The 144,179-nt window shown below is 40.4% G+C and overlaps 2 protein-coding genes across 4 annotated transcripts in view; one reads left to right on the top strand and one right to left on the bottom strand.

The window, feature by feature from the left end:
* Rpp30 (ribonuclease P/MRP subunit p30) overlaps positions 1 to 202 on the bottom strand; it is a 22,069-nt gene extending 21,867 nt beyond the window's left edge. For all 3 annotated transcript variants that reach the window (XM_038310228.2, XM_038310235.2, XM_038310219.2), the window contains exon 1: positions 87 to 202. In XM_038310228.2, the coding sequence (XP_038166156.1) occupies positions 87 to 168 (82 nt within the window). In that variant the 5' untranslated portion in view covers positions 169 to 202. The remainder of the gene's footprint in view (positions 1 to 86) is intronic.
* A 26,099-nt stretch (positions 203 to 26,301) lies between these two features.
* Positions 26,302 to 117,032, top strand: Htr7 (5-hydroxytryptamine receptor 7). The gene is made up of 3 exons (XM_038349728.1): positions 26,302 to 26,849; positions 107,379 to 108,134; positions 116,990 to 117,032. The coding sequence occupies exons 1-3, from the start codon at positions 26,302 to 26,304 to the stop codon at positions 117,030 to 117,032; spliced, it is 1,347 nt and encodes a 448-aa protein (XP_038205656.1).
* Positions 117,033 to 144,179: the final 27,147 nt, after the last annotated feature.

Raw genomic sequence — 144,179 nt, 5'->3', positions numbered from 1 at the left:
AATGGTGCCTGAAGAAACTACCGAGAAAACTGGATGGTATGGGGGATTGTGAGGGTAAGGCTCGGGCGCGAAGATAACAGACTCACGGTGAGCAGCGGTCTCCACCAGTCCGCGAAGAGCCTTCAGGTCCGAGCCCGCTCTTATGTCCAAATCTGCGAAGGCAGCCATGCTGACGTCCCAGGAGCAGCCGCGCGCCAATCTACGCAGCCGCTGTGTTTCTCCTCGAGCATGCTGGGAGTTGTAGGCTGTCACTTGGGCATCCTGGGATTTGTTGTTTTTCCTTCTAAGTAGTCTCGTCTCAGAGACTACCTTACCCTCTAGGAATATTCAGTCTAAGTTACTGTGCTCTAACCTACAGCTTCACTTATTCCCTTTTGGTCGTGATTTGAACGAGGATATTTGGTAGACTCTGTAGGGGCTCCCCCATGATCCTGCCATACAACAACGTAGAAAATGATTCATTCTGAATACACCCATTCTGAGATCAAGCAGATTATCTCTAAGATCTTGAAGTCCCGTTTAAAGCTCTGGGAGAGCCTGGTGTGGTGGTGCACGCCTTCAATCGCAGTGAGACCACTCTGTGAGATCAAGGCCGTCCTGATCTACACGGTGAGTTCCAGGCTAGTGTGGGCTACATAATCTCCCAAATAGATAAATTGGTAATAAATAATGAGACAGGGGAAATTGTTTTTCTTTTTGTTCTCTAATGTACTTTCCATTTTTTGAAAATGGACTTAAAAGCCCCTTTGAAGCGCTTGCTCTGGGGCTAAGATTGTTTTGACTCTTTGGGCTAAGTTTAAGATGAGGGGCATCTGTTACAGCTGACATCTACAACACAAGACGGCAGGGTGCTCTGAATGATGAAGGCTTTGCACCAACGTTTTTTTTTTTTTTTTTTTTTTTTTTTGCCAGAAATCTGATAGGAAGGAGAAAAACTGAAAACATTTTTTTACAAATTTTTATGAGAAATATACAAATATAATTTGATGTTTCTTCTTTAAAAATTAACTCTTGAATATTGACAGATCAGTTACCCAACAACATAAAATGCTGGCATAATTATCAGTCTGCCTGATGCCGAAGGCCGGTCTTTTACTCCTTTCCATTCAGTCTCTAGTTGGCCAGCCTGCGAAACCTTTATATATTACCAATAAGCCACGCCAGCCTTGTGCAGCTCAATAATATGATATCTGAACTGTTGGGTTCTCAGATAACAAAAGTTCACCGATCAGGAACTTGTCCATCAGGACAATAACAAAGTGCTGAAAATGTTTAGAAACATTTTTAGTTTCTGTACTGATCACAAACAATATGTAGACTTCCCCATCTTACTACATTTTAGGTAATTCTCCTCAACCTAACGGTCTCTAATTTCATAAAGATCATTATTATTATTTTGAAACAGGGTCTTGTTAGTAGCCTAGGGTGAGCTCGACTTCACAATCTTGCCTCAGCATTCTAGGAGTTGGGGTTGCAGCTGTGCATTGTCGCAACTAGTTTTGGTTAATTTTCATAAAGAAGAAAATATTTGGTTGTTTCCAACACTTTATATTCCCCCAAACAAAACAACTTCTGTCACAAGAGCAAGGCCATACAAAACAAACCCCTTGCTTTTCCTCAGAATGTCTAGTGCTAACTTTTGTAGGGACAGAGAGACATCTTCTTACATGATCGCAAAATCTAGATTGGTCAGTAGTAATAAAGTGGACCTAGATAATATTAAGAGTTTGAATTTTTCGATGCTAAGATTAGGTCGAAGAGGACATATTTGTTTTAAAGTCATGGTGATGTTGCTGTGGACTTCACTGCTTAGAATCCCTTTGCTCTAGACTCTAAGCTTAGCTCAAGAGAAGGGGAAAGGGCGAGGAATAAAATGAACAGATAGAAATCATTGAGCGCTATGGGGCAGACCATCAACAAATACTTATGTGTGTGTTATTAATTTTCAAAGCAATTAAGTATTGTGTGGAGGCCCAAAATTATGAGCCTATTTCCACATTGACCAAAGGTCAGAGAGTTAGGACTTTCCTCTAGTTCTTTCAAGGTTTGGTGCTTCTACCTCAGAACAAAGGTCCCACCTAGACTTTGGTCAGAGAGTTCTGCTCTCTCAAGGTTACTGTCATCATGTGTGGCTAATTGCCAGACTTTGTGCTCCAGGAATAAAAAGGTATATTTGTTCACACCTCAGACAAAAGTCTAAGGATCCAACTAGGTTCCAGTTCCCTTTATGGAGACAACCTGGGTTTGTCTCCCACCCAGAGAGTGGTTTGCCTACAGAATGTTTTGGTCTAGGGTGTAAGTGTGACTTGGCTTATTCTAGCATCAGAATGTTTAACTATGATGTAGCCCGCGACTTTCAATTGGTATGTTCATTTCCTTGTGTTGTGTTAAAGCAGTTTTTTTCTCTTACTCTTACCTTTAGGGGTCAGGGTATTTTAAGCAGTTGGAAATTAAACAGGGGCGAATTTTCAGACTCACTGGAATTCCCTCCTGATACTATTCTATATATTTCTTTGTTTTATTATTTTCACTCACATCTTCATATTCTTTACTATATTTCTAATCCCCATGCCTTTACCGTGGCGAGAGGTATTTTTGTCGTGGCTGGTCCCCTACAATATTGTTTTTTAAAATCAACACCTACTTTTTTGACATTTGAGCTCCTGAAGGCTTAGGCAATATAATGGTGGATTGAAGCATTTTGCTCAGTTGCTGCTTAGTGTACTGTCTCCTGAGAAAAGCAAGCAGAGAGGACAGTTGTGGATGACAGGCGAAGGAGAGAAGAGGAAAAGAAAGAAAAGAGAGGAAGTGGGAGTGGGAAGGAAGTAAAAGGAGGTAGAGGAGGAGGCAGGATTGGGAAGATGGAAAATGATGGGATAGGGAAATGACAGGGAATAAAAGGTCAAATGTTGGCTTGCATGGGTGGCAGAGGCAGCAAGGATGCAATTGGAAGAAAACTTTAGAAATTCCTGAATAGATCCAGGTGGTGGTGACACACGCCTTTAATCCCAACACTCTGGAGGCAGAGGCAGGTGGATTTTTGTGAGTTCAAGGCCAGCTTAGTCTACAAGAGCTAGCTCCAGGACAGGCTCTAAAGCTACAGAGAAACCTTGTCTCGAAAAACCAAGGAAAAAAAGCAAGCAAGCAAGCAAGCAAGCAAGCAAGAAATTAAAGAAATTCCTGAATGGAACACAACTGTACTGTGCACTTGCTGGTTTCAATCTCAAAAAATGTCCAAAGGGGTGGTGTGGTGGTGGTGGTGGTGGTTGTTGTTGGTGGTGTGGTGATGGTGTTTGTGGTGGTGGTGGTTCCTGTTATCCTGGCTTTAAGATAATGGCTACTAGATAATTTTCTCTTTCGTAGTGGAACTTAGTGTCATGTCCAAAGGAAACTGGGAGCAAATGGCTAATTGTGGTGCCTGCTAGCATACCGAAGTGCATGCTGGCCTCCAGGCTGTCTCAGCATCTCAAGTAACCAGTTACAGAGTCCACCCTGCCCTCTTCCCTAAACTTGTCCAGCTCCTGGGCTTCCCTGTGATAGTGAATAATGTGTTCTCAGTGTAAACACTATTGTACTTAAAGAATCCATGAGAAGACCACTTCAGCTTGTAAGCTGCTGGTTTGTGAAATACACCAGAGATAGGTAGCTATCAAGATAGGTAGCTCCTGGAGTGGAATAGCTGAGCTGATCTTAAGAAACTGTCTATCCTTGTAAATTTTACTGCCTCTGTTGTTCTTGCAAGACAATGGGTCCTGGGACTAATCGATAATTTTGCTTCTGTAAAGACTGTTTTGAGGGCTCGAGAGATGGCTCAGTGGTTAAGAGCATTGCCTGCTCTTCCAAAGGTCCTGAGTTCAATTCCCAGCAATCACATGGTGGCTCACAACCATCTGTAATGAGGTCTGGTGCCCTCTTCTGGCCTGCAGACATACACACAGACAGAATATTGTATACATAATAAATAAATAAATACATAAATAAATAAATTTTTTAAAAAGACTGTTTCCTTGATGGAGATTGTTAAGTATTTTCTCTTAGACGAGTCTCTCCACCAGCACAAATAATCCCAATAAGACCTTATCAGACCAAATTAAAAGATGCCCATGTTTAATAGAGAAAACATGGAGAGGGAGAGAGAGAGAGAGAGAGAGAGAGAGAGAGAGAGAGAGAGAGAGAGAGAGAGAGAAAAGAGGGAGACCACACAAAACCCAGAGATCATGTGTTCATTCTCTGGGGGGCAGTTTAAATAGCTTGTGGGGGGCTGGAGAGATGGCTCAGAGGTTAAGAGCATTGCCTGCTCTTCCAAAGGTCCTGAGTTCAATTCCCAGCAACCATATGGTGGCTCACAACCATCTGTAATGAGGTGCCCTCTTCTGGCCTGCAGGCATACACATAGACAGAATATTGTATACATAATAAATAAATAAATATTTAAAAAAAATAGCTTGTGGGAGTAGTCTTGACCTTTCCTGGAGAGGAGTCACCGTTTGGCGGGCTTTCTCAGAGGTGGAGTTTGGATAGAGGCAACTCCCAGGGGAGGGAGCTTGTTCACAAGCTGGGGTGAAACCCCGAGCCAAATAGAGATAATGGAGACATCTATAGGATGTTTGTTGTGGGACAATGGTCTTTTATCCTGTCACTTGTATTATTTTTTATAACATGCTGATTGGTCAGTAGCCAGGCAGGAAGCATAGGCGGGACAACCAGACAGGAAGTAGAGGCAGGGCAACGAGAACAGGAAAATTCTGGGAAGAGCAAAGCTCAGTCTACAGTCACAGACACAGAGGAAGCAAGATGTGATTGCCTCACAGAAAAAGGTACCAAGCCACATGGCTAACACAGACAAGAATTATGGGCTAATATAAGTTATAAGAGTTACTAAGAAGTCTGAGCTAATAGACCAATCAGTTTATAATTAATGTAGACCTCTGTGTGTTTATTTGGGACTGAACAGATGTGGGACCTGGTGGGACAGAAATCTCTGTCAACTGGGTATCTGTTGTAAAAGTTAGGCATCACAGGATGTGTAAGGTTGTGGTTTCTGCCTTTATAAGCACAGGGCAAATATGATTAGGTGCTGCATTTTGAGAATCCTGAATCTCAGCTGCAGACTTGGTACCAGTATTTAATAAAGCCTCTTATTTGTTAAAATTTTTCCATGGTCATGGTGAATCTCTGAGTGAGCCCAGACCCACAACACCCTTCCCCCAGCTTCTCATTCCTATATAACCCTGCCATCTTGAGCATACGTTCTCTTTGCTCTCTTCATCCTCTTCAGCCCCTCTCTTGGCTCCCTCTCCTCCCTTTCAGTCTCTTGGCACTCTCTCCCCCCTTTCTCTCCACACCCCACTCCCTTCTTTCACAGCCTGGTTCAGTCTGCTGGCCATGTTTCTCTCTTACTTTCTCTCCCAGCTCTAGACTCTTGCACATGCCTCTGACTGTTCTCCCCCTCATCTCTACAACACAAACCTTCCCAACCACAACTCGAAGCAGTCATTTCCTCTCTTGATACACTGAGAATATGTTTTTTTTACAGCCAAAGCAGCCTTTGGGCTCTTCTTAGTGGCTCCAAAGATTTCTAAATTTCAGGGTGGGGGGTAGAAAAATATTGGGGAGTCCCAGCAGAGCCCATCATATGATGCCTGGAAAATCAGGGTCCCTTTTTCTTAGTTTTGGGGTTCTTAGTTTCATCAATAAAAGAATTTAAGAACAGACACGAATAGGCTGGAGGACAAGGAATGAACTCAAGCAGAAACTCAGGCCAATTTATTAGAATTTAAAAGGAGAGCTCCAGGGCAGTCTGACTGTAAACACATCACAGCTGCCTGCAAGGAAGAAGAGAATGGAAAAGAACAAAAGCGGCCCTGCTTGGAATAAAGCAGCATGAAGGTCAGCCACCTGGTGGCAGGCTGGGACACCAAGCCTTAGAACAAAAGCTAGGAGGCACAGAGCACTGGTTGGAGAGTTGAAAGTCCCCAGTCAGCTTCCAAATGGTTCCTGAGACCTCAGAAAGGTGGGTAGATCCAGCTGAAGCTCATGGAGGACGGAAAAAGCTAACATTCCAGCTCATGATAGTCAGGCTGGAGGAATTCTCCACAAGGAGATGGGGCTCAGTGTGCGTAGCATTTTCACCCTCAACTGACTGGCTAAAGCCAGACCTCAGGGAGAGCAATCGCTTGACTCAATTTACTTACTAAAATGCAAGCTCCATGGAGAAGCACATGCACAGCCTAAACTAGAATGATATCCTCCCCGACCACAGGTCAGTCGACCTGACCAAACCAAAGCAAAAGCAGAAAGAAACCAGCAAGAGAATGCTGTACCACATCAAGGGAACAACATCAGTTGTTCAGACAACCCTTTTTATTTTGGGCAAGTTTACATGGGGCGTTAAGGCTAGAGAAGAGAGCAGATCCTCAGGAAAAAAAATACCAGCATTTGCCAGTGTAATCCTTAGAAATCCTATTGCTTGGTACACTGTGGTAAGGCTTTGAACTCAAAGGACAAGTCCCTTTAAAAAAACAAAACAACAACATCAAAAACTCAAAAGAAACCTAATTTACTTCTGGCATTTTTTTCATTGCAACTGATAAGTGAATGGATGCCCCAAATCTGCTTGTCTTTCTGAGAATATTACTTTATGTTTAACTTGTGTATCAGTGTGTGCATTTGCAAGTACGTGCCATTGCCTGAGGAAGCCAGAGGTATCAAATCTCCTGGACCTGCAGTTATAGCTATTTTGAGACACCCAACATGGGTTCTTTGGATCAAACTTCGGTCCTCAGTAAGAGCAGTAAGTGCTCTTCACTGCTGAGCCATCTCTCTCCAGCCCATGTTGTGAGAATTTCAACAAGACTAAAAACCCTTTAGAAATGGTGCTCTTCAGAGGTGCAATCTTAGAAGTAGCTTATTCTTGTGGAGGGAGATGAATTTTGAGAATTTGGAAGGAGACTCCTCAGGACTGGTAACCATGACAACAGATGGGCTTCCTGTAGGGGTCAGTATTCACTTCAGACTTATGGAACACAAGCACAATGTGACATAGAGTCATAAAATGTAAGCCAGTTTATTGTACTATTGACCAAAACCACTTTGAACTCTAAATTTAAAAACCATACAAATGATAGCTAAAGCCTTAAAGCATAACCCTCACATAGATCATGCTCCAAATAACTATAGTGACTATGGAGAGATGTTTGAACTGTCAGAAGACATTTACTTGTACATGTCTCCAAGAATACAATATCCATTTTAGCATGTTCGTGAAGAGTAGATCAAAAACTGGATTCTTCCGGTTGATGGGACTTTAAGAACTCCGTAGTATTCTACCTTTCAAGGACACGTAAACTGATTTGCTCACATATAGGAAAATGATATCTCTGGAAAACTCATTAGACTAGCAGTAATTAGACCATTTTTAAAAACTGCAACTCATTTCTACATATGGAAATTGAGGACTTCCTTCTTAGCACAGCACGAAACTATGGAGGGAATACTGCAAGATATGAGATTTGCAGGGTCCTTGTCAGGAGTGCTAGATGGGAGACCAGGAATGGAGCAGATGCAGAGTTTCATCAGGAACAGAGACGGGATAGTAAGGAAAGAGTCATATACATGGGAAGAAGAAACTAGAGCAAGGATGAAGTTCAGGAGCTCCAACAGCGACTGCACACAGAATCAGGGCTTTTATGGCCCATAGCCTTTAAGGGCTTTAAGGGATATTTACATAGTAGGAGCTCTCTGGTGTATGCTCTGTCTGTCTGTCACATATAGTTCTAAATATGACTTCATGCTTCCCCTATTTCATTAGCCTCTTAAGTCTCCACCAAGTGGTGTACAATTTTGGTATTATACTGAGTCATATGTCACCTTCAGACACTCTGGGATGCCAATGTTCACAAAGTCTATCCAAAAGTATCAGAACTATGAATATTTTCACTATGCTAATATAGGTTAACACTACTGTGGCACTAATGCCAGAAAAATCTCCCACAATAAAGACTGCTAAAGGGCAATATCTCCTTTGAATGTGGATGCGAAAATACTCAAGGAACACCATAAACTTAAATGCTGCAGCATTTTAAAAGCATCATATAACCACGGTCAATGAGGATTTACCTCAGGAATGAAAAACTGGTTCAGCAGTGAAAATCAACAAATATAGTATTCCACACCGGCAGAAATAACCAACAAGATCATATGATCATCTCAATGCCAAAAAGCAAGATCTTAATTTTTTTCAGGGTATCCCTTCTAATTTTTTTAAAAATAATATTTTTATTGTTTGGAGAATTTTTATCAAAACAAGAATTTTCTAACCTAATTACGTTTCCTTGACCAGTATCGATCCTGTTACTCATAACAGAACTGACATCGATCGCAAGCTGTTCTACAGTAAAGAAAGTTAAAGATAAACCCTCTTCCATTTGTCGTCTGCTGAAAGCTCTTATCCAAACTCTGTAAAACATTACTTTGTTTTTGTATTTTATTTGTATGTATGTGTGTGTGTTTGCTGTTTTAAAATTAAGTAGTCTAGGACTGGAAAGATGACTCAGTGGTTAAGAGCACTGGCTGCTCTTTCTGAGTTCAATTCCCAGCAACCACATGGTGGCTCACAACCATCCATAATGAGATCTGGTGCCCTCTTCTGGCCTGCAGGCATACATGCAGTCAGAACACTACATACATAATACATTTTTTTTTAAAGAAAAATTAAGTAGTCTAGGACTAACATTCTTTGCTAGACCTGGCATTTGCTCCATAAGGTTTAGTTTTCTTCCTTAAATTGGGTTACAAAACATTGGGTTTTGTATGTGGTTTTTTTTCATATACCCTTTGCTATGCTTAGCCCCAACCTCACCCTGCATAAACCTTCCCATTCCATAAATCAATATTTTTTAGTGATAAAATCATTTCACAAAAATAAGGATAAAAAGAACTTTATTGATCTGTGTCTTAGTTAGGATTACTATTGCTGTGATGAAACACCATGACCTTGGAGCGGAAAGTGTTTATTTCACTCACAGTTCCATGTAATACTTCATCATCAAAACCAGTGAGGACAGGAACTCAAGCAGGGAAGGAACTCAGAGGTAGGAGCTGATTCAGAGATCATGGTGGGTGCTGCTTACTGGCTTGCTCCTCATGGCTTGCTCATCTTGTTTTCTTATAGAACCCAGGACCACCATCCCAGGTGTGGCAGCACCCACAATGAGTTGGGTCCTCCCCCATTGATCACTAATTAAGAAGATTCCTTAAAGCTGGATTTTATGGAGGTTCCCCGGCCCAAGGCTTACTCCTCTCTGATGGCTCTAGCTTGTGTCTATTTTCACAGAATTAACCAGTGCAACCTGATAAAGGTCATCTATGAGAAACCCACAGCTGGCATCATGCTCAAATACAAACCACTGAAATATTACTCCTTGTTCTCCTCTCAGAATAAGTAACAAAACGAGGATGCAAATTTTGCCACTGCTATTTGATATTTCTCTGTAATGTAAGACAAGAAAAGGAAATCAAAGCCATCTAGATTCTCAGATGATTTTTTAAATCCTATTTGTATGTAAAATGCTTATGAAGTCACTCATAAAAGTTTTTTGCATTAGTAAGTGTTCATAGCTCTGGTATATGAGATCAATATAAAAATTAGTTTTATTTCTTTATACCTGCAACAGGTAATCCAGAAATGAAAATAAGTAAAACAACAAACATTAGTATCAAAAAAGTAAAATAATTAGGAATAAATTTAACCAAGATATGCCAGACTTTAATATATAAAATTAGGGCAGTATAAGAAAACAGTAAGATCTAAATAAATGGAAATACATCTATGAAGTAGAGGGCTTAGTATCATTAAGATATCTATATTATCCAAATTTGTCTATATTTTTGTTATGATTTGAATAGGAAATGCTACCCAAAGACTCATGTTTTAACACATATTCCATGTCTGGTAGTTCTGTTTCTAGAAGTTGTGGAATCTTTAAGAGATGAGACCTGGCTAGAAGAATTCAGTTTTGCGGAGTGGGTCATAGAAAGTAATAGCCTAGCCCTTAATTCTGACGCAGCTTTCTATTTCTTAGTACAAAGTCATGCTAACAAGACTCTCCCATGCCCTCCTGCAACCATGCCTCTCATGCTATGATGATCAAAGAAATCGCTCTAAAACCATAAAGTGACTAGTTAGGTGACAGATTCTTTGACTGCTCACCTTTCTCTCCTCAAAATCGGACCCCTCCCCATACTCTCAACATGTCCCTTTTAAATAACAACTCACAGATCTCAATGAGACTATCCCAGTATCTCCCACTTGCAAGAGCAAGATACCTTTGGGTCCCCACCCTCTCCCTTATCTTGGCACATAGACTAGATTAGACTAGACAAAGTCACACAGTGTGGAACTTCTATTGTTGCTGGATTTTTCGGTCCTGCCTGTCAGCTCCCATATAACCACACAGAGACTTTTTATTAATTATGAAAACTTGGCCAATAGCTTGGGCTTGTTTTTTAGCCAGCTCTTATGACTTAAATTAACCCATTTCTGTTCATCTACGTGCTCATCTACGTATTGTACATCCTGCTTTCCTGCTCCCTCTGTATCTCCTCACATTTCTGCCCTTCTTCCCCACAGTGTCCTCTGTGCCTAGAAATCCTCCTAGCTGTTGGCCATTCAGCTTTTTATTAAACCAACCAGAGTAACACTTCTTCACAGTGTACCAAAAGATTATTCCACAACATCCTACCATTCTTGAAAATTTATAAAAATAAGAGAATTCCTTTGTTCTTTTTTTTCTTTTAACCTTTAGGTCCTCTGTCATGTAATAAATACATGGCAACCTTCTCTCCTAATGCAGCTCCCCTCTAGACCTGAATGCAGGCTTCCCAACGCCTGGGCCTTATTTCGCGTAACTTAGCTTCTTTCTGAGTTTGGGAGGGAAGACTTTCTCTTTCTCTCAAAGACCCTGCCATTCTGTATCTAGTCTGATGCCATACCTCTTCTAATGCTCCTGTACTTCAAGGGCCACTCATGCCCTTCCTCCATGTTCACAAAGAGCTCTCTCTCTCTCTCTCTCTCTCTCTCTCTCTCTCCCCCCATCCGTCCCTCCTCCCCCCTCTTGATAATGATCATTCTGAAAGGCAATTTCACATAAGCTCCTTTTCAAAACCACCTAACTTTCTGTTCTTTTGTTACTAAAAAATTTGGGAGTCCCACGTGGGATGTCATATGTTACCTAGGAAATTGGGTCCTCTCTTGAAGTTTTTGTCTCATTAATAAAATAATTTAATTACAAACTCATAAGTAAGCTTGAAGACAGTTTTATTAGACATTAAAAGGAAAACCACAGGGCAGGCAAGCTGTCAATGTTGGTAATTGCCCAGAAGGAGACTGAGAAAAAGAAGAGAGCCATGCAATTTGTAAATAGTCACATGGCAGGGAGGAGAGCTTCAGAGAAACAGTGAAAGCATACTTAGGCTCTGATCAGCACCCAGAAGCAAGACATTAAAAACAGAAAGGAAAAGCAGTTCAGAAAAGTGGTCAGGGTTAAGTCAGCTGCGTGGCTGTGGCTGCATAGTGACTGTGCTAGGGGCGGGCTTTCCAGTGCCTAAGTATAACCTCTCAAGTATGGCTATCCATGATCAATACTACCCAAGATTATCATAACAAGTTTTATATACTTCATGCTTTTGATTTTAAAAAACCAGGAGATTAATGCTACTAGTTCCATAAATCTACCATTCTATGAGATGAGGATTATGAATAAGGACTCTGGCTGGGTACACTGGCAGCAATGTAAGAGTGAGAAGCCTTGAGTGCTAATTAATATCTCCCATGCGATGTCATTGACTGGAGTCTTCTTGGCTCCCCTCAAGGAAAATATTCTCACTCAGAGTTAAGATGGACACAGTAGAGTTTGAATGGAACTGTAGAAATCAGTACTTCTGCTAATGAACTTATCAAATGGCATGGAGTTGGAATTCCAAGTCCCATCGTACAATTTGGCAATTTAATTCAAACTAACTTGTGCCTTCTACCATCCTAAGGCTTGGGAAGAAAAGCTAAACATTAAGGATGGTAAGTTCACTCTGTCTTTTAGATTCAATCAAAGCTATCCTTTCCTGGTGTGTGTACCACTGCGTTACTTACTACTGAAAGGGTCTATACAATGACACTCTAATAACTATAGCATCGCTAGTGAACATTGTACCCTCCATACTGTGTTAATTCTAGTATGTTTCTAAACGTGGCCTTTGAAAGTTTATATATTCTTAGAGCAAGGGCAGCAATCTGGATACCAGTGAAGTTGTCAAGGCCATGGCAAGACTCCTGTGATGATTCTGGTGAGCAGCTTGCTGGAAGAACAGTAAAAGGAACATGTCAGATGGTTGAATTGGTTATTGCAGTTATTATGGGAATCATTGCATTGAGGGCTATGGCAGCAACAGCTGGAGTGGGGCTTCATAAAGGAGTTCAAATGGCTGAGATCATAGGAGACTGGCATAAACTTTCAACAGAACTTCGGACTGGTCAAAATTGCATTGATAATGAGATAGTGAATGCATTAGCTGAGTTGAGGCAAGCTGTTATATTGTTAGGGGATCATTTAGAAATATTGAAGAGCAGATAAAATTAAAATGTGATTGGAATGCTTTTTCTTATTGTATTCTGTGTTACACCTTTAATGTTTGATGGAAGCAAGTATGATTGGGATAAGGCTAAGATGCATTTGATGGTGAAAGACCCCCGGAGTTGGGAGACTCTCACTCAAGTCTCGGGATAACACGACCCCCCAGGAACTCACGAGAGACCATCCTTGCTGCAATCACACGAGGTTTATTGACAGGAACCAGCCCTCTGGGGCCGAGACTTATATCCCATGCAGGGGAGGAGTTCAACCCCGAGTAGCTGGGAGAGGGGGTATTTAGGAGAAGAAACCACAACCCAAAAGGGGGTAGGGAGGGCGTCATTGGAAAATACCAGTGATCATTGAAAAATTCTGAAAGTACCAGTGATAATCACAAGGGGGTAACTCCCCATTTCTCACAATTATTCTCAAGATTATAATCTAACTTTATGGTCAGCTAGTTCCTGGAACAGTCACTGAACCGGCTAACCTAGATTTTTGATTCTTCTCCCCCTGCTTAGATTTTTGGCTCTATTTTTTTCTGCTAGATTTTTGGCTCTATTTTTTCTGCTAGAAGGGTCTGGATTTATCCGGGTCTTTCAATGGGTCACCCTAATTCCTCTCAAATGGCTTATGATTTACAGAAAGAAATTAAAAATCTTTTGCAAAGAAGTTGCCTGATATGATAAAAATGGATATTATGGAAGGTCTTACAGATGGCACAGCATCATTCAAACCAATGAATCACTTTAATAGGTTTCTTATTCTAGCAGGTGTTGCTCTTGTTCTAGCCATAGTAACTTTATTGGCTTTAAAATGTGCTTTGATCTACTTACATAAGATTGTAAAACAGCAGGCTAGGGAAAAGGCTGTATGTTCTGTGAGGATACATTATTAATTTCTGTGTAAAGGAAAGGGGGATCTGTGGGAGCATTCCCACTGGGCTATATTTGGTCTGGCTCCAGAGTGCTGGCACCTAGCCTTAATCCACCTTTTGTTTAACAGATCCCTTTTGTTTCTCTTGGTGCCCTATGTAAATCTTGTCTGAGAGTTTTCCAAAGGTGCAAAGCCTATGCAAAACTTGGTTAGAAAACAACCCAGAAAACTGGTATTTTCTTATCCAGAATTTGCACTTGGTGTTGTTCCTTGGGAAGCTTGGTCAGGATGTTTTGAGGACATGGAAATCAACTTGCTCAAGTGTAAATTGGAGAACAATAAAAGAAGCCCAGACCACTTAGGGTGGATCCTTTGTGACAGATCCACCCTACAGACAAGCAAGGCTAAATTCATTCTTAAGGTTCTCCTAAGTTTTCTTCCAAGGACCCGCATGAACACTGTCAAGCTTGGAGGTCAGTACTTTTACATCCCCATAATCCCTTGAAGCAGATTTTTAAAAAATGATTTTAATTTAACTTTATTTTTTGAAACAGGGTAGCTCTGGCTGTCCTGGAACTCACTCTACAGACCAGACTGGCCTTGAACTCACAGAGGTCCACCTGTCTCTGCCTCCCAAGTGCTGGGATTAAAGGCGTGTACTGCTTTGCCCCGTGCTCTTGAAAGGTTTAAATGCAATTTCTATCCACACTGCCTTCTTGTTTTTGAAGAACTAGGTAAGTCAAGCTTAAAATTCATATTGCATTGCAAATAGAAAACCTTGATGAAGCAGGATGTTTTGGAGGACACGTGCTTACTAAAAACAAAGCAGCGTGAGAACTGTGGAATGAAGAGCAGAGAGTACAGGAGTCAAGCCACATATTCCTGGCCAATGAGTTTTCACCCAGGTGCCAAAGCTATTTCCTAGGGAAAGAACCATCTTTCCAACCAGTGATGCTGATGCTCTGAGTGCTCAGACAAACTAGAATGAGTTTCATTTATTATATATAAAAAGTAACTTGAAACGGATCAAACACCCAAACATAAAGTTATTAGAAAGAAACGCTGGTGCAAATATTCATGGAGTTGGGTTAGAAACTATTTAATTAAAAAAAGATTTATGTTTATTTTATGGGTATGAGTGCTTTATCTGCATGTATGTATGCATACCACATGTGTTTCTGGTGTCTGAGGACAGAAGAAGGCATTAGACCCTCTGGAACTATGATAGATGGTTGTGGGACACCACATAGAAGCTTAGAACTGAGTATGTTCCTCATCAAGAGCTACACATACGCTCTCTTTTTAAATTATTTTTATTTCTTTTTAAAGGACTTCTATTCATTATCTTTTGTGGGAGCCAGTTATGATAAGCTAAGTATGGGCAGGTCACCCAAAGGAAGTTCTTTATATACAACCATTATCACCTGTCAGAGTAGGACTTGGCCATTGATAAATTTAAATGGAGGCCTGAGTCTCAGTAGTTTACCCTGAAGCAATACCTGGCTACAGGAAGAACCTCAAGCTGAGATTGCCAGACCACCACCCCAAAACAGACCATCCAAAGGAAATGTCTAACATTCTTTTTTTTTTTTTTTGGTTTTTCGAGACAGGGTTTCTCTGCAGCTTTTTTTTTTTTTTTTTTTTTTTTTAGAGCCTGTCCTGGAACTCTTCTAATCACTGTAGATAGGACCACCTGCCAGAACACACTCACCAGGATGCCCCTAGACAAATGTCAGCCACAGGGGTCCTAAACCTCAGAAACCCCTCATCCCCACCTTTATTACTATAAAAAGCCAATTCTAACTAAGTTCAGGGCTCTCCGTTTATTCCAATATGTTGGACATGTGGAGAGACTGAGTTTGCAAACTTGCTTAAAATAAAGGCTTTTTGCTTTTGCTTTTACATATGGAACTCAGTCTCCTTGTTGGCTTTTGCGGAGACTTCACAGATTTGGGCATAACATTTATTATTATTTTATTTTTGATAATATAATTTAATTACATTTCTCCCTTCTCTTCCCTCCCCAAAAATTCTTTCACATACCCCTCCTTGCTCTTCAAATTCATGGCCACGTTTTTCACTAATTGTTATTGCACATATATATGTATATGCATATATATTACTAAATATAGCCAGTTAAGTCTGTATAATGTTACTTGTATGTATGTTTTCAGGGTTGACCATTTTGCAATGGACAACAAATTGCTGTGCTCTTCCCGGGGAGGGACACTTCTCTTGCATCCAGCTTTCCTCAGTAAGAAGAACAAGTACTCTTAACGAATGAGCTGTCTTTCCCGGTACTGTACTTAAATTGGACACTGTAATCCTAAGGGGAAAAGGAAAAAAAGGACAGATCCATCCTGGTCAAAACTGCAGGTTTTCTGGGATTAACAGGGTCTGTGTATCTTGGGATAGCCTGGAATTCCTGACTTCTTCCCAAGCCTGCCAAATGCTAGAATTAAAGTTGTGTATCATGATGCCAGTCTAGAAGCAAAAACTTTGTATTTTAAAGCACGCTATTGGAAAAGTAAAAGTATTGCTCAAAGAATTGGAAAAGCCATTTGGAAATCGTATATCTGATATGGGTCTTACATCCAGAATGTGTAAAGAACTCTTACAGGTCAGCATCAAGACATTAACAACCCAGTTTTAAAAGGGTCAACGGACTTAAGCTTAGAACTTTCTCCAAGTAGATGAACAGTGGACCATAGGTGCTGGTGAGGACACTTAACTACCACTGACCATTAAAGAACTTTCCGTGAAGACAACGGTGAGACGCTAATTCATACTTACTGGGACGTCTGTAATTAAACAAATCAAAGTCGAGAAATTAGCAAGAACTGGTGACGATACAACGAGCTGGACGCTTCATAGTTCCTTGTGAGAATGTAGTAAGGTGTAACTATGTCGGAAACATTTTGAAACATCTTAAACCTTTACACAAAGAGGTATCACATGATCCAACAGTTCTGCTCACAAGTTTGTGTGTTAACTAAAAAGACAAGTTCATTAAAAATATTACATAAAAGTTTTCACAATAGCATTTTCCTTAACGGTCAAGATGTGGAAACAGTCTACATGTTCAATAACTGATGCATAGCTAAGCTGAGTTTAGGTTACTTTTCATTGGGAAATGACTTAGGCATAGAACTATCACAATGGGAATACATTGGAAACATTTTTTTCAGTGAGAAAGAAACTGGATACCAACGGGCACACACTGCATCGTTCCGTTTATATGAAATGCCTTCAACAGAAAAATTCATAGAGACAGAAAGCTGATCATTAACGAACTGGTAGGCACTTCAGCAAAGGAACCAGAGAGGGACCGCTTAACAAGCCTGGGGATAAGGGTTAAGTTAGCATGTTGAAGACTACACCTGATGACAGCATTACTGAGCGGTGACAGTTGCACAGCTTGATGAATGTACCGAAAATCACTGAATTGCACATTGACAAGTAGATGATATTAGGTAATGGGAATTTCTTGTTAATGAAAAAATCATATGCTTGTAGACTGTTAGGAGCATTCGGCAGGACCTCTGTGAAAGGGCCTTTCCAAAGATGAAATATTTAAAATCTCATCACAGGGCATCATTAAGAAATGAACATGTCTAATTGCTTTGATGGCGGGAGATCACTAATTTTGAAGACCAATTAAGCAAAATGTTACCCCTTAGAATGAATGACACTCTTCTCGGTAGTAAATTTATATTAAAAACAATTACCCTGTACTATTATACTTTGAATTTCAGTTAAAATTTGTGGAAACGTTTTCTCTCTAGCCGTTGAAATGCCAAACAGGTGTGATTTCTCATTTTGATCTGGAGAGTCTAAAATATTAGCTGTTTGGCTAGTAGTATGTATGAATATATCTGTAAAGGTGTGTTCGCATCTATGTGTGTATATGTATATATGGTATATATATATGTATATATATGATTATAAAACTTGCTATATAAAAGACCTACTCACTTCAGAAGTATGTATATTTCCCCACAATTCTTTTTGGTTAAGAATATGAATCAAACTGAATATTATTTTCAGTTAGAGGATTCAAGGCAGAATTCTATACTATACATAATAATACATAATACTAATTAATGATAGCAAATGAGAACACCTGTATGCTTCATTTCGTACTATGATTAAATAGTATATTTTCCACTCTAAATCAAAGAAATACTGAACTACCTTTATAACTTAGCTAATATTTTATTTCTCACACTGTGCATTTTCAGTTTTAATGTAATCCATAGCACGATTCTTTAACTTTTACATAAAAGACATCTGGGAGCAGTTAATCCTATTACAGCATTTGTCTTGAGTTTTTATGCTGTTCTGCAGCTCCTCTCTCAGACGGATAGCATCAGATGCTCATAGCATCCCTCCAGTCCTGGCAATGGAAGATGTTTCTAGACACTGCTGAAAGTGTGCCAGAGGACAAAATCCTTGACAAGTAACTGAACACTTCTGTGAAGCAACGATAGACCAGTGTACTGGTGATTCTAAAGATAAAGAGTTATCTCAGAAAGCCAGATGGGAGGGAAAAAGAATTATATCTGACCACAGGAAATACAAGGTTAAAAAAGGCCTTCAAGGAAAGATGTTCTATGGACCTAAGAAGACATGGCCTTCACCTCCGGTATCCAGTCTAGACAAGACTTACACATTTCTGAAGTATAGAGGAATTGGATTGTTGTTTTGTGGGGCTACACGGTATTAGACAATAATGTAGAACCAAGTAACTCTCTGGAATATTCCTTGAGCATAAGACTCTAGATCCATTATGCAGCCTTGTGTCAGGGTAGACACAGGAAAGTACACTAGAGTCTAGAGTAATTACAATAATGTCAGCTAAGTAGGATGCAGACACAGGGTTTACAATAGGACTCTCCTTACATAGAGTAAAACTCAAATTTACTTTGTATCTAAAACAAGTTTCTCAGGGCTGGAGAGATGGCTCAGAGGTTAAGAGCACTGGCTGCTCTTCCAAAGGTCCTGAGTTCAACTTCCAGCATCCACATGGTAGATCACAATCATCCAAGATGAGATCTGGTGCCCTCTTCCGGCCTGCAGGCATATAGAACACTGTATACATAATAAATAAATCTTTAAAACAACAACAACAACAAAAACTAAGTTTCTCCATGGTCTATCCCTTGTAATTCTCTATGGTCTACTCTTATAATTCCCAGTGCATTTCAACATACACAGATATGATGGATATTTCATGTGTTCGCGGATGTTGTTGGCACTGCTTTTTCCTCTTCTCCAGTTTTGTACATGGACAGTCTCAGAACCTTCTTTCTTGAGACAGAATGTTAGCTCTATGGATTCTTTAGTCTCTCCAAGGCAGTATTAATACTACTTTCCTCTGAGTGCATCTTTCTTTGGTTTGCACCCATATTAGTATACTTTTCTCGTTGGACTGTAATTATTTAGCTTGTCTTTCTATCAGGCTGTGAATGTCTGCAAGCCAAGAACTTGCCCTACTTGTGTAGCCCCAGCGCTGACCATAAACTTTTCTGGATACAGGCAAGGCTTCCTCCTTCTCTTCTTCCTCCTCCCCCCACATCTTTTTCCTCCATCTCCCCCTTTTTCCTATTATTATGTGTTGAGGATAAAATCTAGTACCTTGTATGTACTGGGCATATGCTATTCCATGGAACTATATCCCATTGTGAATTAAAATCCCCCAAAAGAAGCTGTGCGATTGTGAATGAAAAATTCATTGAAGGAGTCTGTGTCTGCAGAGACTGTGGGAGGAATCTCAGTACTGTGAAGAGACTGGAATTTTGCAGGTTCCGAGGCAAATTACCTTGTCTTGGGATAGCTTTAGCCTTCTATAATAGCAATTTCTTGTCCTATGCTGTATTGGAACTAAAATCTTTTGACAATAGATAAAAATCATTTATTACCTATTGACTTAGCAGCACACTAGCATCTGTCAATCAAAAAACAAAAATGTCATCAAACAGCATTTTAGGACTATGTAATAACTCCTCCCCCCTCTCACTGTACCTGCCTCTCTGGTATACCCATCAACGTATTTTAAATTTGTCTTGATTTATGACTTTTCTGTTTTGTGAAACTATAAAAATCTCAAAACTGCTTCCATGTTGGAACATAGAACTTGTGGTAACCTAAATCTATGTTCCCAGGCCACGGGTCACTCAAAATGTCTCCAGAATAAACTCTTTTTTTTTTTTTCTCCAGACATGGGTTCTCTGTGCAGCTTTGAAGCCTGTCCTGGAACTCACTCTGAAGACCAAGCTGGCCTCAAACTCACAGAGATTCACCTTCTTCTGTCTCCCAAGCACTGGAATTAAAGGCGTGTGCCACCACCGCCTGGCCCAGGATAAACTCTTATTCCCTTTAAGATGAGAGCTGTGGCTTTAGTATCAGCACCAGCTTGGCAATTTTTATTTCAGATATAATTTTTGAAAAATACAAGAGTACCAACATGTTAAAAAAGCTTTGGAAGATATAGTTAGATGTATGCCATACCCCAATTCTTCAGTGAAGGTCCCTCTTTTTTATTTTCTCTTTACCACACATTCCTGTAGCTTCTGCATGAAGTGCAGGCTCCTTTTGGAGCAAAATCCTGTAAATTCCCCCTGCCACTGTTGCTTTTCCTATTCTTCCAGCTCCACTGAGATTTCTTCTTTGTGGTGGTTTGAATGAGAATGACTCCCACAGGCTCACACATTTGAATACTTGGTGGAGTTGTTTGAGACAGGTTAGGAGGTGCCACCTCTTGAAGGGACCAGTTGTGTCACTAGGGACGGACTTGAAGTTCCAAAGCACTGGTATCATTCCCAGTCTCTCTCTCTCTCTCTCTCTCTCTCTCTCTCTCTCTCTCTCTCTCTCTCTCTCTCTCTCTCTCTCTCTGTCTCTCGCTGTCTTCCCCTTCTCTTTTTTATTCTCCACCCACCTCTCTCTGACTAATGGTTGTAGATCAAGATATGAGTTCTCAGCTGTTTCTTGCTCTGCCACCATGGACTCTAATCTCTTGAAACTGTAAGCAAAGTTAAATGTTTTCTTTTATAAATTGCATTGGTCAGAGTGTTTTATCATAGCAATAGAAAAGTAACTAAGACGTTCTTCTTCAAAGCATAGTCTTTCTCGGACTATCTCTGGACTATCTCTGTGTCCAGTCTTTGCTGGTTCTCCCTATATACTCCCCTGCTTCTCTCTACTCCTCTTATGGTATTTTCCCTTGAACTTTTGCTTGCTTACTTGACATCTGCCCTTGGATATCCAAGATAATATCAAATTAAATTTGCCCTTTGGCTACTCTCATTTATTATTTTTAATTTCTCTTTTTGTTAGATGTGTCCTATGGAACCTGGTAACACTCTCTTTGTCCGTGTTTTTCTTCCTTGACTTTCCTTGGATAGTGTCTTTGTAGAATTTCCATTGTTGAATAGAATTCCCACTAGAGGGCGCACAAGTATCACTTTTATTTAAAACAGGCTTCTTAAGGGAAAATACTGAACAATTAAAATAAGTACTTTTGAATATATCTGTTCTCCGACTTTCCCTCCCTTCCTCCTTCCACCCCTCCCTCCTTCCCTCCCTTCTTTATTTAATTCTTTCTTTCTGATAAGGTCTCCCTCTGTAGTCCACCTGGTCTGAAACTGACTGTGTAGGCCAGACTGCCCTGAACACGTGATGATCCACTCATCTCTGCATCCGAAGTGTTAATGTTCCAGGCGTGTGTCGCCATACTCACCTGTTTCTTGATTTTCTAGTCATCTTGATCGGAAGAGTTTATTTTTTACTTTAGACAGGGACTAATGCAGCGCTGACTGGCCTGCAACTCAATATGTAGAGCAAGCTGGATTGGAACTCAAAGGGATATTAGAGCTATGTCTGTCTCTGCCTCCTCAGGGCTGGGATTAAAGGCATGTGCCACCATGTCCATTAGAAGAAAAAGTTAAAGATTACAAATGTAAATTTTATTTGCATAGAGCATGATCAGTTAGTTCCTCAATGGAAGTAAGTATATTGTTTAGTATATTAAGATTTAATGCAAATAAAAGTAACATGATTACATGCCTATGTCTTGTCTGGACTAAAATTCCTCCAAACTCTGTGGGTGCCAGGCATGCATGTGGTACATAAACATGCGTTGGAGTAAAGCACTCATACACATAAAAATAGAAGTAAATGGAAATGCAAGATACAATGCAACAGGAAGTCCTATAACAAAGACACAGGAAAAGTTCCCTAAGAGCCCAGGGAGGAAAGTGGGAGGAACTCTGGTGACAGAATTGTCACAGAAGACATTTGTGTATTCCGGACTAGCTGGCTTTCATCACAGAGAAGCCTGAGAATGTCTCTGGTGACAGCTTTGTGTCCTATTTCTAGAATGAATGTTCTGTTATCTGTTACTGCTGTAGAGTCTTTCTGGGGGCCTCAGGGCAGGTTTTAGATATTTACATACAGAAATCCTGGGGCAGGTTTAACACCTCTAATATGGAAATCTGAAAACCAAAATGTTCCAAAATCTGAAAATTTCTGAGTGCCTGTATGGTAGGGAAATTCCACCGTTAAAAAGCAGCTACACTAGAAATATTATATAGAATTACCGCTAGGCTCTGGAGTTAGTAAAAATATGAGGGAGTTTTATGTATAGACTTAAGACCCATCCCCAAGATAGCTCTATATGCCTAGAGAGATAATCAAAATCTGGAGGAATCTGAACTACAAAGAGACACTCCGCCCTCTAGCATTTAGCACAGTGGCTACAAATAGGGAACAACTACATGGTTATGGGAGGATTCAAAGGATGTGTTGGGAATGGATTCTTACTATACATACAGAAATGCAAAATCTAGACAAACATTGGAAATGGGAAGTTTTTGGGTCTCAGCCATTTCAGATAAAAGATACTCAACTTATACTATACCCATTTAATCTTTTCTCATCTATTTTTGGGGCCAAAGGACACCCACCTTATTAGTTCATTTGAGTTAGGTAAGGGGCATAAAAAAGGAAGACCAAAAAATTTGGACAAGCAAAAAAGACTAGCCTTGCACCAAAGAAGTCTGCTGCTTTGGGCCTGGGACCCGATCATTGGAACCCCAGCAGGCATTCTTGAATGAACGGTGAGTTTCCATGAGCCCTTTGGCATAGACAGCTTTAGACTATGTTTGCTCCTTGAGAAAGGATGGCTAGGTTGTCAGAATGTTCTAATTTATGGGAAAACAACTGTCCCAAGCATATGTCCTGGGTACAGGCATGTGTGGGTCTGCATAGCTATGATGAAGGATGTGCATTTGGACGAGCCAGATGAATACCTAGAGGAAGGAAGGGCACGTAGCAAAGATGAGCATTCATGCTGCACAGTGATGCTCTTCTGCACTCCCCCAGAGCAGTTTCCAGAGCAGGAGATGGCCGGCTGGAAACCCCCAGAAAGCTGCATTCTCAGGCTCCCCCACATTGATGATTTCACAAGGATGACTTCACCGGCAATGAGACTGGTTGAAGATTGGTGTGCTCTAAAGCTGTGGTTTTTTCTTAATGAAAGAAATAAGTGGGATAAAAACTGAAGATATGATTTGATTTAGATGCCAACGTTTCAGTTTTCTCCAGGATAAGTGACAGAGGGAGGAGGTGTTGGGAAGGAAGCAACACTTTGATACACATGTTAAACAGGCAGGAGACAAATGGGATGGACAGCGAAGTCACATGAGTGCCTCTGCATTTTGTAAATATTTTGCAGATCTATACCTTTAATTTTCCTTTGTAAGAAGAGCATTGAGAAACAGACACACGACTTTAGCATTTTTATTAGGACACAATTATTGGTTCATGAAGGGCTGGAGGGGAACTGCAAGAATTCCAGATTGTTCTGTCAGAATTTCGGAATAATACAATGATAGATGAAACGTAAAGTCAACATAAACAAGGTGATGCGGTGGAAGCCAAGAGTCTCAATAACCATGTTTATGCAGTGTGACAGCTTATAAATTAAAAATCTAGCAAATCCTAGGAAACAAACCCAGCCGCCACTAGGACTAATATAATAGAGGTGACTCCTCTATAAAAGGGGGAGGTTGGGCCATGTGCTATATTGACAAGGAAAAGGAAAGACATTTTGAAAATCGTATTTCATGATTACTCGGAGTGTCCATATGTCACATAATTTAAAAGTTGTTACAGACTGGACAGATTTTTTTCTTATTAAATTCACATGTTGAAATCCTGCTGCCCAATGTAGTGGCGTTAGAGGGATCCTCTGGGAGACGATCAGGTCACCCTGGACGAGGCCTTAATGGGTGGGATTAGTCCCTTCATATAGGAGACTCCCACGGGCCCCTCACCGCAGTAGGACAAAGCAAGATGGCTGTCTGTGAACCAGGGATTGCCGCCTCATTGAGCACTGAGTCTGTTGGCCTTTGTCTTGTATTCTCCGGCCTCCAGAGCTGTGAGACATTACCCCACCCCTGTAAAAGCGACTGAGACATTACCCCACCCCTGTAAAAGCGACTGAGACATTACCCCACCCCTGTAAAAGCGAGTGAGACGTTACCCCACCCCTGTAAAAGCGAGTGAGACATTACCCCACCCCTGTAAAAGCGAGTGAGACATTACCCCACCCCTGTAAAGTCTATGATGTTTTTCTGCATCAGCTTGAATGAGCTAAAACAAAACAAAGGCAAGAAGCAGAAGTGACTATCAAATATTCCTGCACTAGGCAAGTGTACACCTGAAAGATACATTGGCTATAAATTTCTATGTAAAAACTACCAACCTTCAAATCTTTGTATAAGTCCCCATTGTGAAATATTATTTAAAAGCACCAAGGCAGAATGCATATGCTGAATCAGTTGGGGGTTGTGGTGCACAAGAAGAAAGTGAAGTAGAAATGAGTTCCAATTCAAAGAAGTAAAAGTGTCTTGACTGATTCAAGGGTTTTCAGAAGCCCGAGGACAGGTCTAAACTTCAAAAGTGAATGCTGCGGCATTTCGATGTAGCCACACAAACCTGGAGAAACAAACTTCCCAGGCTCTGTTTCGTCCTCTGTACATGGGTGAGCGGAAGGTTGCAGAGTTGTCTTCTAGGTACAAATTATTATTTTTCGTTTGAGAGCAATGCAGCAATCAGTGAAGATGAAGAAGCATCTTCTCCCATCATCTTCAATGCTAGATAATCGTGTTTTGTGGCCTACGCATTATCCTATGCCACCTCTCACTCGGTTGCGTTGCTGTTTTCAGTAGAGGACAGTCCTGGACTGTAGATTCTAGCAAAGGTGCTCTGAACGTCGGGCCACCATTCAGGCCATCAATTTTTCTCTTTTATTTCTTTCAATGTATAGGGGAAGATTATAGACCTGGTAATTAGCCAAGCCTGAGTTTAAAATACAGTAATTACTAAACCAGTGGACTGCAATAGTAATTCTTTCCTTATCTGCCAAAATAGGGCTATTTCCTTGAAAAATGAGAGTATTATTCAGCATCCAGATCAATATATTTGAGGTTTTTTTTCCTTCTTCTTTCTATTTTATAAGCCATTGGGGCCTAACTAGAAAAGAAAATATATTTGAATATTTTTGGAGCCCAAAGCTATAGAAATCACTGTGGCTTCCCATAAAACTTTCAAACAAATGGGATGAGGCAAAGTCTCATATCAATAGTAAAATGCAGCCACCCTGCCAGCGTGTGAATTCTGGAGGGGGCTTTAGGCAAGAGATAGGAAACTAACATTCACCTTCAGGATTACCTCAGCAGAACATTATAACCTGTCATTCTCTGCATGTGTGTGCGAGACTTCCTGAACGTTAAGGGAAATTCAAACCGCTTCTCGGTGTTGTGTATTTGGAAGCCTTAATATGAAGGCAGCCAGGGTCTCTCTTCAAGCCAAGAGGCCTGTCTCTAGTCCTCAAGAAGGTTAGTCAGGGTTGAAGCCCCCAGAAGCCGGTGCCCAGTGCCAGCCTAGCTTCCTCCCCCCACTTTTTTCTTTTTTCCTTTTTATCAGAGCTCCTGCACCCACCCCATCTGTCTGCTTCTTCTTTTCCATCTTCGCTTTCTCTCATAAGTGGTCAAAATGGGAAACTGAAGTATCTATTTGTTGCTTGGTGCTCAAAAAGGCTTTTAAAAAATTATTTGCTTATTTATTTTTTATTAAAGGGTTTAAAAACAAAGATCTCCAACAAGGTTCTTCACCGGCTCATGCGCTGACCCCCCAAATCTTTTTGAAAAGCAAACCTCCCCCACCGGCTTGTCATTTGCTACGGTGCTGGGGGAGGAGGGGGGTCTGCGGCAGGGCGAGCCGGGGCTGGGAATTGGCATCTTGTGGCGCGGCGGGGCTGCCTAGCAGGGGAAGCCCGTCCCGGAGCGCGCGGGGCGCTGGCGGCGGCCGGAGGCGGTGGCTGGGACGCGGCGCGGCTGCCGCAGGGGAGCGGCGGCGGCGGGCGCGAGGGGCGGGGCGCACTCCGCAACTTCGGCCGCGGTCGCCGGGCGGGCGCTCTCGGCCCCGGCGCGCGCCGCTGCGGGGCTGCGGTGCGGTCAGCCTGGCCCGGGCCGGTTCACCACCCAGCGCCTCCCGCGCGCCCGTCGGGGACCGCTGGCGCCTCCCGCTGGGAGTCCTCGCCCACGCGTCACCCGCAGCGGCTGGGGGACCCTGGGACGTGCGGGGTCGCCAGGCCGAGCCGGGCGCCCCCCAGTGGCCAGCGCCGGCCCCCATGGCTGGGCCGCGCAGAGCCAAGCGGGCAAGGTGAATCCAGCCCCGGGGCCGGCAGCCGGAGCGCTTGGCTGGGGTGCCGGCTCCATGGGCAGCGGCGCTCGGCACGATGATGGACGTTAACAGCAGCGGCCGCCCCGACCTCTACGGCCACCTCCGCTCGCTCATCCTGCCGGAGGTGGGGCGCAGGCTGCAGGACCTCAGCCCCGACGGTGGCGCCCACGCTGTGGTGAGCTCCTGGATGCCGCACCTGCTGAGCGGCGTCCCGGAGGTGACAGCTAGCCCCGCGCCCACCTGGGACGCGCCCCCGGACAATGTCTCCGGCTGCGGGGAGCAGATCAACTACGGCAGAGTCGAGAAAGTTGTGATCGGCTCCATCCTGACGCTCATCACGCTGCTGACGATCGCGGGCAACTGCCTGGTGGTGATCTCGGTGTGCTTCGTCAAGAAGCTCCGCCAGCCCTCCAACTACCTGATTGTGTCTCTGGCGCTGGCTGACCTCTCGGTGGCTGTGGCGGTCATGCCTTTCGTTAGCGTCACCGACCTCATCGGGGGCAAGTGGATCTTTGGCCACTTCTTCTGCAACGTCTTCATCGCCATGGACGTCATGTGCTGCACGGCCTCGATAATGACCCTGTGCGTGATCAGCATCGACAGGTAAGGGTCAGGCGGCCCGGTCCCAGGCTCCGCTGGGGATGTGCTGGGCGCTGAGCCCGCGCCAGTCTTTCCTGGGAGGATCAAGCCAGACTTCACCATGGGATGAAGGGCTGAGCTTAAAATACAACCCCACACCCATTACCCTACACCAACCAGGCAACTTCAAGCGCAGACTAAGCACACCTTTAAAAGAAACCTTGAACTGTTTCTGGTTTAGTGTAGTGATGATTCTAAGACCAGAGTTTTTAAAGCACCAACAATTCCACCAGGGGGTCCCTTTGCTTTTTTATTTTTATTTATTTATTTATTTTAAAAGAATTTGCTTGATGCTCTCTAGCTTGACAAATCATTGCTGTGACCCACAAAATAACTTCTCTCTTTAAGAAATCAGTCAAGAGGGAAAAGGCACCGTGCTTCCCAGACTCTGGAGGATGAAGAAAGGCCTTTGAACGGCCCTAGTATTGGGTTCTTAAACCCTGCGCTCTTACGAATGCTAATTCTGAATTTTGTTCTCATGAAAGTCTGGTTTCAGTTTCCTGCAAGCTTACCGACTGGAGCCTTACTCCTGTCTTAAAGGTTGGTTCTAGTCTTTCGTCATATTCCTTGGGAATCTAGGACTCTGATCTCGAGAACTCCCCCAGTGGAGCAATGAAGCAGAGGCTGACCATCTTTCGGGGATTCTGGGGAAGGAAAGAAAAACAAAACAAAACAAAACAAAACACTGCTTTGGGAGTGGAGTAGGACCATCCTTGGAGTTTCTTCAGACTCTAATCATATAGGGTTTTGAGATGGAGCTGCTCTTTGCCCTTAGACATATGCAAATGACAACTTGGAGTATAGTTTCAATACTCTCTGGCTACAGAGCAATTCGGTTTCATTTGTAACTGAAAAATATGAAACCTCAATACCCACAGTTGAATTCTGCTGGTGACTTCAACCCAGCACAGGACTATACCCTGTTGTGTTTAATGAAACAGAGAAATAGCTGCTTCTTTTCTTAGTGGACACGCGGAACCTTCAAATGTGCAGCTCTTTCAGCCTGCGGAGAATAATTGATGCCTCTGCATTTGAGATGACAGTGCCTCGGAGGATGCACAGGCGTGTAGCTGAGGTTTCTTCCCCATTTTCTCCTTGAAAACACTGCTGTGTGTGGTTTGTTGTGTTTAAAATGTCTTTTATTTTGCTGCTTGACCAGCGTTTATCATTACTAAAATAAAGGGAACGATAGGAAAGGGGGATGTTTGACAAGAAAAACATCGTAGTTTTATTTAGGTAGTGATTTAGATTAAAAAAAAATGATCCTGATATTTTTTGTCATGACAGGGGCTTCTGACAGCAAACAAGGAATTATTTTAAGTCTGGAGCATGAACTGCCAATGTGAGAATATTGTCACCAAACTTGGCAGCTGAAGTTCTGAATTACTGTAGTTAAAAATGACAAAAACATATGCATTTACAGTCTGGCTGTGGCAACAGGAGCTCAGAGTGTGCACTCGATATACATAATAAGTACATCCACGAGTGACATGCACAGACACTGACTGCTCAGCCAACCGGAAACAGTTCTCCCATGATTGGAGTCCTTGTAAGTGGACCTTAGTGCCATAAAACAAACATCAATTCATGCTGCGAGTGATGGCGTTATAAGCCTATTTTCATCTTGTAATTGGAAAATGATAAACAGCGCGTTGTGCTCACTTGTCCGCTGGTGCTTCTGTGGCTGTGGGCACATTCAGGTTCGGCTGAGCTCACCCTGTGATTCCTATACTTGGGCTAAAGGCATCCTTCACTTGTGTGCACATGCAATTTGGTACTATCAGGATATCCTGAAGACAGCATGCAGGTTAATTCTTCTTGGCAAGATCTCACAAGTTATGGCAATGTAGGCTATATTTTACCTTTTGTTCCTCCAAGAATTGACTCTTTGGTGAATTCCCACCTAAATAGAATTTTGGATCTGCATATTATTTTTTTAGATAAAATGAAGAATTGATGAAATTGGCAGAAATACTGGTTTTTTTTTTCTCCCAAGAACTTCCAATACTAAACATTAGAAGAATTAAAACTACATTTGTAATTAAGGTGAATTATTTCAGAAAAAAGTAGTTCATTCTGCTCTGCTGTGGGACATGCCAGATGACACAGAATGTACCTTCAAAACAATTTACTCTTCATCCATTCCCCGAGTAACTAAAATAGGTGGCATTGTACTTTACACGGGCAACCAAGAATGAGTAGCACTATTCTTTTTAGCTCACACTATGCTATTGTATAATTTTGGATATCTGTTGGAGGTATAACTGGCCAAAGTGAAGCCTGAAAGTTTTCTTTACCATGTCCTACCATGTTGGACTACTTGCTCAGTGTAGGCAGAGACTACTCATTTGTTTCACTGGCAGCCCAGACCCAAATAATCACACAGAAACTATATTAATTACAACATTGTTTGGTCAATAACTTAGGTTTCTTATTAACTAACTCTTACAGCTTAAACTAACCCATTTCTATTATTTTGTGTACCTCCACGAGGCTGTGGCTTACCCGGTAAGGTTCTGTTCTGGTGTCTTTCTCCTTCGGCAGGTACATGGCATCTCCCTGACTCTGCCTACTCTCTCTGTCTTAACTCTGTTCGGGTTTCCCCACCTGTCTTTGCTCTGCTAAGCCATTGGCCAAAACAGCTTTATTTATTAACCGATGGTAATAAAACATATTCACAGCATACAGAGGGGAATCCCACATCTGCCCAGATCTTTCTAATGCAAAACCATGTTATTCTTCATAGGCCTGAAAATTCCCATCCTGCACCTCTTTCAGAGAATGACTCATGTTCATTTAAAAATAAAGTAGTAACCATTAGATTAGAAAACTCTCTTTGCATCCTATCCCTTTGTAGTGTGAATTCTAATTGGTCTTAATAATAAAGACTCAGAGTCAGATATCGGGGTAAATGATGAAAGATAAGAGAAACAAAGGAGCAAGCCATAGGCACTTCTAGTACCCTGCCAGCTCCTCAGCTTGAAAAGGGGGCTGAGCTCCTGTCTCCTCCTGCCTTATATTCCTCTCCCTGCCCAGATATATCACTTCCTGTTTCCTCCTCCCAAGTGCTGGGATTAAAGGCATGTGCCTCCCAAGTACTGGGATCAAAGGCATGAGATCCTAAATGCTGGGATTAAAAGTGTGTGCCACTGCTGCCTGGCCTCTGTGGTTCACTAGCGGCTAGCTCCACCCTCCGATCTTCAGGCAGGCTTTATTTGTTAGAGCACAAACAAAATATCACCATGTCCCTTCTCAAAGACTTAGCTTTCTATTAATGCTTATACCCTGGTCTGTCTTTGTCTTTTCTTCTCTACAAGGTCAACTTCAGTCTTAAATTCAACTTTCAGATGAATTTAAGAATTCATCATTTTTGGACTTATTTCCTTCTCGGTTTTTATGCCACTTCATGGTTAAGCTCAAGGAACTGTCAACAACTGTACTTCCTTCTTCACTGTTCAGTGTGTGAGTTCAGTATTACCAGATCTGCTGCAATGTTTGAACTTGTCCCTCTAGTTTCATTTGCCCACTCCCATCCATTTCCTAAGAAAAATCTAGAATGATCTATTGTTATCATCATCATCATCATCATCATCATCATCATCATCATCAGAGCAAACATAGATTTATTAATGAAAAGCGCTAAAGAACTCCTGAGAGTGAGAGAGACTGCAGGAAAGGAAAAAAAATCATAGTTAAGATAAAGTTAGGTATAATAAAATACACAGGTTTTTCCTTTTTATTCTTTTGAAACAAAGGCTTATTACATGGCTCAGGCTGAACTTGAATTCATAATCCTCTTGCTGATATGTACCTCCCAAGTGCTGTGATTAAAGGCATGCGCCACCATCGCCTAGCCTGAAATGTATTTTAAAACTTACATTTTGAAATACATACAGAACAGTGTACATTCTAAGTGCAGAGCTTGGTAACAGAATCTTATCTTTATAGTCAACAGTATAAAAAAACTAAATCTAACAGTGTCACCACACAGAGGTCTTGCCCTTCCCTCGTTCTTTACAACGTGCAATGTAACCTCTATTAGGTGCTCAAAAGAGAATGAATGAAGAATAAATTGTTTTGTAACTTTCATAAGGAAGCCAATGTCCTGAATTTTAACATTATAACATAGTTTTCCTTGACTTAGAATTTGTGAAAAGGTATCACTGAAACTCTATAATATGTGTTCTTTTTTGTTTGTGACAGGTGTGATTATGTAGTCTGGCTGGCACAGTCCTCCTGCCTCAGCTTCTCTAGTGCTGGGATTGTAGGCATATGCTACTATGTCCGGCATTAACACTCACTCCTTTGAATCCTCCTTCTTAGGCTCATCATAATGTCCATAAGATTCATCGATAGTTTTAACCTATTAATGATTCATTTATTTTTATTTATGAGTTGTATTTCATTGTACAATGATGTAATCATTTGGTTTGTATATAATTTAAATTTCTAGTTACTGCTATTATCTATAAAGCTGCTCTGAATGTTGATTGCTAATCAAGTCACTTAGTGAATCTTGTATTAGTGACTTTTCTATTGCTGTGGTAAAACACCGTGACCAAGGCAACTTTAAGAAGGAAGACTTGATTTGGGCTTATGGTTCCAGAGGGATTGGAAACCATCACCATCATGGCAAGGAAACATGGCAGTAGTCAGGCATGGTGGCTGGAACAGCAAACTGAGGTCTCATATCCTGAACCACAACAGGAAGCAGAGACAGCAAACCTGGAATGATGAGAGTCTTTGAATTCTCAAAGCCCACCTCCAGTGTCACACAGCATCCAGCAAAGCCACGCCTCCTCCTAAGCCTCCCCAAACAGTGCCATCAGATGGGAACCAAACATTCAACTGCCTGAGACTACAGGGAGCATCTCATTAAAACAGATGCAAGGCAGACATATCGAGGAGGTGATCATTTTAATTCAGCTAAGGGATGAGCTCTGTATTATTTTTCTTATTATTGTGACAAAATAACTTATAAGCAACTTAAAGTAGAATAAGTTTGTTTTGGCTTATAGTTGGAGGGTGTGGTTCATCATAGTGGGAAAGGCATGGTGGACAGGACATAAAACAACAGTTCACATGGGTTTCACAGTCAGGAAGTAGAGAAGGATGGATAATGGCCTTATTACTTTCTCCTTGTAATTCAGTCTAGGTCACTAGTTCATGATATAGTGTTGCCCAGATTAATGGCGGGTCTTCCCTTTTCAGTTAAAGCTTTCCAAAAACATTCTTACAGACATGTCCGGAGGTGATACTAAATTCAGTCAAGTTGACAGTGAAGATAATCATCAAATTCATCTTTCTGATTCCAAATCCAAATATATCACTTAAATCATAATATTCTACTCCTGGATCCTAAAGTCTAATTTTTATCTTAATGCAAAATACATTTGATTCATTTGTAAATGTCTTCATAGACTTAACAGTTCCAACACTGCTCAGAAGTCCAAGTCTATTCTGAAACTCAAAGGAATGTCTTAACTATGATTGTCCACCACCACCACCACCACCATCACCACCACCAGCACCACCACCATCACCACCACCACCACCAGCAGCAGCAGCAGCAGCAGCAGCAGCAGCAGCAGCAGCAGCAGCAGCAGCAGCAGCAGCAGCAGCAGCAGCAAGAAACACTGTCTATGCCTTCAATATACATGGAAGAGAGTAAACATTTACATGCCCAAACAGAGAACTAAGAGGATAGTAGGGAATAGTCAAGTCAGATCAGAACAAGACTGAAAACATTAAGGGCAAACACTTAACCCTTTAGCTTCATATCCGCCATCTGGGACTCATGATGGAATCACCTGGGCTCCAACAGCCTTAAGCAGTTCAGCTCCTCCAATTATGCACATATATCACATGCAGACTCTTTTATTGGTTAGGGGAGAGGTGATCAGTTCCACTCTGTGATTTTAGCTTTCCCTGCTGGATGTCCCACATTCCTGGCATCTCTAAAATACTGGAGTTTCCATTTCAACTTAAGCTTCACCTTTCCAGTTTTATGAAATGGTCTCCTAGGCCTTCTTGGAGGAAATCCAACTTTGCTACACATTGCCTGGCCTCGTTTGCTTTCTGGAACCTCAGTGAAAGCCTTGTGACCCATTCCCTCTTGTATCTTTTCATGCCTGAAAAACTGATACCCTGCACGAGGCAGTGAGTGCCTCTTGAGATGTACCTGGGACCCTTGGACCATAACTGCAGCAGCCCCTGAATGCCTTTGAGGTTGACCCTGGGAAAACACTTTCCTGGATGGTCATTTTGGAACAGAAAGTCCCTTCACCAGCATTCTCTCTCCAATCACAGACCTTTTAAATGTATTTGTATTATTGTAACCTGGAGCCTTCAATGGATGGGGCCTTCCTATTAGAGTAGTGTAGGGTGAGAGGGTCCCCTTTATGGCACTAATCACTCCAACAATTACAGCTTATTTCTCCGCACTCTCCTTCTTCGCAGCTTTCGGCTCTTTCATGCTCCTTTCTTCACCAAGTTGCATCTTTCATGTCTTTCTGCTTCACCTTTTCTCTCTCACTGTAGATCTGGATAAGAGCAGTAACTGATAGCCATGTCTCAGTCTGTTTGTTGCTTTTCCTGTCTTGAAATTTTGTCTACCAAGCAAATTCGTTGATTATTTTAAAATTCATCCTCATTCAATTTCTCAGGACAGGCAGAATGATGTCAGGTTCTTTGCAGGCATATAACACGAATGGCCTCTATCCTAGGTCCTGATGGAGTTCTTGTTTCACTTTGAAACCTCACGATTCTCTTGGCGTTCTGGTCTTCCAGGCTCTTCTTGGATTGACCCACTGAGATCTATTTACAGCTAGGGCTTCTTTTTAGCTTGAAGTTTCAGGTGCTTCCATTCTCCTCTGCAGATTCGTTTTAAATACCTAGGAACTATGTTGTCAGATTTATCACAACAATTGCACTCCTGCTACCAACTTTCTTGATTAATTGTATTTCTTGTTGCTGTGGCCAAATACCTGAAGAATTGCAATTTAAAGGAGAGTTGTTTTATTTTGAGACAAGGTTTCTCATTAAACTTGGAGCTCACTAACTGGCTAGGCTGGCTGGCCAGGCTTAGGAATTCAGTGGTCTCTGCTTCCTGAGCCACACCTGGCTTTTCTTTTACCTGGGTGCTAGGGGGCGAACTCAGCTCCTTGCACTTGTTTGGCAAATGCTTTTCTGGCTGAGCCATTTCCCATGCCCTGAGAATGGGTTTAGTTTGAGGGGACGTAGTTTATTGTAGTGTGAAAACCATGCTCACAGCATCATGATACAGCTTGTCCCATTATGTTCTCTGTTAGGAAACAGAGAGATGAATCCTGGTCCTCAACTTACCTGCTCCTTTTCTGTTAAATCCAGCATCCTAGACCATGAAATGTTGCTGACTCTATACAGGGGATCTTTCCTTTTCAGTTAAACTTTTCTTGAAACACCTTTTTGATGCAACCGGAAAATATTTCCATGGTGATTTAAAATCTAATGAAGTTGACAATAAAGGTGAACATGGCAAGCTGCCCCCCTAACTTGTGCTTTATTGATGAAATGCTACCACAGGCAGATACCCCTTTCTAGGATGTAGCCTTCCTAGGATTTCAACTCAAAGACTTGGGTGTTCCCAGTGACTTCTCCCTCTGACTTCCTTATATTTTAGTCTCTTGAGAACCGTGAGACTGTCAAAACTCCCACTGGAAACTTTTGGTATGGGAGCCTTATCCTTCTTAGCCTCCTGCTCGCCTCTGTTCCAGAATTCAGCAAATGTCTTGAGTGGAAAGCCAGATTAGTGCCTGCATGATTTTTTAGTCCTCCCTTCTCACTGGGTTCTTGGCCTCTCTCTAATTTTTGTCTCTCTTGTCCCAGAGATTGCCAAAAGCTCTTCTGGTGTTTTTGACTCTTAAAAGCTGTTCCTTGCACACTCCTGCATTGCTGGTAGGAGTGCAAGCTGGTACAGCCCCTTTGGATATCAGTGTGGTGATTTCCCAGAAAACTAGGAAACAACCTTCCTCAAGACCCAGCAATATCACTTTTGGGTATATATACCCAAAGGATGCTCAACTGTGCCACAAGGACATGTGCTCAACTATGTTCATAGCAGCATTGTTTGTCATAGCCAGAACTTGGAAGCAACCTAAATGTCCCTTGACTGAAGAATGGATATGGAAAATAGAGTATTACACAGTATTTACACAATGGAGTACTACACAGCAAAGAACAAACAAACAAAAAAACAAAGCAAGCAAACAAACAAACAAAAACCCCCAAACAACAACAACAATCCCCCCCCCCAAAAATCGACATCTTAAAATTTGCAGGCAAATGGATGGAGTTAGAAAACATCATTTTGAGTGAGGTAACCCAGACCCAGAAAAACAATTATCATATGTACTTGCTCATAAGTGGTTTTTAAACGTAAAGCAAAGAAAACCACTTCACAAATCACAATCTCAGAGAACCTAGATAACAATGAGGACTCTAAGAGAGACTTGCATGGATATAATCTACATGGGAAGTAGAAAAAGAGAAGATCTCATGAGTAAATTGGGAGCATGGGGACCTTGGGAGAGGGTTGAAGGGGAGGGGAGCAGAGAAAAATGTAGAGCTCAATAAAAATAAAAAAAAAAGCAGTTCCCTGTTTAGGCTCTTTCCTGGATCCTCAGCTCTTTAAGCCTGACCCAGTTTGGGTAATGACTCAAGGGGATTTTAGCCTACCTTCCTGTCTTCTATGGTGCTGTTAGTCCTGAAGTCCTGCTGTTTCACAGCTCTTACAAGAAGGTGTGTGAGCACTTTGTATTGTATCAGACTTTTTTTTGCATTTTTTTTAAAGTGGAAACATTGGTCTGAAACATCTGAAAACCTCATTACAGCTAAAAGTGAATGTGCTTGAAATAGTTTAAACATACAAATGTAGAAATAGCATCATGTAAATTTCTTGTTTAAAACCCATCATTGGCTTTTTGTTTCACTTGGGATGAAATTAAAACACTTTAAGCATATCTACAAGGACTGTGATTTTTATTTTTGCTCCTCCACATCTTGTAGAATATTATGTTTTACTCTCTACATTCTTGATTGTGTGTCGTTATATTGATTTTTGTTATGTTTTGTTATTATTCCAAGATACTAAATGCTTTCTTGTATCAGCCCTACTCCAAGAAAAACCATTAAATAATAGCCATTTATATTCTGCATGACAGCATGTAAAGATGTTATGTTATGTGAATGGGTGTTCTGTCTACATGTGTGTCTGTACACCATGTGTGTGTTGAATCACCTGGGACTGGAGTTACAGACAGTTGTGAACTGCCATAGGGGTGCTTGGAATTGAACTTAGGTCTTTAGGAAGAGCAGCCAATGCCCTTAACCCTTGAGCCATCTCTCCAGCCCCTATCACAACATTTCAATCAGTAATGTGCTGCATGTGTAATTTTAGTCTCTTAAAATTATATCACCTTAGGATGTTATAGCCTGTCTTAGGGTTTTCTTGTTGTGAAGAGACAGCATGACCATGACAACTCTTATAAAGGAAAAAAACCATTTAATTGGGGTGACTTACATTTGCAGAGGTTCTCTCTATTATCATCATGGTGGGACATGGCAGCATGCAGACTGACATGGTGCTGGCTGCATCTTGATATACAGGCAAGAGGAAATGGTCTGAGTCACTGGGTGGTATCTTGAGCATGTATGAGACCTCAAAGCCTGCCTCTACAGTGACATATTTCATCCAACAAGGCCACACCTCCTGACAGTGCCATTCCCTTTGGGGGTTATTTTATTTCAAAGCACCATATTTCATTCTCTGGCCCTTCAAGGCTTGTAGCATATCATAATGCAAAAATGAATTCAGTGTAACTTCAAAAGTCCCCATAGTCAATAAGACTCTAACTTATTTAAAAATTTGAAGTTCAAAGTCTCTTCTGAGATTCATGCAATATCTTTAACTGCAATCCCCTATAAAATCAAAATCAAAATCAAAACCAGATCATATAATTCCAATATATAATAGCACAGAATATGCATTACTATCCCACATGTCTGATGTCAGGACTCTTCAGATCTCCAGCTTCTTTCAGCTTTGTTGACTGCAACACTCTTCTTTCTCTTAGGCTGGTTCCACTCCCTGTTAGCATTCTCTTCTGCAGGTATCCATGGCTCTGGCATCTCCAACATCTTGGGGTACTAAGATATCCAGGTTTCAACTTCACATCTTCATTCGATGGTCTCTCTAGGCCTTCATTCAAGGACACCCCTGACATATGCTTGGCCTCAGAAGCTTTCCTCAGTCACAGAGGAAGGTTCTATAATGCCTTTCTTCCTTCATTGCCTCTAAAGCCACTGGCTGAAGCTGCTAAGTTCTGCTGCTGGCTGGGTGAGCATGACCGCCTTGTTCAGTTACATCTTTACTAGCTTTGTTTTTCAATTACTAAGTTTGACTGTCCTGAAATTTGCTATGTAGACCAGGCAGGCCTCAAATTCAGAGATCCACCACCCTCTGCCTTCCAAGTGTTGGGATTAAAGGAGTGCAGCACTATATTCTGCTCTAAGTTTTTCTTAATTCCTTTTCACAAATTGGAAACTTAGGTGGGTGGGACCTTACTCCGAGGTCACCACACCCTTTATTCCATTTCTTAATCTGTTTATCTCCCCAAAAACAGAATTTAGCCCCATTCCACTTCCTGGTGCTCATTTTCTCCTCAAATATTTTTCTTTGCTCAGCTTGCTCCTTTTTATTATATATCTTTATTGGAGTTAATGCTAGTAACCACAAAACAGAGCCTATAGTAGGCTATTTGGAGATTTCCTTTGCCAAGAGAATTAATTCAAAACTCTTCACTTTAGCATCAAGCAAACTTTTTGGACAAGGGCAAAAATCAGACACATTATTCATCAAAATATCACAAGAACAATTCCTATCCAACATAATAAAATTCTTCTTCTCTGAAACATCTTAAGTCAGTCCCTGAAAGTTTAAATTGTTATCAGCACCACTGTCTTCCATGCTCCTACTAGTATTACCCATTAAGCAGTGCTTAAAGCAATCCTCTGTGTTTTTAACCCAAAGTACCAAAGTCCAAATTCCTCAAAAAAAAAAAAAAAAAAAAACAAAAAAAAAAAAAAAAAAAAAAACATGGTCAGGCCTTTCACTGCAATACCCTAGTCCTTGGTACCAACTTCTGTCTTAGTTAGGGTTTCTATTGCTTTGAAGAGACACTAGGACCTTGGCAACTCTTATAAAGAAAATCATTTAATTGTGGTGGTTCACTTACATTTTCAGAGGTTCATTTCATTATCATCATGGTGGGATGATGTGGGATTTTCCTTTGTATGCTGTGATTGGTGTCAATGTGGTTGACTAAAATCCACTTAAAACCAGAGAGGGCTTGAAAAGGAATTCTAGACACAAAAACACAGAGTTTAACACAGATTCTTGCTGTATGCTGGTGGCATGCCACAGCTCCTTTAAGAAAGGCCTTCCTGATTCAGTGATAGCAGAAAAAACTGCACTGTTTTAAAAATGCCAGCTTTCTGGGCCATGCTTCCAGTGTGACCTCTGGCTCTTTCAGGAGACCAAACATTTGAATGGGGTTTGTGAGCAACATGCTATAGCTTGCTTGGTGGCAACATGGACCGGCCGTGTGCCTAGAGATGGTGCACTGTGCATGGCTCTCAGAGGTGGTAAACAGTTCTGCCATGTTGTACTGGACAGGGCAAACAAGAACTGCTGTATATACTCTATTAGTACCGCAGATTAAGTTTTTAAGAAGTGCTTAGCATTTTAAGTGCTTCTGGTCAGAAAAATAATTACAGATATGCACTAAAGACAAATCCAGAAGACCTATAAATGGTGTTGGATAAATGTACATAGGCTTTGGAGAGAGAAGAAAAAGAGTATAGAGACTTGGAAAAGAAGTAAATGGTTAAAAAAGTAAAATCTTTAAAGAGACAGTATATACAGTCATAAATTAAAGGAGTGAAAAAATAATAATCCACATAAAGGTGGTGAATACACAGAGAGTCTGGATTATGTATATTATTGTGTTTTCTTTGAATTTTTTGATGGCAGAGAGACATTTGATTCTGGGAATTATTACGCTAAGCCAACATATATATATTTTAAAGGTATCTTGAATTCAAAATATGGGTATAAGGATATGTTGCTTTGGAAAAGAGGTTCTTCTTTTGTTTCCACAGATGATGATAACCTGTGGAATCCTTCCAGACTTATGTGGTTTGATGGACCAAGATCTTCTGAAACACCCCTCAAAAAATTATTTTACCCAATAAACAGCAGGAAGAAGTTTAGATAAGAACTATGCCCAGATTCCCAAATATTGTTTATAAATGCTTGTTTATATTTAAAGGGCATATACTATAGAGATTTGCATCGGTATGGATCTTGCTCTATTGATACAAATTTAAGATCAATTTTATTGTACATATTTTGCTCTTGATTAAGGTATTGTGTTTGTGCAGCTCACTTAAAATATAATGTATAATTAAGAAATATAGGTTAATAGATAATCAACTATAATAGTCAAGAGTGTAGTCATATTAGGGTTTCTAGATATATAGAGATATATTTCATTTAGATAGGCATTCTTCAAAACTTTCAAAGACTACAGAGTATGGCATTTAAAATGTTTAAGAACTTAGAACTTTTCATGTAATGAGACACATCTGCTCCTGACAGCACCAATTACTTCAAGAGGAAGATGGACATTGAAGAGGCTCTTTAGGAAGTTGATTAGTCATCGGGGCAAGAAAGTGCTCTTGCCTGGACTGCTTGATGAACTGGACATACAGAATCAACAGAGAAATGACTGCTGATTTTGCCTAAAGGTGAAATGGTCCTTTAGGGTTCCTGCTACACAAGATAGTCTGCCAGACATTCTGCAGATCACAGAAGAAAGTGACTGATAAACTACCAATATAGGTGGAACTGACTTTGAAATTTCCTTTTTTGTGGAAAAGTCTGCTGGTTACTATGGGGCTGTAGGACAAAGATGAATGCCCCAACAATACAGAAGAACTTTGGGCGACTGTCCAGGCAACACACTAGAGTTTTAGAAATTGCTTACAATGCAGTTCCTGTTTACTTAGGTAATATTATATCCTTCTGGAGTCTTTGATGGAGTTGAAGAATTTATAGTTATAATTTTCCTTAGTTACGATAAAAGATAAAGTAGATATAAATATTGTAACTGTAATTGCTTGATACCTGTTTTGTTATATGTAATTTTACTATGTTAAAGTTAAAACTTTCTTTTGCATTTAAACAGAAAAGGGGAAGTGATGTGGGATTCCTCTTTTCATTCTGTGAGTACAAGTGGTCAATAAAGAAACTATCTTGAGCCTGCACAGGGAATAGAGGTAGGCGGGGAAAACTAAACGGCATGCTGGGAGAAAGGAGGTGGAGTCAGGGAGAAGCCATTTAGCCCTGCCAAACACAGATGCTGGAACTTTATCCAGTAAGCCACTGCCATGTGGTGATGCACAGATTAATAGAAATGGGTTAAATAAGAAGCTAGAGCTAATAGACTAAGCAGTGATTTAATTAATACAGTTTCTGCACGATTATTTTGGAGCTGAGCAGCCAGGAACCAACAAGAGGCCTTACTACAGTGGGACATGACTGTGTGCAGACAGACATGGTGCTGGTGTAGAAGCTGAGAGTCCTACATCCTGAGTAGGCTACAGGAAGTGGTCTGAGTCACTGGGCAATATCCTGAACATATATGAGACCCCAAAGTTCGCCTTCACAATGATACACTTCCTCCAGCAAGGCCACATGTACTTCAGCATGGCCACACTACTTAATAGTGCCTCTTCCTTTGGGGACCATTTTCTTTGAAACCACCGCATGGTAATTTTAATTTGGGTAAATAATGTGTTTCCATAATGATGAAACTGATGATACTCCTTGGAATGTATCTCTGGTCTCTGTTGCTAAGCACTGTTTGACTGTATCTGTGAAGCTGAGTTCATATTTGAAGTTCTTCTCATTAATGGGTGGGTTTTTTTTGTTCTACTTATTTGTGTTTGAGACAGGATCTTGTAACACAGTCTAGTCTGCCATTGAACTGATAATTTACATGCCTCAGCCTCCCAAGTGCTGAGATTACAGGCATGTACTACTATGTTGCACAGTAGTTGACTTTGATCTTAAGTTAGAAAGCTTAAAAATGTCCACCCCTCCAGATGATCAATAAATGAAATGTCTGAAAAAAATACTAAATGTTGGCAAGAATGAAGAACAAAGAGAGCTGTCATATGTAACAGTGGAACTGTAAGCTGATGAACCATTTAACATTTTTTACTGTTGTCATGTGTTACTGAGGGCACATATACACTATAACTTTATTAATCTATTACAAGTATATAAAAGAGAGACTGCTGTCTATTAACAGCATTCTATAAAAATGTTCATTGTACTCACCAATTTAAAATTCCTGAGCTTTAGATGAATAATACACATATGTGTCAATGATAGAATTAGTAAATAAATTGTGGTATCTATAGATAGTTGAATAAATTGAATGTGAATCAGACCCACTTAGAGAACTTACAAAAACATAACAGCACTGATTAAATCAAATTTTATATGTCATATCATTTTAACAATGAATATTGCAGAGTCATATACATAATGTTGACCAGAAGGAACAAAGTACAAAAAAGTAAATATATGTGATTCCATGCACAAGAAAAGTAATAAACAATGCCATGTAGGGATGTGTGTTACTGGTGACTTAAATAAGGAGGGTATGTAGCTAGAAAGACAAGAATAATTGTCATTTCTACCTGGGAAGAGATTGTAATCCAACTGACATGCTTCTGGGGTACTACAATGTTTGCTTTTTGAACTGGAGTTGGAATTTGAGTTTAAAATTATTGTTAAAACATTCATATATAATTAGGCATTTCTTAGCACAAACAGGTTATTTTGTAGCAAAAGAAACAAAAGTCTTTGATGACAACTTGTGACATGCATTTGGCTGTCTTTGAGATGTATGATTAATCTGAGCAGATGTAGTTATTGTCTAAGTACTGTTAGCAGCCCCTGGTGTTTAGCTCCAGTGTAGGGACAGGGGTCATCTTTAGGTTGTTCACAGTTACAGGAAGTCATTTGATGCTTTTCCAAGAGCCACAGTGTTTAGTTCTGACTGGTGTCTGGCTGAAGTCTTGCTTCCCTGCCAGGTTCTATGAGTCATTGCCTTCGATGATCTGAGTTTGGCTATTGGCGTTAGTTCTGCTGTGATCAGCAGTGCAGGGGTAGTCTGGCATCTCCAGATTGTCTTTCTCTTCGAAGGAAGTCATTCTTTTTCAACTCTATATTAATTTTCAGCTTGTACATACATTTTAAGAATTGTTGGAATCTTCTAGCTTTGCTAAGGAAAGATGTGAGAGAAGAATCAGAATCCCTTGTTCTTTTGGGAGGTAACACTTCCCACAAGCTACTTGAATTTTCTTCTTATGTTAACTAACAGGATTGCTTTTTCTGTTCATAGACCACTTCCACACATCAAATCTCCTCTAATCCTCCTTGCAGCATTATGAAATGATTGTTCTTATCTTCATGTGCTGTTGGAGGAACCAAAGGTTCAGAGGGCACAGGTGATTTGTCTAAAGATATCTAGTTTATAGAGATGGAACTACGCTCAAACCAGTATAAGCTTTATATATTTATACATTATATATGCATATGTAGCACTTATGTTTTATATGAATATAAATGTTTTATAAATTTATAAATAATTCTAAATAAGTGTAAAACAGAAATAATATTTTCAGAAAATAACAGGAAAGGTGTATTTGTGAAATATAATAAAAATTGGGATATGGTCCAATGGTAGGGGGTAAATCTTTTCTTATATCACAGTAGAAATGTGGTATTAGTTCGGTGAAAATACCAGAAAGTATCCCAGGCAAATGGAAAGCATATGAGTGAGTTCAGAGAGAAGAGCAGGGGGGCCTTCCAAGTGAGGGGATGTCAAGGAAGAAACCCAATCAATAAGACTTTACCTCTTGTTGCTGATTCTGCAGTTGCTCGCCCTGGTCTCTATTCTCTCCTTCCTCTTTAGTTATGGAAATACTTCCAGACTCAGGCTAATGCTTCTTAGTATAAAGACTATTTCCTAGCTTCTCTTGCATCTAGGTGTGGTCATGTTACCCTATTTTGGTCCAAGAATTGTTAATAGAGCTCCTAATGTTTTAGATTTCTTTTTTCTTTTTTTTAAAAAAATATTTATTTATTATGTATACAATATTCTGTCTGTGTGTATGTCTACAGGCCAGAAGAGGGTACCAGACCTCATTACAGATGGTTGTGAGCCACCATGTGGTAGCTGGGAATTGAACTCAGGACCTTTGGAAGAGCAGGCAATGCTCTTAACCTCTGAGCCATCTCTCCAGCCCTGTTTTAGATTTCTGATAGCATCACTCAAGACAATTAGCATGAACCCCTCCTTTTTATTTTGTCCTTTCTCCCTTTTTTTTTTTTTTTGCCTAGAATAGGAAGCTGGTGACTAGAGGTCTGGCCACTTTGGATGAGGGCCATACTTCAGAAGGAGGAGGAATATGAAGGGTTATTTGGCTTTCAGATTAAGGGCTACTGGAGTCCTTAACTTCTTACTGATTAGCAGTTACTGCTATGCTATCTATTACATGGTTCAACTCAATCTGAACCATGAAATTTCACTACCAATTTCTTCCCAACTTGATTTTCCTTCTTACAAATATTTCCACATTTCCTTGAAACTCAGTGTAGATGTGTCATTATAATATAAATATTGTAAATATTTTAGATATAATCTACCATTTGATGAGTGTTTCTTAAGTTACTTAAATGTATAGACATATAACAGTAACCTATTATATCTCATTGAATCTTCCTAGCATCCTTGCAAGTATGTTTATTGAGTATCTGACATCGAATATCTCTTCTGATCAAAAGTGAACATGACATGTTCTTAAGACTATCCTGTAGGTGAGGATGCCGAGGAAACTCATGCACATTGCAAATAGCAAGAACTGTCTGAATCCAAAGTTTATTTGGTTCTTTTACATCACTGTAGGCATTGCCACTGTGTGACGTGTTAAGAAGCATTCCTGGAATCCCCACACTTAAATAGTCTCAGATCACTCTGCACTTTTCCCTTCTTGCAGTTACTTCAATTTGTAATTAAAGCTGTGAGAAATTGGCTGTAATAAATTCATAATTCATGGGCTCATCTGTACAGTCTGCATAGCAGGAGCTGGGCTTGTCTAGCTAGAAATTGCATTTCTAGTTCACAGCAGAATATTTGGAAAGTAGTAAGTGGTCAGTTGTCTTTGTTTGTTGACTGGGAGAAAAAAGGGAAGTTGGGAGGGAAGAAGGAAGGAATGATGTCTCAGATTCCTGAATCCACATTTCTGGACCTAACTTCTTACTCTCCAACTTCTGTAGAACATTCCTCTTGGTGAAGGTGGAGTTTACTTGGGAAACCACATTAAGATGAAAGAGATTGCATGGTGAGAACAGAAGCAGGAGTAGGCAGCGATAATGCCAAGGAATGGTCCCCCCAGGGCACTGTAAGCTGGTGAGTCACTTATGTCTCTCCGCACCTGTGGAACACAGACATTAGCAAGTCGCCAGTAATGTGAAAGCCTTAGCGACTGAAAGCCAGGCATGGATTTTTACCAACATTGCTGTAGTCCAGGATAAAATGCAAACAAAATTAAATGAAAATTCCAAAACTTTTTCTTTCAGAGAATCAACAGATTTTCAATTAAGCTCATGAAGCTCACAAAGAAATTCATAGGTGTTAAGTATGAAGGCAGTGCCTGTGCAGAACAGCTGGGCGAAGAAATACCACTTATTGAGTGTGTACTGTATACCAGGCCCAATGACAGATTTACATGATTCATTTTATTTAATTCCTTTAATGACTTTGATTAGTTTAATACTGAATTCAAACCCCTCTAAGGCGAGGAAGAGAAGTAAATTATTTAACCATGGTTGCTAAATATTTGTTTTCTAGGGATACACGGAAAGCAAGAAGCAGTTGCAAGGGGGTGTATGTGTATGTGCTTTGACATTGGGTCTCTTCATCCTTCCTCAGGTCCTTTGTAATTGGCACTGTGAACACGATCTGTTAACCCTGTCAACCAGCAGAGCATTTTCTCTTCCATTTCAGAGAAGAGTATGAGGATATTAATAACAACTGTCATTGTAATATTAGCATAATTCCTTAGTGTTATAGCTGAAATCCTTTGTGCTGGCTGGATGTATTTCAGATTCCTGGATTCTTTGGAGTTTAGAAACGCACCTCAGTGAATGTACATGATAAGGTCTCCACGACAGTTAATTATGTATCAGTTATATTATGAGTCACCCATGTAAATGCTAAAACTTTTTTTTTCTGGGCACGTTTGCACTTCTTGGAGAAAACTAAAGACAAAAAATTAGCAATGTTAGTTCACATCATGTTTTACTGCCACATAAGCTTTTACTGCCAACTTAGTAGGGAAAAATTGGCTTTTCTTTTTTTTTTTTTTTTTTTTTTTTTTTTTTTTTCATTTTTTAAAATCTTTATTTACCTTCCAGCTTCAGCTAATCCAATTTGAAGCTAATGACACAGGAGAGAAGGGCAGAGAGGGTTTTCCTTGTTCTCAGTGAACCTTATTTTGGTCCAGGGACTTCAAAGAAGATTCTAGTCTGTTCCTGGCCTCAGCACAGAACCAGGAGATGGTTTAACCCAATGAAGTACTCTACCCACAAATGCCCGGGCGCTGGTCTTTATCTCAGTTACTCCTATGTGCCAGTCCTTATTTCTCCAGAACAGCAATGCACTTTACTATCCACTCCCTCCAGTCCTTAAAGGCGTCCACAGGTTTCAGCAAAATCATACGGTCAGAACTATTTCTGGGAGTTGCTCTTAATGCGTCGTAAGGTTCATCAATCCATCTCAGCAGGCTTTTCTATGTACACCTGCGTCCAAATTCCTGGAACCTGAAAATGTAAGACCCTGCATAGTAGAAGGGTCAGCGGAGGTGAAGGAAGCAGGTGGAATCAGGGTTTCCAGCCAGTTGACTTTAAGGTTGAGAACCTCTCCTGGATTGTCTGATTGTCCCCAGTATAATCATAAGGTCTTCAAATGTCATAGAGGAGGGGCAAGGGAGTTAGAAAAGATGACACAGTGGTGTGGCTGTTCTGGGGAAGCTTTGAAAGTGGGATGAACATGCCAAGGGATGGGAGTAGCTTCTGGAAGTCAGAAAAGAGGAGGAGGAAATAGATTCTTCTTGAGTCTGGAAAGGACTACAGGCTTCTAACATCAATATTAGCTAAGGAAGATGCATACCACATGTATGACCCAAATAACTATTAATTAATACATTCATGTTGTTGTTAGGAGCTAAGTTTGTGGCCATAGGAAATCTGATACAACCAGTTTAAGGGGAAGATCTGATTTCAGAACTTTTTGGCTGCCAGGTTTATAGATGAGAATTGTGGGGTTGAAATTAGTTTTTACATGCAGTAGGCACTGCTGAATTGGCTTAATCCTTTCTAAAACCCTGCGTGAAGGTGCCTTTGTTGATTCCTTCTTAAGATAGAGGAATCAAACTCAGGAGGTTATCAAACATTCCTAAGGTCACACAACTAACAGAGCGAAGCCTGGGACTTGAAGCTATTGGTATTTTGGTGGGAGGGTGGTGTCAATGTTAGGCATTTAATCTAGGTTTTCGTGCATGCTGGTCTGAACTATATCCCTGCCCTTCTGTGAGATACAAAATACTTATCTATAAAACTGGTGGTACCAAAACTTCACTTTGCAGATTTTGATAGACAGAGTGGCAGGTGGATAGTCACTTACCACAGGCCTGGTTCGTCCTGAGTGCTGATAATGTTAACCATTGTGATTGTTAGTATTATTGTGTTAAAGTATGCATTTCTGTTTAACAGGGAGTCTATTGCTGGGCACAGAAGAATTGGATCTCTAAGAAAATATTGAACAGTCCTAGTAAGTTGAAACTTGTAGGATAAAAATAAGGTAACCTGTGCCTCTGTCATCAAGACTCCCTTTTCTGGGTGGCTTATATAGTGCTGGGTGCTCAGGAAACTTGCATGTTAAAGTTTCTGCATACAAGCTGGAGAAAGTAGTGAGCTCCATTTATTCCAACAAGCTGAGAATCCTTCACTCGATTACCATGATGAGCTTCTGGGGCAAGGTTAAGATGAGATCACTATGGGATACCAGACCCACTCCTTCACAGGTTTAAGGTACAATGTAAGTGAGGAGTTTTAGTAGGGATTGTGTGTGTGTGTGTGTGTGTGTGTGTGTGTGTGTGTGTGTGTGTGAGAGAGAGAGAGAGAGAGAGAGAGAGAGAGAGGCAGAGACACAGAGAGACAGAGAGACAGAGAAGAGACAAAAAGATAGAGACAGAGATACAAGATATTTATCTATAAAACTGCCCTCTTGCATAGAGGGCAGGAAAGGAGAGTTAAATTTATTTAATAAGCAAATTTTTCTTTTTTGCTTACTATACATTTAAGTATTAAAGATACAAAACTGAATAAAGACACAGACCCATCTTCCAGGGCTATCTAGCAGAGAGTATCAGGATTATTTTATTCACATATTAGACTTCGGAGCTTGAAAAAGTTCAGTTAAAGATATTGCATGACCATTAATTTCTGTGTGGTATGACCTTTCCTGAAGGAGCTATGAGTCATTTAGCTTCTAGTTGCAAACAATTGGAATGTTTTTAGCTCTTCTATCAATAAAAACCAGGTACTCTGTGATTTGTTTTCAAACAGACTTTCTGTGGCTGAAGAATTCTTAAGGACAACTATAAAATGATTGTCCTCTAGGCCAGACATGTGATAAGGGTCACTCTTCTGATTGTGGTGAAGCTAAGGATTCCAGTCTTAAGATGAGAAGCTGTGTACCTCTGGGGACGTCTGTGGTGCTTCTACTGGGGAGAGGACATTCTTATTTTCCATCCATCCATTTATATTTTAGTTTTCATCATGGCCTCTGTTCCAACTCAAATTCTGGAGTGTTCTGTTGCTGAACACTCTGATTCTTTCCATTTTCCAACAGAGAGCTGGATAGACAGCTGTCTTCTTTCTGAACATTTCTCTCATCTGGAATATCATATCACAGAATCATACATTAAGGGGAGCCATCAATATTTAGGCAGAAATGGGAGATTTGCAAGGCATGCCCTAATCCAGCTGTGGTCGATATGGTCCAAATGTCTATATACTGCAGAATTTTATTTTGAGAAATGCATTTTTATATGTTTGGATTTAAAATGTCTCTGCTGTTCTCAGAAAAAGTCCTTAAAATTCTTTCTTGCTCATGAATGAATTTCTTATGATTTCATTCTTGATAGTTTTCTAGGCGCTGCAGACTCCTACAATGCTACTGGTTTCTAAAGGTTAAATAAAGTCTTTAAAAATATCTATTGAGACATTAAGACACCTATTTATTATAGGAGTTATAGGGGACTTATTTATTTACTTCAACATTTATTGATTTCCTAATCTGCCATTTTTTTACTCTTCCATATTCTAAGTAAGACAGGCACATTCTACTCTGGGATCTTACATTTTAATAAAATGAAATGGGCAAGGAACAGTTTATACACAGAGAGACAAATACTTAGGACTAAGTATGACATGGAGGGTTAAAATAGAGAAGCATGTTAGAGTGGGTGACCATGGAAGGTCTTTCTCAGGAGGTAATGTAACCAGAGATGAAAGGGTGGCGAAATGAGTCAGCTGTTAAGGGCAAATTATCCCTGGTGATGTGAATTCAGTCTCTTGAATCTTGATGGGAGTTACGAGAAATGCTTGGGTTGTACTGTGGAAACTAAGGGGAGAGTGTTTGGTAAAGATGGAATTTAATCAATTTGTTGACCTGTTGGTCACTAGTGATCGTGACAAGGGTAGTCCCAGGGAGGTGTTGGGAGGTGACTTTGAGTGGAGGAAAGGAGGAAAGAAGTGGAGCAGCAATGGTGGTGGAGCATTTTAAGAAGCAGTAGAACTTCCAAGAAGTTTAGCTGTCAGGCATCCACCAGAGAATTCAAATTCCACCCCTACATTTGCTGCAAATTGCTATGCACATGTTGTGAATTCCATTAGGATGGACAAGAACTTTAAGTTCATTATTTGCTCCTACATCACAAGCCTTACAGAGTTCTGGGCATACAGTAGGTACATATTTATTTTAGTTGAATGAACGGATGAGTGACTTTAGGAATACCCTAGTGTAATAGAAGCACTTTAGTCTTGAGACCATGTCTCATATTTTGAGTCTCACATATGCCAGCTGAGATGCAAATGTATTTCTGAATGAATAAATGAGTCTGATGAGTGTGGTTATTGACAGGGAAGTTGCAGGTAGAGGTTCCTGGAGCAATGGGTATGACTCAAGCCTGGTGTCTCAGGCCAAAGAGCTCTGTTGAGACAGAAAGGAGACGGTGGTTTGTAGGCTCCTCTAAATGTGACTGATTTCACAACTGTAACTTTACATGTCACCCCTTAATTCCAAACCTCATTATGTGTACTTATAGATCTATCTCCAGAAAAGTAGTGTGCTGATTTAATGAGACTTTATCAATAATAATGTTAGTCAAAGGTCTGGCTCTTATGAAGCATCCACGAATGCTCAACATTCCCCTGGAACTTAACGTTCTCCAGCCAGTCAGGATATCTGGGATTAGAAAGTTGTTTGGATGGGAGGACTCACTGATGCTCTTAACTCTCCTCCCATTCTAAAAGGGATGTGTAAATCATATTACCTTTATGGAAAGCCTACATGCATTCTTGATAAGGCTTCAACAAATTCCATCCTGTCCCTCAGCTATAAAAGTTGCTTACTAATATCAGACATGGGGACCAAAATACGTTCCATGGACAAGGTCAGATGTGTCTTGAGTCAAATCAGGAACTGATTTTGCTCCTGGAGAAGGGAGGTTTCATGGTGGACCATTATATTTTAGTTGACCTTTGCCTATTCTCTGTATACTTCTTGGGGGTGACCATGCCTTCCCTTACTTCCATGCCTCAGTACAAACTGTTTCCTCTTCCTGGAATGCCCTCCCAGTGGCTGCTGATTTCTGAAACATTCTTTGAGATAGAGTGGTTATTGGGACGCTGTCCCTGGTTGGGTATTCCTCCAAAGCTCTTCTGTAATTTGTACAGCAAGCATTAGTCTCTAGCATCACCATAAGATGTTTATGTGCTCTTCCCTCTCTATTAAGACTCTTAGTGGCATATTTTTTTCATGTCTGTTTTCTCCTAGTTCTTATTGACACTTAGAAGGTATTTGATACACATTTTTTTTTGATGGATAAATGAATTAATAAGTAAACCAGTCAAAGAAGTAGATAATGGCCATTTACTTTGATCTTAAACGTAAGTCATGTAGCTGGGTCTAAATAAAAAGAGGCATGGAAGCCACACTATTGACAACACAGTTTGAACTTATTGGGCCTGTTTCTTTCCCTTCATCACAGCTGCCGGCAGCATTTGTCTGTGACTTTGAATGCACAGTTCTGCTTCATATGATTTATGAAGTCACTGCTGATTTTATTCCCAGGATGCTCTGTCAGTAAGGGCAGTCATTGTAATGGGGTTTCACCTGCGTGGCTCATTACATGAACATCCCAGAAGCCTTACTGGGTTAGTTTCTAAGCCTCAGAGTCACAGCTTGACAGTGGGAATAATATGGTGGGAGCCACTATAGCACAGATATTTCCAATATACCTGCACAACATGGGAAATCAGAGGGTGAACTACGATTCTATCTCCAGAACTTTCCTAAACACATTGCTCACTGTTTATTGCCACACCTTGGCTGAACTTCAGACATTTTTATCTGTGTGCACTAGCTCCTGTCTTGATTTTTCTGTCAGAGAAGAGCTTCTACTTGACAGATTTCTTGGAGACTAGAATACTCTTCTCAGGTGTCTCGCTTGTATATTGGCTGTATATAAGCTGTGAGAGTGGTCCTAAGTTCTTTCCATTCTGGTACATACGGCCCTTCCTAGGAATCCACAAGGATGACCTCAGATAAGACCCTAAGCAGTAGTGGAGAGGGTGCCTGAACTGGTCTTCCCCTGTAATGAGGTTGATGACTATTTTAATTGTCATCACAGAACCTTCTCCAGAAACAGATGGAAGCGAGTACAGAGATCCACAGTGAAGCACTGGGCTGAGTTTACAGAGTCCATTTGAAGAGAGGGAGGGGCAATAATATGAGCAAAAGGTTCAAGACCATGATGGAGATACCCACTGAAACAACATACCTGAGCTAATGGGAGCTACTGACTCCGGGCCGACAGTGGGGCAACCTGCATAGGACCGAACTAGGTCCTCTGAATGTGGGTGACAGTTGTATGGCTGGGGAAGACTGTGGGGCCACTGGCAGTGGGACCAGGATTTATCCCTATTTCTTTTCTTTTTTCTTTTTAGTTTTTTGAGACAGGGTTTCTCTGTAGCTTTGGAGCCTGTCCTGGAACTAGCTCTTGTAAACCAGGCTGGCCTCAAACTCAAAAAAGATCCGCCTGCCTCTGCCTCCCGAGTGCTGGGATTAAAGGTGTGCGCCACCAACGCCTGACTTATCCCTACTTCTTGAACTGGCTTTTTGGAGCCAAGTCTCTTTGGAGGGATACCTTGCTTAGTTTAGATATAGTGGGGAGGGCCTTGGTTCTGACTCAAAGTGATGTGCTAGACTTCGTTGACTCTCCATGCAAAAGCTTTACCTTCTCTGAGGAGTGGATGATGGATGGGGTGGAAAGAAAGTTGGAGGGAGCCGGAGGAGGGGAGAGAGTGGGAACTGGGATTGGTATGTAAAATAAGAAAGAATTTTTTTTAAATAAAGTAATAAAAAAGTACAGACTTTCTTGCCCTTCCGCATGGGCTCTAGGTTTGGCCCTATAAATTGCTTTGGGTAAAAGGATTTTGACAAACATGATATGACTTAAAAAAGTTGCCCATGTCTCCAGTTGCTGCTCTGGGGACCCTGTGATGCTAGCTACCTTGGGAAGAAGGCCAGGCTGGATAGGAGATGTATATCTCGTTTCCTTGGCTGCCTGTTGCCCATTATATGAACGAGGTTATCATAAATTATTCAGATACTGGAAGATCTATCACTTGACCAAGGCATGTAATAAAACCCAGATGAGATGAATCAGACCTGCCTGGACCAAAATGGTGAGTTGAATAAATAGCTGTTGTTGAAGGCACAGATTTTAGAATGGTTTGTTACTCTGCAAGGCTAATTAATGAATTTACTCTCTGTCTCCTGAATTCATGTTCCCATATTGATTTGTTCGTATTATGGCACAATGCCCATCACACTCTCCAGAGGGTAAGTTTATGTATGAGTCTCTCTAGGAGAACTTGGATGCTCCAATGACAGGATCAGTACCCTCAGGAGCAAAACGATTCATCTATATAAATCTAAGCCCAATGCCAGGCACAAACAGCCACTTTGGAAATGTGAATAAATATATGCAGATAAAACATGATAAATAGATGCAGATCAATTACGTATCTTTTAATCTTGGGTGTTTCGTTACCAGCAGTACCTTTGTATATGTCCTCCCCACTCACCATTTGGTATTTAGCGTATTATCATTGTTTTGTACTTTCACATTCTCTTTTGCAATTATGGTGCCTTTTGGCCATCCTCATAACATCTCAGTGCACCCACAGATCAAAGAAAAGTCCCCCAAGTTTTAAAAAATGGGATTATATAGCCATAAAAGACATGAGCCAAAAATAAAGCTCTTTGATAAAAGCCAAAGTTTCTTTCCTCTAAATTACATTTCTCACATGGCATTATGTGATGATTGATATTTTATTTAGATATTTTCTTTTCAATGCAAAAGACTTGTACTTGCAAAATGAACAATTTTTCTCACTGAAAGCTATTAATTTCATCTTGTCTGAGGTGATAAATCTTCAAACAAATTCATTTAATGTGTTGCTTCGGTATAAATTGCGGATCGGTGTGTAACATTCTGGATAGCCCCAGAAGTGAAGCGAAAAAGGCTTCTTCCAAAATCAGAATGAAGGCAAAGGAAGGCAGCTCAGGTCAAAGTTATTAACAGACTTCCAAGAACTGTTAAGTAAATGCCCAATGTGGGGTTAATAATAACCATTAGCATTTACTAGCCAAATCCTGTGCTGCACGATGAACATCTTATTTAATCTTTGTAACAGCTCCTCACAGTAGGTTCTAATGTTCCCATTTTAGATGAGGAAAGGCTTAAGGAGTCCAATCTGTTACCCAGGATAACTTAGGCTCTGGAACCAAGTACTGTTGTGTCTGATTTAGACACAATAGTGTCTATTTTAGACCTTATATCTTAATTAATCCTTGGGTTTCACAGAGAGGGGAATGAAAAAAAAATCTACTCATGATGAATCATGTATTTTAACATTGCAAATCAAATTACTAACCTAGGCGTGAAGTCCTTGGCTGGCAGAAACATTTTATTTATCTCCTTTTGAATCATTTTGAGTTGAGAGGGTAGGAGCTGACCTTGGTGTATATGAAGACCCACAGCTATTCCTAGTTGCCTACAAGTTCTAGGTTTGCCTACATTAGGTCAAGATGACCCATGAACTCTCTACTATTGGGGCATGTAAAATGGGAAAGGCTGCTCTAATTCGTATCTTCACATCTAGCATCTAGTCTCCACTCTTCTCCAGTCATTTTTCTTCTGAAAACTGACCCAATTTGGTTTCTGCTGGATGCTGCAACAGAGGTCCTAGGGAGAATCTGTCAGAGGTGAAAAGAGGGTGTACTGCCCCTGTGTCTCTGTAGGGCCAACTTGTACTTGCTGTGTTTCTTCTTGAAATGTTTTTATTTTGTATTTCTTATTTTCCCTCATTTTTATTAGCTCTTTGAGAATTTTGTTCAATTCATTTTGATCATATTCACCCCTCCTCTATCCCTCCCAGGTTCATCCCACTTCCCTTACACATCCAACTTCGTATTCCCCCCCTCTCTCTCTCTCTCTCTCTCTCTCTCTCTCTGTTGTCTTGTTTCTTAAATATATTAGGTACAATTTATACTGCTCATATACTCTTGGATGTGTGGCCTTCAGTGGAGGGTGGTCTATGTACTAGGATTTTCACTCTTAAAGAAAACAGATTCCCCTTTCCCCTGGCAGCTGTCAATTTCTAATAGCTCCTTAGGTAGGGCTTCATGCCCATCTTTCCTTCCCCATGTTGTAATTTTGTTCGGCCTGAGCCTGTGCTGGTCTTATGCATACCATCACAACTGTTCACATGTGCAACTGCCCTGCTGTGCCTGGAAAACAGTGTATCATAGTCTTCATCTACCACCTATGACTCTAGATGCTTCACCCCTTCTTCTACTATGATCTCAGAACCTCAGGTAGAGGGGATGTAATATAGATGTCCCATTTAGGAATGAACATTCTAAAGTCTCTTATTCTTTACACCTGTAACAGTTGTGAGTCTCTGTGTTGGTCTTTATCTACTTCAAAGTGAAGCTTTTCTGACGGTTGTCAGAGCTGCACTAATCTACGGGTTCAACACCATGTCTATCTAGTAGAGTATTTGATTTTAATAGCTCCTCCCCTAAGGCCTGTGACCTGCCTAGCTTATAGGATTTTGCCTCAATAATGGTGCTAGATATGGGTTTCAACTTTTAGAGTGGGCCTTAAATTTCATCAGAAAGTTACTGGGTACTCTCATGATATTCTTGCCACTATTGTACCAGAGGGCATGTCTCACTATTGGTGAGGTCAGTTGCTATTGTAGTTCACAGTTGGGTAAGAGTGACGATTGTTTTTTTCCTCTGATATCATGCACAATTCTTCTAGCACCATGAAAACTAGCCAGTAGGGATAAGGCTTCCCAATGAACACCACCTTAATTTCTTCATGTTCTATGACTCAAGATTGCTGTGTCTTTTTCAATAGAGTCCTACCATCAGGTTCTGCAGTATAATCAAGAATATTGGCAATATCTTGTAATGTTTTGGTTTCTGTGAATCCTCATTTGCTAGCAATGCTAAAAGCAGTAACCCATCCCTGACATTGTGCCTTTTATTGGTTAGTCTGTGGTGTTTACTAGTGGCATTGTTGAACATGATAAAAATGTTTCTCAACCATTCATGCTTTCCCCTTTGAGAACTCTGTTTAGTTTCATGTTCCATTTTAAATATAGTTATTTGTTTTCTTGATGTTTAATCTTTTGAGTTGTTTGTATATTCTAGATACTAACCCTCTGTCAGATATATAACTGGTAAATATTTTCCCATTCTATAGGCATTTTCACTCAAATGTTGGTGTCTTTTGCTGTAGGGAAGCTTTTTGTTTTATGAGATACCATTTATTAATTACTGATCTTAATCCTTGCCCTAAATTTGTCCTGTTTTGAAGTCCTTTCCTGCCAACAAGTTCAAGACTACCCCTACTTTTTCCTCAGTCACATTCAAGCTACCAGTTCTTACATTGAAATCTTTGATTCATTTGGAGTTGAATTTTGGCAGAGTAAATGATAAGGATCAAGTTTCATTCTTCTATACATAGCTATCCAGTTTTATCAGAACAATTTGTAGAAGATTTTCTCCTATGTGTATTGCTGGCCTCATGGTTAAAAGTCAGTAGGCTCTAAGAGTGTGAACTTATATATGGGTTCTCAGCTATACTCCACTTATCAGTTTCTCTGTTTTTATGATGTTTTTATTATAATTTTATTACTATAGTTATAAAGCTTATTTTAAAATCTGGGATGGTAATATATCCAACCATTCTTTATTGTTCAGGGTTGTTTTTGTTGTCCAGTATTTTCATATTAAATTCAATAATTTTTCAATTTCTCTGAAGATATGCATTTGGATTTTAGGAGGACTACATTGAATCTGTAAGTTGCTTTTGATGGAAGGGCAATTTTTACAATGTTAAACCAAGAGCATGGTGGATATTTCTGTCTTCTGATACCTTCTACAATTTGCTTCTCAGACTTAGGTTTTCACTGTACAAGTCTTTCAAAGATTTTTTTTGAGGCTATGGGCTTGCTTGCCTGGTGTCTTTCTCAGTGTGCTTGTCATTTGTATATAGGAAGGCTACTGATTTGTGTGTGTTAATTTTCTAGCCTGTTATTTCACTGAATGTGTTTATCAGCTGCAGGGGATGTCTAGTGAAGTCATTAGGATCTTTTATGTATAGAATTACATTATCTGTAAATAAGGGCACTTTGTAGTGAAGAGGTGATCAGGCCTGCTTTTTGTCCTACCCTTCTCCCTCATGGCTAGCTTTACACCCAAAATAACAATACACAAACTGTATTCATTTAAACACTGCCTGGCCCAGTAGTTTCAGCCTCTTATTAGCTAATTCTCACATCTTGCTTTAACCCATATTTAGTAATGTGTGTAGCACCACAAGGTGGTGGCTTACCGGGAAAGATTCAGCATGTAAGACCTGGTGGCTGGCTCCATGGCATCTGTCTCAGAAAGAAGAGGCATGGCGTCTGCCTATGGCAACTGCCTGAAATGTCTGCCTAACTTCCCTTCTTCCCAGCATTCTGTTCTGTCTACTCCACCTATCTAAATCCTGTCCTATCAAAAAGCCAAGGCAGTTTCTTCATTAACCAATGAGAGTCCTCCATTAGTACTTGAACTTCATTCTTTCCTATTTGTATCCTCTTTATTTCCTCCATTTATCTTATAGTCTTAGAAATACAGAGATGGTTCAGCATATGTAAGTCAATAAACGTAATCCACCATATAAATAGACTCAAGGAAACAAAACACACGATCACCTCATTAGATGAAGAAAGACTTTGACAAAAGCTAATGTCCCTTCATGATGAAAGTCTTAAAAGCAATCTAGGACTACAGGATATACATCTCAGCATAATAAAGATAGGAAGTCCACAGCCAACATCTTTCTAAGCAAAGAAAAGTCAAAGTCAAAGTCCACTACAATCAGAAACAAGACAAGGATGTCCACTCCCCACCCTCACCCCACCTTGCATTCAATTCAGCACTGGAAGTCTCACTGTGCTACTAGACTGTTCATCCTCTCCAGCCCGCCTTGCTAACTAACCACTACCCCCTGGTACCCCTGGCCTGGTTCCCCTTCCTTCCTCCATGTGAGCCCAGGATAGTGATTGTTCTGCTGTCACCCTCTCCTCTGTGGTTTCCTGTCCAAGCCCACAGCCCTGAAACATTCTCCTGGAATTACCCTGAGTGTACACTCTCTTTCTCACTGGGACCCTGACTGAGAAGAGAGTTTCAGAGGTTGTGCACTTTCCATGAAGTGTACACTTTCCATGAAATGTACACATTCCACGAAAATGAAAAAAAAAGCACAGAGAAGTTAGCATGTGCTGTGCCAGCTGTTGAGGGGTACAGCCAGGTGTGGAAAGCTCATAGACCTGCTTTCTTTGTTCAGTGATATTCTTCATAAGGAAAAACAAGTGAGGGTAAGTACCTTCCTTATGTCCTTGTAGGCAAGCCCAAACTTTTGACATTGTGGCACCACATTGTCGTCTACAAAGCTGATGCTTGAGAACCACACAGACATTTTATTTTAAAGAAACAAATCATAAACATTTTAAGTTTGTTTGCAGTTTTGTTTGGACTGCATTCATAGCCATCCTGGGGTGCACACATTCTTGTGCTGCAGCCTTCCCAGGATGACTTTTAAGTCAGATCATAGCTCATCTGAACTTGGATAGTTGCTCTTGCAGCCTTTGCCTTACCCTCTATATTCTGGAATTAAAAAAAAATGCCACAAAGGGACTTCTGTGTGTATCTGGTAACAGATTTAAAAGTCATGTAGGCAGATGATTTGTGTGTATAGTTCACGCCCTGCAGAGTAATCTGCTTTTGTTCTTTAGGAAATGTAAAGTATTTAGCCATTTAAAAACACCCACAAACCAAAATGGCCACAAATCAAAATCTTTCCATGGGGGAGATTTTCATCACAGGTAAGTTGAGTCTGTTTAAGCTTGGGTTACTGATATCCGGCTGTTGCAAGGTACTAACACAGTCTCAATGGCCAATAAATATTTGTTGCATGAGTGACAAGTATTTATGCTACGAGGGACTATAGTAGTTTAAAGTTAGTGGTAGTGTGCAAGCTGCAGGAGACTGTTTCACTTGTCTGACTTCTGAGATGTTGTCTCTGGCTGACAAAGGCTCATGAAGTTAACTAGAATGTAGCTGATGCCTTGATTGTATTTTAGTGTGTTTTTCGCCCCTGTATAAAGCAGAAGCAATGCCCATGGACTCTGAGAGCCCTGAGTTTAGATATTCCCACGAGACTTCTTTATTTGATGTGATGGTGACCCACACTGTAGAGCTGGATTGATAGCACTTAAAAAAACATGTGTGCGCAGGAGAGTGTGTTTTGTAAGCTGTCAAGAGGTAATTGCTTTACTCCAGTGTTTAAGCCTCACAATTAGCCTTTGAACTGGCGACCAAGTGGGACTGTCCTGTGGGAATTAGGTTGAAGTGTACGAGCTCAGCTGCTTGGGATCTTGTAATGTCCCGAAAGCTCATTTGTAGTTCTCGTTGTTGTCTGAAAGTAGGCAATAAAAGAATGTCATCAGAGACCATCTTTTCTTATAACAGCTATCTCTTCCTGGTCGCCAGGATGTCTGCAGCCTCCAGACCTGGGTAGCAAGCAGCAGTGGTGGCCTGGACTCGTTTTTAGCAAGTCTACCAATCAAAGTTTTACTTCTGCAAAATCTCTCTACAGATTTGGGTCTTTCTTTTCCTTCCTTACTCTCTTCCTTCCTTTCTCCCTTTTTTCTTCTTTCCCTCCTTCACTTCCCCTCCCTCCCTTCCTTCCCAGCAATAATGAAAAAAATGTAGAAACCAAACAAAGATTCACTACTCTCTTAAACTTCTAGGGAACAACTTAAAAGGTCTTTTATTACAATATTTCCTTATGTGAAATTTCTTCAGCCTGGAAACTCATCCCCTTGTTATCATACTAACCCAGAACCTTCTACTTCAAAGTCAAGGGACTGTGTCATTCCAAACAAATAAAGGACTTACTTTGAAGCAAATCCTGTATTTTTTTTAGAATAACGAAGTATCTTTCAAATATTTCTTCCTGCTTTGAATAGCAGATTTTTGTATTTGATAAATGCCAACATAGTTATGATGAATAAAATGCAAATTTACTGAACATTTAAGCTATCATAGTAGGGTTTTGTCATTTTGTGCTTTTTCAATCAACTAATATTAAAGTATAATTACTATTGTGTGTGGGTTTGAAAATGTTTAAAAATTTTCAATGTTTTGAGAAGAGTGGAAATTTTTCCTGAGATACTGCCTTAACTCCACCCACCTCAGAGCTAACAGGAAGCCAAATGGTGTCAATTTGAATGAAGTTCTTGGCTTGGGTTCTGGACTAATATTTGGGGTTTTTGTGTCTGCGTTATGTTTTGAGGAAGGACTGAAGTAAAACCAGAGGCAGGGTAAAAAGGAGCAAAAGGAACCAAGAGATGTAGGAGTGGTTGGTGCCAAAGGAGGAAATGGGTTCTTAAAGGGAGGCGAGTTGGGCTTCTAACACTGCTCACAAACCCATAAATACTTAGGAGAATTTAAGAGAGAATGGAGTGCTCATCCAAAGTGAAGGTCCCATCTCAGCAGAATCCTGTAGACTTGAGTTGCAGCTAAAGAGGCAAGAGAAGTGATAGAAGAAGGAATGGGAATGAAAACAACATTTCTACAGTTTTCATTGTTTTTTTTTTTTTTTTTTTTGTTTTTTTTTTTTTTTGCTTAACAGCTTTAGTAAGATATAACCTGTATGGCACATGGCACAAATCTACTCGTTGTAAGTATCCTGAAAGTATATAGATTCCTGCTGTTTTTGAGTGAGGCTGTTGTGCCTATCTATACAATGTTTCATGTTTCTAGAATTCCTCAAAGTTTCCAGTCTACACCTACACCTACTCTTGCTCTCTGGTCTCAACCATACATCTGATTTCTGTCTCTGTAGATTTGCCTTTTCTGGAAATTTCATGTAAATAGGACAATACAACATATAATGTGTATGTTTGCCTTCTTTCACTTGGCATTACAGTTTTTAGGTTCATCAATATTGCAGTTTGCATCGATAGTCCTCTGTCTACTGAACAGAATCTATTGTATTAGCATACCCTTTAGGGGTTATTCAGTCAATGGCTGGAAGACATTTGAAGAGCTTCTACTTTTAGCTGTTGTAAATATAGGTAAATTGTCTTAATCCAAAAAAAAAAAATCAAAGTCCAGAATACTCCCCAGTCCAACCATTCTTTGAGCTATCATATGTTGATAGGCAAGCAATTCCATATGCCATCTTATATGACAGTTAAACACTGCAGTAAATACATCTTATAAAATTACCTTCTATGTAAAATATATCAGACAGAAACACATTTTCTGTTTAGGGTTGGAGCCATTCTCCAACATATATCATGATGTGTAAGTAAATATGTTAAATATGAGAAAACTATCTGAAATCTAAGTATTCGTCTGGTTCCACAGATAAGAACAACTTAGTCTATCATTCTTTCATGAAGATTCGTGTAGAGGCCTTCGAGGGAACAGTGGCTTTATTTCTCTTAGGCTGAGTCCTGTGAGTAGAATTACTCTTGTAAATGTTTACTGTACGTCCACCACCAGTGTTATATTTTCAGTCTTTTATATTTGCACCGTGATGGATAATAGGGATTATCAGCTTAGCAGGATCTAGAGTCACCTAAGAGACAAATCTCTGGGCAAGAGTTTCTAGACTAGGTTTATAGATGCTGGAAGACAAAACCTAACTCTGGTTAGCATGATTCCGTGGTTTGTGGGATGGTTCAACAGGTAAAAATACTTGGTGGCTTGCCACACCAGCCTGAGGACCTGAGTTAAATCCCCAGAATTCATATACACTAGCTAGCACTAGTTAGTTTTTTTTTTTTTCAACTTTACACAAACTAGGATCATCTTGGAAGAGGAAATGTCAATGGGGACAATTTCCCCATCAGTTCAGCTGATGGAAAGCCTGTGGAAGGGCCCTCCCTGGACAAGTGTCCTTGAATGTATAACAGAGGAGGCTAAGCAAGCCAGAGAGTAATTCACTAAGGAGTATTCCTCCATGGCCTGTGCATCAGTTCCTGCCTCCTGGAATTCCTGCCCTGCCTTCCCTTCACGATGGACTGTGACTGGGATGCGTAAACTTTCCTCCTCAAGTTGTCTTCAGCCGCTGTGTTTATCACAACACTAGAGAACCTAGCTAAGACACTTAAAGGTGAAAAGTGAGAATGAGCTGCATGGAGTTGTCTTCTGACCACACATGAAGGCTGTGGCACTTGTGACCCCATCAGGGAAGGGTCGAGCGTCGACATCCATCCTTCCTGCCTTCTTACTGTGGATGCACTGAGACTAATTGTCTCTGTCTCTTAACACTGTGACTTCCCTGGGATGAAGAACTTACCTGTCAACTGTGAAACAAAATAAATCTTTCATTTGCTTTCAGAAGGTATTTTATCAAAATAACAAGAAAGGACAGTAACTAATAAAAGTTGGTATGAAAAGTAGATTCATGACTGTGATAAACTTGGCCATTTGGAATTGGGTCTTAGATCTTTGGGACTGTTTAGGGGAAGAGTTATGGAAGAGTTTGAAACTTGTAGCTAGAAGACCCTAGAATTCTGTAAGCACATCTTAATGGGACATGGTTAGCCTGGAGGGTACACAGAGGCCGATGCGACTGTGGTCCAAGGGGGCAGGGAATATATCAAGTTAATAAGAGAACTTGGAAATGTAGTATGTGTCAAACAAGTCTCCCAGGCATGATAGATGTATGACTGAGAGAGTAATAGAGGCTTGTCCCAAGGTCCCAGAAGGCCACTGAAACCAAGTCATGTGTGACGGGATTAGATTCCCTGCAAGGAAGCTCTGAGAATTCAGTGTGTGAAGCTGTAAAGGCGAAGCCCAAGTTTCTATGGAGACCAAGGGATGTTAGAGATGCCAGGATCACAGGATGTCTGCTCAAGAAAGCTGCACACACAGAGTGGAAGGATGCAAAATGAGGTGTGTGTGTGTGTGTGTGTGTGTGTGTGTATGTGGCAGGGCTGGAGTAGAATGGGACTGGATGATTTGGAGCAAGATTACTCCTTTATGAGCCTCCGATGCTGGACATGAAGCTGCAGGGCTTGTGTTTGCCCTTGTGGGTGTCAGTCTTGTTTTGTCCCTATCTTTACTTTCTATGCCACAAGTCTTTTTGTTTTCTGGAATAGGAGTGTCTGCGCTGTGCCATTTTATGTTGGAAGTATCTAGCTTTTTAAAATGTTATTAAGGCTCACAGTTAAGAGATGCCCCAGTTTCATAGAGACTCTACATTTCAACTTTTGAACACCGTGGAAACTGTGAAGACCAAGGGGACATTTGAAGTTGGACTGAACACATTTTGTGATGGTTGATACACCACTGTCAACTTAACAGGATCTATATTCAAGCAGGAGAAGAAAAAAATCTGGGGGCATCTCCATAAGAGATTGTCTAGGTGGGGTTAATTGATGGTGGGAAGACCAAAGCCTAACTGTGTGTGGGGGGGCACCATTTCATAGGGTCCAGGACTGAGTGAAAAGGTGTAAGCGAATTGTTCATCGGCATTCAGATTTCTTCTTCCTGATTATGGGTTCTAGGACCACGGATTTGCCGCCACTATGATTGACTTTGCTCTCAAACTGTGAGCCAAAGTAACCCCTTCACACAGTGGATGCTGTCATAGCGATGAGAAAAGTAACAAACACACTCACCAACCCTTGCCCTTGCAGTACTGTTTGATACTAGCCACTACTGGCTGGGTGTTAAAGCCTTTTGATTAGGCGTGTCAGTGCAAGTGAAGTAAAACGTCATTGTTTAAGGTTCTCCCTACGTGGTAATACTAAGAATCCTAGTCAACTGTGTTCCTGCATTTGTGAAATGAACATTTGAAATTTATTGCCACCTTTTCATTGGATTACATAAGCTCTTTACCAGATAATTCTTTGTATGGTTTTTCAGAAGTTCTAAGCTATTTTCACCCTTTAAGTTCAGGTGCTGTGGGGCAAAGTCGCTAATCACGAGGCTAGGAATAACACGAAAAATATTCAGCTACTCTGAATGACCAATTTGAGTCATAAAGATTCTTGATAGGACCCCTCATAGAGCTTAACTACAGCTTTTTATTTTGCTGCAAATATGGGAATATTATCACACTTTCCACAACTAGTACCATTATTCTAGTGTGTGAATTTGGTACAAGAGTTCCATTAGGCACTGCCAAGTACTTTGAGAGAATCAGGAACTGAGGAAGGAGGAGTCCCAAAGATGTCAGTGTGGAAACAAAGAAAACAGCCTGGAGTCTCCCCAATGGACACTGGGGGCTTCTAGGTGTTGTACGCATGTATGCATATGTGTATTGTGTGCAGGTGTGCTTAACCACGTGGGCTTGTGTGATGGCCAGAGCTTGAGGTCAGGATGTCTTTTTAATTGCTTCTCCTCTGCCTGCCTGTGTGTGCCTGTGTGCGTGCGTGTGTGCATGGGTGTGTGTGTGTGTGTGTGTGTGTGTGTGTGCGCGCGTGTGTGTTTCTTACTCAGCCTCTGAAGCCAGCCCTTTTGGTTGGAATGACTGGTCAAATGTGACCCTGTGATCGACCTGTCTTTGTCCTCCCAGTTCCGGGGTTATTGTCATGCACTGCCATGCCCTGCTTTGTCTATGTGAGTTTTGGGGATCTGATCTAAGATCTTCATAACTGTGCAATAAGCATTTGACCCACTGAGTCATCTGTCCAGTTTCTGTTAGCAGTTTTAATCTATGCAGACAGGTATGGAGGATCACCTTGGATTTGAGGATTTCTCTGAGATATTGGATCCAGCTCAGACTCTTGAGAGAATAGTGTGGGAATCTCTCAAAAATGTTCCTGTATGTACTTCCCACAGCCCAGGGGATCTGTTGAGAGAAAATAAACTGTTAGTCTTCTAAAAGACCCTTGGTGATTCTAATGGCATCAACTTTTGAGAACCCTATAGAGGACACACTGTTGCTTTAAGTAGGAGTGTACCCAGTCTGGAATGAGCTGCATATAAGTATACACTGTCTTAGCTTTTGCAAACATGGTTTTGTCTTCTTGAACAAAAGTAGAAGGAAGACAGTCTTATCTTTGGAACATTCTTTTAAACATGTGATCAGGTTTAATGTCAATTACCCTTCCAGGTGGAGTTCATTCTATTTTTTTTTAAGTGAGAAACCAAGGCTCAAAGTTAGGGAATAGCTCACTGCATCGTATGTAAGAAGAGAGTCCTTCATTCTCAGAGAATTAGCATTCTTCCTGTGAAAGGTTGGAGAGCTTTCCTGTTGCAGGGTGAGCCTTCCCAACAGGAAGACTGGAAAAGATCCTTCCAAATCAGCATGGTGTATGGACCCAGAGAACATTGAAACGCTTACTCCCAATTCTTCAGATAGTTCCTCACTGAGATACAGTTACTTTTGGTATGATTTTGGTTGCTTATCTGGCTTCTCAGTTGTCAGGTTAGAAACAGACAATAAGAAAAGAGAGACAAACGGCTCACAGCAGGCATATTAATACATTAAACCAGCAGAGTTAGAGCCCTCTCATCTCCGTGGAGAAAGGGGCATGGCTTCCTTCTCTAAAAAGGTAGCGGGCTGAGCCAGTTAATCTTCACATGGTCCCTTACAGCTCTAAAATTCAGTGTGTTCAAGAGAAAAGCTATAAAAAGCTGGAGAAAACCATTAAAAAATGAAAAACTGAGAAATTCGAGTCTGGTTTGGGGGAAATGTTCCTAGCCTCACTCTTGGGGGCAGGGTTGAGGCACACACAGTGTGGTACCTGACTGTTGAGCTCACGATGATGCATAGTTAGCTGGGTTTGTTTCATGGATGCCTTTTCAGAGGGTGAGAAAGCACACAGGTTACTTTAGAAAGATTGTGCTTAAAAATACTCACCAAAAATTTTGCAGTTTAAGCATCTACTGCTTGTAAAAAAAATCCTTTGAAGGACCATTTCCCTGATACAATCTTTATTTTGTCTTCTTTTCCTCTTCGACAAGTTTTTGTATTGCTTTATGTTAACTCAAATCATGTGTCATCTCAGGTTGCACTTTTTACTTTTGATAAGATTTCTAGTCCTTCCTGCTGTGTATCCTGTTGAATTTGAACCCAGACTTTTAAAATAGTCTTCCTACATGGTTTTATGGTCACAGATAATAGATTGCTGGTTCCTTGAGAACAAGGACTGAGCTGCCTTTTGCTTGGTTTCCATTAAACGTTTCTAAATGAACGGATCTTAGATAAATACTTGAGTTAAGGAATCAGTGAATGAATTAACTGTAAAAAATGAAGAATTATAAAAAGAGATCTCCTTTGCCATCTTCTAAGCCCTGAAGATTTGTCTCTTTCATATCAGTACTTATGACTTCTTTACTTCTCCATTCCCATCACCTTAAACCTGTCTCTACTCCCTATACTCAAACATGCTTTCATTTACCTTCCTTGGATTAACCTTCTCCAGGGTCATTACTAACTATTTCTTTAGGTTATTTTAAAGTTCTATAAGTTTTGACACAAATTTTCCACATTTCAACCCCTTAGTTGGCTTTCCTTGACCTTAGCACGATACCCGAGACAGTCAATTTAGAAAGAGTAAGGTTTTTTTGGGGGGTAACCGTTCTGGGGGTTTCCATTGATAGTTGGTTAAATGCATTGCTTTTAGTTTCCTGCATCTTTGGGACAAGGAGAGCAGAGAAAGCTCTCATCCTGCAGGAGCAAGCTAAAGAGAGAGGAAGGGGAGGGACCTACATATAGCCTTCAAGGGCACACCCTCAGTGACTTAAGATGTCCCACTAGACTCTACCTCTAGAAGGTTCTGCCTTCCAATAACAGCACCATATGTTGAGAACCAAACATTTAGCACATGTGCCTTTTGGGTACAAAATTACAAGCCATAATAGTATCTATTATAACTACGTTTTAAATGGTTAAAATATAAATCCCATGATGGCAGAGCATATAATCTTTTTTCTCTATGTGTTAGCATAGTGCTTGGAGCACAGTACGCTCTATGTAAACACCAGTGGAAATGAGAGATTATGGACATGATCTGTAGGTAATTTTGATGATTGGGCCCTGTCTAGAGCTTGATATTAGGGTATAATAATATCATAAGATGATTGTATAGATTTTTTTCTTTTTTCTTTTTTTGGTTTTTCAAGACAGGGTTTCTCTGCAGCCTTTTTAGAGCCTGTCCTGGAACTAGCTCTTGTAGACCAGGCTGGCCTTGAACTCACAGAGATCCGCCTGCCTCTGCCTCCCGAGTGCTGGGATTAAAGGCGTGCGCCACCACCGCCCGGCGATTGTATAGATTTTTATCTACTTGTTTAATCTATGCTTCGAGAAAGAAACCTTTAACTTCATTTTTAATTGTGGTAAAAACACACGGTGTAAAATTTACCATTTTGAATCTTTTAAGCATCTCATTTATCAGTGTTAGTTGCATTTAAATTGCAGAGTAGGTCTTTAGAACTTTTCCAACTTAAGAACCTGGCGCTCTGCACTTATAAGTGGCACGTCACTTCACCTTTCCCCTTCCAGGCTCCTGGCAGCCGCTGTTCCCTGATTTGGATTGCTTGAGGAACTTCATAAATATGAACACATACATTTTTTGTATTTTTTTTTGTTGGAGGATTACATCACTTAAATGTATTATACTCAAAGTTCATCTATGCCACAACATGTGGCAGGACTTAGTTCCTTCAGGGCTTAAATGAGTGTTACATTGTAGATATGCTTAAACTTTAACTATTTGTAACCATATGTCAGTGGAGGAACATTGGGATAACTCTCACCTCTTGGCTGTTGTAAGTAATGTTGAAATGAAACCTAAGAGTGCAGGTATCTCTTCAAGGTCCTGCTTTCCTTTCATTTGGCTATACCCCATATGTGGGGCTGGCAGATCACACAGCACCACAACTTTAAATATCATGAGGGATGTCCATAGTGTTCTCCATAAACTTCTGTTCTATTTTCTGTCTCCACCAACAGTTTCAGATTAGTTTCCTCCACATTACTTTAGTAGTGGCAATAAATGTATTTTCTCATTTTTATTATGCGTTTCATTTGAATGCGTGAGTGTACTGTGTACATGTCCATGAGTGTGCATGTATATGAGGAGGTAATAGATCGACATCATGTGTTTTCCTCCATCATTATCCACTTTATTCTTTTAAGTCAGGGTCTCTCATCGAACCTTCAGTCTTTTGATTGGCCGGATTGGCTTGCCCAAGAGCCCCAGGAGTGTGTTTCTTCTCACAGGTGCTAGAGTTTCAGAGATGATCTGTCATATCTGTCACCTTACCAGCTGAGCCCTCTTTCTGGTTACTGTGTATCTTCTTTGAAAACATGTCAATTAGTTTGCTCAAATATATATATATATTATAAATATATTTTTATTATAAATATATTTATTATATGTTATATATAATAAATATATAAATATATTTATTATAAATATATATTATATATATAATAAAGTTACAAGAGTTCTTTATGTATTTTGGGTATTAGGTACTTATCAGGTGGATTATTCACAAATTTGTAATTTGTTTTATTTATGTTTTATTCCTTCTATTTAATCAATGACCATTTCACCCTCTTGATTGCTTTATTTGAGGCATAGACATAAAGTGATATGTTGCCCCATTTCTCCATCTTACTTCTGTTGCCTGTGCTTTTGGTATCACAAATTGTGGTGATATTTTGTTTGTGCTCTAACAAATAAAGCTTGCCTGAAGATCAGAGGGCAGCAGTAGCCACTAGTTAACTGTAGAGGTTTGGCAGTCTGTATAGAAAGACAGTAAGTGGTATGGCTGGGTGGACAGAGGAATATAAGGTGGGAGGAGACAAGAACATGCTCCTTTTCTTGGCTAAGGAGTTAGCAAGGTAAGAATTGGCTGTGGCTTGCTCCTTTGTGTCTCTGATCTTTGAACATTTACCCCATGTCTGGATCTGTTTTTTTTTATTAAGACCAATTAGAACTCACACAACAATAAATGAAACCATTGCCAAACCCACTGTGATGAAGCTTTCCTCCCATGTTTTTCTAAGACTTTTACAGTCTTAGGTTTTGAGACCATTTTGAATTGATTTTTGCACATGATGTGACAAAAGGATCCATCTGTCTTTGCTCTATCGCATATAGATATTCAGTTTTCTTAGTGTTGGTTGTTGACGAGACTATCCTTTTGCTAGCAGTTGTGAAAAAAAATCATTTGGCTGTTCGTTAGTGCACAGAGCTTGTTTATAGACTCTGCATTTGCTTCTTTTGGTCCGTAAGCCTGTCTTTCTGCCAGTGATATACTATTTTGACTATGGCATCTTTGTAGCTATTTTTGAAACAAGGAAACATGGAAGCATCCTGCTTTGTTCCTTTTCAATATTAATTTGTGTATTTGATATGCACACTAAGACTTGACATGAATGCATTTTTATGTATCTGCAAAGTACATCAATGAGATTTTGACAGATGTTGCATATAACATGATTATTGCTTTTACAGTATAATTTTACCAATAGTAGCTTTTCCAGTGCATGGATATATGGGATGTTCTTTTTATTTATTTGTGTCATTTTTAATTTGTTTCAATAGTGTTTTGTGGTCTGAAGTATACAAGCCTTTTGGCTCCTTGACTAAATTTATTTCAGATTATTTCATTAGTTTTTATTGTCATTGTAAACAGAGCAGGGTTTGAAATGTACTCCCAGATTGTTCATAAATAGCATATAAAAATGGAAATGATTTTTACATGTTGATTTTGTATTCTGAGACTCTTTTGAATTTATTATCTGTAATAGGATTTTATTAAGAGGCAAACTTTCAAGAGCTTCTGGATATAAGATTATGTTGTCTCTGAACAGAGAGAGTTAGACTTTCTTTTCCAACTTGCAATGCTATTTATTTGTTTAGTCTAATTTCTCTGTACAGGACAAATGGAACATCCTGTATTGAGTAGAAGTGGCCAGACAAGGCATTCTTTCCTTGTTTCTAATCATAGGGAGAAAATAACTTGCAGTCTTTCAATATAAACCATTGTTATGATGCGAATGTAAATGTCCTTATAGACTCCTGTGTTGAAGATGTTGGCCCAGATGTTGATTCCATTGAGAGGTGATTGGATCTTGAGGGTGCTAATCTTATCAGTGGATTAATCCCTTGATAAATCATAGAAAGATGGGTTATTAGGAGCTAGGGCCTAGCTGGAGGAAGTTACTGGGGTGTATGTGTGCTTTTAAAGGTGATATCTTGTCTCTGGACATTCTCTTTCAAAATCAGTCAATCAGCCAATCTCTCTTTCTTTCCACCTCTCTCTCCTTCCTCACCCACAATCTCTTTTTTTATGGCTTTCATGATGTCAGCAACTTGTTCTTGTATATGCTTCCCCCATGATGCTCTGTCTCATTGTGGCTCAGAAACAAGAGATGGCTCTTGATGGACTGAAATTATTAATCCAAATAAATCTTTATTTCATTTTATTGTCTTGGACATTTTATTTGTGACCTCTTCATATACAACTGAAGGCGTAAGTCACAAAACCATCCTATGCCAGTTTGGAATTATGATTAATAAAAGGGTTATTTATTTAAGGGGAAAAAACTTACAGGTCACTGTCCCAGACAACAGCCCTCTCTGTGATCAGGAATGAAGTCTAACAGCAGGAAGCTGGAAGCAAGAGAGAGAGAGAGAGAGAGAGAGAGAGAGAGAGAGAGAGAGAGAGAGAGACAGAGACAGAGAGGGCATGGGCTACTGCTCCTTTTTAAAGCAAAAGAGACCACGCCCAAGTGGGCTGGTATCTTAAAGGCTATTGGCTGAAGGATCGGAAGGAGCTTCTGGCAGCATACGATCTTTATTATATTGTGGGGGTGTCCTTCTACTTCTACTTTTGAGTGTGTGTGTGTTTATGTATGTGTATGATCATAAAAAGTTGTTGGATCTGTTAAAAAGCCTTTTCTGAACTAAGTAAGAAGATTGTGTGGTTTGGGCCTTTCATGTTATTAATGTGCTGTGTTACAGTGATTGATTTTCATAAGCTGAACCATCCTTGCTCTCCAGGAATGAATATTATAGTCCTATTAATATGTTAATTGAATCTAGTTTGTTAGTAATTTGTTGAGATCATCCATCAATATTCATGAAGGACATAGCTTAAGTATTTTTTCACTTAGTATGTTTTGACAATATGTAAAGATAGATCAGTGACACGATTTTGTTCCAGAACTTTGAAAAATATTTTCAATTTCCATTTTACTCATCTACCTATACAGTATACTGATTTGGGGAAATTAGTATTTGCCTTATACATTGCAATATAGCGGAATTTTACATTCTCCATCACCTGACATAAATATGGTGACCTGTGCAAACTATTAGCGTTTGCCCAGTGAGTGTTCTTTGAATTTTTAATGGGATGTGTTTTATTTTTAGCTACCTATGAGCAACACACAAGAAAACAACTTCAAGGGGGGGGGAAGCTATCTTTTGCCTCCCAGTTTCAGAGGATTCAGTTCATGGTGATTTGGGCACTAGTACTTGGGCAGAACATCATGTCAGTAGGATTATGGTTGGGAGATTCTTCCCTTTATGCTGTACTGGAGACAGAGAGCAAGGAGAGGGGTAGACTAGGGGCCAGGTATAACCTTCAAAGTCATGACCCCAGGAACCTACTTCCTCCAAGGAGGCCCCACCTACTAAAGTTTCCAGAACTTCCCATAGGCTGGGGACTCCTTGCTCAACACAGAAGACTATGGTTGACACTTTGCCTTCAAAGCACAGTGGGAAAGATGTGTGCTAAGCTTTGAATTCGAGGTTTTGAGCATGACGAGAAAGCACCTATCAACCCTTTAATTTCATACCCCTGGCACAGTCTTTAACTTTATGATTTTATATTTGTATTTATGTCAGTATGCACCACTGAATATTTAAGAAGACACCCTGAGAGTATTTGTTGGTGGTAGGCTGTTTACTTATGTGATGTTATCAATGCTCCAGGTTTAATCTTCTCTTTTGTGGAGAGCTCTACTGGAAGGTTAGCCAGGTGTCATTTTGTGACATTTTCTAACACTGAACTTAACCTCTTTGTTTGGATTATTTTTCTTAAATTTAGTAGACCTTTTCCATATCTTGATTTTCCCCCAGATGTTACTTTGATCAATGGTTTCTCCACTGTAAGTTCTTTACTGTCCCTTCTTTCTTTCAGAATAAACTTTAGTGGCTTTTGGAGTTTCCAAACATTCCTTGTGGCATGTATTTATTTTGAAACAAATTTCTAATGCTTTGGGCCATGCTGTTCTTGAACTCCACTGGGAGCCTAACTGATATTGAACTGATAGCTTCCTGTCTTAACTTTCATGATGATAGAACATGCCCATAATCCAGACTCTCTTGCTTTTTATTTTTTTATGTTTGAACTTTGCTTAAATTTTTATTTACATAAAAATATTATTTTCCACATAACAAAATTATACCAATTATCCTTGGCTCAAATTGACCAATTATTTGGGTCATTCCTTTTTTGTTGTTGTTGTGAATTAGATGATTTTCAACTCTTGCATTAAAAAAGATGTATTTATTTTTATGTTATGGTAGTTAGAATGTAATTGGCCCCAATAAACTCATAGGGAATGACATTATTAGGAGGTGTGGCTTTGTTGAAGTAGGTGTGGTCCTGTTGCACAAAGTGTGTTACTGCAGAGGTGGGCTTTGAGCGTTCATATATATGCTCAAGCCATGCCCAGTGACTCAGACCACTTCCTGTTGTCTTCTGACCAAGACGTAACCAACACCATGTCTGCCTACAAGCCGTCACACTCCCTGACATGATGATAATGGACTGAACCTCTGAAACTGTAAGCCACCACAATTAAATGTTTTCCTTTATAAAAGTTGCCATGGTCATGGTGTCTCTTCACAGCAATAGAAACCCTAACTAAGACAATTTATTTTTATTATGTGTATGAATGTTTTGCTGTATGTCCATGTACATATGTGTACTGTGTACATACTTAGTGAAGGCCAGAAGAGGGAGTTGATCCTCTGGAAACCAGAGTTACAGATAGTTGTCAGCTGTCATCTGTGTGCTGGGAACTGAACCTGGACCTTCTGAAGGATCAGTACCTGCTCTTAACCAATGAGCCATCTTTCCAGCCCTGACTCAGTTTTCCTCCTGCGTGAGAGAAGGGCAGGGAGAGGCTGATGCACCAGGGCAGACACAGCTGTAGCTTTGTTTTAGGGATGGCTGATTTATTCATGGTGTTTGTTTCAGTATTTTTAAATATAAAGTAAGTAAAAATGTATAAGTGAAATATGGACCTGTGCTGGCAGTGTTTTAAGTCAAGAATTCTGATCAATTCATTCTTGTGCTATTACAGAAAAACCAAGTCACAAAAGCCCCCGCATAAAACAACAAACAAACTCCCAAACAAAACCAGCAACCTGTTTCCATCTTCTCAGGTAGACATTAGTGTCTCCAGAGCCAGAGGCTTGATGCTGTCTTATTTTTATTTCTCCACCATGCCTTGTATTGTACTAGAAGCCAAGAAATTTGAGATTTTGAAGAATGGAACTATGATTATGTTCCAGTCACTTATGGGATGAATCCGTGCTGTACTGGCTGGTTTTGTGTGTCGGAGTCGCCAGAGAGGAAGGAGCTTAGTTGAGGAAAGGCCTCCATGAGATTCAGCTGTAAGGCATTTTCTCAATTGGCAATCAATGTGGGAGGGCCCAGCCACAGTCCATTGTGGGTGGTTCAATCCCTGGGTTCTATAAGAAGGCAGGCTGAGCAATCTATGAGTAGCAAGCCAGTAAGCAGCCCCCACACCAAGGCCTCTACATCAGCCCCTGCCTCCAGGTCCCTGCTTGAGCTCCTATGCTGACTTCCTTCAGTGGCAAACAGCAATGTGGAAGTGTGAGCTGAATAAGCCCCTCCTCCCCCACTTGCCTCATGGTCCTGGTGTTTCGTCACAGCAATCGAAACCCTGCCTAAGACGCACGCAGACAGAATTTTGTTTCATCTCTTTAATTTCATCCTTTTAACAGTTACCTGATTTTTTTTCTGAGAGACGGAGACTTCTGAAAATGAGAAGTCAGGTCAGTAACTACAGGGAACAGCTGCGACAGGATAATTCACAGTCAAGGACTCGAAACTCCTAATAATGGAATAAATTTCATGTTTATTAGATACTGCTAAGAGATTAGAAATTGCAGTGTTTTCTTGAAGGAACGAATCAAAATTAAAAGGGTCCAGGCATGGTGGTACAAGCCTTTATTTCCAGCACTTGGGAGGCAGAGGCAGGTGACTCTACAGAGCAAGTTCCAGGACAGCCAGGGCTACACAGAGAAACCCAAAATAAGATAGAAGGAAAAAAAGTTGAAAGGGAGAACCAAGTCAATTAGAAGAAAATGTTAGTCCTTGGGCTTATTAGACATAGGCTGATGGGATCAAAACATTATGTGCAGCTTTGTTTTAGTTAAGACTTGAGGTCTGTTGCACACACACACACACACACACACACACGCATGCACACACACACACACACACACACACACACACACACGCATTTATGTTAGCCCTACATCTTCTTGTACTTTTGTCTTAATTTAGGATCTTTAGATAGGAAGCACCCATCCTAATAACCCTTGAAGTTATTAGGAGAGACACAAGATGGAAATATTTTATTACTGACAGGCCAATAAGAACATATGAACACCTGCAGGACACACATAGTGGCTGGGGTTGTAGAGAGAGAGGGATGTGGGACGTGTGGGCTAATGCATTTAATAGATCCAAAGAGACTGTTTTTTTTAATAAAGGTTCTGTGATGGGAACTCTTTTCTGCAGTGGGTTTATAAAGGTTCCGCTATGCAAGCCGTAACTGCCACATAGGGAAGTGGCTACTGGGAAGCAGTTATATGAGGCAGATATCTGGATTGGCTGCATTGAGGAACTGGGAATGTAGTCAAGGGCCACTGGCTTCTGTTACGAGAAGGTCCAGCGTGTTTGGAGTGGTTGACAGGGTAATAGAAAGTTATAAGAATTTTCTACAAGGTTGTTCTCCTTTCGGTACACACGAGCAAAAGCATTCCGACACATCCAGACCTCTCATCTGTTTTGAGCACCCTCTGAGTCATCTCTGGATCTTCCTTTGGTGTTTTTCACTTCTCCCTGAGTTTTATTAAATGTTCAGTATGCCTCTTAAACAATAAACTGTCCACATAACCTTCTTTTAACACCTAGGTTAGAATCTGTCATTCTCAAATCCATATCTTCTTCATTCCTTTAGTCATTGTGTGTGTGTGTGTGTGTATGTGTTATATATGTGTGTGTCCATATATTATAGATGCTCACGAAAGAGAAGGAGTTGACATAAACCCTTCTGAGCCTCTGTTTGAAATGCAGTATCAGACAGGAAAGATAAAGAGCAAATGGATAGAATGATTAGGGGGATTATTCTGTCAGTGCAGATTTATGTGAAAATTTGTGTTGTTTTATTTGTATAGTAATCAAGAGGAGGAGCCAAAGCTGGCTTAAGAAACTTCAGAGGCAGTCGGTGTGTAAGACATTTGCAGCCACATCCAGCTGTGACCAGCTTGATTTTCTCTTTCCGTCACTACGCTCATTCCTCATGGCATGTATCCCCTTTGCCTGGCATCAAGAAAGCTACAATGACTATAGACGAATAGTTGACAATGGCAGCCTTTAAAAACATGCTTACTTAATTTAGCTGTTACAGTATTTTTAATAGCTTGTTCCCTAAATGATACAGCAGTTCGGAGAGTAGGAAATGTTTGCTTAAAATTAAAGTCATGGCAAGTAAGAGTGTATGCGGTTACTGTTAAGCGTTCAGCTGAAAGAGTCACTTAATGGGCTCCTCAGTCAGTTTAATTTGTCACCATTTGGCAGAAAATACCACACGAATGTATCTTGTCACTTAATTGAGCGGAACACACAAATGTCACAGGATTGGACTTGGTTGCACAATTTTATTCAAATAGACATGTGCAGGCGTGAGTTTTTTGAAAGTGGAAGAAAAAATATAGCAAGACCTGCATTTTTTTTCTAATCAGCGTCATCTTCCAGGAAGTTCGAATATGTTTCCAGTAAAACATGTTGAAAGGTCCCAGAGAAAAGGCACGGTTAATAGACCCTGCAGAGGAGTCACTTGGGACTTCTGTGTCAAGAGATAAGGGCGGAGGACAGTGAGTGTGACACTGTTTTAAGTCACTTAGGAAAGTAGTCATGCCATTTAACAATGCAACTGGGATCTAATGGTTGCAGAAGCCTGGCAGCAGTTTAAATACCACCTGACCTGCGGCATGGCAGAGGCTGGCCTGGGAAAGGTCCACTGTGTCTTACTCTTTCCTTTTTCCAGGTGTGAAATTGTATGTGTAAGTCTCTAGCATAATATCAGTGTGTACTAAGTCCTTATTAATGGATGAACAAGTTAAATAAGAAGAATGGCAACTGCAAATCTTCCCTGAACGACTGCTTCCTATGTACTAAAGGCAACGGTGCTCAGAACAAAACCAGGATTTGAATATTGCTCTTCCTATATGATGGAGGAGAAACTGGAGGCTTTGGGAGATTATGTTCAAGGTTTCTCAGAGTACAAGTACATCAGAGCCTGGATTTGAATGTGTGTGTGTGTGTAAAGGTTTGAAGACAACCTTGAGTGTCCTTTCTCAGATGCCACCCACATTTCTTTTGTACTTAAAAATTTTTATAAAATATTTTTTGATTTTGTCTTTCCCCAACAACAACTCCCAAATCCTACCCAACTACCTACCCTCCCAACTTAATGGTTCCCTCTCTTTCAAAACAGAAACAACAACAAAACAAAACAAAAACAAAAAATAAAGGCATACAGACAAAAAAAAAGAGAGAGAGAGAGAAAAAGTCAAAACCAAACAAAAAGCCCACAGCAAAGCAAAGTTAAACAAGATAAGGAGTTCCTTTTGCGTTGGCTAACTACTTTTGGACATGGGGCCAATCCGGGAGTAAGGCTGATATACACAATGGTACACTATTGGAAAAAACAGATTTTTCCCTTCACCAGTAGGTGTCACTTGCAAATAGCTTCTTGGTTAGGGGTGAGACCTTGTGTCCACTTACCCTTCTCTGTCCTGGGATTTTGTCAAGTTTGAATCTTTACTAGTTCTAGGCTGTGCTGTCACAGCCTCTGTGAGGTCACACGTGTGCAGTCCTGTTGTGTCTGGAAGATGCTGCTGTCTTGGAGTCACCACATCTGGCTCTTACTGTCTTTCTGCCTCCTCTTCTGTATAGGTTTCTGTGAGTTGATGGGAGGGTGTGATGAAGACATCCCATTTAGGTCTGAGTGCTTGTTGCGAAGTCGCTCACCCTTTGCATCTTGTCTTAGTCTCTGTGCTAATTACCATCCATCTATTACGAGAAGTTTCTGTGATGTGGGCTGAACAAGGCACAGATGTGAAGGCCAGCCTAGTGTGGTCACCAGGGGTTCCTGGTAGAGAGTGGTTCTCCCAGGTCAGGTGGGCTAGACAGAAAGACTGAAAGGGGCAGACAGAAAAATTCACTTCTCTATTTTTGAGACAGGATCTCTCCCTGGCCCGGAGTTCATCAACTGGTTGTCCATTAATCCACCTATCTTTACTTTCCCTGTGCTGGGGTTACAAGTCTATACCACTGTGCCTGGCTGTGGCAAGAATTCTAATTGTTTTTAATAATAAAAACCTGGCGTCAGATATAGGGGTCAATGATGAGCGATCAGAGAAACAGTGCACACAGCCACTAGCGAGACCTTTAACCTCTACAGAATCCTCAGATGGAAGGAGCGACCCTGTCTCTACGAGTTCTCAGACTGCATGCTCAGACTCAATACTCAGACTTCATGGGAGCTCCTGTCTCTCCAGGCTTATAATCCTCTCTCCGCCCAGCTCCATCACTCCTGTCTCCACTTCCCTAGTGCTGGGATTAAAGGCGTGGGATCCCAAGTGCTGGGATCACCTTGTGTGAGCTCTGTTTCTCTTTTAGACAGATTCAATCTCGTGTGGCCAGTGTGGCCTTGAACTCACGGAGATCCACCTGCCTCTGTCTCCCAGGTGCTGGGATTAAAGGTGTGTGCCATCACTGCCTGGCTTCTGTGGCTAACTAGTGGCTTAGCTCTGCATTCTGATCTTCAAGCAAGCTTTATTTGTTAGATCTTGAACAAAATATCAATACACCTGTTTTTTTTTTTTTTTAACTTTTTCTTTATGTGGTTTCTGGGGAGTGAATTCTGGTCCTCATGCTTCTAAAAAAGCATTTTTTTTTTTAACCAAGTCCAGTACCATTTCTGGCTCTTTATCCTCCCCAGATCCAAATTTTGAACCACTAGAGTATACCAACAAAATGCAATTTTAGCAAGGCAGTGTCTTCTCTGCTGATTTATTTTTTTGTTTAGCTGTGGCTGATTTTAGGCAATCATGTCAGGCTGATCTTTCTGTTTTGATTCTCATTTCTATGGAAATGTGATGATTCTTAATCATCTCTTAACCTTCAGCAGTACATTTGCCATCAGGAACTGAAGAAACAGACCCTGGCTTAGGGCTTGGATTGATGTAGAATCTGATCTTGCCAGCGAGCATCCCACAGTCCTTGCCTTTCAGGCAGATGCGCTGATGTGCATGTAGCCTCCCTCCTGACAGTTTTATCTCTGGCAAAATAGAAGAGAATAGCATTCAAAACCAAAGCCCCGGCTATTTTTCTTTCTGCTTTACATTTCAATGACTGTTGATTTTGTGGCTTGGGAAGACTATGTTTAAAGAGGATACAGGAGAAAAAAATCATGAAAGAAGAGCGAACGCACAGGCCGGGAGGATTGCTGGGTCTCTGTGCCGCCTTCCAGATTTTTCTACATTTTGTTGTAGAACAATGCAAAGCATATTTAGGAAAGAGGAACTGGTGTTTGTCTTAGAGATCCTTATTTACCTCTGGTCCCAGTGGTCACTTAGCAGACAGATGTGCTCGGAAATTCAAGACAGGAGAAGGACGAGTCAGCATGCACATTGGCACTGGCGGGCTATTTGATGGTGTTGTAGAGAGCTACCTATTGGGAGGACCTGGCTGGAGGTGGGGGTGCAGGTTAGAAGGACTGCACAGTGGAGGGAACTCTTGAGCAAGGTCTTGAAGGTCGAGTCAGAGTTTTCCAGATTATAAAAGAGCAGCAGACTCTGTGATGACCCCCCCCCCTCCACCTTTGGTCTGCTTTTATGTTTCTTGTATTTTCATATACCTTCCTTTTTCTTTCTTTTTCCTTTTATATAAAAGATAAAAGGCATCAGAAGATTAAAACTTCAATAAAATGTCCCCTTATCATTCTTGTTATTTATTTTTTTTATTCACCGCTCTTTGAAAATTCCATATAGGAATACCGTGTATCTTGGTTGTATAGATTCCCATGCTCTTCTTCCAGCCCCCACAAGGTCTTAACAATGCAAAGGCAACCGCGTTTTGTCCTGTTTTACTCTGAGTGGAGCACAGACATAGCTTTGTTTAATTTTACACTAGTGTGTCAGTATCACAACCTCTAAATATTTAGTAAAAAAGAGTTTTGTTCCTTGCAAAAAAGAGATGAGGAAGTTTTTGGTTTCCTTTAGGTTTGTATCTGGATGCAATCTGATTCCTGGTCTTCAAATGATTTGCTTAATTTGCTTTTCAGGTTAAGTGCCACTGCATAATGTTGTGGGATATTAGCTTAAAATGTCTTACATTCGTTTATGCATGAAATACTTGTTTAATGATGCAAAGATTTATTGTATCCTTTTATGTTTCATTTGTTTAACTCTGTAAAGCTGTGTTACTTTGCCTGCTTAAAACACCTGATTGGGCTAATAAAGAGCTGAAGGGTCAATAGCAAGGCAGGAGAAGGGGCCAGAGAAAGAGAGAGAATAAATAGTAGAAGAGATGGGGAGAGGCGAGAAAGAGGAGGAGAGGATGGCAGGGGCCAGTCACCTAGCAACACAGCCAGACATGGAGTAAGAAGTCAAGAAAAATAATAGAATAAAGAAAGGTAAAAACCTAGAAGCAAAAGGTAGATGTGATAATTTAAGAAAAGCTGATTAGAAACAAGCCAAGCTAAGACCAGGCATTCAATAAGTAAGAATAAGTCTCCGTGTATTTATATGGGAGCTGGGTCCTGGGTTCCTTAAGAGCAAAGAGTAAAAAAGCCAACCTCAGCCTACAACATCACACATGGCTGTCTTTCCTGTGAGACCCTCACGTGTTTCCCCACAGAGCTCCATTATAAACTCTGTGCTTTGCTAACGATTTAAAACTCTCAGTGCGTGATCTGTTTGGGATTTGAGATATTGTTTATACATAAGGAACCAGATGCTAACCTCTACGGAGTCTGTTAAATAGAGCCTACCCAGGAATGTCAGCCCTTGATTTTGGCTGGTGAGATGGCTCAGCAGGTACAAGTATTTGCCATGCAACTCTAACAAGCTGAGTTTGGTTCCCAGAACCCACACAAAGGTGGAAAGAAATGGCTCCTGAGAGTGGTCCTGTCCCCTGACTTCCAGATGTGTGCTTGGCACACTTGTACCACCACCCCACTAGTAATATACATTTAAAAAAGAATGCACCCTTGGGTATGCATAAAGGAGTTGTGAAAGTGACTGCTAGAGGTCTCTAGAGTGGTGGCAAAGATCCCTGTGATACCATTGGCCTCGAGGGTCTTCTTCTGTGTCAGGCGCTGTCCACTAGATGGAGCTAATTCTTGCCCTTGTAGCTCCAGCCCCAGGTAAACCCATTTCAGTAGAAAACAATTTGTGGAACCACTGGCAGTAAGACCAGGATTTATCCCTACTGCTTGAATTGACTTTTTAGAGCCCATTCTCTTTGGAGGGACACCTTGCCCAGCCCAGATATAGTGAGGAGGGCCTTTGTGGTCCTGCCTCCAAGTGATGTGTCAGACTTTGTTGAAGCCATGGGAAGCCTTACTCTCTCTGAGGAGTGGATGGAGAGTGGGGTGGGGGAAGGTAAAGGGGAGTGGGAGGAGGGGAGGGAGCGGGGAATGGATTGCTATGTAAAATGAAAAAAGATTTTTTTTAAATAAAAAGAACGAAATAAACAACCCCCCCCCCCCCGAAAAAAAAATCTCAGCGAATCAAATGTTTAGTGAACATCCGTGGAGCACGCCTCGTGGGGATAAGCCAGGAGGGAGCCTTTGGTGAGCAAGGGAGGGCAGAGAACCTCTCTGTGCATCTGAGCCTGTGACAGGTGGAAGCTTGGCCTTAATGGTCACCCAGAAACTTTCTAGCGTACTCAGTCTTCTAGACTCCTAAACATCCTTGTCATCTAAAGAGAGAGCTTTGTCATTAAACAATACCCTTTTCGTGAGAAGTCTTCCTGAGAAAATTCAGTAACGCAGGGGACAGCTTCTCTATGGATCCTGTTAGCTGGGCAGGTGCCCAGTAAGGCCTTTCACAGGGATCCTTCCCCGGTCTGGCTCTTGTGGGTTGCTGTCTCCGCTCCTCTTGTGTGTCTCCCTCTGGTACTTTTTATGTACATCGAACAAACATCTTGAAGGCAAATGTTAAGACTAGGAATAAGAAAGGCTCAATTTGTCACATTGAGTACAGCTGTGTGTGGCATTGCAATTTGCATTTTAATGTCCCGCTTATTCCAGAAAAGTGGCGTTTTATAGATTTCCTGTATTATTCATGAATTTCAGTGCTTTGTAGTTTAAAAATAAAGGTTCAGGTAATCACCAAGCATAAGGGAAGTTAAACTCTGTCAAGTTTGCTCATTCCTTCCAGTTCTCCTCACCCCTTCGTCTGTTGAGGTCTTGCGTAACCCATCCCTGTGTTCTGTATTCAGATGTCAGGAAACACATATGCACAGAGAAGTTAAGTGATGCACCACATCTGCTTCCCCATTGGCTTCACATTTACAAGAAATTCTACTTGGTTAAAAAAAAGTTACTGAACTGCATAGAGAAATATGGACAGATCTGTCGCAACAGGGAAGTACTGGTTAGAAAGGTGGACATAGCCTTCTGGACAGAGGCCTGCCTGAGGCCTATTGGGATCTACAGTGTGCTAAAGGCTCCTGCCAGATATTCCTGCCAGGATGTGTGGAATTGATCATGCTGAGTGAAGACCAGGTATTAATCTGCACTATTCCAATTTATGTGAATATAGACTGTTCAGGCCATGAAGAAGCCTGGGCTTATATGTTGAGGAGGTCCCCTCTGCAGAAATGCCTGGGATGAGCAGTGTTTAAGATGGGAGCCACGTGGTGTGAAAGAACCCCACAGAAAGGCCATCTCCCTATCCTCACATGAATCTAGGGGCCAGATGTGTCCTGCCCAGGCCTGCTTGGCAGGCAGCTCAGTGCTTGCTTTCTAGTTGAACTTGCTTTGGGATACAGTCTGGGCTCAGTCTTCAGTAGATGTAGGATGTAGTCTGAGGAGTAGTAAGAAATGGAAAAATCAAAACCGTTTCAGGGACCACGTTAAAAAAAAAAAACCATGGAGATACTGAAAATTGATCACGAAATAGAGGTTGGAGGAGGGTCCTCAGGAATCTACTGCTATTATTAGACTGGAATGCTGTCACACTGCCCATGGTGGAAGTGCAGGGTGCCATTCATACAACACTTGTTTAGTGCTAGGTATTGAGTCTTGCGTTGTATGGAGGTCTTGTGTGCGCGTGTGTGCGCATGCACGTGTTGGGTGGGACCAACAGACTGACAGATTGGGGGTTTTAAAAGTAACAACTGAAGTTATATCTAAGATTTTAAAAGTTCCAAAAACTCCATTGGCTTTTTCCTGAGAAGACAGAGTTCAAATTGTCACCTTTTTCTTTATTAAACAAAGTCTCTCTATGCATGTGGATTTGGCTGAGAAGTCCCCCATAGGCTCAGATGTTTGAATATTTAGTGTCCAGTTGGTGGCGCTGTTTGCCAAAAGTTAGGAAGCACACTCATGCTGGAGAAGTATTTTACTGGGGGCTGACTCTGAGGTTTCAAAAGCTACATACTATTCCTCATTTACTTGCTCTGTTTCTTGCTTGGGCTGGAGATGTAAGTGCTGCTCGGGTCCAGTCACCTCGTCTGCTGCCTGCTGTCACATTTCCCTGTCATGATGCTCTCTTTTCCTCTGTAAGCCCACATAAGCTTCTCCATCTGTAAGAGTGCCCTGGTCATGATGTTTAACTACAGCAGCACAACAGGAACTAATACACTATGTGTATCTCTTGGCTAGCCTGGAACTCCTTAAGTAGACCAGGAAGGTCTCAGATTTGCTATGATCCTCCTGCTCCTTGCTTTCCAGTGCTCAGATCACAGGTGCACTAGGCTCCTCTGTCACTATTTTGATTATGTAAATTCAATATTTGCATCTGTTGGAGTGATCAAACACATTTTGTTTCTGATTGCCTCTAAGTGATGTTTATGGGTCAAAGAATTCTTTGCTACAGTTCTGTGTATTTCATTAAATAGGTAATTAATTAATACATGCAACTAGTATTTATTTAATTCCACTGTCATATTAGCCATTGTAGTAGGATGTGGACTTCGTGCCAAGCAAGGGAAAGCATGGTTTCCATTTTAATGCGTCTTACCTTACTCAGATCCAGATAAATAAGTAAGTTCCTGTAACACAGTACACTTAATGAGAAGATGTCCACGGAGTGCAGAAAGGTCACTCATGGAGACTAAAGTGTCTTTTTGTAGAGAGCCAGAATCCAAGGTGAGATCCTGAAAGGGTAGATCTTAGTCAGAAGAGTGCCATGCAATGCTCCAGGCAGAGGAACTGTCTGTTCAGTGGTGGGAGCCAGGGTCTTTTCCAGACTGGTTGGCAGAAATGATATAGTGTTGGTGCTGGTATTGTCAAGTCATGTGTGCAGCTGCCACATGGTGTTCTAGATCAAGGCAAAGATTCAGTGGCCTTGTTTATGACTGAGTCTCTCAGAAAAGAAAATGGTCAAGGTTAACACTCATTAATCTTTGTTCCTAACACCTCTTGGCTTCCTGATCTTCCAGTTATTGTGACTTAGTTGTAGATCATTTACTAAGTATATAGGATCCCTTTGTAGTGAGGTTGGGTGTATGCTTTTAAAAATTTGGTATCAATATGATTCTTTATTATAGTTACCACTCATTGTGTATAAACTCCATACCAAGCTTTGTACCAAGTGTTGTAGGGAGAGGGCCTGCTTATTCTTCCAGGCCATCTGGCTAGCTTAGCCCTGAAATAACCACACATAAATTGTATTAATTAAATCACTTCTTGGCCCATTATCTCTAGCCTCTTATTGGCTAACTCTCACATCTTGATTTAACCCATTTCTATTAATCTGTATATCACCACGTGGCAGTGGCTTACTGGGAAAGATTTGGCATGTCTGACTCTGGCAGCTCCATGGTGGCTCTCTCCTACTCCGCCTTTCTTCCTCCCAGCATTCAGTTCTGTCTTCCCTGCCTACCTAAGATCTGCCCTATCAACTAGGCCAAGGCAGTTTCTTTATTCATTTACCAAAGAAAACAACACACAAACAGAAAGACATCCTACTCAACCAAGCTTTTTAAAAACACTATTATTTAAGTTCTGACCTAGTCCCATAAGGAAGGCTCTAGTACTTTGATTATGTAGGTGAAGACTAGAGGCTCTGAGATATGAAGAAATCTGCTTTTGGCTTTCAGTAGTGTTGGGATTCACGCCCAGGCTATTTGTTCCAGAAGCAGGTCATAGACTCCAAAAAGTCTGAGGTTCAGAGAAAGAATAACATATAGGTATTGCTCATGCAATAAAAGATTAATGAGGTATTTGAGATTAATTTTATTATTAATTTTAATATATTAAAGATAGATAAATGTTGTCTATTAGGTTGGCTGGCATCATGATCAGATAGTGATGCATATATTTAAAATGTTTTAGATTTATTTTTATGTATATGAGTGTTTCAGCTACAACACTCATATATGTACTATGTGGTACTCATGGAGGTCAGAAGAGAGGATTAGATTCATTGGAACTGGAGTTAGAGATGGTTATGAATCTTGTGCATGCTGGGAACCTAACCTGGGTCCTCTATAAGAGCAAGAAGTGCTCTTGACTACAGAGCCACTTCTCCAGGATGCATATATGGTGTATTTTATGATAAAGATAATTTATAAAATGGAATAAATGTATTTCACAGCATCTAGCCAATATGACTTGTTTTAGGAAGAATATAATTAATCCTACTCTTTCCTTGTATAATTTTATCATTACCTGTCAAGGATTAAATTTTCTAGAACACTAGCTTGAAGCCACTGAGTACAAATAATAATTATATAGTAACCTTTCTCCTAGGGGCAGACCAGACTAGAATAAATCACAGTTAATAAGTATATTATAGTTAAGTAGAAAAGAAAAGTCCTGTATAGGGGGATTATTTTGAGGGAGGACTCTAAAGTGTGGCACCACAGTAACTGAAGCAAGTGGCAAGGAGAGGCAATAGTAAGCCACTCTAGTAATCAAATACATGAAATACTGGGTGCATTTTACCGTTAAGATCTCATGACCAGGATGTGAAAGAGGAAGAGGTTACAGTCCCACATCTTCTTTGAGGGCTTGCTGTCAGTGACTGAAAACTTCCCAGCAGGTCCCACCTTTTACCATCACATTACAAGAGCATGAAGGGCTGAAGCCCAAACTTTTGGTACATGGGTCCTTGGGGCAACATTATAAATCCAAACTATAGCAGCAATTATTCCCCTTTATACCTTTTAAACATATACTCTGTTCCATGAGCACATAATAAGGAGTTGCTTTATTATAACCATGTTATATAAGTTCCATTATTAACCCATGCTAAAACGAGGCACTGAAGCCTTACAGAAATTAAATGGCTTCAATAGCTTAGGAATTAAAAGTCAGGTGGGAATCTAGTCCACCTGACTTCTAAACTCATATTCCTGTGTTTTATTGCTTCTGGAAACTTCTCAGTGCCCTTCTTGAGAAGCAGAGCCAACCGTGTAGTATCCAGAGGATGACAGGATAAACCAAAAAGGTGTCTGCATACCTATGTTTACTGTATCACTATTCACAAGAGTGGAGACAGAGAATCAACTTAGATGCCCCCAATGGATGAAGGGATAAAGAAAATGTATATACTCACAAGGAATATTTTTCAACCCTAATAAATAATTAAACCTTGCAGGCATTATTTTGAGTGAGATAACCCACACACAGAAAGATGAAGGATACATGTTTTTTTCTGCTTTGTGGAATTTTTTTTTTTTTTTTTTTTTTTTTTTGGTTTTTCGAGACAGGGTTTCTCTGTGGCTTTAGAACCTGTCCTGGAACTAGCTCTTGTAGACCAGGCTGGTCTCGAACTCACAGAGATCCGCCTGCCTCTGCCTCCCGAGTGCTGGGATTAAAGGCGTGCGCCACCACCGCCCGGCTGCTTTGTGGAATTTAAAAACAGTAAAAGTTGACTTGAAAGTAGAATAGAGATTGCTACAGTCTGGAAGAGAAGGTTGATTTGCTTGGGGCATGACATCCTATCACACAGAAGCTGTTAGTATGTATAACTAATATATGATAATCTAGAATGAGAAAATGATATGAATTACCTCTTAATTTTTAAAATAGGTCCATAAATTCTATGCATTTTTCTGCGTCCTTTCGTCAGTCAAGGCTGTATAGGATGGGTTATCCAACAGCATATGAGGGGAAATGAGAGGCTATCTTTTGGGGAGATGCTTCACTGTAGGTGGAGAGTCTCTAAAGCACTCTTTCCCTCACACAGAGAGAGACACATGGGCTCTCCCAATCCTGGGCTCAGAGGAGAGGTGGCAAGTGTTAAAATTATGCAATGATTTGGGAGTTGTACATAATGCACTGATAGAGTACTTGGGAAATAAAATGTAGGTAGAGGCAAGGCGTGTCTTGCAGTGAGGTTGGGACAAACACAGGAACCAGACCAGCGTGGGCCTTGTCTGTTGCTGTTTGCTCTATAAGACAAAACGTTGAGTATTCCTCACCACAGATGTTACTTCTGAGCTGATTTTGAAGGACAGAGTTTCATTTTGTCATTCTTGATGTTAGTCCCTTATCTTCTGTTTATCTTAACTCCCTTCTTCATTGTTTTATCCTCCAAAGGAAGAAAAAGTTGAAAATTCTTTTAAAAGACCAGGAAGTGATACCTGTTTCCCCAGGAAGTGCTTCTGGGATTGCATAGGAAAACAGAGCCATGGAGCATCAGATCCCACATCTTTCCTCTCTCTGGGTACCTCCCAGTGTTGCCAGCAAGCCAAGGCAGCCATTCTCTCTCTTCAATGTGGTTGACTCCTCCATTCTAGTACACAGTGCAGAAATTAAGGGCACCTGGTCTTCCCTGTTCATAGTAGAGATTAAACACAAGCTCAGAGATCACAGGGAACAAGGCAAAAGTCAGGGTGATTGTGATTCTTTAAATGATAAATGTCTCCCATAGTCTCAGACATTTGAATATTCGGTCCACAGTTGGTGGCACAGTGGGAGGTTGGGGAGGTGTGGCCTTGTTGAAGTAAGTATGACCCCATAGCTGAGCTTTGAGGGTTTGAAGACTAGAACCATTTCCAGCTCAGTCTCCCTGAGGTTCAAGATGTGAGCCCTCAGCTTGCTGTCCCAGCTACCATGCCTGCGTGCTGACATACTTTCCTTGTATGACAGAATATTATCCTTTTGGAACTGTAAGCCAAGTAAACCTCTCATTCTATAAGTTGCCTTGGTCATGTTGTTTTGCAAAAGAAAAATAACTAATATAATGCTCAAGGCTGAATGGAGAATGTTTTAAAGTTGTGTCTGGAGGGGTGTAGAATCAAAGTTGAATGATGAATTTGAGGCTATGTTGGGAGAAGCAGGTGGAAGAGAGCTACATGAGAAACGTATCTGGTTATAGAGCTGTTTAGATGGTGTATGAGGCAGGAAAGCCTGGTGAGAGAAACAGTAAGCGTAAGTGTGAGGAAGGTTGGATTCACTGCAGAGGCAGAGGATGAGTGCCCAGTGCGTGTCTAAGGAAACACTAGTTTGTTAAAGGAGCTACATTTGAGCAGTCAAAGCAAAAGGGGGGGGGGTTTCCTTCAGTTCATTATAGGGTCTACATTGTAAAGTAACCAAGAGTTTGTATGTAAGGGTCTCTTCTGCTAGACTGCAACGTCCGAGGTGAAGAGGTTCCCATCATTTCTCTGTTTCTTGGGAGTGAAAGATCAGCTGATAGAAACCAACTTTGCGGGGAATGGAAGAGGAAAGAACTGTTGGAAATTTGTCTTTACAAATGTGCAAGAGGAATTTTTCAACACTGGATGAGGAGGAAGAAATAAAAAGGCATGTGCAATTCGGGAGCTGAGTGGGGAGTGACGCTATGATTGCTTGATATAAATTGTGCTCTCTTACTGGCTCCATATATTTTCTAACTTTCCACCGTCTTTCACAAGACACAGGAACCCAGGATTGTTTCCATCAACTGAGCAGTCATTGTCTTGGTATTCAATTCCTGGACACCTTTTCTAAGTCCACCCTCCTCATCAACCCCCCACCAGTTTTTAGAAAAATCCTAGTTTTGTTCAGGATGGCAATGTTTTTCAGTTTAAAAATTTCATAGGGCTGGCTATTGTGAAGCTCCTTAAAATTAGACTTGGTTGTCTTTTTTCTTGCTTTGGCCTATCTTCTTGACTGGAACATGGTTGCTATGGACACTTTCTGCAGAAGCTGTGTTAAGGCTACAAAATATTAAGAAGGGTCTTGGGTTCCCGATGGTCTTGTAGATTCGCAGAACCTGTCTCAACCAGCTATTTCCAGCTTGAAGCATCCTGTATTGTTTATTGTTATGTCCCCAAGAGCTCTGCAGAAGACCTGCTTTAATATTCCATGGCAGCACAAATTTTTAACTGACCTCAGCTAAGTAAGACTTTTAATTAATTAGATTTGCTTTCCTTTATGCCTCTGCTCATGGATGGTTATTAGAGATTAGCGCTGCTGAGACTGTGCATCTCCTGAAATCATCAAAGCACATTCTATGAGAGTCAGGAGAATATTCTTATTTAGGTGGAAACATGCATAATACAGCTTCGAAAGATTCTTAGAACATGGACCAAAACTATAGCCTCAGAATTCAGTTAATAAGACTAATGTCCCCTAAGTATTCTGGTTAGTCAGTAGTTTCACATTTGAAACTATGAGTAAATATTTATTTTGTAAGATAAGCTCGCACTATGTAGCTCAGGCTAGTCCTGAACTCCAAACCATCCTACTTCTGCCTCTAGAAGGCTGTGCTACTATACTCAGCCTGGTTCTCTATATTTCTAACTTTTTTTTTTGAGACAGAATCTCTCTATGTATCTGTGGCTGTTCTGGAACTCTCTATGCAGACCAGGCTGACTTCCAGCTCGAAGAGATCTCCTTGTCTCTGCCTCCTGAGTGCTGAGATTAAAGGGATGTACCTCCATACTTGACTTCATATTGTGTTTTTATGTTTTAACTTTTTATTCTTTGTGGATTTTGCATCATGCATTCCGATCCCACTCATCTCCCTGTCCCTTTGCTTCTGCCCTCTGCCCCTTGCAACCCCCCGAAAACCCCCAAATTTAAAAGTAAAACCCGCAAACTAGAAACCAAACTAAAACAGAAAACTAAACAGACAGACAAATAAAAATCTCAGCATGGAAACTGTAGTGTGGCCCAGCGAGTCACACAGTATACCCTTAGTCCAAACAGCTTTATTTGTAAGTGTTCATTGCAATGAGTTACTGGTTTGGTTGGAGGCCTCTGGTTTCTGCGATACCCTTAATACTGGGCCCTCCGTGGGACTCCTCTTGGACATCCTATTGTGTCAGAGAGATCCTGTAATTTTGGATCTGTGAGTCTGTTCCCTTCACATGCCCCAGTCGTTCATAGATTCGTGGGATGTTAGGGTGGGCTATCTTACAGTCCTGGTTCTGGGCGTTGGTGGTAGCTGGGTTTGTCAGCCTGTCAGTTTTCCCTCATTGCCACCACCCAGGTTAACTCTGCAGCAACACCCACCCGCTCCCAGCTCACTCAAATGTAGCAGACAGCAAAGAGTGGGGCCATTTCTTCTGTTCTCAGGCCTTCAGGTCCAGCTCACCCACATGCTGCCACAGGTGGTGAAGAGTTGGGGAGGGAGAGGTCATCTTTCCTCACCCATCCCACCATATGGCACATGAAGGGTGAGGCCAGATCACCCATAAGCATTTGCTGCACAGGATCACCTGAGTCTCAACCATCAGGGTCAGCTCTACTATGCTGCCCTGGCTTGGTACAGGACTCACTCTCCTGAGTGCCGCTGCTGGAAAGGGGTAGGATCAGCTCTCCTGCTCTTGTGACCCCAGGACCAGCTTTTCTTGCCTGCAGTAGGTGGTGAGGGGTGAGGGACGAGGGCAAGTGGGGTATCTCTACCTCACCCATGCCACTGTGTGACAGACCACGGGGCTAGATCTCCCACTCATATCTTCAGGTTGGTTTACCTGCAACCTCCACCTATTACTCTGCCACCAGCCAACAGGGACATCTCTATTGTGCTGCCCCGTGGAGGTGTAGAGCCGGCTCCCAGAGTGGTGCAGTTGGTGAGCGGCGGGACCAGTTCTTCCTAGTGCTGCAGCCAGTGAGGGCAGGTCCAACTCTGCACAGCCCATCGTCACTGCTTTTGGTGCTAACAGGAGCCACGGACATCAACAGACTGCAGCTACTATGGCAGGGCTACGAGTCCAGATATGGCCCCTGGCAGCAGCCCAGGCCCAAACAGCACCAAGGCCCTGGGTATCAGCACAGTCTACTCAGATCTGCATGGTCTCAGTAGAGGCTCAACCCTCGAACACTAACTTTGTAGCCCTAGGTGGTGACAGAATGATAGATACAGTCTTCACCCAAGAGATCTGAGCTCTGCCGGACATTAGAATTAGCCATCCCTTTGACAATTAAAATAGTTAAGTAAAGCAGCAAGTACCACAGCCAGGAAATAGCACTAAGAATGCATTGGAAAGAACCAGAAGCAGTGGAAAATTGCCTTCTCAAACAGCATGTCCAATATAGCAATCAAGAGCTGTACAGGGAGCACCACAAACGGAGTTTGTGAGAATTAGGGTAAGCTGTCAAAATGCAAGCGGCGTTTCAAAGACTTCATGCAGAGAACATGGTAAAATGCCCCATTCATTTTTATATTGATTATATGTGCAAGTTATATTTAGGATATACTGAGTTGAATAAGGTGCTATTAAAACAAATGTGTGTGTGTGTGTGTGTGTGTGTGTGTGTGTGTGTAGGTGCACGTGTGTGAGCATGCACTTAGAAGTGTAAGGGCAACCAGGGGTGTAGTTCCTCAGTATCCACCCACCTTGCCTTTTGAGACAGGATCTCTCACTAGCCTACTACTCATCAAGACACCAAGGCTGACCAGTCAATGAGCTTGGGATCTGCTTGTTTCTGCCTTGCCAGATCATCTGCTACAGGGGCATGCCAGCATGCCTGGTATATTTTTATTTAGTTATTTTACGTGGATTCTGGGTACCAAGCTCAGATCCTAGTGACAAACGCTTTTCTGCCTGAGCTATTTGCCCAGTCCTCACCTGCGTGTCACTTGTTTTTCTTTTAAAACTAGGATCTGTGATATGCATGCACCGTTCATGCTTGTGGCGCACATTTGTTTTCTCTCGAACAATCCTAGTCTAGATCACATACTTGGAACAGGTTGTCAGAGATCCTGTTGACAGCCAGTGAAGAGGGTTTTAATCTCCAAATTAAAAAGAAAGAAAGGGCTGGGCGGTGGTGGAGCACACCTTTAATCCCAGCACTTGGGAGGGAGAGGCAGGCGGATCTCTGTGAGTTCAAGCCCAGCCTGGTCTACGAGTTAGTTCCAGGACAGCTAGGACTGTTACACAGAGAAACTCTGTCTCAAAAATCCAAAAAAAAAGAAAGAAAGGAAGGAAAGGAGGAGGAAGAGGAGAAGAGGAAAAGGAGAAAGAGGAGAAGAAGGAGAGGGAGGAGGAGAAAAAGAAAGAATAATAATAATAATAATAATAATAATTAATAATAAAACACGGCTGTGAGAGATTCTTGGAAAACTCAATCCCCAGCCTGGGTTTTTCTCTACAGGGCAACCTGAGCGAGCATACCTAAGTAAGTCAGGCAGTCACCATTGCTCAGCTCTTCATGGGCTTCTCATCACATTATCATAGAACTGAAGGGCTCCTGACAACCACCTATAAGATTCAGTTATCACTCCTAGTGCTAGTCTTGACTTGCATTTCTCCTTGCTGCCTATCTATAGTAGCCACTGAGCTCTCTTGATACTTCTGACCATGGCCATGTTTGCTTGTGGGTTGGGCCTCTCCTGTTCTGCATCTTCACAGGGCTGTTTCTCATTTTAGGATTTACCCAGGTACCTCTGTCAGCTAGCGCACTACTCCTGCCATACACTGAAAGAACCTTGGATGACAATTTACCTCCTTGCTTTTGCTACCATTCTATCTTCATTGTCTACCAGTAGAAGAACATGGTAGGCTATTAACGTATAAGTGAATAAATGCCGCAGTCTTAAGTGAGACAACTGAGAAGGGAAATTTTAGAAATATATGTATTTCTAAATTTCTAAATAATGTTATCTATTGGTGAGGAATGAAATCTTTTCTCCTAACAGCATGTATGTTTTTCTTCTTATTTAAATAATCTTATTTGGTTCAGGTGTCTCAATCAATCACTGGGATTTGTCCCAAACACCTGCCTGTCAATAGTTTAAGATTAGACACAGAACGTAATAGGGCATATTTTGTGCTATTAGGCTATATGGGATGGCTTAGAAAACAGTGCTATATTATTTAATTTTCTCAAAGAGGAAGAAGTTAGGATGTTCTTTTTTTTAGGATGTTGTTGACAGTCTCTCTCTCTCTCTCTCTCTCTCTCTCTCTCTCTCTCTCACACACACACACACACACACACACACAGTGTGAAGTGACAGATGTGACCTCATTGGACTGTGGTAATCATTTTATAATATACACTTATATTTTAAAATGTGATAACATCAAGTAGAAGCAGTTTAATAAATAAATATATTGAGAAAATAAGGACTACCTTGATGACTCAGAGTGTGTGATGGTTAGTTTTCATTGCCGGCTTGACCTAGCCTAGATTTGCTAGGTTAAGGAATCTCAATGAGAGACTGGTTGTGTAGTGAGGAGCTGTGGCATAGCTGTGTTCCTGCCGCCCAGCTCCCGGCCACCTGGCTAGCTTATGCCTCGAAATAACAACACACAAACTGTATTCATTTAAACACTGCCTGGCCCATTAGTTTCAGCCTTTTACTCACATCTTAACTAACCCATATCTAATAATCTGTGTAATGAGTGGTGTCTTACCAGGAAAGATTCAGCATGTCTGACCTGGTGGCTGGCTCCATTGCATCTGTCGCAGAGAGGAGAGGCATGACGATTGCCTGAGGCATCTGCCTCACTTCCCTCTTCCCAGCATTCTGTTCTGTCTACTCCACCCATCTATGTTCTAACCTATTAGGCCAAGCAGTTTCTTTATTAATTAACCAATGAAATCATCAGATAAAGACACACCTACATCATGGTTGGGTTGTCTTGTAGGCATGTCTGTGGAGAATTATCTTGATTATATTAATTGAGATGGGACCCTCCCCCCACCCACTGTGGATGGCACCATACCTTGGGAAGAGGATTCGGAACTGTGGAAGCATGGTGAAGTGAACTGGGCACTGGCATACAAGCACTACTTCATGGCTCTCTGCTCTTCTCTGTGGATGTAATGTAATGAGGTACTTCAAGTCTCTGCTGTCCTGACAGGATGGACTGTTACCTGGTACTATGACCCAAGTAGATGACCCCTTCTCTCTGAAGTTGTTTCTTGTTAAGGTACTTTATCACAACAGGAAGTGAAGCTAAGGAAGAGGGTAACAGAGCTTGCTGCAGAAGCCTGATGACCTTAGTTTGATCTTTGGAACCCACAATGGAAGGAGACAGCCAACTCCTGAAAGTTGTCACCCGAAATACCATGGCATGAATTTGCCTGTGTGCATGCACGTGTGTCCTCACACACAGCCTATGCACAATCACATACTAACAATGAATACATAAAATAAAAATAGCTTCTCCCTGTTTGAGTGATGACTTCTTTTCTTTGGTTATATACACTAATTGTAAAATTCAAGAAATTATAGAAAGTACAAGAAAGAAAGTAAAATAATCGTCTAAACTCTTTGTTCAGGTAGAGAAAGTGAACGCTAACACTTGGTGAGTAGCATTTTTTTTTAGGTGTTCTTTCATACTTATGTCCAGCAGAAGGTGAACTTGTTGGCTGTTTGGCATTGTACGTAGATAGAAAGTCCACAGTTTAAAAATTATAAGAATAAAAGCATATGCTCAATAAATATTAAATTATTTTATTAATTATTACATATAATTGATAAGAATGTAATTTTATTACATACGATTATTTCATATATTAACAAAGTATTAAAACTAGCTTAGCTCACCTTATTAAATTTATTTTAAATGTAATAAATTTATTTACTGTATTACTCTATCATTATTTGCGTATGTGCAGGGACACATATGCACCACTGCGCATGTGGAGAGCAGAGGGCAGCTTGCAATAGTGGGTTTTCTCCTTCCACCATTAATCCTGGGGATCAAAACTCAGGTCTTGAGGTTTGACCATGAGCATACTGATAGGCCGAGTCCCAGGGGCCCTTGATTCACTTAAAAAAATAAATGAAGAAGTTGAAATAAAGGGTATTAATATTTGCTTGTAAAAGTTTATATGAAAGTTAAGTAGAAAATGTGAAAGGTGGCAAGAGGTTTTACCTTGAATTTAGGCAGAATCAGTTCACCTGTGCATGGAAGTTGAAGAGGTGAGTGCTCTAACACATTACTTACGGCTTATAATTGTGATTCTTTTGGCTTATAATGTCTTTATTTTGTAAAAATTACTTTTTTTTGGCAAATGCAATTCCTACGTGTTCGTTCAGTAGTTAAGCAGATTCCATAGTCGCTATGGTCTCTCTGGTTTTAAATTATTTGTTTTGTTTCACCATTTGACAGATAAATTTTATTCCTCCTCCAGAGTTTATGGATATTATATTCCTTGAGGTCTTTAGTGTTTGAGAATGTCTACTTGTTAACATTCTAGTCTTACACAACAGGTACAATGTTAGTTCATGTTTTTACACACTGGGATCTTTTAATGTAGTTTTCTAGCATTTTCTATTGCGAAATGTGGTGTTGATAGCTGGCTTGATTTCTTTTTCACCTTGCGTATTTCTTGTTATTTGGTTTTTTTTTATATCAAACACCTCTAGAGGTCTTCTTCATTTCTTAAAGCTCAGTAACTTTACCAGGGTAGATATCATAGATAATTATTCTGTATACTTTTTGCTGGTTGTGTTATTCATTCTTTGATCTTAAGATTCATTGTGTTTTTCATTGGAAAACACATCTGTCCACCTGACTTCTGTTTACCTGCATACTTTTTGTTGCATTTTCTTTTCTCTATCTATCTATCTATCTATCTATCTATCTATCTATCTATCTATCTATCTACCTACCTACCTACCTATCTATCTATCTATCTATCTATCTATCTATCTATCTATCTATCAACCAATCTATCTATCATCTGTCTATCTATCTATCTATCTATCTATCTATCTATCTATCTATCTATCTATCTAGATATCTAGATATCTATCTTGTATACAATATTCTGTCTGTGTCTATGCCTGCAGGCCAGAAGAGGGCACCAGACCCCATTACAGATGGTTGTGAGCCACCATGTGGGAATTGAACTCAGGACCTTTGGAAGAACAGGCAATGCTCTTAACCACTGAGCCATCTCTCCAGCCCTTTTTGTTGCATATTCTTGGGTCCATTCTTTCGTAAGTTATTATTATCTTTGTGATTATAGTCACTCTTGTTATCCTTGTGCTCTCTCCTTAGCTACTATCTTTGCTCTGATTGTTTGAATAAATTCTCTGCACATGTTCATGATTGCCTCAAGCCTTTACTTAACACAAATGGTCTGTCTGTTCTATGGTGGCTACTTCTAACTCACCATTAGATCTACACTTGTGCTGTTTCAGCCTCAATTTATTTCCCAGACTCAATAACTTTTTTTTCCATCTCATTCTGCTCTTTCAGAATCTTTATGCCTCTGCTCCAGTGATTGCAGGTACTTGCTAACGTTCCTTACAGTGAAAAAAAAATTCTGTTCCAAATTGTGTTTTATTTTCGAGTCCATCCTTCTGGAGTCTTACACATACTCTTTACTGGCTCCTTTTCTTGTTGTAATTATTGTACCAGATTGTACCGTGACACGCACAGAAGCCTTTGCTGTAAGAATTCTTTTGGATATTTTGCTCATTCCTTAGCTATTATTTTTACTTACTGTTTGTTCCCACACAGAGTGATTGAATGCTTCCAGATACTCTTCCTTGTTAATATCATTTATTTCTGTTGGTTGCAGTCAGTAATTATTGTATGTGCTTTCTGAAGCCTGAGTAGGGCTGGGAGAAGGGAGGGGAATTCACTGCAAGTGAGCCTTTATTCTGTACTTTCATTAACTGTCCTGGCCCAGCACATATTCCACTAGGCAGAAGATGTGTCTGTTTCCTGGAACTTGGCATATCTTTCTGTGCAGTCCTGAGAGATGACAAATGCTAGTGGCTGTCCTCAATTCTGCTGAGATATATTAGGACTTTTGTTTTTCATTGGTTGTCATTTACTTTCTATTTGCTGACTTCTTGTGCCTCAGTCTGATTCTCTGTAGACACTCTTTAAACACTTTAACAAATTTTAGAGACACATATGGAGAGGGAGAGGGGAGATAAGGAAGGGAGAGAAAATATAAGATCGTCACAGTGTGAGTGGAGGACAGAGGATAACTTTGCAGAGTGGGTGGTCTCCTGCCTTCATGTGGCTTCTGGAGGTTTAATTCAGGTTACCAGGCTTGTGTAGTAAGTACCTTTATCTACTGAGCCACCTTGCCACCTTGCTGTCCCTATTAACCAAATTTTAAAGAATCTATTCTCGTACCTTCTTTTAACAGTACTGTCTCTATGGATAAGGTGGGGTTAGGAGCCATATTATCATAACCCAGAACTGTTTTCTTTTTCCCCTAACACCTTTCCTAAAACATTTAAGCAAAGTTCCTGACACTCATCTGTTTTGTTATTTGATATAAATGTTTGACTTTCCAATTATGTTTTCTCTGAGGAATAAAAGGTCACATTTTGGAGGTGGGAAAAAGTCAGTTTATTGTAAGCAATAACCCGATTAAAAGTGATTAACATAATTCAGGGGTGCATGTTAATCTTCTATATTACTCTTCATTCTCATGACTTTCTTCAGTGGCCTAAAATTCTTTTGATAGCTTTCATATACATAAGTAGAAATATAAAATTGAATAAAAAGTACAGCAAAAGTAACTTCCTCACATAAAGAACAGTAAAAATCGCTGTCTCTTATTGAGTAGGCGGCAAGTAGCTTTTGGTTTAAGTCCATCAATAGAAAACTGTGTCCTTAGCTTCCATTATTGTACAGGATAAAAGTTCAAGCCGGCTTCAATTTTCCCCTTCCACAGCCCACATTCTTGGTCCAGTTCTTCCCCTTGAATGTCGGTGGACATGATCTACCCAGATGAGCTCCATTTCCAGGGAGACCTGAAGGCCAGGGAGATTCAGAGTTCTCATGAGTTCTACAAGCTGCAAGGAGGTGAACTGTAAGCAATTATGGGTACTAGGTGGAGGACGCTGAGCCTCCTGGCCAACATGATTGAGGCTGATGAGACCCGGGATAAAGCACTCAGCTCACCTGTGCCCAGAGCCTTTCAGGACTGTCAGATGCTCTGGCAGTGTTTAAGCCACTAAATGGTGGTAATATGTTATGCAGAAACTGTAAACTAATGCCATATATAAACCTTAAAAAGTGTTTGTGGAATTAAGTGATTTGGTTTGTTTTTAACTTAGTCTATCTCCATAAGGAGAAGCTCTTATTTTTTATTCTATAATAGTTTATTTTCTCAAACAGAAGGGTTTTGCTATTCTAGTTCCATACTTGGTTGGATTTTTCACCTTTTCTTTTCCTCTGCCTGCTTCCCTTCTTCAATATTGGTGCTTGAGGAAGAAATTTAGAGTGTTTGCTGCTCTAAATCATAATCCCAACTTGGAAATGGGGTGGAATGGCTTTACAGAATAGTGGGATACCATTCCATAATGGTTTTATAGAACAGATCTCCATGCAGGTTAAAGTCAAATGGTACGGTTAATGTATTTTTTAAAAAATAATTTTAAATATAAGATTATTTATATGCACTGAGAACATTGCACACATCATAGCTGAACAGCCTGTTTAATTTTTAAAAAGTGAACAGATGTATGTGCTAGATAAAGGGATATGACTTTCCAGACTGCTGTTTTTGTTATCTAATTCTTCCCCATTCATAAATCCCTTTACCCCACCTAGTCACTATTCTGTTTATGTCTCATTAGACTAGCTTTGTCTGCTTTTAATGTGTGGGTTTTCTTTTGTTTTGGGCTGCTATAGCTCAGCACTGTTTGTGGGAGGCAGACATTGAAGACCAGGCTGTAGACGGTTCATCCTCATTGTTTCATAGACTCCCACCCTGTCAACATGCTGCATCTGTAGCTCCACTGTATTCATGGGACCGTGCTCACTTCAGTTTTATAGAATATGATGTCTTCATTTGAGGCCATTACCGATGCATTTCTATGAACATTCTTGTATGTGCACTTGATAATTTGGATTTGTGTCATTCCTTATCCAGAAGAATGGCTGGAGCATAGAATGTATATTATTAAGTTTTGTAGATGGTATGATCAGATAAAGTCCATCAACAGTTTTGCAAAGTTACTGCATTTTGGCCTCCTACCAGTGGTGTATGGAAACTGTAGCTGCTTCATAACAGAACATTATGGATTTTAATCATCATCGTCATTATCTTTAATTCTTTTTATGTGTATTTCCCTCCTGATGTGTGATGGTGAACATCTTTCCATATATTTATCGAACACTATTACTTTTCCAAATTTGTGTAATTTCATTATTGGCTTATGAGATCAATATTAGCCATTAAGATCAGCATGTAAGAGCTGAGGATATAACTCAATGGTGGAGCACTTGCTCTCATGTGCAAGACTCTTGATTGATCCCAATCATTGCAAATAGAAGAAAAAAAATCAGCATTTAAAATGCCCTAAACAGGGGTTGAGAGAATGCTGCAGCTGGTAAAGACCTGGTGTGCAGACACGAGGACCTGATCTCCAGCATCCAGGTAACAAAGTCAGGCAAGATCGCAAGTGCTAATGAGGCTGAGAGAGGGAGATTCCTGGAGTTTTGCTGGCCAGCACATCCAACCAGGTTCATTGAGAGAGCCTGCCTCAAAAAGATAAGGTGGAGAACTGAAGTCAGCCTGTGGCTTCCACATGCGAATGAGCACATGTACACACACACACACACACACACACACACACACACAGAGAGAGAGAGAGAGAGAGAGAGAGAGAGACTCAGATACACACACACACAGACACCCCCTCACACCTACATAGAGACATACACCCACCTACAGACACAAACATACACTCACATAGACACACAGTTACACACCCCACAGTCACACCCACACAGAGACTCACACCCACACAGACTCACACACACAAACAGCCATACACTAAAAAGTCTGAAACAGAATAAGATGAAACAGAAGAAGAGAGTAATTATAATAGAAGATATTTTTGGAGAATCTTATTTCGATTCCATATGTGCATATAAGCACAATAATTTTAAATTATATGCATAAATGTGTTGACTGATGTTTCTGTCCCACCAGGTCCCACAGTTTCAGTTCCAAATAAACACACAGAGGTCTACATTAATTATAAACTGATTGGCCTAGTATCTTAGGCTTCTTGTTAACTCTTATAACTTATATTAACCCATAATACTTGTCTGTCTTAGACATATGGCTTGGTACCTTTTAGTGAGGCAGTCTCATCTTGCTCTGTGTCTAGCTTCCTTCCCAACCTGGGTGATGACTGCAGACTGACTCGTTCTCTTCCCAGAATTCTCTTGTTCTCCTTGCTCTGCCTCTGCTTCCTGTCTGGTAGTCTAGTCTATACTTCCTGCCTGGCTACTGGCCAATCAGTGTTTATTTAAAATACAAGTGACAGGGTACAGACCATTGTCCCACAGCATGTATCTGTTTTATCTCTTGATGTGAATGGTAGAAGGATGGTTTCTAAAACCTTGTTGGGTATTACATACCCCAAGACTCTCTAACTTGAGTAAGACATAAAAGCCAAGTCTATCTCGGTGAGCTCAGTCCTCGGACAGAGCTAAATCATGAGACAAGAAACATGTTTCATTGTGGCTTCCTCAGGCCACACTGGCAGCTAAGATAGAACACAGGAAATAGAGGTAAAAACTGACAGATGGAGACACCAGGCAGTGTCTGCAGTGAAGACACCATGTAGTCAGTCCCGTGTACACAGACGTTCCTGGGCCCCCAAACCTTCTGGGAAGAGAAAGGCAGTTTTAGAATCCCACGTTTCAGAAGCTACTCATGCTGCTGACCATTTTGGGGAACCTCTCCCATGGCTGGGAGTTTTCTTCCCACAAGGGAGCAAGTCTGTGGAAGAGGCTTTCTGAGTATGTGAACGTCCTTCTTTCAGCTGTGCACGCTTAAGAACCACTGTCCTTGAGAATAGTTCCACCCGTTTCTTTTACCCTTGGTATGATTCCTCAGCAGTGAAATGCGGGAAAAGCCATTTAATTAAGGGCCATTATCTACATTTCTATACAGCTAGAACAGGAGACCAGCAGCAGAGTTCGTTTGCTTCCAATCCCTCTCTATGTGGATTATAGCTCCTTAATCCTCTTTCCTTCAATCTCCCACTTCAGTCAGACCCCTATCGTGAGCTTACATTTCTCAATTATGTATTACTTTGGCATCTTTGTCTCTGAGACGTACTGTATTTTAACATTTGTATGTATTTTAAAGTTCATTTCTAAAGGCTTCATGAGGACCTTGATTTCTAATTAAACGTTAGTGTGATAAATACTAACTGTGCATAATTGAGGAATATTCAAAATTAATCTATGACTTTCCCCCCCTTTTTTCATTCTCCATGTTGAAGGTAAATTTTATCCTATACAAGGTTTGGGGAGAATGAATGTATAATTTGAATAAATACTTCCCTGAATAGCAATATTACTTTATATAGTTAATTATAGGACTTTAAATACTCTTGAGTTCCATTGTGCAAATCTGTGAATGTAATAAAACACTTCTGACATGCTAATCAAATAAAACAATATAAGATTTAATTATCCACTTTTAAAGGATTTTATGTGCTATATTGTCTCTGTTAGAATCCTTCAGGCAATTTAGGAATGTTAGAATGCTCTTAAATATTTTATTTTGTTCTTAAAGTGAAAAACAACATTTTCATATGCTCACTTTAAAAAACCTTCAAGGGTGAACACTGTAAATAAAAATTTAAAACCACTGAAGTCTGTACATCTCAGATAAAATTTCTATTGACATTTTGCTGTGCAATTCTGTGGACCTATCACTATATATGCATGTAAATAAACATATACCTAAATATACATGAAAAGCTAATGTATAATATAACAATCTGAGGGCTGGATGCTATTTTCTATCCACTCTTCTTTTGTGTTTTCCTGTCATTCAATACAGATGAGCACAATGCCTTTGGGCCACGGAGGACATCACATCCTAGAGTATTAGACGCACTGTGATTTGTCTATCTTTTGTCAAAGTGTTAAATGGCACCTTTCCCCCTCTGTCTTTGTTAACAGCTTCATAAATTGGTCATTTTGGTTTTGCACAACTATCTCAAGACACATTCTCCAAGTCTGGTTTCTGAGACAAAACGATGCATGTCAATTGACAAACTGTCCTCCACCCTTCCATCTCCGGCCCTTCTTGTAGCAGAGTAATGGAGTTCCTGCTTCCCTGCTTTCTCAGATGGATTTTGTCTTACACCTTGTGGATGGTCAGACTATATGCAATATGTCAATTTGATTTGTGTATTGGGCCACTAGTGTTTTCTTCTTTGGTCAGTTACTTCAATGATTTCATTGGGACCATTGTCTTTTTTTTTTCTAAGAATAAATAAGAGTTCCAAGATTATTTCCATTTGAATCTCACTTTTATTTGACTGTTATTATTTTTAAAACTGTTTTTATTTCTGTGAGAATTTCACATGGTGTTTTGAATTTATTCACTCTCAGCTCCTCCCCTTAACTCCTCCCATATTGATCCTTGTGGTTGTTTGAAAGTAATTGACCCCCAATAATCTCATAGGTAGTAGCACTACTAGGAGGTGTGGCATTGTTGGAGTCGGTATGGCCTTGTTGGAGGAAGTGTGTCACTGTGGGGGTGGGCTTTGAGGTTTCCTATGCAACTGAGTGTCTCCGTTGACTTGTTGCCTACAAGATGTAGGACTCTCAGATGTCTGTCCAGTACTGTGTTCCCTGCGTTCCCCCATGCTCCCTGCCATGACGATAATGGGATGAACCTCTGAAACTGTAAATGAGCCACCTCAATGAAATGTTTTCTTTTAAGAGTTGTAGTGGTCCTGGTGTCTCTTCACGACAATGAAAATCCTAACCGAGACAACCCCCATCCCTCTATCTTCAAACTTCCTGTTCACTTGAAAAGTATTTAGTAACTTATCAACTCCAATCTGTGCTCTTTATATTCTTCTGAGTGTAGGACCATCATCCACTGGAACGTGTTCTACATACCAGGACCTATATCCTCAAAGAAAACTGACTTTTCCTTCCCCAGAAACCATTAGCTGCCCAGAGCTTTTTAGTTAGGGGTGGAGGCTCATGAACCCCTTCCTGTTGTATGCTTGAGTGTTGTCTGGCTTAATCTTGTTTAGGTCTTGTGCAGGCAACAAGAGCTGCTGTGATCTCTCACAAGTAGTGGTTCTGACATGTCCAGAATGTACTGGTTTGTTCTAGTTCTTCCTGACTCTGGCTCTTACAACCTATCCACCTTCTCTTCCATGATGGTCCCTTAGCTTGGGGAACGTGTGATACAAATGTCCCATTTGTGACAATAAATCTCCAGTCATTTATTTCTGTATCTTGACCAATTCTGTATGAACTGCTGTCCACTGCACAAAGAAACTCCTCTGGTGAGGTCTGAGAGCTGATTTAACCCTGGTGCAGGACTAGTCTGTCCCGTGGGTCTGTAGCCAGTGCGGGAGCTGCAGGGAGACGTTTGTTATCTGAGTTTTAATTGTTCATGCAGTGATTTTAAAATTTAAATAAATGCCATTTGTTAATTTTTCAAGGTTTATTTTTATTTGTGTGATGTGTGTATGTATTGTGATGTGTGTATTGCACATGTACATGCAGGTGCCCACGGAGACCAGAAGAGGGCGTGATAGCCCCTGTTGGTGTGAGCCACCTGATCTAAGTGCTAGGAACCAAATTTGGGTCCTGTGCAAGAGCAGCAAGTGCTCTTAGTTTCTGAGTCATCTCTCCAGTCATCATCATCATCATTATTCTTATTACTTTAAATAAAAATAAAAATTATAAATGTATTAATTTTTTGACATGATAATATTTGACCCATCTGGAATTTATATTTAAGAAGGTAAAAGTGTTGTTTTAACTATGCTTACTAGTAAGTTGACAGAATGCAAAGCTCTTGAACCTTTTCTTACTGATTTAAAGTGGCCCCTTTAGTGTTACCCCCCATACAGTTGAACCAATTTATGAGACATATCACACCTCCTCTTAGTCGCAAAGTCCGAGAAGTCGTGACTAATAGTACCTACTGTGTTGTAGTTTTCGGTTTCTGTGGTGTTGGGAACTGAGTTCAGGTCCTTGCGGATGCTAAACAAGAGCTCCATCATCCAACACAGCTCAGCACCTCGCCTGCGCTTCTTTCCATAAGAACAATTTATCTCTGTGACTTCCGTACTGGCTTCAGTGAGATAACTATCACTTCGCATTCTTTTCCAGAGTACGTGTCCATTTTTACACGTTGACTTAAGCAGTGACGTCATCTGGCCATCCTAACAGAAGTCCTGGAATGTTATCCAACTGGGCCTGTATGATATTTCAAGGATTATAGACATTAAAGGAAAATTGGCACTTTCATAGTACTAGATACTCTTCTTAAAGACAAAAAACATTTTTCTTCATGGATTTAAGTGTTCTTTTATATATTCCAATAACATTTTCAGTTTCTTTATGTAGGTCCCGATTATTTTTTAAAGCTTTTAAAGTAATATTTAAAGTTTTTTGTTGTTGAAAAGCTTAATCTTTATAATATTATATTTAAATTATCAAAAATATGCTATTGGTTTTGTTTATTTATTTTATATCCAGACACTTTAGGGGACACTTGGAGGGTGTGTATGTTATCTTTCAGTTGATTTTAACTTTCTGAAGTCTCACAGAATGGAATCTGGCCTGGGGACCTCTTCTTTTATAGGGTGTGACAAGGATATAGTCAAAGCATGACAGTGTTTATGGAACATAATTTGTACACTGTAGCTAGTCTTTCTCTGTTCCATTAGCCAGCTCCCAAATCATAACACAAAGATGTATTTTGAGAGCTTGGCCAATAGCTTAGGCTTGTTTCTAACTAGCTCTTATAACTTAGATTAACATCCCCCCCTTTTAAAAAAATCTATGTCCTTTAATGTGGCGTGGTTACCTTTACTTTGTAATGCCCATACTGCTTGCTCTCTGTCCTCTGGTGTCTCCCCTTCTTCTCCTCAGCATCCTTTCTGCCCCCCAAATCCTGCCTAGTTATTTTCTATTTAGCTTTTATTAAAGCAATACAAATAGCACACATTCATAGTGTACAAAAAGATTATTCTACAATAGTACACTGAGGGTATTCTAACTATGTTCTGGCTCCCACTCCTGAAATATGTGAGTTAAATGTGCTAACATGTATGGGCAGGCGCTCCCGTGACATTGTCTGGTATTCTGAGATATTATTTAGTACACCATTGGTTAATCTCTGATGACAAATATTTGTAAATTCTGTATTATTTATGTAGACAGTAGAAAGGCTGAATTTTCGATTGAGCTTGAAGCATCCTTGTTCTGGCAAGGGGCTTGTGACGAAAACAGAGGCACACTTGAATTGCCTTTAAATAGATGCTTACTTTTTGCTTTGCAGCCATCCAAATAAAATATAACTTACTGCCCTGAGCAATTCAACTGGCTCCTTGGAATCTGCACCTGTTTTATCCCCCAACTCAAACCCCTCGCCCCGTAGGTAGGTGTAAAGTGGTGTGTCATTGCCACCTGGTGGTCACCTGGGGAACCACGTGCACTCTGCTCAGTTCTCTAGATCTCTGTGACCCTTGTCTTTTGGGTTGTACTGGTTGGTCAAGTTAAAGCCAGGGCCATAGACGCAGTTACAACTGCATTCAGCCTTAAGGCAAAATCAGCTTAATCACAAGGCTCCTATCAACGCCAAGGTCTTTTAGTTTTTGCGCGGTGGGGGGGGGCGGCGGTTACAATTATTTGAAATTTTTACAGATATTTATTTCTGTAGCTTGTAGCTGACATTAATTCTACATAAAACAAATAAATCTTACCTCCTATTTCTTTTTCCTTTATATTTTCCTTTCCCCAATTCTTTCCCCAATTCCTGGCTCAGTTCCCTTTCTCCTTTCTTCTCTACATTTACTCGTCTATTATTTTTCCCCAAGAGTGAAGTATTTTATTACAGCTCTTTATTTTCCTCTACATCTATTGTATAGTTCTTGTAATCTAAACACAGAAACAAACTAGAACCAGAAACATTTTCTACAGAGACTATCTGATAGGTAAGTACACATGTATATAACTACAGAAAGGAACAATGGGAATGGGAATATATGAAATACATTTTCATAAAAATACCCCTTTCCCATAAGACTGCTCAGTTACTGTTTGGTAACTACATTCTTACAGTGTTAAATTAGACAGTATGTGCCAGCAAGGAGCAACAAGATAATCAGCTATGGCAAGGTATGTCTGTCATTCATGTTTGACCACTTAAAGTTGACTGTCACATAAACATTGTTACAGTTTGGATATGAAATGTCCCCCACAGGCTCATGTGTTGATTGTTTATTTCCCAGGTGGTATAAATGGAGACTACTCATATGTTTTCTGGCTGGCTGCCCAGACCCAAATAATCACACAGAAACTATATTAATTACAACACTGTTTGACCTATTAACTCAAGCTTCATATTAAGTAACTATTCCATCTTAAGTTAGCCCATTTCTTTTATTCTGTGTATTGCCACGAGACTGTGGCTTCCCAGTAAGGTTCCAGCATCTGGCTCCTACGGCAGCTATGGTGTCTCCCTGACTCTGCCTTCTCTCTATATATATCCCTTCCAGCATGGCTGTATTCTGCCCTGCTATAGGCCAAATCAGCTTTATTCATTAACAAATAAAAGCAACACATCTACAGAAGGGCCTCCCACATCAAGATGGTGGCAGTATTTCAAGAAGTTCTTGAAACTTTGCAAGGTGGGACTTTGTTGGAGGAACTAGATCATGGGCCCACACTTTTGAAGGTTGTCCCTAGTCTCCTGTCGTTTTCCCTTGCTCTTCTTTGCTCTTGTGAAGGGATTAGCTCCCGCTTCTGTTGTACATATCTTTTTAAATTAGTTCTTTAAGAATTTCATACAACATATTTTCATCATATTCACCCCCTTACCCAACTCCTTCCAGATCTACCCGTTTCCCACCCACTCAACATGTTATGTTTAACCCACGGAGTCCAAATTGTCCTGCCTGTATATTTTTGTATATGTGGCCTTCCTCTCTGTCATGGTTGATCTATTAGGTAGATATACTTAGAAAACTGACTCTTCATCTCTCAATGACTGCTCTGCGTGGCATATAGAAACAGTTCCATTAATATGGTCAAAACTTTGTATTGTGATTTCTTAATCAGTAGATGCAGTCAGCCACAGATTACATGCCAAGTGGTTAGGCCTATGATAATTGTATCTGTCCTGAATATGTACAGACTCACCTTCTTCTTGCCAGGATTCCCAATAGTCTATGGCAACTATCTACATAGTGTTTATATCTGACTAGGTGTTATATATCATCTAGACACGATTTGAGCCAAAGATTGTGTATGTGTGCGTGTGTGTGTGTGTGCGTGTGTGTGTGTAAGTAGGTTGTGCAATATTCACATAAGGGATTTGAACAACTTTGGGATCTCGGGAAATTAGAGCCAATTTCAGGAACACTCATACTTGCTGAAGGAATGAAGGAATGAATATCTATTCATGGTGAATAAGCAAATCTGACTCGTTCATTTTTACTGTATCTCTGCTTTGTAAATGATGTAGAAATGCTAATTTTCATCAAAAAAGAAGCATGATTTTGAATTTCTGTAGGATAACTTAAGCATTAGTGATGTTATCAGGTTTTTTTTTTTCTTCTACCATTTGAAAGCTTGCAGAAACAGAGCTGCTGGTTGGTAAGCTGGAGCCTTGTTTTATGTGCTTCAATAGTGGATCTTCCATGTGCATGAGGGGGGCAAAACCCCGCCAGAATCACAAGCTTCTCTCACGACCATTAAATACACAGAGAGAAATTCCAAACGTTTACAAACATTGAGCCTTTAGTCAAACATTTCACAGTGTGTGTTTTGGTCTGTCTGCCTTGTCCCTTTGGCATTGTAAATCTCTGATAAAAGAAATGCAGACCTATTTGTGCGTTTGCCTCCTCTTTATGAGGGCTGTCCCCTTTCTGTGGACCATCTCAGAACTGTAGCTCAAGGCAGGCTGCTTTTAATGTCGAAGAATGTTCCTCTGATGTTACTGCTTTGTGAGAATTTTATGGCAATAAAAAATGATCACTTCCTACTCCTGTTTCCATTTCCAAATCCCGAGAGTCCTCAAATAGCTCAAAATTCAGCGATCTTACAGGCTCTACTGCCAAGGGGACATTGGACGGAATTAAAAGCTGGCCAGAATTAAGACTGTGCAGATGAGGGGGACATATAACATCAGCGTGACAGACCTTCACTAAGCTGTGAAGATGTTTGCATACAAGGAGTGATGTCTTAACCCTGTTTTGAACGGTGGTGGTCATGAGAGGATGCAGGCCTTTCACCTAATGTACCTCCTTGGCTGCCTTGGTTGTCAGAATCTACAAGGTGTAAGTAAAACATGGCTAACTTTACCAAAGGAATAGAGAGGTAAAGTACGAGAGCCCCAGTTTACCTTCCTGCAAAAATGGAAGCCATGGTCCTACTGTTGTGAGAATTGCTACCAGAGCCTGGCCGGTAGCATTTCATGGGTGTTCATTGATGACTGTATTCACTTTTTATCTTTCCATCTCTCCGCTAGGTACCTTGGGATCACGAGACCCCTCACATATCCTGTGAGGCAGAACGGGAGGTGCATGGCCAAAATGATTCTGTCGGTCTGGCTTCTCTCGGCCTCCATCACCTTACCTCCGCTCTTCGGATGGGCTCAGAATGTGAACGATGACAAAGTGTGCTTGATTAGCCAGGATTTTGGCTACACGATCTACTCCACCGCCGTGGCATTTTATATCCCCATGTCGGTCATGCTGTTCATGTACTATCAGATTTACAAGGCCGCCAGGAAGAGCGCAGCCAAACACAAGTTCCCAGGCTTCCCGCGCGTGCAACCGGAGAGCGTCATCTCTCTGAATGGTGTGGTGAAGCTGCAGAAGGAGGTGGAAGAGTGTGCAAATCTTTCGAGACTGCTCAAACACGAAAGGAAAAACATCTCCATCTTCAAGAGGGAACAGAAAGCAGCCACCACCTTGGGGATCATCGTGGGAGCCTTCACAGTGTGCTGGCTGCCGTTTTTCCTCTTGTCCACAGCAAGGCCCTTTATCTGTGGCACTGCCTGCAGCTGCATTCCGCTGTGGGTGGAGAGGACATGTCTGTGGCTGGGCTATGCAAACTCGCTCATTAACCCTTTTATATATGCCTTCTTCAACCGGGACCTGAGGACCACCTACCGCAGCCTCCTCCAGTGCCAATACCGGAATATCAATCGGAAACTCTCTGCGGCAGGCATGCACGAGGCCCTGAAACTTGCTGAGAGGCCCGGGAGAGTCGAGTTTGTGCTGTAAGGTTACTTATCACTATCACCCTTTTATGTCTCACCCCCTTTCATGCAGCTTCTTTGTTGGGGAGAGCTCCCTGAACCAGTGGCTAACCTATGTTCTACCAGACATCAGGTGTGAGTTCAGAATACTTTCACTCATTCGTATTGAGGTTAAAAACTCACTCATAGGTGGTTTTTAAACATAAAGCAAAGAAAACTAGCCTACAAAACACAATTCCAGAGAACTTTGAGGACAATGAGGACACTAAGAGAGACTTACATAGATCTAATCTACATGGGAAGTAGAAAGTAGAAAAAAGACAAGATCTCCTGAGTAAACTGGGAGTATGGGGACCTTAGGGAGAGGGTTGAAGGGAAGAGGGAGGAGTCAGGGAGGGGAGCAGAGAAAAATGTAGAGCTCAATAAAAATCAATAAAAAAGAAAAAAAAACAGAAAGCAAAACAAAACAAAACAACAAAACCCAGGATATTTAGGTATTTGAAAGGGAAGAAGAGACTGGTTTTCTGATGAATTTCAGTTCATATGACCGGTAGCACGGAAGGTGATATTCTCCATTTTTTTCATCATAAATAACATCTTAGTTATGTCTGTCCCTGTATCTGAATTCCTATGACATTGCCATTTTCATTGCTTTTGTTCTTCCATGTGGCGAACCTTTTTTTTTTTTTTTTTTTTTTGTGATCTCACAGTTCCCAGAGAAATGCCTCTTTTGAGGAAGAAATGCCTTTTTTACTTTTTACTTTATTTATTGTTTTTATTTTTTGGGTATGGAACTTCATCCATCCAGGAGATGGCACGCTGGGACAAGGCCCTAGCCACTGAGCTGTCATGAAATGCTTCCTGTCTTGGTATCCAGGAACTGATTCCTACTGGAGCTGTCAAGTTTTTGGCACTGTCTGGGAGACATTCCTGATTCTAGGGACCAATGGGAGTTGAGATCTGAAAACGTGCTACAAAGAGTTGATGTTAGTAAGGACTTGAGAGTTTCACAAGTAACTTACATATTAACAAATTTGGCATTGTTACAGAGGTGAGAGGCAAGATGGTAGTGTGGTTAGCAGGTAAAATGAAGACTTTTTTATATAAAAGAAAGTTATATAGAGGAGATTGGACCATTGAGAGAGAAAGTAAACTTGAGATCATAACAGGTTCTGGTGGAGAATATATTCCCATGTTATGAGGAATGGGAATAGAAAAGAACAGAGCAGAGAAGTTTGAGGGCTTTAGTTCAGAGGAACCTCTCTGTTACTTTGCCCGGGCAAGTGACATGTCTCACAATTAGGTCCCCACTAAGTCTAGATAACTCCATTCTAGGACAGCAAGTCTTCTAAATCCTAGAGTGCATTTGTCTTAGAATAGGAAGTTGTTAGAGTATAGCTATTCTGGTTCTTAAACTGGGGCTAACATCACAGTGTTCATTTCTACTTATATTGTGTATACACTGCTGTTCATATGAAATCATTCATGACACAGAAGGCAGGACTTAAAAATTTAGCCCATGACGTCAGGTTCTAGAACACTCATTATAAGCAACCTCCGAGGACCTTTCAAATCTAGATGATCCCACGAAATGAGTATTTGCCCTCCAGACTTGGAAATTCTCAGGGAAGAAGCTATGCTTTTTATTTCTGTTTATGTAATCTATGCCAGTGATTGACAGCTGTAGGATGCCATTGGCAGTAGCTCCCATGCTACTGTTCTCAGGGGATTAACTTGTGGCCCAGGGTAATTGATGTAGGACAATTGACTTATGATCAAATAGATGTGGAATGAATCATCCCAGTGCCTGTGCCCTTAATCGTCACGTAATTCTACTTGTCAGATAAATTTAGTCTGAGGTAGTGAAGAGCTACTGAATGCTGGAGCTAGGAACAGTGGACACCCGCTTGCCAGGAAGGCAGCTAGGCTGCTGTGCTCACTAAGTGAGCTGTGTTTGTTAGACATGCTCGGTGGCAGGGTCCCATCTGGACAGAATCCTAGTCATTTCTCAAATACAGGAAATAAACCCAGGCCATTGATAAGAGTTCTAGAGCTTGGGCCGTGGGGTGTTAAGGTGAGCTGATGACAGCTATAGATTTCTCGATCAAATAGCCTTGCATTCATTATCAGGGGAAAGTGAGGGAGTTGATGAGTAACCCATTTTGTTTGGTGTGCTTCCGTATCCCCTGGAAAGAGCTATTTCTTGGTACAAGTAGTTAGGCTATTTTGCCTGGCACCGGGATTGTTAGGCCAAAAGGAGGAACGTGTGTTGGTTTTATTTTTTAGGAGTAACACAATTTGGAACGAGTTTGAGGAAAGTCTTTGGAAATGGTGTGGAAGGAAGACAGCATGAGGCGGGTGGCAGGAGGCGTCGTTCGGCAGCCAGTGTGCGAGCTAGGAGAGGGGAGATGATGTCCTAACCGTCTCTCTATTTTCAGCCCTCTGAGGACTCAGGGATAATTTCACTGATTAGTTTATTTAATACATTCACAGATAATTCAGGTATGAGAATAGCAATTTTAAAAACATGACACAAACATGTTTCCCTGCTTGAAATAATAGCTCACAGTGATTGCGGATCCATCCTCAGCCGTTACGCTGAGAACTCTGTGGGAATAATACCACTGAAACTTCAAAACTTTATGACGGGCTACTTTTCTCCATCTTTTTCATTTTGAATATGATAAAACAAGAGCTTGGCGAGATCAAGTCATTTCCCCACGGTCCTTCAGATTAGATTGATAGAGTTGGATTTCAGCCCAGGAAGCCTGTGTTCAGAAGGGCTTTTAGTTTCACGCTACTGTACCCTTTGTAAAAATAAATCAGCTCAAGTAAAACACAAGTATGCTTGCTCTCTGTCCTTAGCTAGTGCGGAGGCTTGGGCGTGGTTTCCTGTTAGGTCCCAGACAAAGGTCAGCAGACTTATATGGTGAGGACCCGTATAAGTAGTGTTTTAAGTTTTGAAAACCATATGGTTCTGTTGAAACTCCCCATCTTTGCCACTGTCACCCACTTAAGTAAACAAGAGGACGTGGGTACATACCAACAAAACTTGGTTTATAGAAGAGATGACCAGCTGGATTTGTCCCTTGATTTAAGAGAGAATTACTGTGCCTAATTACATCTCTCTCAGTTTGAATTTATAAATATGCAAATCAGTTAAAATGATTGGCTTAAAATATCCATCAACTTTAGGATGCATTTACTAACTATTGTATAGAGTTCATATGGCAGCTGTTTTTGAACGCTGTACCAGGAGGTTTTGTTGTTGGCACCAATGTTAGAATATTGATTTTCAGTTTCTTTTTGTATGACTGGTGCGCACTGGTGTATATAGAGGATACATAAAGTGTGACATCACTTTTGCTGTTGTTCGTGTATTTCTCCATATTTGACGTCCAGAAACATATACTTTGGTGATCATATAGGAACAGAGAAACATACTTTTGTGCTCCCCCTAAATTTATACGTTGAAATACAGGTTCTAATACAGCAGTATCAAAAGGTGGGGACCCTATGAGGTGACTGGGTCAGGAGGGCCCTTATAAAAGGGAACAGAGGGAACTGGCTTATGAAAGAGACAGAGCCTCGCAGATACCAAATTTACTGCTTCATCAATTACGGACTTTCTAGTCTCTAGAAATGAAGAGCGGTCTCATAAACTGCCACTTTATGATATTTTGTTATAATGACCTGAATCGAGCACAGCCCAGGCACACTCAACTTTGTTTCATAATGATGAAAGTCACAGGCAGAAAGCCGTGTCAGTCAACGGAGAAAAAAAATGACTTAGCTGGTCCTTCCACGAATGCTATCAGAGGAGACTTCCTGAAAGGTTCATCTTTGAGGCTAGTCCAAGCATTTATCGTTAACAGCGAACCGAGAAGCGTTCCAGGTTAAAAGGACATTCCTGTAGAGCCACGAAGGTAGGAGCTAATGCAAAGAGAGGACCAGCCAGAGCTGATCTAGACTAGTTTCTAGAGCGAGGAAACAGCTGGAGATCAGAGTAGAAACGACATAGATGGTGCTACGAATGATCCATGCAGCCCCAAGAATTTGGACTTTAAGCGTAGGCCACAGTCTCTCAATTCAAAGAAATTGTTGCCTCTTCTCCTGGGGATGGTTGGCAATGTCTGAAGATACTTTTGATTGTCATTACTGGAGTGTGCGTGGATGTTAAATGCCATCTACTAGGTGTAGGTCAGGGAGGCTGCCATCTGTCCTACAATGCACACAAAGGCCTCCCGCAGAAAAGACTTAACCTGTAAGGAAAGAGGTTTGGAAACTCTGGTGTAGATGGTGGTAAGTCATCCGTGTCTTCTGTAGCTAGTGGATGGAGCCATCAAAGTAGGGGCACTGGTTTCGTGGCAGTGTACGGAAGACTCCGGAGGGGGAGGCTGGATGTGGAGTCCTTTCATGGATATTACTAGAAACACCAGACGGCTTTCTGGGCATGAGTTACAGCACCAAGCATGACAGGGGTAGAAAGAGGATTGCACAACAGTCTTCATGTCTGGGAGTTCACACTCCTGTGGGTTTAGTGCTGTTGAGGTTAGTGACACTTGATCATCATTTTCAGCCGGAGGTAGAGTCTGTGTGGTCCACACTGCACAGCTATGTTCAAGCAAACACTAATTGGAAAGCTGCTAATCAATTTGACCTGACGTGTGTTGCTTTTAAGTCTCATGTTTTGCTAACTTGTTCTTTGATATTATAAGGTTGGGTGACATTTGGGGTTATACTCTACGAGTCTAAATGATAATGCCGTTAGTCACTGTGGTTTCTAGAAGAGTGACCAAAGACGTGTACTCCACACCTCAAACAGAACAAAAGAGAAATCTTAGACTCCTCCCACTTTTCCGGCTCCCTCACACATCTAGAGGCCACCCTAAGGACTCTGGGAAACTCCCCATTACTTCTCCTGCCTTTTTCTTCCTCTCTGGCTGTTTGCGATTGGGTCTGTGTTATTTTGCTTCTTGCTTGGCCTTCTTGACTCCATTATTTTTTTCCCCTACACCTCAGTCTCCTTTCTCTGTGTAAACAGTCTAGACTGTGTGTTGTCACTTCCAAATATTTACCCATTTCTTCCCATTTTCTTAATCAGCATAACCACAGCCCCAGGAGCCCAGCAGGCACTCGAGGACTTTCCTTGGGGTAACGGAGTGAATGCAGGGAAAAAAGTCCTGAATACTGTTGCACTGGTAATTTTGATTCACTACTATCAATTTTAATCTTTTCACTATTTCACAAGTGTGTAAATAAAAGCAATAACAAAATGTAAGAATGTGACATGAGCAAGGATCCTGTCTTTCTCTTTAATTGAGCGATCTTTTTCATGGACTTGAACCGCCACAAATTGCTTTTAAGTGTATCGTGTCACAAGGACTTGTTTGGAATCATTTATGAACAGTTCTGAAGAGCAGTTTCTCAAATACTTTGCTATAGAAGAGGATAATGGAATTGTTTTGACGCAGCTCTTCCTTTCCGTCTCCCCTCTTCTCCTTGGTGACTGTATTGTCTTTCTCTTCAAAGAACCTCTTAGTATCCCTGTCAGCTGCAGTGGTACTTAGCAGTGACTCATTGCAGAATAACCTTGGGTTTCTGCCATGAATTCTGTCAATTTTTTGCTCCAAGCTTTAGGCTGCAGCTTTGGAATTCGACCTGATTGCACGCTTTCTTTGTGGAAAGGGGTAGTTTAAAAGAAATGAAGTAAAGTTCATCCCAGGGGGAACTGGGAAGAAATATCAAGGCCCCTTGCAATCCTGGGTGTCTGTGGTGGGCCCCCACCTCGGTGACAGAAGCAAAAGAAGAGTTTGCTATTCCCTGGACGTGTATCTCTCAGTAACATTTTCTTTACTAATACATCCCTCACAGTGATACCTTCTTCATCACGAATTGCCCGAAGTTCAAGTTCAGTGCTTTGCCTTTATTAAATAATCAACTAGTAATGACAACAGGTTCTTCGCTCCATGCTTTGCAGTTACCCAGAGTTTAAGTCTCTTAAAGTAGGGAGGGTGTTGGTCTATGTGGTGTTTTATGTAATGCTGAGGATCAAAGTCAGGAACCTCACACATGCTACAAACTCCCACTGAGCCCCAGCCCTTGCTCTGTCCTCTTCTCCCACCTTCTGTGTTTTTTCTTTAGTTTTAAAAAAATACAAGTAACACAATGTATAATCAAACAGTACAGAAAAGTACACAATAAAAATAAGGCTTGGGGGTGTCCTTAGGGAGATAATTTACATGGTAAAATCATTAAAGACGTGATATCGAGGTAGTAGGATTTAATAAGAAGAGATGTGGGAGGCTTAGGATAGGGGTTGCTCAGTGCTTAAGGACAGTTCAGTCCAGTGACAGCTGTGGACAGAGGTGGCCAGTGGACCTGGAACATGTGTTCAGTGATATCAGGAAGTTGAATAGGTTGGAATTAGTTCAGGGAGTCAAGTAGGTTTTTGACAGGAGTGATACTAGGCTATAGTGGGCATTCTGGATGGAGAGCCTACCAATTGTAGGAGCGTGTGCTGTAAAGCTAATGTAGATGTGAGGTCTCTGCCTGGGGAGGCTGCTCTAGGAAGATGGCATTGACATGAGGAGAGAGGCTAATGCTATCTAAGTCGTCTGGGACCTGGAACCCTCAGATCGTCACTGTGGCTAGCAGGTGGGTGGTAAGGAAGGGTGGGCTCTGGAGATGGTGCTGACTGGATCCTGCAGGAATTCAGTAGAGTTTAGGAACAGGTGTGAGCAAAACTGAGTTAGAGGCTGCCAGGTGTGTTCCTTCCCCTTGAAGGGAAGAGTCAACCGCCCTAGGCTAGAATTGTCTCTAGAATTCCTTAGTTGAGGACACAACTTACTTCCCATCTTCACGCTAGTTTGTGGAACTGGGACTTGGTTGAAATACACCAGTTTTTCTCAGGCACTCTTGTATGAGGTTGAGGGTTGAAGCCAGAGATTGTGTCTAATGGAGAAGAGTATTCTATCAGCTGGAAAATTCAGTTGTTAAGGACTGGGCTGAGAAGGGAACTTCAGGTAAATGGATTCAGATACAGGGACAGTGTGAGAGATGCAGGGAGCCTAACCTGGAAATCTGGTCCCGGGCCTGTGACTTCCTAGAGCAGCTCCTAAACTCAGTGCTCGTGTGGTGAGTCAAGGCCTGTGGAAGTGTGGCATCGTGCGGGTGTGGTTCTATACCAGGCGCTATGTGGTCAAGGCCGGTGGAAGTGTGGCATCGTGCGGGTGTGGTTCTATACCAGGCAGATGGATACTTCCCCAGCTGTTGGCTTAAACTTTACCATGGCTCAAGGCATGCACTTCTGTGAGTCTAGAAGACAGACCTGCAGGGAAACAGGATTCTAGTTTCTGTGTAGGTGAGTTACTAGGCCGTATCTTTCTAGATTTGAAGTGGGTGATGATTCTCAGTGGAAGCAATACAATTTGTGTGTGTGTGTGTGTGTGTGTGTGTGTGTGTGTGTATGAGAGAGAGAGAGAGAGAGAGAGAGAGAGAGAGAGGAAAAGAGAAGAGAAAATGAGAATATACTCTCCTTCATCATATAGCCCTAATTCCCTTATTCTTTCTTATCTTTCTTTGGCCAAATGCATTATTCTTTTCAAGTCCTCCATCCACCCACTTTCATGTTTATTTTGTGTGTGAGACCCACTGCATTTAATTAGTTATTGGGCATTGGTGAGAGGTTATTTACATTAGGGGAACTTTCCAGTAGCTCTACAACTCCCCCACTGCCCCCGCAACCACGAAACCTCATGAGTCCCTCCTCACTCCTGATAGGACATCAATGGACCCAGCATTGTGCAGGTGACTACCACATCTGCGAGTTTATGAATCCAGCAGTCATGCCATGTCCAGAGGCTGTGTTCCATCACCCTTTCCCCGCTTCATCTTCCTGCTCTTATATTCCCTCTTTCCCCTCTTCTTCCCTGTTCCCTGAGTTGGCAAGAGTGACGGAGGTGTGCCACTTAAGGCTGAGCATTCAGTGATCAGTTATTCCCAGCACCTTGACTGATTGAGTCTCTGCATTAACCATGGTCCACTGACAAAGTATCTTCTGGCAGTTATGAAAGCTAGCCATCAGAGAGGAATTTTTCAGGTCAGTTCCTGTTTGATTTCAACCAGAGTGTGTGGTGTCTTCAGTATGGTCTTATCACCTAGCCTGGGAAAGCAGCTGTGGAAATGGCAGTAGTCTGTATTTCTTTGGTGCCTCCCAAGCTTCTCCTCCCAAAACTTCACAGGAATGTAGCCTACCCCGGCACTAGGATGTTCATTTAATAACTTACACCTTCTTGGAGCAGCAATCTACACCCATGCAGGATACCTTTCTTCAAACTCCTTTTTTAAAATTGCATTTTGATTAGCTTATAAACTAGATTTTCTGTATGGCTTTTAATCCATCTTTAGTTTGGGTTTAGCCTCCCTATTTCCCTTCCTCTCTCCCCTGCATCTCATTCTTGCTTTAATCTTTCCAACCTTGATATTGTCCCCCTATTTTTCAGATTATTCTTTTAATAATCATTATTTTCAAGTAGGGAAAAGGTTATACTATTTTGTAAAGATTTGAAGTACTTTTGAGAGCAAAGCCAATTTTGGATACATCGATATGATAAAAGATTTCTATGTGGGTTATTTGGGTCTCGTTCTCAAGTATATTACTACTATGATAATTTACATAATTTACAGAACCTTTGGCATTTATGAAAAGAGCCATATTACATTTTCTTCTCCATTAGAGATGCTTGTGAAACCTTATAAGTCACCAGTGATTGAAATCACTGACTGCCATGAAAAAAAGAAATAATCCACCCACCACAAAATGAAAACCCAAAATTACGGTCTGGCTAATTTTCTTGTCTTTCTCTCTTTTATAGACAAAACTCTGACCACTGTAGAAAAAAAGGTCATGATACATGATCCAGAGTGGATTGCTGGAGGCGAACAGTACAAAGCAGGTGGAAAGTACGAAATCATTGGCTGAGACTTCAAAACGGAATGTGGCTTCTGTCTTCTTGGCGTGGCTGGAATGTAACCGGGGGGGCGATCTGTTGTACAAAGTGTATTTTGGGAGGGGGGGGAGACGGCGACCTCTCCCTTTTTTCCCCTGTGGATCAGTGATATTGTGTTTAAATGAAAATAGCTGTCAATGTCAGACAGCCATCTCAGCAGTAAGCACACTAACAGAGCTGGGTTCTGGGAGGGAAGCAGTTTCTGGTGCTTTCCACAAGTCCACATCCATGTGAGTCGGGGGAAATTCTAATGCACAACTCCCATGCTTCCAGGCTAGGCTTCATGGTAGCTCTCCAGGAATCATCCATGAGACAGAGTACATACACTCCGTGGCTGGATGGAATGGGTCTTTCCAAGCAAACTGCAGTGAGCGTAGTGTTGAATGTGTTGCATGTCCATGTTAGAAAACAGAAACCTGTCATCAGCTAATACAAACGATTCCCCAGAGCAGTGTCTGTCCAAAGCTTTTGTCAAATACTTTGGCTTTTTTACACTTCCCACAAGTGTACGTCCGCTGTTAAACCCCTTGTCATTGTGGTGTAACTCAGGAACAGATCTCAGGACAGAGAGAGGCAGAAAACCCGAATAAAGCTTTTCCTTGCCCTCGCACTCCTGAAGGCTTTGAGAGAGGACCGTAACTGGAGAAGAGTGAGTGCCACCTGACTGCATTGTATATTAACACGATTTTCGGCATGTCGTTTTCTCTCATCTTCTACGAGGGTGCAAGGAGCCCACAGGGCTGCTCTATAACTGTGTGTCGTGAGGAAGGAGTGTGGCGGTAGCATATCCATGAATGGTTGCGGTGCTTCCGGAGACCGCATAAACATGTTCATCCAGCAGGACTGTGGGAATTGGAGGTCATGTGGACCCCTGTTGTGAATACTCTAGAACGCCATCCTGTTTCATGTAGAGAATGTGTCTCTGTGTTCGTTCTCTGTATCTTAAATCAAATGTGTGCCTGATGAATTCTGTCCTCTAAGCACTCCCCCCCCCAATAAAAATGGTCAGCATTAAGGACAGGTAAGGAGACAGAAAGGGTCCCTTAGATGGTACTATATAGCAGTGTGGGTGAAGGAGATGGAAGGGCATAGATCAGAAGAGGACCCATGCCCACACAGGGGAAATGAACGCGAACTGTAATTTGATAAAAGAGAACTGAAAGAGATGTTATTTTCCTACAACGAAGGAAGCTGTCCTCTCACTGGATAAAACGAGTTCCAACATGGATTATGGACTTCTTCCAGCCGTCACTGACATTGCTTATTATGAGACACAGGGAAGGGCCCCTTCTCGTGAAGGGGAGGTAGGCACTGTCCTTCCAAAGTGTGTACAAATTCCTGAGCCGCGGATTTGCTAGAGTGACCGTATATACTTATATTCATAATTTAAATACCATTTATGTCAGATACATGTTGTTAAATTTGAAAATGTTTTATTACATTACATCAAATAAAGGTTATTTGTAGCTGTAATAAAGCAACCTAAGTAATTGTTTTGATAAAAGGTCTGGTGTCGTGCATGTTACTCTACAAAGGATGGTAGGGGCATCCTCTGTGTTTGTGTCTGCTAAAACCCTAGCAGGTAGCTGGGAGTGGTGGTGCACGCCTGTCATCTTAACACCCAGAGGACAGAGGCAGGAGTATCTCTGGTCTAAAGACAGTCTGAGTTTAGATCTGAAGAAGCTGTCTAAAAGCAACAACAGCAACAAGACCTAACGAAAAATCGACAGTTTTGTAGAAATTGCCTTCCACTGTAGAGATTTATCTACTTAGCATCTCTAAAATTTTAAAACAAGGGTGTTTGTTTCTTGATTTGATAAACCCTGGGCTCTTGCCTTGGTCAGGATTGGCAGTGCTGAGAGGGCAAAGATAGGAGCAGTGTAGCCCTTACATTTGAGGAATTTGTCATCAGGATCCTAGCAGCCGTGTATCAGGTTATCAATGCAGAGCAGAACACTGTAGCAGGTTGCGGAGAGGGATGGTTTTCTTTCTTACAGCACAAGGTAGGACGTTATGGCTAGTTACTGGGATTAATTTAGACTTCATATTTGTTTATTTTTGATTATGACCTTTACTATTCAAACCAGCTTCGTATCCTGCCTGATCTGCCCGAGTGTACACTCTGTCTCACTGTAGCTACAGGGGCTGGATCCCATATGTGCACTGGCAGGCAAATGGAAGGAAAAGGCAGCAACTGGGAGGGAGAAAATGTCCAGTCATTAATATTTCCTGCATGACATAACTTATCTCTGCCAATGGTGCAGTTTTGTTTTAACTAAGAGCTGGGAGAAATCATTGAGGTAAAATTTTCCATAGCGTATATGACTGTTTGAGCAAGAATGAGTGATGACTAATCTCTTTTCTTACTTTCAGGGGTCAGCTGTCATCTTCTGGCAAGGCTGAGCATTGGGAAGCCATGCTTGGGAAGGGAAGTGGCAAGGCTGAGCATTGGGAAGCCATGCTTGGGAAGGGAAGTGGCAAGGCTGAGCATTGGGAAGCCATGCTTGGGAAGGGAAGTGGCAAGGCTGAGCATTGGGAAGCTATGCTTAGGAAGGGAAGTGGCAAGACTGAGCATTGGGAAGCCATGCTTAGGAAGAGAAATGGCAAGCACTGAGAAGCCATGCTTAGGAAGGGAATTGGGCAAGACTGAGCACTTGGTAGCCATGCTTAGAAAGGGAAGTGGGCAAGACTGAGCATTGGGAAGTCATGCTTAGGAAGGGAAGTGGCAAGGCTGAGCACTGGGAAGCCATTGAGCATTGGGAAGCCATGCTCGAGAAGGGAAGTACTTGTAAGAGATACAGAGTCACCGTTGCCTCTGTGTTTAGCTTTATGCAGTAAATATCAAGCATGGCACTCAGGGTCTTCCTGGGCTTGTAGGGAAGCTGGATCACGCATAAGTCTCCAAGCACTTACATGGTGACTTGTCCATGAGATACCCATGTATGAATTTGATAGTCATATTTTTATATAGTTTTATGAGACTAATTGTGGGCATGACCACATCAATCTGAGTTAAAAATTTGCACCATCTTTTTAAAATAGTTTTTTTTGCAAATATATATAATATATATAATAATGGTTTGAATTCCCACCTGGAGATGGTAGGACTCTTCCTTTCAGCATTTTGACTCTCAAGTAAGTTCTCAGTGGAATGGATTCAAATGTTTGCAAGCCTTGATTTATTTTAAACAGCTATTTTATGTCTCAGGAACTTTATGCTTTCTCTCCCCCTCTGCCCAAGGTGTTCTTCCTATTTTCCATTATTCACTTGTCATGTGTCTTTAGCTTCATTTTTATCATCAATGTGGTGGTTTGAATGAAAAGGGCTCCCCATAAACTCATAAGGAGTGATACTATTAGGAAGTGTGGCCTTGTTGGGGGAGGTGTGGCCTTATTGGAGGAAAAGTGTCACTGGGGGATGGGCCTTGAGGTCTCATTTGCTCAAAACATGCCCAGTGTCTCCCTTCCTGATGCCTGCTGATCTGGCTGTGGGACTCTCAGCTCCTTTCCAGTACCATATCTGCCTGGTGCTGCAATGCTTCCTTTTAATGACGATAATGGACTAAATCTCTGAACTGTAAGCCAGTCCCAATCAAATATTTTCCTTTATAAGAGTTGCTGTGGTCATGGTGTCTTTTCAGAGAGATAGAACACTGACTAAGACAACCAATACGCCCCTTTTATTGTGCAACGTGGTGGGAGCATGCATGTGGTAGGCATGAAATACATATTTCTTGATGGGAAGGAAGAAGAGAAGAAAAAAGAGCAGGAGGAAGAGGGAAGGAAAGAGAAGAGGACTAGAGTCGATGTGGCACTTTTAAATAGTTTTACAAGAAGAAATGAGGAGATTTTCAAGTTGTGGCCTGACTAGTGAGGAGCAGGGAAGGAACTGCCCTTCAGTCTTCTGTGGGCATCTCAGGGCAGGCCTCTGCTGCCCAGTGCCGCTTGCTTTTCATGACTTATCAAGAGAGCGACCTTTTCTCAATTTTCTGCACTGGTGGAGCAGAGCTGTGTATGGGCCCGTATGTTGAAACTTGTTTATTCACAGCCAGCCAGATGGTCTTTAGCGGAATATATAGAAGCCATTTGGAAACTTCCAGTGAGTCAGCATCTTCTGAAAACACCCCAGTAATGCCTAACATGATTCGCTACTTGCTCTAAGCTTAACGTGAGAAATTCCTTGTTCAACATTATGTGTAAACATTCAGCCTTTGAGAGTTAGCTCAGGGCATCGAGTTTCCATAAACTGGAGTTTCTGTGGCTGCTGCCTCTTTAAATTGGAATTGTCTACACGTTGGAGAGAAAAGAGTTGGCTTGTTTGCTTGTTCCTTTCCTTTGCTCATTCTTTCCTATGGTTCTGGGGATTGAATTCAGTACCTTTTACATACTAGAAAAGCATGAACCTTTCTCTAAACGTCCACCCCTTAAAACAATTTCTGGAGTGAGAGAGAGAGCTCAGTGTCTGAGTTGACTGCTCTTGGGGAGGACCCAGATTCCATTTCCAGCACCTTCATGACAGCTTACAGCATTCTTTAAGTACAGTTCTAGGGGATTTCATGCCCTCTTCTGACCTCTGAGGGCACTGCATGAGTGTGATGCACATACGTAATACACACATGCATACATGCAGACATAAATACATACATACAAGAACTCACACCTACACATAAAATAAAAAAGCAAATTTTCAGATAGAATCAATTCACAAATAGCATGGGAAAACTTGGATAAAGTTCCAGTCGGGTTACAATTTTTAAAACATGCTGTGTAGCATCTGCTAAGATGTGATGTGATCATCTATAAAAACATGAATGAAACGAGTAGTATGTCTGGTGGGAGCTGGAAGGAGAGAGAGGTCGGCAGGTGTCAGAAGTAGGTTATGCTGTAAAGGAATCACACCTGCACTATGGTAATCACACTTACAGTGGGTGGTAAGAAAATATCTTTGATGTGTATTATGGAATACTTTTGGTACCCAATTTTCCTTCTTAATTATATCTTGATTAAGCTATTATTGAAATACCCTTTATTCCACCAACCTGCACTGTTTCACAGTAGGAAAGGAAGCCAGCTGTAATCTATATATTTTGGATTATTCACCAAAGTGAATTATACACCTGTGGAAAAACTAGATGCTACAAGAACCCTAGAGAATCACAGAGCTGAAGACTCTGCTGGTTGGTCCAATTCCACTTGTACTGTGTTGTAGGTGAGAGGTCACTCTCCAGGAGCTGTGCTATGTCTGAGTTTGTTTAAAGGAGAATGGCAATATACCATCACTTTGCAAACTGTCTTTGATGAAGTGTTGCATAGCTTTTTGGTTGAAGAATAAAACTGAATTCTAGGGAAACTGAAGTAAAAAATATAAACATTCGATGTTTAAATTAGGTTCAAGAGACAAAAACACATTTCAGCAGATTTGGTCAAAACAAACATTATGTAGAGAGAAAGAAAGGAATCACAAAAATTGACCATTGTTTTCACTGTAAGTGAGCAGTGGCTGGATTGGGATAGCCGAGCAGGTTCCCCTGTGCACAGATTACTATAGGGTGGTCATAGCTTGTAAAGGATACTAACTTTGTAAGGCATTCTACTATGAGGCCATATTAACAGGAAAGGCTCAACTCAGAAATATGGACAGAGAAACTGCTTATTCCAACCATGTTGGAAGCATTCTTGAGTCAGCCTGTCAACAACTGTAATCTCCCTGTATGTTGTTGTTGTTGTTTTTATTATTTTATTTTTATTTTTACTTACCCACAGTTAAGTTGAATCCACAGTGTTGCTGGAGAAACACTGAAAAGTATTTAATTTTTAGAATGAATACGTTAGCTAAATTACTCCCGAAGAAAAGAAAGTACCTTTTGAATATCACCAGGAGATTTTTGAAGGTACAAGTTCATATTATTAGAAAGGTGACCATGGTACTTTATATCTCAAACCCAAATTTTTTGAACTTCATTCTCAATAAGAGCAATCTAGGGACTTTTGCACTGTGGTTCTGGGGATTGAATGCAGCGCTTTATGCATTAGACCTGCCTCCCTAACAAGAGAGCTTGCTGGCATGAAGATTTCTTTAACACTGATGGCTTTGGGAAAGGAAAATTAGTTTTCTTGAAGAGTGTGGTACCAAGCAGATTGCTTTAGTGTATGGTCCCACACCTGTATTTGAGTGGCACATATTGAAATCCGTGTTCTATAAAGTAAGACAAGAGGAGAGGAATTTGGGAGAGGAGGGTCTGGGAAGAGTAAGGAAATGAAGCTGGGTGAATATGATCGGAATGTATTGTATGAATGAATGAAAATCCCAAAGCATTAATAAAGTATATTAATTTCTTAAAATGTGACTATTTCTGGGGCCCATTTCAAGATTCTGATACGTTGTGTTCTGAATGAGATGTGGCATGAAGTGGGCCTGTAACTAGACTACGGGGTGATTCTGATGAAGCTTTTCTGAATTCTCTAAACACTGAAAATTAGCATTCCCACACATGCTGGCTGATTGAATTATCTAGCTAATTGTGTGAACCAGTAATCAAATCATTTGTGAACAGTTATAGAATCTTTAGCAGAGAGTTTAACAAGCTTCCAAATATCCTTTCGTTCTCAGGGATACCAAAACCTCGCAAGCTTGTAAAAGGAAACAGTCCACAAAGTAATTTAGATAACTGCCTTAGTTACTTTTCTATTGCTTAATTATAAGCATTTATTGGGACTTACAGTTCAGAGGGTAAAAGTCCATGACCATCATGGTAGGGAGAATAAGAGCAAACAGACAATTGTAGCTGAGAGCTCACATTTTGAGACAACAACCATGAGGCAGAGGGGATGGGAGGAAACCACAAGAGAGAGAGTGTGAGAGCAAGCACTAACTAGGAATGGCCTTCACTTTTGAAACCTCAAAGCTTGTCTGTCTCCAGTGACACCCCTTCTCCCACAAGGTCACACCTACTGATCCTTTCCAGACAGTTCCAACTGGGCACAGTATTCAAATATATGAGGCTGGGGGGACATTCTGATTCAAACCACCACAATAATTCACAAACATTGAACTTAAAGACATGCAGATGCTTAAGTGCTTTCTAGTATAGTCTTCTTCTAAGTTAATCTTGAAGTCTTTCTGTCGAATGGGTCTCTCTGAGAGTTTGACTATGGGAAAGTTAGGTTCAGATGTTTCTGTCAGGTAAGACACAACGAAGAAGTGAAAACAGGTTGCTGCTTGCAGTCACCAGAGAGGCCAGGATGCTGATGTGGGGCTATTGGGAAGCCTGGAAAGGACATTGGGGTTAGCCAGTGGGTGGGGAGCGAGACAGAGAGACTCCAAAGGACTATGTCATAATTGAGATCCATGGACATTATTCGTAGACTTCCTCCACAGACTGTCATGGATTAGCTGGTTTAATGAATGCCTGATTATTGGAATGCTCCTAGTGTGGACTGTTAAATCTTGTGTGGCCAGCAAATGTGGGATGTGGTGTTGGGTTTTGGGTCCGAGAGATGAAGAACGGGTGATTTGACACTAAGAAAGGGAACCACATAGGGAAGGGAAACTTTAGCTAAAGCAAGGGGCTGTATTTGAATACCCGGGTAACAACTTTCTTAAATTCACAACAGGAAGAGATGGTAAATTCCCACATCATTGAGTGATTACTTACATCAAATACTGAATATTAACATTAGCTATGGAGTCAGTGAAAAGATAGATGCGTCACATTTCTGTTTCCATAGCAAAACAACTGACCAATGTCTGTCATTGAAATGATCAGTTCTTTGCGAAACAGGCAATGAATATTACCATGGAATATGGAACGATGATATTGTGTAAGGTGAACACTTTCAGTTTCATGTGTATTGTATATTTTATGACAATGATCAATGGCAGCTTTGGGTTCAGTGTTTATTACTCATCAGTTATTCTAATAATCCTCAAAAGAATTCTAAGAAATTATTGTTGTCTGTGTATCGGGATGAGATAAAAGAGACTAAGAGAGCACAAGGATATTAGTTTATATTTAGACACACTGATCTCTCAGCTGGGGGGTATTTTTCATTATGACTTCTCTTCTATGACGAACTGCATTTTGGTTACTGCCTGTTTGCTGGACTTCAATTGCTGTGGTAAATATCTGAAACAACCCAACAGGAGGGAAAATGTGTTTGCCTCATGCTTGCGCAGAATTCAATCTGTGGCCTATGTGTACCACTATTTAAGGCCCAAGGTGATGCTGAACAGGAGAACATGAAAAGCCATAGATGCTTGCCTTGTGACCACCAGGAGAATGAGAGCGAGAGAGCGAGAGAGCGAGAGAGCGAGAGAGCGAGAGAGCGAGAGAGAGAGAGAGAGAGAGAGAGAGAGCAAGAGACAGAGAGACAGCCTGTGCAATTATCAGCCATCTTCCTTATTCCCTTTTATTCCATCTGGACCTCCAGCCTATTGGACATTTTACATAGTAGTAAAATTTACATTCCTGGCAGCTATTCGTAAAAATTCATCTTTCCTTTACTAGTCCCTGTTGGAAGGCCTTGCTGGCTGCTGAGAAGTTGCCCATATCATGGCCTGGCAGCTTTTTTCAAAAGCTTGAGGACAGGGAGACTCCCTCCTTGAAACTTCCTGCTACCTGCCCTTATCTGGAAAATGTCCCTGGGCCTGGAGACTGACCTTATCTGAAAGCATCTAAGCCAGATGCCTGACTTATCTTTAGCTTGATCCTTGCTGCAGATTCCTGTTAGAAGCCTCCCTTACTGCGCCTATGATAACTAATATGCATGTGATAGGTACTAGGAATCTTATGATAGGACTGTGCCACTTAATGCAAATTAGGGTTTGTCCACAGGCTCCCCAATCCTATATATTCCTTATGCTCTGGAATAAAGTTGAGCTGATTCACTGAAGTCTGTCTCCCAGGGGGCTCTCTCCATTACACCCACAGCAGCTGAACCTTGTTCCTGGCTTCTGCTCCGCCCCTGTGGACCAATGCAACCAATGATCCGGAGGAGGAAGCAAAGCCGCAGATCTAGATTTCTTCTAATCCAGCCAGATGGTCAGTGACGCTGATTTTGTGAGCCTGAAAGCTGGCAGGTGAACTCTGACAGAATTCACTTTTGAGCCTCCAGATACCTCTCACCATGTGAAGCGCTGTTGCACGCCCCAGCTCAGTTTCTAATCATCCATCACTCTAAAGGAGTGAAGGTTCTGATTGTTGCTTCTTCATCCCAGCCTTCAGCGTCTCTGTTTCCGGCACCTGGTGCCCTAATGTTTTCTTTTGGTTAAATCTCTACTGCAGCCAGCGTGGGACGCTTAATTGTAAGTGTCACTCTAGACAATCTGGCCATAGATGTTTGTTTTGGAGTTTAATTGTGATGGTCTTCTCAAGGCTAGTATGTGATAGGTGCTCTGCATATAAGTGGGCTTCAGGCAAGGACTGAAGGACTAACTAACCAGAGAAGGAAGGGAAAAGGGATTTGCTGTCTTCCTGACTTTACCTCTGCTTCAGGCCTTTAGATTCCTAGTGAACTGTACCACTAACTTGTCTGGCTCTGCGTGTTGCAGACAGATCATGGGACTTCCCACTCTCTATATCACATGGGTAAATTCTTCATCATAAATCTCTCAACTACCAGCCCCTCTCCCATCCTTTTCCATAAATCTGCCTCCCTATTGGCTCTGCTCCCTAGAATGATATTAGTTATGGTTACTATACTAGGTAACTTTCTCTATTTTTTGTTCATCAAAACTGACCTGTCCTGTGTCCCATTCTCTCACCTTCTTACGGGGTACATAGTTATCGTGTGCTAAAGCCATTTCCCGTATCAACACTAGATCCTGAAAATCTTTGATGGACATTTCAGATAGTGTGACAGCAGGCTGTTGACTAGGGATCTGTAAACCTTATGGTTGTTTGCCCACAGAATCTACCAGAGATTCCCAAAGCTCAAAGTGAATTCTTGTCCAAATCATCTATGTGACTCGAGCCAGGTCCCTTTTCTGATATCATTAGGGCAGAGAACCGAGGGAATCCCCCAGCTTATTAGAACAGAAATGAATGAGGGTAATTAGGTAATAGCTTAGACTTGTCAGGGCCATTTGGCCGGCTGCCCTCAGCTCCTTGTCTTTGGGGAGTTCAGTGAATCTGTGAGGCAGCTTGGGCTGTGCTGCTGGCTCAAGCCAGCAGCCCTACTGAAGAAAGCTCAAAGCCATCTCATTATTCCACCAACTTCCTCGTGGATGGTTTTGTTTGAAATGTTTGACTGTATTTTGGAATTGGAGATAAAATTAACACCTGAGACTATTTCTAGGTGTGTGAATCAGAGATTCCTCTTCACACTGCTCATTCTCTTGGCTCCTAAAAATTAAGTTGCAGCAAGCTTTAAGTATTGGCAAAAAGAATAGATTTACTCAATTGAATCAGTTTAAGAAAAATTTGGCTCAATTCCCATTCATCCATTTGAATCATTTAAAGCACTGAGTTTTGGATGGAACAGTTCAAAAATTATTATCATGTGGGTTCTATTGGGCTTTATGAAAAATTTGCCTAGTAGAAACAGAGATATGCTTTTATTCCTATCTCACCATGGAAAATGTGTATATATATATATATATATATATATATATATATAATCTATTGTTGATGAAGACAAGTGGGGAACTCAGGTTTTATTAAAGGAGGTCATAACCAGAATTCAGATCGATAAATCTGAAATTTTAAAAAGCGTGGAGCAGAACTTTTAAATTTGACATTTTAAACAAATGGAAGAGGATACACTGTAATAAAACCCACTCATTTGTTGCAACATCATTTTGTCTCATTAACTTCTTTCTTTTTTAATAAAAGAGAGGGTTAAAAATCAAGGCCCTTTTTCTATAGTCTTTGTTAGAGATGGGCAGCTTGGAAAAATTGCCTCTTCCCTTTGATCTTTAATTGCTTTATTTGCAAAGGGGAAACAAAGCTGAGCGAGCGGAGTGCATGAGAATACATGCTAAGGTCTGAGAACAGAGCCTCCTACACTGATACTCACTTGGTGTCTGCTACCCGTGCGCTTATTCTCCTCTTCATCTCATTTTCCTTCTTCCTTCTTTTAGGAGTTGGCATATTCCTGAACATTTTTTGTAATTACCACTTAGAGATTTTTACCATAAAATATTTCTGTCTTAAAAATTTGCACAAGCTTATATTTTCAAAATTTTATTGATATTTATTGAGCTCTACATTTTTCTCTGCTCCCCTCCCTGCCTCTCCCCTCCTTTTGAACCCTCCCCTAAGGTTCCCATGCTCCCAATTTACTCAGGAAATCTTGTCTTTTTCTACTTCCCATGTTGATTAACTCTATGGATGTCTCTCTTAGGGTTCCCATTGTTGTCTAGGTTTTCAAGGATTGTGATTTGTAGGCTGGTTTTCTTTGCTTTATGTTTAAAAACCATTTATAAGTGAGCACATGTGATAATTGTCTTTCTGGGTCTGGGTTACGTCACTCAAAATGATGTTTTCTAGTTCCATCCATTTTCCTGCAAAATTCAAGATGTCGTTATTTTTTTCTGCTGTGTAGTACTCCATTGTGTAAATGTACCACATTTTTGTTATCCATTCTTCAGTTGAGGGGCTTTTAGGTTGTTTCCAGGTTCTGATACTGCTATGAACATAGTTGAGCACATGTCCTTGTGGCATGATTGAGCATCCTTTGGATATATACCCAAAAGTGGTATTACGGGGTCTTGAGGAAGGTTGCTTCCTAATTTTCTGAGAAATTGCCACACTGATGTTCAAAGCGGCTGTACCAGATTGCACTCCCACCAGCAATGCAGGCGTGTTCCCTTTACCCCACAACACCTCTCCAGCATAAGTTGTCATCAGTGTTTTTGATCTTGGCCATTCTTACAGGTGTAAGATAGAATCTCAGAGTTGTTTTGATTTCAAGCATACATTTTATACACACTACTATATTGTGTGCATTCATCTACAACATGCCTTTTGCTTTCTTTGTAATTTTGGTGTGTGTGGGCATTTTGCCTGCTTATATGTCTGGGCACCATATGTGTCTCAGGTACCTTCATAGGCTAGAAGTGGGTATTAGATAACCTGGAACTAAAGTTACAGAAGGTGGTGAGCCACCATGACGGTGCTGGGAATAAAATCAGGTCTTCTGGAAGAGAAGCCAGTGTGTTAGTTTGTTTATTTTGAGCTGCTTGCATTACTTATATTTTAGACAAAAGGCCTTACCATATGTTTCTTTTTGATTTTTATTTCTTCTTTCATATACTATATCCCAACTACAGTCTATACTCCCTCTACTCCTCCTAGTACCTTTCTCCTACCTCCTCTCTCTTCCATATTTTCCTTTCCTCCATATCCCTTTAGAAAAGGGCAGGCCTCCCAGGGATGTCAGCCAAACACACCACAAGTTACAGTAAGACTAAATATATACCCTCATATCAAGACTGGATGAGGCAATCCAGTAGGAGGAAAAGGGTCCCAAGAGTAGGCACAAGAGTCAGAGACAGTCTATGCTTCCATTGTTAGGAGCCTCATAAGAAGACCAAGCTACACAACTGCAATATATGTTTAGAAAACATAAGCACACACATATAGGGTCTGTGTTTGCTGCTTCAGTTTCTGAGAGGCCCTATGAGCCCTTCTTAGTTGATTCTGCGGGTTGTGTTTTTGTGGTGTCCTTGACCCCTCTGGCTCCTACAATCCTTTCTTGCCCTCTTCCACAGAATTCCCGAGCTCTGCCTAATCTTTTATTGTGGGTCTCTAAATCTGCTCCCTTCTGTTGCTGAATGAAACCTCTCTGATGGTGATAGCATTAGGCTTTGGTCTATGAATATAGCAGAATATCATTATGAATCGTTTCCTTGACCTTTTTTCTTCCAGTTTTGTTTCATTCTATACCGGGTCTCTGGGATGACCAGCTTCTGATTCTTGGCTACCTAGGCAGTGTCAGATGTGGGCTCCCGACTTGTGTGTACCTCAAGTTGGATCAGTAATTGGTTGTCCACTCCCACAAGTTCTGCACCACTGTTACCCCAGCACATCTTTTAGGCTGAGCCACTTCATCAGCCCAAACATGCTTTTTTTTTCATAGCTAGGTTTCTGAGATCTCTTTATATTGGGAGACATAGGTCAAATTCATCCATTTTAATTCCACTATAATATTTGCCTAATTGAAAACATTGCAATTTTGCCTTTGCTCTCATGGATATTTTAATTTACTGCAACGTTTTTGTCATATAAAGGATACAGCTGTAAGCATTTATGGATGTGCCTTTCCATGTATATTAATGTAAGAAAGAGTTACTTCCATAAAGGACTTGCCAATGATTTTCATTTGATTTACCAGTCTCTCCCATATCACTCAACCCTTGATGTGGCTGCCCTAAAGGCTGAAGAAGTCAATATACTTATCCACTTTGTACAGATCTGCTGGGAAGGTCTGCTTCAGGGCTTTGAACTTCAAATTAGAAGAAATGCAATTAGCTCTTCTCAAATTATTTACATGCACATGCACACATGAACACCTACCTACTACACATGTGCACACACACACCCAGGCATTAAGTGTTTGAAAGTGGGTGATTTAAAGTAATCAGCTTCCAAATTCTAAGACTGATATTCCGAGAATCACATGTACCTTTGAAGTAGAATATGTTGGAAAAGACCAATTATTAGACATTGATTTATCGACTTATTTAATCATTTACTTAAAGCACTGCTTTTTACAGCTTATTGCCAAGCATGACATCATCTTGCTACCTGGAACAGAATGACCTGGAGAAATTGCTAAAACAATAGGTCGTTGCCCTTAGCAACCTGACCACAAAAGCTTACACCTGTCAACTGTCAGATCATATGCCTTTGAAAAGCAGAAAGCTAAGTGTCACATAAGATTCCGAGAGTCCCACTTGCTTGTCTGCTCTCCCCCACCTGTGGTTTTAGAGTATAAAATGATATGCAAACTGGATTCAAGACTGAAGCCTTTCGGTAGCTATCCAGGCTTCAGTTCACAGGTGGCATCTCCTTTGTTCCCCTCTCATTAGTGTGGGAGTGTTTAGTCCAGAGAGATTCCACCTCCTCACTCCCTCACCATCTTCTATACCGATAACCAAAAAGTATTTGTTCCTTGGCAAAATCGTTCACTATTGAAATTCCAGCCCTTGAAAGAATAAAGCCAGAGAATTGCAATTTGAGGTCAGTTGGGCTTCATAGCAAGACCTCATTTCAAAAACAAAAACAAATAGCACAAATGTATTGAGTTTTTGGTGAAAATTGAATTTAGCTCTCACTCTCTGCCCTTAGTATATGGGTATGAAAATGCATACACACACACACACACACGTGGGCACACACACACACACACACACACACACACACACACTCGCTAAATCTGGTGATCCTAATAGAATTAGAAGTGGTATGTTGACTCATGAATGATTTAAATTCACATATTTTGTAGAACGAATAGCATGACTTTTTTTTCTCAGTGATCTATTTTAGCTCCATTTGTCAAAGAACATAACACTTTTGAGTCCTGTAAGAAATAAACACTCAAGAAGCATGAAGCAGCTTTGGAGGGTACCAGTCTCATATTTCATCTAAGCAAGAAAGTCATAACGATGTCTGGGTCTTTACTCATTGAAGAAGGTTTTGTAAGAAAATGCAATGGAAAATGCCTGACATTGCAGAATAGAAGCCCACTCTCATTTCCTAGGTTCTTGTCTTGCCTTGCTTGTGTTTTGTATAGAGAAACAGATGGAGGCATCTATGTTTACTTCCTACAGATTGACATTATGCCTTTGAATAAGAGAAATATATATTGGAAGTAAACTTATGTTCAGTTTTCTCTTGAACATTTATTTCTGTTTATAGAGAAAACATTTTTGTTACATTGAGAAATGATTATTGGATATTATAAATTCATATACTTTTTATTTGGACTCAGGTCTGTTTGTGGTTATTCATCAGTCCTTTTTGGGTTCATTTGTTCATGATCACTATGTACTTATTTGATTTATATAAACAGGTGTGTATGGTAGATTTTTCTATTTAAAAATATTAATATACTATGGATAAGGCTTGCATACTAGCTACCTTCCCTTTATCTGCTGCTAATTTGCAGTGAACTCTGTTTCATTTCAGAAGAAAAAATATTAGTTATCACAGAGTCTATAAGCTGAATAGAAATACCAGCTGACTTACTTTTTGCTAAAATATTAATTTCTGACAAAATTATGCATTTAATAATTACTTATTACAGTTTGTAATGCATTTAACTTCTGATAAATAGTAATTTAGCGATCAGGATCAGTGACATTTTATTTGCCACTTTAAAAATTAATAACATTTTAAATAGAGAAAATCAATCTTGACAATTTCAGTTACAAGTAAACAAAATTGTATAAATTTTAGTATGTGCAGATTTTTATAACAGAGATGTAACAGAATAATAAATAAGAGACATTCAAATATAAATATGTAAAGTACAGCATTGAAAAGATGATTTGGGATTTTAAAAATAAATGGGAAATGGTCATTCCTGAAAACACATACAAGCAGCTTTATATGGACTGAGCAGACACCATTTAGAAATCTTTCTCTCTCTCTTTCTCTCCTTCTCCCCCCCATGCCTGTAGCAACAATCCACAAAAGAAGAGGCCATGAATTTGAAAGAGAACCAAAAGGAGAGATGTGTGGGAGGACTTGGAGAGAGAAAATGGAAGAGTAAATGCTTATATTAAAATATCAGAAATAAAAAAATAGATACAGTTTATTTTTGAAAGGAAATAGATGGCAATAGTTCCCTGATAAAATTTCAAGTATTTTTTAAATAAAAAAGGACATCACAGTTTCATTCTCTAAAGCATCAGAACAGGCAGTCCTTCATATCTGTGGGTTCTCTGTCCACGGAGTCAAACAGTATCAGCTTAGAAATATTTGAGAAAACAGTTGTATCGGCTGTGAACGTACTCAGGCCCTTTTCTTTCATCATTGCCTCCTAAACAAGGCAGTGTGCCTTGCATTGTGCTAGGTATTACAAGTGATATAGACTTTATGTAAAGGGCATGGGAAGATGTGTCCAGGCTATATGCAAACACTGGACCATTTAGACAGAGACCTTGAGTATCTGCAGGTTTTGATGTCCCTAGAAGTTCCTGGAAGCAGTTCTCTGAGAATATTGAGAAATGATTGTTCTTATAACAACTCAAAAATTACATGTTTTCTACCCTTTGATTATGGGTGCCCTTCATTTGTCAATAAAGAAGAAAAGATATGTTGGTCGTGAGGATGCTGCAATTATTACCAACTTATTAAATAATCATCCTGCCAGGCTCTTTGCATACATTGATTAATGTTAATATTCATATAAACATCAAGTAAGCACACTCACCATTTTGAAGATGGTTTAGGGTTAGTAGTTTGAGCAAAATGTCAGATTCTTTAGGCTCCTGCAGCCCAAAAACTAATCATGATGTTTTCAGTGATGAACATTAAAGCAGGAATTCAGTAGAATCAAAGTATGAAAGTATGTGCATTTGTGTTTTAGCATTCTGATAACATGTAAAAGAAAAAAATATTTATAATATGTCATTTAGTTACTTGCATGCAAGTTTATCAGTTGATCTCTTATAGTACTAACACTAGTGAAAAATGTTGTGTTCATTATTTAAATAAAATATTATATTCATATATTTTCCTTCTCACAAAAAATAACATGTTTTCAAGAATTTCCATTTATAACTTGTTTTAAAATTGTAAGATACATAGTTCCCCAAATTATTCTATGAACAACATGTACAAGAAAACCTAGACGTGTAACAGTTTTATAGCATGCCAAAGTGGAATTCCTAAGTGGGGGATGGACATCCTTAAGTAGGTTTTTGCTGATTCTACCTCACTCTCTCACAACGGTGGGTGAAGGAGTGCTCTTATTTTCTCCAAAACTTCCCACTGTCCATTTTTATGATTTTGTTCTTCCGAAGAGTTTAAGTTTGTGTTTCCCTAGTGGCTGTGGAGGCTGATGCTTTGTGTAGTTGTTATCCATCTCTGTTTTCTCCTTTGATAGTTGTCTGCTCACTGCTTCGTGCAAGCTTCTGTTGATTAATATTGATATATGTTTACTATAGTTTCTGTTGATTAATATTGATATATTCTTGCTAAAGTTTCTATTGATTAATATTGATATATGTTTACTATAGTTTCTGTCGATTGATATATGTTTACTATAGTTTCTGTAAATTAATATTGATATATGTTTACTATAGTTTCTGTTGATTAATATTTATATATGTTTACTATAGTTTCTGTAAATTAATATTGATATATGTTTACTATAGTTTCTATAAATTAATATTGATATGTTTACTATAGGACCTTAACTTTTAGAGCATGTTGACATTTGCAGCTTCTTTGGGGAATATTTTTCTTTTTCTTCTGCTGTTTCTTCTAATTCTCCATCTAGTTCTCAGCTGAAGTTATTTTCTTTGACCAAGTCTTCCCACATCTGATTTATTGTGAGGGTTGACTGCTGACTTTCCTTACTCTGTAAGGCATGCACTATCCATAGACTTCTGACTACAGGATGAAAACTACATATTTCTACATGGCAAGCTATGAGCCAATCAACATCAGTTATTAAAATTATAAGACAAAAATCAGTTTGCTAACTCCTAAAAACCTGGGGTCATGTTGATTATTCAATTTCATTTACTTACGTTAAATCTGAAATTCTTTAGAAAGATGCCCTCTTGAGGTATTCCTCAAGGTCAATCAAAATGTAGGTGACCCTGGACTGCTGAGTGGCTTGACCAGGGAGACAAACATAAGGTGAACCATTGAAGTGGATCCGGCTTATAGAATGCACTGACCATAGAGCAACAGAGCAGAAAATGTCCCAATGTTCTTCCGCCTCTCCTTTTCACTCTGCTCATTCAATCTCCCTTCCTGGTCCCTGGATGTCAACCCAGGAGCAAACTTTCCAGTTACTTTCAGAGTTAAGAAGATCTCTGTTCTGTGACTGATTTGCTAGTTCCAGGACAGGCACAAAAAAAAAAAAAAAAAAAAAAAAAAAAAAAAAAAAAAAAAGCTGCAGAGAAACCCTGTCTCAAAAAACCAAAAAAAAAAAAAAAAAAAAAAAAAAAAAAAAAAAAAAAAAATCAAAGGTCATCGTATGAGTTACTTTTCTTGCTGCTGTGAATATACATAATAAGAGGCAAATTGAGAAGGGGAAGATTCATCTTGGGTGACAATTTGAGAAGATATAGTCCACCATGATAGAGAAAGCGTGGCCACAGGAGCATGAGACCGTTGATCTCATTGTGTACTCAGAAAGCAGAGAGATGGACGCTTGTGCTCAAGTCGCCTTTTCCTTTGTATTGAGGCTAGCACCACAACCCATGAGATGATGCCACCACATTCGGAGTGGGCTTTTTTTTTTTTTTCACTGAAGCCTTTCTGAAAACTCTAATAGACATACATAAAGGTGAGTTTCTATGTGATTCTAAATCCAACCAAGCTGACCATGGAGATCAATCATCACAGTCCTCCAGGTGAAAGCTTCCCATCCCCAAACTGTTCTCCTCCAGTTCAGTTCTAACAGAAGGTTGTAACTCAGAGATCTTCTGCAGAAATGGTGGTGTCGCTTGCTTCACACATTCTACTCCAGTTATTTTTCTTATTAGAAAAGCGGAGTGGGAAAAGAATTAGAGCAAAAGGAGAAAGATAAGGGGATAGGGGACAAGGGCATTTTTTGCTTAGCTGGTGTTGTTTGTGCTTATTTTTTACAATAGTGGTCTAGCATCTCTATCTCTGAATCTTGACAGTTGCAGCAAAGCTCACACGTGTTTTGTGCTGGCACAGCAGCCTATAGTCAAGTATCCTGTCTGTTATTATTGTCAGCCTTTTTACTCTGCTTGTATTGGGGTTCATCAGCCTAAGTGAAGACAAATCACCAAGAAGACTTGTGTAAAATAAACTGCCAAAAGCATAATACAAAGAAAAACCAGAGCACACAAGTAAGAAACAACATATAACAAATCAGCTACCACAATGCCTTTGGAAGTTTACAGCTCCATAATAGCTGAAAACAAAAATGATTGAGATGCTGGAAAGAGATTTCTAAATATTCTAGGAAGGATCAGTGATCACACAGAGGACTCAAGTAGCAGAGTGAAGTAAGAAAATCCGCACAGCACACAGATGAAAAAGTTAGCAAAGTGCATAAAAGGGTCAGTGACATGGGAGAGCAAGTGAAAATTACAGAAGAACAATTCAGCAAGGGAGTTGAGATCATGTACAAGGACAAAACAGAAGTAAATGGAGTACATAAAAAAAGCAACCTGCAGTGCATCATCAATACCTAAGAGAAAGCATGAGGAAAGATTGTTAGTAATGGAAGATGAGGCAGAAGTTATATCATTTTATAATCAATAAAGAAAAAAAGAATTGACAAGAACTTTGGGATACAACCAAGAGAGAAAATAAACCCCAAAACTCACAGAAAAGAAGAAGGAATCAAGATAAGAGCTGAAGCCATAGAGAATCTATTCAATGAAATTATCGAAGAAAATTCCCAAGTGTTAGATAAAGAAGTAGATCCCTAAATCTAAGATATATTTTAGAAGCCCAGATAACCATGATCAGAGAACTTGTAATGGTCAAACTGTCAAACATATAAAGCAAAAAAAGAGTTATAAAAGCTATCAGTTAAAAACTCCAGGTGACCTACGAAAGGCAAACATCAGATTTCTCATCAGAAGAACACAGAATGACAAAGTATAAAATCTATAAGTAAAAAAATCTGCCAATCAAGATTGCTGTTTTCATCAAAGCTATCTTTTAAAAATCGATGTCGAAATATAGGCAATTCAGAACAAATATAAGCTATGACAGTTCATGACCATAGAGCCATCAGTGCAGAGATGTAAATGAATGCAGTGCAGAGATGTAAATGAATGCAGTGCAGGGATGTAAATGAGTGCAGTGCAGAGATGTAAATGAATGCAGTGCAGAGATATAAATGAATGCAGTGCAGAGATATAAATGAATGCAGTGCAGAGATGTAAATGAATACAGTGCAGAGATGAGATGTAAATGAATACAGTACAGAGATGTAAATGAATACAATGTAGAGATGTAAATGAACACAGTGTAGAGAAGAGATGTAAGTGAATACAGTGCAGGGATGTAAATGAATACAGTGTAGAGATGTAAATGAATACAATGTAGAGATGAGATGTAAATGAATACAGTGCAGGGATGTAAATGAATACAGTGCAGAGATGTAAATGAATATAGTGCAGAGATGTAAATGAATACAGTGCAGGGATGTAAATGAATACAGTGCAGAGATGTAAATGAATATAGTGCAGAGATGTAAATGAATACAGTGCAGGGATGTAAATGAATACAGTGTAGAGATGTAAATGAATACAATGTAGAGATGAGATGTAAATGAATACAGTGCAGGGATGTAAATGAATACAGTGCAGAGATGTAAATGAATATAGTGCAGAGATGTAAATGAATACAGTGCCGGGATGTAAATGAATACAGTGTAGAGATGTAAATGAATACAGTGCAGAGATGTAAATGAGTGCAGTGCAGGGATGTAAATGAATACAGTGCAGGGATGTAAATGAATACTGTACACAGAGGATGAAGAAAGGCAATGGCAGTCATGAGAGTCCAACAAAGAATAAATTTTGTAAGGACTTGTTGGAAAACAAAGAGGTAATTGAGAATCCATCACCAGAACATAGAAAATCTTAAAACCCCCACTACTAACACAAAAAGAGAAAAAAAAATCTTCAACTTTCCAAAAAAAAAAAAAATAAAAATAATAAAATTACTGGAATGAGTGACTTCTCCCAATCATAACATTAAATGTGTATAGGTCCATCTCACCACTAATATGATACAATACAGTTCACTGGATTAAGGAATTATGTGAGTAGTGTGTTGTCTTCACAGAATGAAGAGGAAGTTTATCAAGCAAAAAGTAGCTGACAAAAGCTAGAATAGTTGTTCTGATACTAGATCAGGTATATGTCAAATCAAAATTAGTCAGAAGAGATAAGAAGGCCATTATATATTAATAAAGAGAATAATTCTTTAAAATTTATATGTGTATATACTGGATCACAAGGGGGACAAATTTCATAAAGCTAATAATGACGCCAAATTGTCAAACAGGTCTTGGTAATAATGGTGGCTTTTGTACTCAATTTGCATGTTTACATAGTCCATCTAAAGTAATAAACTACAGCCAATATTTGTCAGTTTTATCATAGATCAAATGGGTTTACTAGATATATGCAGAACAGTCTAATAAATATGAGATACATCTTTTTGGAAACCCTTTATATCTAACTAGACCATACATTAGGTCACAACAAATACCTTCACAAATATAAAAGAATACAAATAATTTATTATAGTAGCATAAAGAAAACCCCAAATTAAAAGAAAAGAAACAAATATTTGGAAATGGAATTCAAGATTTGCATATAATTGAATTCAAAATTATACATTATCACCAAGTTGGCTTCATTCTGGGGATACAAATTTGTTTCAACTCAATCAAATCAGAAGATGACATTCAGCATGCCAGTATAATTAATATAGCACATGATCATCTTGGTAGATGCAGAGAAAGCCTTTGACAAAGACAAATATCCCTTGATAAATTTGCTTAAGAAACTAAGAAGAGAAAGAAAAAAAAGAAACTAAGAAGAGGAAACATATCTCCACATAATAAAGTCTATAAAGAATAAACCTATGGCCAATAATATATCCATTAAGGTAAACTTGAAAGCATGTCCTCTAAAATCAGGAAAGAGATGAGGGTGATAACTCTCATTCTTCTGATTCCACTTCGTCTTAGTGCAACAACATCAGAACAAAAAGACTAAATAGGAAAAGAAGTTAAAAACCCTTATTTTCAGATGATGTTATCCTATACTTAAAACGTCACCAGAAAATGTTTACAGATGATAAAACTTCAGAAAAGTAGCAGGATACAAAGACTGTGCCAGACACTGTAGCTTTCTTGATTGCTTATAATGGATTTCCCTGGGAAGGAAAATAAATTTATTCACAATAGCTTCCTAAAAAGTGAATACCCACATCATCTAAGAGTATCAAGGTGAAAGATCTCTACTGTGAGAACTAACCCACTTATGGGCCCACCAGGCTTCATAGCTAGTTCCAAACACAGAATCACACAGACGACCTTAATTAAACTCTGGGACACTAAATAAAACTAAATCTAGTAATAGGAGAAAGAAATTTGTAGAAAGGAAGAAGGGCAGGCAAGGGTGGGAGGGAAATAGGAGACAGTGGGCAGGAGAGAGATATGAGTATATAGAGTACAGGAACAAAATTTTGAAAGACCTTAGTAATAAAATTTAAAATAGAAGATACTAAAGGAAGAAACAGAAGCAGACACTAGATGACAGAATGACCTTTCATGCTCACAGGATAAAAGAATAAATGGATTAAAAATGACTATATCCTCCCACATCTGGAATGCTAAATGCAATGCCCATCAAAATTCTAATGAAAATTTTCACGTAAGTAAGAAAATATTTTAAAATACACAAAGCTATCAAATAACCTCAAAGGAGAAGGGATAATTTTGGCAGTCTTCAGAAACCCAATAAAAACACTACACTGGAGCAATAATATACATGCAAATGACCTTTAGGATAGATAGATATTATATATAACTTTATTTATAATTAATAAAATTATGTAATTATTTGATTTTTAAAATTATACAAATAATTTTGAAAATTAAAAAATGACTACCACCACCAACAACAACAAAAAAAACAAATTGGGCAATGCTCCTTCTGTTTCTAGTTTGTGGGATAATTTGAGGAGTATTGCCATTAACTTTTCTTTAAAGCCTGCTAGAATTCTGTGCTAAAACCATCTGGCTTTGACTTTTTTTTGTTGGTAGTCATTTTTTAATTTCAAAATTATTAATATAATTTTAAAGAATCAAATAATTACTTAATTTTATTAATTATAAATAAAATTATATATAATATCTATCTATCTATCTATCCTAAAGGTCATTTGCATGTATATTATTGCTCCAGTGTAGTGTTTTTATTGGGTTTCTGAGTGTACAAACAAGTGAGTCTCTGTGTCTGTATCTGTTTATTGTGTCTTTTTTGTCTCTTTTACTTTTGTTTATTCTGTCCTATTGTAATGTGTTAGTTTCTGTTTAATCTTCTGATATTTTATTTTATTATTATCCCACATAGACTGATTTGTTTTATAATGAGAGACTGAAAGGAATTGGATCTGGGTAGCAGGGGATGTGGAGAAGACCTGGCAGGAGTAGAGGTAGGGGAAATCATAATCAGGATCTGAAAAAAAAATTTCAAGAAAGAGTAAAAAACAAAACAACAACAACAAAAAGATAAGTTACATAAAGGAGACAACATGCATGTGTGTATAATGCCTATTTCTGAAACTCAAAATTACATTTTATTATATTTTTAAATGTTATTTTTACATTTTTACTTCATAAAATTATTTTCTGACTTCTATTTTATGACATTTAATAGCTACATATGACAAGGTATATGAATTTTAGCAGTTTTTATTGTTATGATTAGTTATTGGATTAACCCTCATATATCTGTGGAGTCATATGACAACCAATGTACTCATGACTCTATGGCTATAACAAGGGAGTCATTGTTCCACAAGTTTTTAGGAAAAAGGTCAATTGCTTCTAACTCATGGGATAAAGCAGTTAGTCCCTGAAGATCATTTGCAACTGTACCATTGGGACTTTTATCGGAAATAGAAATGTAACATTATTTACTTAGCATAAAAATAAATAAAATAAAAGGTGTGAGTTTTCATACATCTCTGTACACACAGTCACATGTTCTAGATGCACTAAAAGTCAGATTTTGGGGAAACCCTTCCTCCTGCTTGCACAGATATGATTCTGAGTGCCACATGTTTCGTCAGAAGATAGTCTTATTAGGTAGCATTAAAAATTAAATGTTTCAGGTAGCTTTTGTTTTGATTTATTAGTGGAGTACTCTTTGTATTTGGTGAAGTACATGCATCTTATGGAAAGCCTGAAGTTTTACATGTGAGCATGCCCATATAAAAGTCCCCGCATATTGAACATTCCCAGCATCCCAACAGATCTCTTATATTTTCACATACAATAACCCCCCTCCCTAAGTTACCAACATTCATATAACTATTCACATAGATTAGGATTGCCCATTTTAAAATCCACATAAGTGGAATCACATAGTATGCTCTTTATAACAATCTGACTTCTTTCCCTTAGTATTTGATTGAGATTTACCCATGCTGTGCCATGTGTCACTAGGATCACTTCCACAAAATTGTATGTGTTCCAGTGTACAGATAAGCCATAGTCTAGCCATTTGAGGACTGTACTCCATATACACACCTTTTGTGAACATAAGCCATCAGTTCTTGTGGGAGTGCACCTAGGAGCAGAACTGCTGGACCATAAAATAACATGAATATTTAGCTTTAGAAAGCCTCACCTAATAGATCAATTATATCCCAATGAGCAATGCATTAGTGCCTTCCCCAAATCTTTTCTTCATCTTCAAAATTAGGCCATGTGATACTGCTAATTTGATGTTAATGAGTTTCTCTTTAACTTCTTTGAATAACAAATACTGTTGAATATGAAGCTTTCATGGTGATTCTTGCAGAAGTTGAAGTTGTCAGCTGCCTGTGGAGAGCGAATTCAGGAGCTGAAAGAACTCCAATATCTAAGATGACTATGGAGCTCACAGGTTGCTTCCCGCAGATGTCTTCCAGTAAATTTCCCATGTTTAAGTTAGCTCATGGTGGAATTTTGAGAGTAACCACTAAAGTAATTCTGCTTTAACAAGATCCTGTGCTGGAAGGAACATTTGAGAAGTAAGCTCTCCCGGGTTGATGTGGGAGAGTCTTCTGTTTGTGTTGATTTCATTGTTTAATAAAGAAACTGCCTTGGCCCATTTGATAAGCCAGCCCTTAGGTGGGTGGAGTAGACAGAACAGAATGCTGGGAAGAAGGGAAGTTAGATGCCATGCCTCTCCTCTCTGAGACAGTCGCCATGAAGCCAGCCACCAGGTCAGACATGCTGAATCTTTCCCGGTAAGTGTGGTGCTACACACATTACTAAATATGGGTTAAAGCAAAATATGAGAGTTAGCCAGTAAGAGGCTAAAGCTAATGGGTCAGGCAGTGTTTAAATGAATACTATTTGTGTGTTGTTATTTCGGGTGTAAAGCTAGCTATGTGGGATCCGGGTGGGAAGAAAAGCAGGCCTGCCCGCAGCTCATCACTACATCGTGTTTCCTGTTTCTAATATTCCAAAGTTCACAATTATAAGAGTAAATATTTTGCTTCATCCACCACATTGTATAACACTTTCCATTTCTCTAAAACCCAGGTTTCCCGTGTTCAGGAGTCCTCCTTTAGCTTTGACACTGAGCCTTGAGAAGCTGAAGTTCTGATTATTTTTATTCTATCCTTTCCAGGTTTCTGAGATACCGCTATGAAATCATTTCTATCCATGTTCCATTCCACTTGATAGCACCTTAGCTGATGCTTTCTGTATCCATATCATCTCCCTTTGCAGGGCCTCATTGATGAATGGTAACTGGATTCCTCCTCTGGCTGCCCCTCTAGTTTTGCTGCATAATAGGGGTGGATCTGGGACAAATATCTTCAAATCAAGTGTGGTGCTGAGCCAACATCACTGAAGTTGTGTTTGGAGCACAAGTAAAGAATAAACAGTAAATATTACAGTGGCTCCCTGCTCCCCAGGGTCAAATGACCTCGTAAACATCAGGTATTTGTCTATAAATGTAGAACAGACCAACAGGGGAACATGCGGTGTGGGAGGGGACCCAGCCTGGGCAGCTGTCAACATCTGACCTTAGAAGAACTCAGGGAGGGACTTGTTATAGATACCTGGGAGGAGGAGAGCTGTCTGTTGCCTCAGCCAGGCAGACTCACACAGAGAAAGGAGTTAATGTTCCAAACTCCTCTCCCTTTGATGGGCCCGCAGGTCTGCTCACCACTCCAGCTCATCCTGAAGTCAGAGGGCACAGGAGAGTGCCCACACCATGGAGGTCAGCCCCTCAAGGAGAGTGGGCATGGAAAGGCGAGTGAAGACATCTCTTCTATAGTCACTAAGAAGGGAAAACGTTCTGCTGGTGAAACTGGAGATGTTTCTTTATCACTGAGAATTTTTATTTTGAATGTATTGAAAGAGCATTGTTAAACAGATAAGAATTCAATTATTTTTCTTATCAGATAGTACCTTCCTGGATTAAATATGACTTTACATTTCAGTGCTAAACAGTGGTGTAATCTTTTATAAAGATTTTCCTACATTCCTGCTAGCAAAAAAATGGAATGAAGCTTCTAGAACCTTACTCCTCATTAATACTGGAAGCCTGATATCTTCCCACACTGCACTTCAGTGTGTTTGGGGTTTGTCTGTAAGCAAAAGTCAGCAGGAAGGTGCTGCATGGCTTCTGAAGACAAATCTGAGAAGATGATGCAGCTGGTGACTGACTTGCTGGAACGTACGTCAGAGCCCTGAGACTCTATGGTAACACTTTGAGTCCTCCTGCCTCCGGGTGCCCCTGTGACCATATGCTGTGAAGAAACCAGGCTAGCTGAACTCTTAGAGAGTCACGTGGAAAAGTCCTGAGACAATGTGGAAGCCCGTGTTTCCTCATCCTGTTCAGGAGCTGTGGACAAGAGCAATTCGTCCCCTTTGGTCATGTTCAGGTTTTGCCATTATGTGATGAGTTTTGTGGTATGAAAAGATTTTCTTTTTCATTGCTTGTGTTGGCTTCTCAGCAAGTGATGAAACTGAACCTCTTTGTACTTTTGTCCATTTTATGAATTGACTCTTGATTGTCCCTGGCCATCTTTCTTTCCATAAGCAGTTTGTGGGAGACTTGTGTAATAGTTGTAATTCTTTATGCATTGTCTTGCTATTTTTTTCTGCCTTTCAAACATTATCATTGTGGAATTTTGGTTTT

The sequence above is a fragment of the Arvicola amphibius genome, chromosome 1 (genome assembly GCF_903992535.2).
Source record: "Arvicola amphibius chromosome 1, mArvAmp1.2, whole genome shotgun sequence".
In the NCBI taxonomy this organism is placed as follows: Eukaryota; Metazoa; Chordata; class Mammalia; order Rodentia; family Cricetidae; genus Arvicola; species Arvicola amphibius.
Note: the sequence above shows the minus strand (reverse complement) of the source record. Positions and strands in the feature narration are given on the sequence as shown.

What these genes read in the sequence shown, in the direction of transcription:
- Htr7 (XM_038349728.1), top strand. Translation starts at nt 26,302, where the DNA reads ATGATGGACGTTAACAGCAGCGGCCGCCCCGACCTCTACGGCCACCTC. An exon ending in TGCGTGATCAGCATCGACAG is followed by an intron (nt 26,850 to 107,378) that starts GTAAGGGTCAGG and finishes TCTCTCCGCTAG; the next exon opens with GTACCTTGGGATCACGAGAC. An exon ending in GGGAGAGTCGAGTTTGTGCT is followed by an intron (nt 108,135 to 116,989) that starts GTAAGGTTACTT and finishes TCTCTTTTATAG; the next exon opens with ACAAAACTCTGACCACTGTA.